Source organism: Staurois parvus, unplaced genomic scaffold, assembly GCF_062004578.1.
Source record: "Staurois parvus isolate SC_StPar_1 unplaced genomic scaffold, SC_StPar_1.0 ptg000018l, whole genome shotgun sequence".
Lineage (NCBI taxonomy): Eukaryota > Metazoa > Chordata > Amphibia > Anura > Ranidae > Staurois > Staurois parvus.
The window spans coordinates 22,056,663-22,200,841 of NW_028317814.1; the positions used below are offsets into that span (position 1 = coordinate 22,056,663).

At 42.9% G+C, this 144,179-nt stretch overlaps 1 protein-coding gene and 1 long non-coding RNA gene across 3 annotated transcripts; both read right to left on the bottom strand.

Annotated features, from left to right (window-relative positions):
• Positions 1-26,947: 26,947 nt before the first annotated feature.
• TBC1D24 (TBC1 domain family member 24) lies at positions 26,948-82,738 on the bottom strand. 2 transcript variants are annotated; one of them, XM_089682990.1, is made up of 8 exons: positions 82,607-82,738; positions 60,126-61,144; positions 56,998-57,015; positions 46,704-46,862; positions 44,284-44,347; positions 35,151-35,246; positions 32,434-32,656; positions 26,948-27,550 (listed from the first exon to the last, which is right to left on the bottom strand). In XM_089682990.1, exons 2-8 carry the CDS (start codon positions 61,088-61,090, stop codon positions 27,372-27,374), a joined length of 1,704 nt encoding a protein of 567 aa, XP_089539116.1. In that variant the 5' UTR covers positions 61,091-61,144; positions 82,607-82,738; the 3' UTR covers positions 26,948-27,371. The 2 variants fall into 2 exon arrangements, with proteins under 2 accessions (XP_089539116.1, XP_089539125.1); XM_089682999.1 differs by lacking the exon at positions 56,998-57,015.
• A 3,939-nt stretch (positions 82,739-86,677) lies between these two features.
• LOC149473185 (uncharacterized) lies at positions 86,678-105,998 on the bottom strand. The gene is made up of 3 exons (XR_016313786.1): positions 105,608-105,998; positions 95,724-95,900; positions 86,678-87,265 (listed from the first exon to the last, which is right to left on the bottom strand). It is a non-coding gene; the product is annotated as an uncharacterized LOC149473185 (long non-coding RNA).
• Between the last annotated feature and the right edge of the window lie 38,181 nt (positions 105,999-144,179).

Sequence of the window (144,179 nt, forward strand, 5' to 3'; positions counted from 1 at the left end):
TGTAAATGTTACAGTGGGATGTATTTGTATTGTATCTGCAGTTTAAAAGGGTTTTTTTTTGCATAGAACAGTTCATGTTTAGCAATCGTTCCAGCTGCTTGTGTAACATATTGCTCCCATGAAGGCCTAGCTCCTCTCCTCTCCGTCTCACTGATTACAACAGAATTTTGCCACTTCCTTTTTTTTTTTTTTTTTTTTTTACACTTCCACAGTCACATGCCCGATCCCAGCTCTTCTTCTTTTCTGAGCTATTTCAGAAAAATCAATGGCAGCCTATTCTTCTGTCTGGTCCTACGTGCCTCTGCGATACTCACAGTCCCCGCATCACCCTGCCTTATTCCCTCCCTTTTTTTTAACCGATTCTGAACTTTGGTCACGTTTTAGTGTGAAATGAGAACAGTCGTTTTATCTGCTGGACAATTTATGTATTGCTCTGTATATGACCTTGTCTATGTGTGCCTTTCTTTTTCTTAGCTTTAACCTCCCTAGCAATCTGATTATGTCAGTATTTCTGTGCTCAAAGCGGTACTCTTTTTGCATGGAAATATGTATTTTTTTTATTGTAGGCCTGTAATTTTTAGGAATAACTCACTGAAATCTGTCCGAACAAGAGTCTAGTAAACATCCCGGGTAGGATAAAACTTGAAACATGAAATCATAAATTATAATATAATAAATAATCATAAAAAATAATAATATAATAATAATAAATTTAATTCAATAATATAATCAAACCAAAAACACTGAAATTTGAAATAGAGTGCCAAGTGCGCTCACTGAGCAAAGTCGCAAAATCGTTTTCAGTGTCTGATGAGGAATTTCCCCCACGAATCATTATCACTCAATTCTGCAAGTGGTTCTGATTTACTATCGCTGTTCTCTAGCTGGATTAAAACCGATTTTGACCTAAAGGGACGCTTTTTGGACGCCATGGACGTTTCTCAGTTTCCAGGCAGAAAGAACAGTAAAAATGCAGGCAGGGCACAGGACAAAGCACTCGGGACAAAATGTATATGAAATGGTTTGATACAGTAATGTTTTACTATGTGATTTTAGTGTATTTAGTGAATGTCACTTTTTGTCATTTTCAAACTTCCCGCTGTTCCGTCCCCCTGTACGTCCCGATGCTCGCAGGGGACGGAACCCAGATGACAGATGCCGGCATCAGCCAGAGGACATTACAGGGGACAATGCAGGACGGACATCGCTGGAGCGCAGGACAAGGTAAGAGAAGAACAGATCCCGGAGCAATGCTGCAGGGTATTCCTGAGTGTAGCTCGGGGTTACCGCTTGTGGTGCTGAAACTTTACCCCGAGCTACACTCGGGAATACCGCCAGGGAGGTTAAATTGATGTGAGCAGTTGCCATATTTGCTTTGTTGTATAATATTTAATAAAATTCATAAAATAAAGGGCAGGTTGATAAAACTGGAGAGGTGTTGGCCCTGTCCCTAGCAACTCATCAGGAATTTTCTGTTATTTTAAAGTATTTTTAAGATTTAAAAAAAAAATGACAGTTGGAATCAGGTTGGTTGCTGCAGTCAAAACTGGCAACTGTCTTTGCTCCCATTTTATAGGTCCGTCCTGGTTTGTGTATATGATGGAATTATTAAAAGTAGTCTTAAAGCGGTTCTAGAAAAAAAAAAAAAAAGCAGCTACAAATACTGCACAACTTCCGGTGGAATCATCTAGGTGAAAAAACTAGGTACCCTCTTCCCCCAATAAAAAAAACTCCAATAATGTTAGAGCCTCATTATTATATATATTATTATAGGATGAAATTCCTTATGAGTGGAACTTCCTGGCGTTTAGGGTGGAGTTCCACTTTAATGCCTTACATGCTTTTTAACCACTTCAAGTCCGGACACTTTCACCCCCTTCCTGTCCAGGCCAATTTTCAGCTTTCAGCGCTGTCACACTTTGAATGACAATTGCGCTGTCATGCAACACTGTACCCATATGAATTTTTTAGCATTTTTTTGAGACAGATAAACTTTATTTTGGTGGTATTTATTCACCACTGGGATTTTTATTTTTTTGTTATATAAATGAAAAAGTCCAAAAATTTTGAAAAAAAAAGTGTTTTTTTTATAAAATTTTGCAAATAAATAATCTTTCTTCATAAATCTTGGCCAAAATTTATTCAGTTATCTTTTTACTAAAAACAGAAATAACCCAAATTAGTTTATAACCAAAAATTATAATTTTTCTAATTTTTTTTTACATTTTCATTTTTTTTTATATTATTATTTATGTTTTTTTTTTTTTTTAACATACTGTCACCCTAGCAGAAAAGTGTCACCATAGTGACACTGTACTACTTGTGGGGGGGTGATGAAGATTTTTTTTTTTTGTACACGGATTGCTTTTACACCCATAAAGGCTGTAAAAGCAATAAGGTCTCCTTCTCTCTGGCTGCATTCTTGCAGCCATTGAGAAATACTGTGAGAGCTGTGATTGGTCACAGCTTGTCACATGGTACAAGGCTGTTGTGAATAGCCTTGTACCATGTGACCTCTGTGATCATTCACAGATTTCACTAGTAGTAAGCAATGATGTCAGAAGTGACATCTTGTTTATTACTGCTCATGTGATCACTCATTGGCCAATCAGTGATCACATGATCAGGACCTCACACAGAGGTTCCATACAGCGATCAGTGTCCTCCAGACCCAGCGGGCACCGGATCGCGTGCCGCACGCTCCCAGGGAGCACACCCAGGCTGTAAATGTAGGCGCCGTTTATGAACAGCAACCCACTCCTGCACTGCTCCCATCCAGCCGTTTATGTACATGGGTCGGACGGGAAGTAGTTAAGGATCAGTTGCATGTTGAAGAAAAAAACAAAAACAAAGAATTACAATCTGATATACTTCTTAGTGCAGCCTCAGGCTTGCTTTTTGCCACTTCCTTGACCTTCAAATCAGGGAGTGCACTGTGTACTCCTGGGATGGGGGGGTTACTGGACTGGGCCCCACACTCAGATATAACCACTGCATCTGTTGCTCTACAACTGCAATTTTGGAAGTAATGTCCCAAAGTGCTAATGTACAACCACCCGAAGAATACTAGTTGCCTGGCACTGCCCTGTCACAAGCATAACAATAAAAGTATACTGAAGCCCAAACTTTTTTTTTAATTTTGGATAGAGTAGGGGAGAGTGAACCCACTTGTTTCCATCAGTGAATTGCTCTCAATGGAAGATTTCACTTCAGTTTCTATTCTGTGGCAACTTACATTTTCAATTTATCCCAGTGGCGTAACTAGAACCTTCAGGGCCCCTGTACAAGAAACCATGAAGGGTCCCCCTGACCCCTGGCGGAGGCCCTTCCCTCCAAGCCCTGTGGTGGAACACCAGGATCGGGCGCAAGTGCGACCTTTGTGACCCTTGTAATTCCACCACTGATGTAAGTAGTTTTACTTTTTTATTTTACTTTTTTTTTTAAATGTATATTATTTATAATTTTGTAAAATAATTTCTTACAATTTTTTCTGAAGCCCAGTTGGGGGGGGGGGCTTTGGTGAGATATCAGGGGTCTAAACAGACCTCTGATGTTTCACTTTGAGACCGAGAAAGGAAATTGAGGGCACAGCCCTCTGCAGCCTTAGCAGCACAGATTGGATGGACAGAAATACAGTGCCTTGAAATAATATTCATACCCCTTGAAATTTTCAGCGTTTTGTCATGTTGCAGCCAAAAATGTAAATGTATTCTATTGGGATTTTATGTGATAGAACAGTGGTGGGCAACCTTTTTTTTCAACTGAGCCAAATCTCGCCAAAACCATGATTGAAATTTATTTTGAGAGCCACATTTTTAAAACTGAAAATACATCTCCCATATAGTAATTCATCCCCCATAGTAATTCATCCCCCATATAGTAATTCATCCCCCATAGTGTAATTCATCCCCCATATAGTAATTCATCCCCCATAGTAATTCATCCCCCATATAGTAATTCATCCCCCATAGCAATTCATCCCCCGTATAGTATTTCATCCCTCGTATAGTATTTCATCCCCCGTATAGTATTTCATCCCCCGTATAGTATTTCATCCCCCATATAGTATTTCATCCCTCATATAGTATTTCATCCCTCATATAGTATTTCATCCCCCATATAGTAATTCATCCCTCATATAGTATTTCATCCCTCATATAGTATTTCATCCCCCCATATAGTATTTCATCCCTCATATAGTATTTCATCCCCCCATATAGTATTTCATCCCTCATATAGTATTTCATCCCCCCATATAGTATTTCATCCCTCATATAGTAATTCATCCCTCATATAGTATTTCATCCCCCCATATAGTATTTCATCCCTCATATAGTAATTCATCCCTCATATAGTATTTCATCCCCCCATATAGTATTTCATCCCTCATATAGTAATTCATCCCTCATATAGTATTTCATCCCCCCATATAGTATTTCATCCCCCCATATAGTATTTCATCCCCCCATATAGTATTTCATCCCTCATATAGTAATTCATCCCTCATATAGTATTTCATCCCTCATATAGTATTTCATCCCTCATATAGTATTTCATCCCCCCATATAGTATTTCATCCCCCCATATAGTATTTCATCCCCTCATATAGTATTTCATCCCTCATATAGTAATTCATCCCTCATATAGTATTTCATCCCTCATATAGTATTTCATCCCCCCATATAGTATTTCATCCCCCCATATAGTATTTCATCCCTCATATAGTAATTCATCCCCCATATAGTATTTCATCCCCCCATATAGTATTTCATCCCCCCATATAGTATTTCATCCCCCCATATAGTATTTCATCCCTCATATAGTAATTCATCCCTCATATAGTATTTCATCCCCCCATATAGTATTTCATCCCCCCATATAGTAATTCATCCCTCATATAGTAATTCATCCCTCATATAGTATTTCATCCCCCCATATAGTATTTCATCCCTCATAAAGTAATTCATCCCTCATATAGTATTTCATCCCCCACAGTACTATTCCCCCCCCCCCCTTCTAGTAAGCCAAGTCCCCCGTGTCAATTCACTTACCTTTTGCGTTCCTCTCGCTGTCTTCCCGCGCCGTTCGGGTCTTCAGGGCGGACTGTGAGAGGAGCCTAGCTCCCCTCCCCTCACGTTCGGCACGCTGCCCCGCCTACACACATCCTGACAGCCACATCCGCAGGCCGGATTAAAAGGTCCGCGCGGACTTTTGGGGCTGCCAACCGAGAGGAGGCAGGGGAGCGGCCGACCGAGAGGAGGGAGGGGAGCAGGCGCCCGGCACACAGAAGAGCCGCATTAGACTGGGTAAAGAGCCGCATGTGGCTCGCGAGCCGCGGCTTGCCGACCACTGTGATAGAACAACACAAAGTGGCTCATAATTGTGAAGTGGAAGGAAAATGAGAAATGGTTTTCAACATTTTTTTTTTTACAAATAAATATCTGAAAAGTGTGGCGTGCATTTGTATTCAGCCCCCCTTTACTCTGATATCCCCAAACGATTTATCATTTTCCTTCCACTTCACAATTATGAGCCACTTTGTGTTGGTCTATCACATAAAATCCCTATAAAATACATTTACGTTTTTGGTTGTAACATGACAAAATGTGGAAAATTTCAAGGGGTATGAATACTTTCTCAAGGCACTGTAGCTCTGGGCTGATAAATGACATAAAGAAGCTGGATAGGAGGAGTGGCAGGGGCTGCTGCATATAGAGGAATTGATCTCTCCATGTTCCTCTTGCAGCAGCTGAATGCCGCTTCTCCTTTCCCTCCCGCAGGCATTCAGCAGCTGCAGGAGGAACATGGAGAGATCCTCTATATGCAGCAGCCCCCGCCACTCCTCCTATCAGGCGTACGGTGTGTGCACAGGCCCTGCAGGATGGAGCCAGGTTGCAATCGCAGCCCCTGCAGGTATGCCCCTGATTTACCCTGGCGTTCCCAGGAACATTGGGGATCAGGACAAATAGAAAAGGTGAATCTCCCTAGCAGTGACACAGACAGCCATAATAGCCTGATAATGGTTCTAACTCCTCACCACTCTCAAAAAAAAAAAAATTGCTTTTGTTATACTTGGTGTCAGAACTTCCCGTTTGCGTACTTGTTCCAGATTAGTAAATAGGAAAATACCAAAGGCAATGGATCAGCATGAAAGGCACTACTGCAGTTGACCAATCCCCTCCCCCACCATTGTGACAGCAGATTTTCTCCCCACACCCACTGTCACAATTTGAAAAGAGCGCAGCTGTGCAGGGCTCCACCAACATGTCGGTGTCCTTCATTCATAGAGTTATTATTATACAGGATTTATATATTATTATTATTATACAGGATTTATATATTATTATTATACAGGATTTATATAGCGTCAACAGTTTGCTCAGCGCTTTACAATATAACGGGAGACAATACAGCAACAATACAGATCAATACAAGAGGGATAGGAGGGCCCTGATCCTGGGAGCTTACAATCTAAGCGTTCTGTGAATGAATGCCTACACCAGTGTTTCTCAACTCCAGTCCTCATGGACCCCCAACAGGTCATGTTTTCAGGATTTCCCTCAGATGAAACAGCTGTGGTAATTACTAAGGCAGTGAAACTGATCAAATCACCTGTGCAAAATAATGGAAATCCTGAAAACATGACCTGTTGGGGGTCCATGAGGACTGGAGTTGAGAAACACTGGCCTACACGTACCGCTAGCCTTTGCAGCTGACAGCTTGTACTTCTCAATGAATTACCAGGGCGCTGGTGAGCAGTGTAGTAGTCCATCAATTCTTCAAGCGGGCAGATAACTACCTGCCTATGCGAGGTAAGAGCAGAGAGATTACACAGATAGGGTGCAGGTGCCTGAGATTGCACCTGCAGGTGCAATACTTTAAAAAAAGGAAAAAAAAAAAGAAAAAAACAAAACAAAAATTGTTTTTTAAAGCGCACTATTTATTTATTTTTTAAATTTATTTTATAAAGGTGAACTTAGCCTTCAACCTCTCAGTACAGATTTTTCTTTAAGATACATGCAATGCAAGCAATACCGACTTGGAAGCACATTTGATAAATAGAGCGCAGTCCCGGGGAACGGGTTAAGCTTGCCCAGTGTGAGGAGCAGAGTAGAGGTGACGTGGTTAAATGTTTCCAGGAAGGAGGAAGGATGATGATGGCTCTGTGTGGTTTCCAGTCATCTGATCTTTCAGTGTCTTGGTGTGACTGTCCAGCATACAGCTTGAGGCTTACCTGACCGAGAAAACGAAAGAATTACTTCTGACAACTTCTGAACTACTTGTGACAACACAGGATATTCCCAAAGACAGCAATGCTTGATGGAGTTTTTAAAATGTATTATTGCTTAAAAAGTATAAGTTCAGAAAAAACAAACAAACAAAAAAAAATGTCCCCATGTTTTACCCCTTTAACCACTTGCCTACCTCCTTTTACCCACCTCCTGCCCAGGCCACTTTTCAGCTTTCAGCGCTGTTGCATTTTGAATGACAATTACACGGTCATGCAACATTGAACCCACATGAAATTTTTAGCATTTGCTTCCACACAAATCGAGTTCTCTTTTGGTGGTATTTAATTACCACTGGGCTTTTTTATTTTTTTGCGCTATAAATGAAAAAAGAGAAAAAAATTTGAAAAAAAAAAGTTATTATTTGTTTCTATTATAAAATTTTGCAAACAGGTGCATTTTCTCCTTTACTGATGTGCGCTGATGAGGCTGCACTGGTGGGAATTGATGAGGAGGCACTGATGGGCACTAACTGACAGCACTGACTGGCAGCACTGATGGGAATTGATTAGGAAGCACTAATGGGCACTGACAGCACTGACTGGCAGCACTGATGGGAATTGATGAGGAGGCACTGATGATGCTGCACTGATAATCAGTGCCCTGACCATCAGTGCAGATGTCCTTTGTGACACTTGCCGGTTATCGGCACTATGTTTCTCACGCCGTGACAGTGCGAGGAAAGTATTACTGATAACCGGCAACTGTATTTACTTTGTGATCAGCTGTGTCATTGGATACAGCTGATCACGTGGTAAAAGGCTGCTGTGATTGGCCTTTTAACTTGTCATGTGATCAGCTGTGTCTGTAGGACACAGCAATCTCATACAGCGCAGGGTGTGCGCAGCTGGGGGCAAGTTATAAGAGGACATCATATGACACCCTCCCAGAACTGGACAAGCGTGCTGTAGCTGTCTTTCGGCTTTAGCCCGGTTGTCAAGTGGTTAAAAACCCTGCAGGTAAAGAAAAATACCAGTTAATGCACTTTTTTTGGACGGAATGGTGTCAGCCCTGCCCAGTTTCCTTTGCTAAATGATTCTGCTACTCCCACTTGCAGATCTTTCTACATAAATGCCAATCATTCTGTAGTCCATGATAAACTAAGAGGGCTCTTTAGAACAACACAAGAAGAGTGCAGAGGTCACAGGACAGTTCTGAATTTCTGACAGGATCAAAAGGTTATTGTGAGCTAATAAAAACGGATATAACAAAATGCCTTCACCCAGAATTCCACTTACTACAGAAACACTGGGTTATATTGACATTTCACCTATTATTGGCTACCTATGCTGGCCGTACAGTACATATAGATTTCTTTTGTTCAGCCTATTGGCCGAAAGAAAGAAATCAACTGATTCCTCCAGCCATGCTAACTGTGCAAATGAATGAATCCCTCCCAGGCTACTGTATACCACCAGCTCAGGGGCGGACTGACCATTTGGAAACTCGGGCACTGCCCGAGGGCCCGGGGTCAGTAGGGGGCCCCATGAGATGCCCCTGGTACCTTTTTCATAGGCTTTTTTGAGTTTGGGCAAGGACACAGGGGCCCCATGATCCCCTATTGCCCGGGGGCCCCATGAGTTGTCAGTCTGCCCCTGCACCAGCTTGTGCTCTTCAGCCCACAATCTTCCAACAGGCTTCCTTGACAAAAGTCGATTAAACAATTGAACTTTGTGGATCAGAGTGGGCTGGCGGGGCTATACGCTGCTTGAATTGTGCTGAATCAGCAGGAATCGGATGACATCAGAGCAGTTTATGACCAGCTGTAGACTACTTTTTGTCAATTAAGTGACTGAAGGCAGATTTATAGTGGGGAGAATAATTATTTGATCCCCTGCAGATTTTGTAAGTTTGCCCACTTACAAAGAAATGACGGGTCTATACTTTTTTTTATCATAGGTGTAGTTTAAATGATAGAGACAGAATATCAACCAAAAATCCAGACAAAAAAACAAAACAAAAAAAACCCAAAAAAATAAAAAAAAGCTGAAAACATTAGAGATGAGCGAATTTCTCAAAAATTCGATTCGGCGAATTCCAGTATGAAATTCGATTCGATGCGAATTAATTCGCTACGAATTTAACTTATTAAAAGGGTTTCTAGGCTTCAGAGAGCCTTTAAATTAGTGCAGAACACTGTACCTTTAATTTAAATGCCCTTGGAGATGAAAACAAATGGAAACAAATAGATACAATGTTTCAACCGCTGTATGGAGTGAGTGTCCCAGAACTGTCATAAATAGTCTATTTCTGACAGTTCTATGACATTCCCTCCATACAGCGGTTTCAACCGCTGTATGGAGTGAATGTCCCAGAACTGTCATAAATAGTCTATTTCTGACAGTTCTGGGACATTCACTCCATACAGCGGTTTCAACTGCTGTATGGAGGGAATGTCATAGAACTGTCAGAAATAGACTATTTCTAACAGTTCTGGGACATTCCTTCCATACAGCGGTTGAAACATTGTATCTATTTGTTTCCATAAATGGATCCATTTATGGAAACAAATAGATACAATGTTTCAACCGCTGTATGGAAGGAATGTCCCAGAACTGTCAGAAATAGTCTATTTCTGACAGTTCTGGGACATTCCCTCCATACAGCGGTTTCCGGCAAAAAGTGTATGGGCAGAGTTCCTCTATTCTGCAGATACACTTAGAGGAGCTCTGCAGATACACTTAGAGGAGCTCTGCACATACACTTTTTGCCGGCTTGGAATTATTCTTATTTTCATCCTACTTCTTCTTCTTCTTCATCCTCTTCTTCTGAGGATGAGGATGAAGAAGAAGAAGAAGAAGTAGGATGAAAATAAGATTAATTCCAAGCCGGCAAAAAGTGTATGTGCAGAGCTCCTCTAAGTGTATCTGCAGAGCTCCTCTAAGTGTATCTGCAGAATAGAGGAGCTCTGCACATACACTTTTTGCCGGCTTGGAATTATTCTTATTTTCATCCTACTTCTTCTTCTTCTTCTTCATCCTCATCCTCTTCTTCTTCTTCTGAGGATGAGGATGAGGATGAAGAAGAAGAAGAAGTAGGATGAAAATAAGATTAATTCCAAGCCGGCAAAAAGTGTATGTGCAGAGCTCCTCTAAGTGTATCTGCAGAATAGAGGAGCTCTGCACATACACTTTTTGCCGGCTTGGAATTATTCTTATTTTCATCCTACTTCTTCTTCTTCTTCTTCATCCTCATCCTCTTCTTCTTCTTCTGAGGATGAGGATGAAGAAGAAGAAGAAGAAATAGGATGAAAATAAGATTAATTCCAAGCCGGCAAAAAGTGTATGTGCAGAGCTCCTCTAAGTGTATGTGCAGAGCTCCTCTAAGTGTATCTGCAGAATAGAGGAACTCTGCACATACACTTTTTGCCGGCTTGGAATTATTCTTATTTTCATCCTACTTCTTCTTCATCCTCTTCTTCTGAGGATGAGGATGAAGAAGAAGAAGAAGAAGAAGTAGGATGAAAATAAGAATAATTCCAAGCCGGCAAAAAGTGTATGTGCAGAGTTCCTCTATTTCTGACAGTTCTCTGACAGCTTCTTCACATGAACAGTGGTTGAAACATCTGTATCCTAAATGGAAACTAATAGATACAATGTTTCAACCGCTAAACATGTGTTCCTTCTGTCAGAGAACTGTCAGAAATAGCGGAGCTCACTGCAGGGACACTTTTGCCGGCTGATCGGGAAATATTCGATTCGCGCACCCGAAGTAGGCAAAATTTCGGATTCGACGCGAATCGAATATTTCCTGAAATTCGACTCGAATTCCGGTTCGCCTGGTTCGATTCGCTCATCTCTAGAAAACATTTTACTCACTGAACTGCAGCTCAATTTATAACATTTGTATCATAAGTGTTTGATCCCCAAGCAAAACATGACTTTGTGCTTGCCAACAGGGGTTTCTCCACCAAGTACCAAGAGGTAAGATGTTTCTTGTACTTGGTTACTAGTTTTGCCTACAGCTCAGGAGAAATTTTGGTCCAGTCTTCTTTACAGATCTTCTCTAAACTGTAAAAGGATTTTATTCTGAATGGCATTCCCACGCATTCCAGCCCACAGCACAGTTGTAGGTGAAGAAACCGCATGGTCAAAAAAGACCATGTGGTTTCCTTGTGGCTGAGCTTTCAAAAAGGTGTGAACTGAGCCTAGGTCTGACAGATGCGATAGCCACCAAGAAGGCCACTTTGCAGGAAAGATCATCTAGAGAGATTTCCATGATGGCTTCAAAGGGTGGTTTGTGCAGGGCAGAGAGAACCAAACTGAGGTTCCAAAGAAGCACAGTATGTTGTTAGGGGGGTGACCTGATCTGAGACACAACTGGGAGAGAGAGGGCAGAGGCTTTTGAAAATGCATGGACAAGTTCTGGTCATGTCCTGATTGTATTGTTGCCAGAATGTGAGGCATAGAACAGCCTCTGCTCACACCAGGAAAAGGATTTCCAGGTGGATCTTTCTGGAAGTAGATCTTTCTGAATGTAGCTTGCTTTTAGCAAGTTATAAAATGATAGACCCAGAAACTCCCCTGTCCCTCAAGATGTGGGTTTGAACAGCGATGCCGTTAAAGCCAGTGATTGAGACAACAGATCTGACCTGCATGATTGTGTTCCAGATTCTTCTCGGCCTGTTTGGTGCAATGAGAATCACCATTTTTTGTCTTGTTGCATTAGTGGAGCAGGTAGGGTAGAATTCACACTAGAGAAACCACTTTTCAGTGAAATCTTGTTCCACTGGATAGAACTCACCAACGATTTTCAGAGGGATGAAAATCTTTTCTGGATTGACCCAATCATAAAATTGTGCATTCTATCTGTTCATGAGCAAGAAATGTCTTTTTAGATTTAGCAGGTCTCTTTCTACCCAAAGGGAAATGAAGATTCAAATGTATCCACACAGCAAGCACATTGCAAGAATTTGTAACATCATGTGAATAGAAGCCTGGAGGAAAAAAAATCATCAGCATGCTACTCTAACACCACCTCCTGGTCCTCCTTATTCCCTTCTATGTCAACCTCTTCTAGGCTGGGCATTTTGGGATCCAACTCAGACAGCAGAGCTGGAGAGGGAACCTGGCATTTCTGAGCCTTGGACAGGGATGGCTGTATTAAAGCCGTTGTTGTCAAAGGAATTGTGATATATTTGCAGAAAAGACTTCATTAGTCAGGTAGGCAACTTGTTGTGTCCCCGAACTAGAGCTAGAAGTGGATCCTGTTCTGGTGTAGGGGAAGCGTTGACACTCTGAGTGTGTGTTCTGTAGGCCCTTGGCCTGTTTTTTTTTTTTTCTTAAATCATGGCTCCAATAGGCCTGGTTTCTACCACTGCTACAGTTGAGGGTATTCCCCTGTGGCATGCTCACAGAGTAGAATGCAGAACATAGGGTAAATGTGTGTGAGAAGAAATATGTATCAACCCAGGTGAAGACTGTCATGTAGCAGATTCCTGATGGCAAACGGGTGGGAGGAAGCACCTGAGTACCTTATAAGGGTTCGTGGTGGAAGCGTCTGTAAAGTGTTTGACCTGGATTGTGATGTAAGACCTGGTCATGCACCTGAGACTAACCTCTGAGCGATTGAATTTTAACACCTTAACCAAATCAAATGCCCATGGGACTTCAAGGCTACATTCACACTAGCATTGTGTGCAGGCGGCAGAGGGGTGTTTGGGAAGCGTTTTTACCGCTTCCCAAACGCCTCGGACAATTCTGCACATTGCAGCACATAGTGCTGTTCTAACGGGAGCGCTAGTGTCGCGTTGCATCAAAACAGATGGCTCTGGTTGAGTCAGGAGGCGTTGAAGCCTCCTATTCTAGTCTATGGTGCTGCTCCGCAAACGCCCGGCGTTTGCGACGCAGTTGCAGGGCGTTTGCAGAGTGGTAACACCATTTAAACTTCATTATAGGCATTTGTGGGGTGTTTTTAACGCTCGGCAAACGCCTAGCAACCGCCGCTAAACCTCGCATGCGGCGTTTGCCGAGCGTTAAAAAAACGCTCCTCAAATGCCGGACCAACGCTTGCCAAACGCTATAGGGGCGTTTGGCAAGCGTTGGTAAAACAGTCAAGTGTGAACGAGCCCTAAATGAGGCAGAACATTGAGTAGATTATATATCTTACAGATTTAAACAAGCTGGTTAGTTATAGGAAAAAAAAAAACTTGGTACATCAGCTCTCAAAAATGGTTGAGGCCCTCATCCTATGCTGCAGCCTTATGCCAAAGTAAAGAAACTCAAACTGGAAGGGTACACGGTGCAGCCCTCCTCAAATCAGGGAAACAATACTTAAAAAAACAAAAACAGAAGCAAAGAGTGCACAAATGCCTGAGCTATGGGTCTGAGGAAGGGGGTCAGTCCCCCGAAACGCACCAGCTGGCTTAGTCATCCATTTGCCAGTTAGAGTTGATAGTAGACATCTATATTGCATCCCTTGTGTGTATATATGCTTTCAGCCTATCATCAAAGATTAAGTGAGCAGTGTCACTGGTAAATTTTAACACCAAGTTTGAGAAGTTTACACTGTAAATTGTATATTCTCCAAACATGGTAATGGTCAGAGATAAATATTGACCCTATCTTACCTGTTTCAACTCCTGGTCCCTATATAGGATTCAGGCTCCACCCTTCACAGTCGGCATACCTCCATATGGCTCTTCAGAGTCTGGGTTCCATAGAGATGGACCACAGCCCTAGACTTGTATAGCACTCTGTGGCTAACTACATCCATTCCACAAATTGCTGAGGTGACCACCCAAGTAGGATCCAGTTTTCGATGTTAACATTACATGCTATCCCCATAGCATGGGACACAAGTATGTATCTCAGAAGGTTTTACCAAGGTTGCAACAATCCAGATGCATGGCTTTTATTGTTGTATTAGAAAACAGTGAAGTTGATTGAAAACTCTGAAGATAAAATAATAGTAAATAAGAGTGACTTTTCTGTAGTAAAAAGAAGTGGTCCTTTACCTTAGGATACTAGCAAAAAACCAGAAGACTCACAGAGTGGAGTAAAGTTATTGGGGAGGTTGGGCATGTCCTCAGTGTCCAATTGCCTGAAGATACGAGCCTATAACCCAGGGTCTATGAATACTCAAAGAACCAGCAAACACAAATGCTCCTGCGCTTGGGGATGGACTCGATGCAGGCTACAACCACATTGAGAATGTCCTGGAACATGCACACCTTGCTGCCCTCAAATGGACCGGGGAAATCCAAATATACTGAATGAGGAGAGACAAAACAAAGGGCGCACAGGCCTAGTGCATTACCATAAAAAATGTTTAATAAGAAATAAAGTAGGTGTTGTACTCACAAACGACAATATAGTCAAGGCACATCATAAAGAACAGCTGGGTCAACACCGCGCTGAGTAACAGTCCGTAATAGGGAGTGTAGACATCCAAAAGGCTGACGCGTTTCGAGGACTTGCCTCTTCCTCAGAGGCTCTTTTGGATGTCTATACTCCCTATTACGGACTGTTACTCAGCGCGGTGTTGACCCAGCTGTTCTTTATGATGTGCCTTGACTATATTGTCGTTTGTGAGTACAACACCTACTTTATTTATTATTAAACATTTTTTATGGTATTGCACTAGGCCTGTGCGCCCTCTGTTTTGTCTCTCCTCATTCTATGAATACTCAGCCTGCATCCTGCACTGTATGATTAAAAAGGGCAGTTTGGCAGGATGTCATGCTGGCCGTCTATTTTTCATACTTTTATCCACTGACCCAGAGCAAGTATTCATATAAAAAGGTCTTCTCACACCTTCAATCTGTCTGTGTTTTGGGTCAGCATGCTGATAAAGCCATCACTCTGTTACCACTGTGACAAGCGAAACAAAAAGAAGCGCACCAACGTTGCTCATTACCGCAGTAGAATATGATTTTATTGAATTTGAAAATATACTCACAAAACAGAGAAGTAAAACAAGCGTGTGAAGTCCTTTGCGAGACTCAAAGGGGTTTATTTACTAAAGCTGGAGAGTCCAAAATCAGACTCCCTTCTGCATAGAAACCAATCAGCTTCCAGGTTTCATTGCCAAAGCTTCATTGAACAAGCTGAGGTTAGAAGCTGATTGGTTTCTATGCAGAAGGGAGTCAGATTTTGGACTCTCCAGCTTTAGTAAATAAACCCCAAAGAGTCTAATGAAGAAGGGACTCCCTTCGAAACGCGTCAGCCTGCCTGTGAATCTTCCCTCGTGATAAGACTCACACTGGTCTCACACTCTGAGTCTCGCTAAGGACTTTACACGCTTGTTTTCTTCTCTGCTTGCGAGTATATTTTCAAATTCAATAAAATCATATTTTACTGAGGCAATGCGGAAGGTAGGTGCATTTTTTGCTTCGCTTTACAGTATTGGTCAGGCTTCTCCAGCCTTGTTTAGAGCCACACAACCTTTGATGCTCTATTTGGTTGTGAATTTCTTCAAGCTCCATGTCCATCTATCCACCCTTGTTCTGGGTCATAGAGCGCAGGATGTGTTTTTTGTTACCACTGTGACAAGTACAGTGGAAAAATTTATATCTTTAAAACACTAAAATTACATTTTCTCATCAAGAGAGTCTATTATTTGTGTTAAGATATACAGAGGGCACCTTTATAGCTATTATTACAATCTTTCCCTATCCGACTAATGTTGATTGGCTACTCAGACTCCATTATACAGTGTACAATGCCATCATCTACTATCCCATAGTCACCCCTACAATATAACCAAGATACAGCAGGTCTTGTTAAATCAGGGTAGGGTGAACTGGTATTTCCCACTCCGACCAGATCCTTCTTGGCGAACCAAATGGTAAAAGCCACAGAGCCCTCACATTATTCTTATAACAACCCTAAATAGTCCCATACAGCCTATGGGATACCACTTTAATAAACTTAAAGTATATACTTGCTACTGTACAGAGCTGAGCATACCCTTTGGCACTATATAAATACTGTATAATAATATTACTATAGGTAAAGCTCAACTCCAGACAGATATAAAAAGGCATAAAAATGAATGCAGGTCTGTAATCATGAATACATCATTAAATGTTTTTTTTTATATATATATATATATATATATATATATATATATATATATATAAGCAGTGAGGGTACTTGAATTTGGCCTCGTATCAGCCTGCTGCTTCTACCTTTCCTAGTCCAAGCTCTGCTGTGCAGAGACTGCAATATAGGAAGCCTCCAGTTCATGTTGACAAATGGCATACTGATGAGAAAAATTAGACTGAAAGGCACCAACACCCCTGTCAACAGAGGTGCATTGTAGCACAGTGCAAGGGAACATACTATTTGTTTCAATGTGCAACTAAAAACAGTGGTGTTACCTTACCAGAATGAATGGCACTGCAAAACATGGTGTGAACGAGCCTTCACTTCCTAGTTACAGGTTCATAACAGCCTGGACTCAGAGGAAGTAGGCTAAAGATCTATTAAACTCTGCCCTACAGGTAAACTTATAACAACTCTTACCTGTAGGTACCTTGGAAACGGCTTAAACCTGCGCAAATTAGTAGATAATAAATCCTGTATAATAATATAATAATTACATTGGCTTCCGCCAATGACGTCACTGGCATATGCACAGTATGCTATGCATTCAGGACACTCTTTGACTGTGCTGCATTAACGACTCCTGTGTGCATGCACGAGAGTGACACCACACTCAGAACGGCCGGCGAAAACAAACCCAGAAGGAAGTTCCAGGAGCAGCGAAAGCTTAGCAATGGAGGGCTCTGTTTGAAATGCAAGTCTGCCATAATGTGCTAGTATGTAGTGCATGCTAGCTCATTACGGCACAAACCTGCACGATGCCCATTTCCCAAAAAACAAAAAAAAAGACTTTTTGTAATGAAGTTCTGCTTTGAGATCAAAACACCAGACACCAAAACAGGCAACATAACAAGGAAAGATAATGATTCATTTATTCCATTAGGAGTGTAATGTGAGCACACAGCTTGTAAAGGAGCAGTCCTGACCCCACAGTTAGAAGCAGAGGTGATTGGTTAGCATGCCTTCTTTGGTCTGCCTTTGATTTAAAAAAAAAAAAAAAAGGAAGCCAAACATGCCCTGGTGTGATTGGAATACAGTAACCAGAAGGCTGTAAGGCTTTGGCAAGGAGGTGGCTGAAAGGTTAGCAGTGTGCACTTAAAACAGAGGGTTCCGGCCTTAAAATTTCAGTGACCAAATCAATCAGTATTTATACATTTGAACGTTTATTGTTACAATGGTTAGCTTCCCCTAAACTGGCCTGAGTGTATTTATGCCTGTGTGCCAGCAGCATTGCACACCACTTTGGGGAAGTCACCTAAAAATGGTTTTCTATGTATTATGTCAAGCCCCTCAACATGCTACCTGTCATCGTACACTCTGCATCCCTCTCCTCAACATGCTACCCGTCATCGTACACTCTGCATCCCTCTCCTCAACATGCTACCCGTCATCGTACACTCTGCATCCCTCTCCTCAACATGCTACCCGTCATCGTACACTCTGCATCCCTCTCCTCAACATGCTACCCGTCATCGTACACTCTGCATCCCTCTCCTCAACATGCTACCCGTCATCGTACACTCTGCATCCCTCTCCTCAACATGCTACCCGTCATCGTACACTCTGCATCCCTCTCCTCAACATGCTACCCGTCATCGTACACTCTGCATCCCTCTCCTTAACATGCTACCTTTCGTCATACAGTCCGCACATCCCTACTGAACATACTGCCTGTCATTGCAAAGGTCAGCATTAGCACTAAAAACATGAGACTAGTGCTGTGATGGTCAGATGGGAAAACAAATATATAGTTAAACACCTTAGATTGTACACCCCTTGAGGGTTATGAATTGATGTGAATGTACTATACATATATATATATATATATATATATATACTGTATATATACACACACACACACACACACATATATACACACACACACATATGTAAAGTGCTGCATAAATTGACGGCGCTATACAAGTACCTGAAATAAATAATAAAATACGAATGAAGACAGCCACATGAACATCTGTCCATGGTGCCCCAAACATAAAGTGCACCTAAAAAGGTAAAATTTTTTCCCATGTGGATAGTTTTTTTTTCCCCTCCAAATCGGATTCTCATTAGGGGAGATTTCCCTTCACTTCCTGTCTTGTTATTCAATGGGAAGTGAGAGGACAGCTTTTCTAATGGGAGAAAAACCACCCTTTAGGACCCTTTCAGGTGGATTGTGTTCCGATCAGCAGGGAATCCGCTCACAGATCCCCTGCTGATCGAAGCAGATGACAGGTCCATGTCTACTCTGTTTATGCACAGTGGACACGGACAGACCCTGCTCTGCTTTATGGGTGGTTGAGTATACAGTTGTGGCCAAAATTATTCAACCCCCACTGAAATTGAGTGTTTTGGCCAGTTTGACATTGCTTTTGATCATTCAGTCATCTTGCTTACATTTACATTAAAGAGGCACTTGTAGGTCAGACAAATATAACATAACAGTTATAATGAAATAACCACAAATGTCTTTTCTGTGCTCACAGCATTATCAGTTTTATTCAACCCCCAAGTGACATTCAATCTTAGTACTTAGTACAGCATCCTTTTACAGTTATAACAGCTTTTAAACGTGAAGCATAGCTTGACACAAGTGTCTTGCAGCGATCTACGGGTATCTTCGCCCATTCTTCATGGGCAAAGGCCTCCAGTTCAGTCACATTCTTAGGCTTGCGCACTGCAACTGCTTTCTTTAAGTCCCACCAGAGGTTCTCAATCGGATTTAAGTCTGGTGACTGCGATGGCCACTCCAAAATGTTCCAGCCTTTCCTCTGCAACCATGCTCTAGTGGACTTGGAGGTATGCTTGGGATCATTGTCCTGTTGAAAGGTCCAACGTCTCCCAAGCCTCAGGTGTGTGACGGACTGCATCACGTTTCCATCCAATATCTCCTGGTACTGAAGAGAATTCATGGTACCTTGCACACGCTGAAGCTTCCCTGTACCTGCAGAAGCAAAACAGCCCCAAAGCATGATTGACCCTCCACCATGCTTCACAGTAGGCAAGGTGTTCTTTTCATCATAGGCCTTGTTCTTCCTCCTCCAAACATAGCGTTGATCCATGGGCCCAAACAGTTCTAATTTTGTTTCATCAGTCCACAGAACACTATCCCACAACTTTTGTGGTTTGTCCACATGGCTTTTGGCATACTGCAGTCGACTCTTCTTATTCTTTGGAGACAGCAAGGGGGTACGCCTGGGAGTTCTGGCACGGAGGCCTTCATTACGCAGTGTGCGTCTTATTGTCTGGGCTGAAACTTCTGTACCCACATCTGACAAATCTTTTCTCAGTTCCTCAGCAGTCACACGGGGACTTCTCTCCACTCTACGCTTCAGGTAGCGCACAGCAGTCGAAGTCAGCATCTTCTTTCTGCCACGACCAGGTAGCGTTTCAACAGTGCCCTTTGCCTTGAATTTGCGAATGATGCTTCCTAAGGTGTCTCTTGGTATGTTTAACATCTTTGCAATCTTCTTATAGCCATTGCCCTTCCTGTGAAGAGAAATCACCTCTTCTCTTGTCTTCCTGGACCATTCTCTTGCCTTCACCATGTTTGTAACCACACCAGTAAATGTCTAGAAGGAGCTGAGTATCACAGTCATTTTAAAGCTGCCTAATTGGTGCTTATTATGCTTGATTGCTGCTCGGTGACATCCACAGGTGTTTTCAATACCTGATGGAAAGCACCTGTATGAACCTCTGTTCTTCAGAGTGGTAGTCTTTAAGGGGTTGAATAATTGTGGCAATGAAGAAACCACATAAGAACCATTTACTACTGTATTACATAAACAATTGATGTCATTTTAGTTGCATTTGGGTAGTTACAACGTCCTTGTAGGATTTGATTCTGAATACAATTCCAAATGTACACTATAGTCCCTAAACCCCTTTACAGCATTGGGGGTTGAATAATTTTGGCCACAACTGTACATATATGGACTCCACTGTTTGTTACATTCAGCTACCTCCAATCCAGTCTGCTTAGACATAAGAGAATTCTATCCTCCTATTTTTTTTTTTTTTGTGGGCCTGATCGGACCCAGAGGTAGGCAGGTGTAAACAGACAAGTCCGTTTACACCAGCCGGTCCATAGGGCTACATGGACCATCCGATCAGGTCTGCCAGAAAAACTGACATATGCAGCATCCGTGTGATAGGACCCTTAAAGAGCTGTCACTTGGATAAGTGTCCCCGATGGAAGATTTCCCCCCTCTATTCCTGTTCTGGTGGCAGCACTAAACTTTGGATTTACCCTTCACATTCATTCCATGTGGTATTTTTGGATGAGGAAATTTAGAGAGTGACACTCCTTCACGAGGAAAAAAACAAACAAGAACACAACACTTTAAATCAGACTGTGCACCTTTGCTGATAAGAATCAGCAAACATTAATTTGCTGCATGAGGTTTGCATGTTTTCCCTGTTATTGCGTGGCCTCCTTCTAAACACCAAAGACATGCTAGTAGGTTATTGGCTCCTGTCTAAATTGGCCCTGGTACAGTGGAGAAAATAATTATTTGATCCTCTGCAGATTTTGTAAGTTTGCCCACTTAGAAGGGTCTATAATTTTTAGCATAGTTGTATTTTAAAATATAGAGACAGAATATCAACCAAAAATCCAGAAAAAACACAATACAAACGTTATAAATTAAGTTGCAGTTCAGTGAGTAAAATAAGGATTTGATCTACCAACCAACAATTCTGGCTCCCACAGACTGGCTATGTGCTCATGTGGTACACAGATTAGTCCTGTCAATTTAGGAAGGTGCTCCTAATGACAACTCGTTATGTGTATAAAAGACACCTGTCCACAGAATCTCTTTCTTGGGTACCATCATGCAAGACCAAAGAGCTGTCAAAGGATATCAAGGACAAGACTGTAGACCTACAAAAGGCTAGAATGGGCTACAAGACCATCAGCAAGAACGTTGGTGAGAAGGATACAACTGTTGGATTATTCACAAATGGAAGAAATACAAAAGAACCATCAATTGCCCTCGGTCTGGAGCTCCATGCAAGATTGCGCCTCATGGGCTAAGGATGATCATGAGAAAATTGAGGGGACAGCCTAGAACTACACATGAGGAGCTTGTGAATAATCTCAAGGCAGTTGGGACCACAGCCACCAACCAAACCATTGGTAAAACAATACGCCAACATGGATTGAAATCCTGCAGCTCCAGCAAGGTCTCCCCTCCTCAAGAAGGCACATATACAGGTCCGTCTGAAGTTTGCCATTGAAGATCTAAATGATTGAGAGAAAGTGCTGTGGTCAGATGAGACCAAAATTAAGTGCTTTGGCATTAACTCGACTCTCTGTGTTTGGAGGAAGTAACATGCCAACTAACCCTAAGAACACCATCCCTACAGTCAAGCACAGAGGTGGAAACATTATGCTTTGGGGCGGTTTTTCTGCTAAAGGTACAGGCAGAATTTGCTGCATTGAGGGGCCATGAATTGTAAAATCTTGGATGAGAACCTTCTTCCTTCAGCCAGAACACTGAAGATGGGTCATGGATGGGTCTTGGAGCATGACAATGACCCAAAACATGCCGCCAAGGAAACAAAGGCTCAAAAAGAAGCACATTAAGGTCATGGAGCAGCCTAGCCAGTCTCCAGACCTTAATCATATAGAAAATTTATGGAGGGAGCTGAAACGTCGAGTTGCCAAGCAACAGCCAAGAAACCTTAAGGATTTAGAGAAGATCTGTAAAGAACATTGGACCAAAATCCCTCCTGAGATGTGTGCAAACCTGGTAACCACCTGCAAGAAACATCTTAACTCTGTGCTTGCCAACAAGGGTTTTTGTACCAAGTAATGTTTTGCTCAGGGATCAAATACTTATTTTACTGAACTGCAACTTCATTTATACCATTTGTATCGTGTTTTTTTTCTGTATTTTTGGTTGATATTCTGTCTCTATCATTTAAACTACACCTATGATAAAAAATTATAGACCCGTCATTTCTTTGTAAGTGGGAAAACTTACAAAATCATACATACAGTGGGGAAAATAACGATTTGATCCCCTGTGGTGTGTGCTTGTAAGTGTATGCACGTGAAATAAGGACCTTAGACTATAAGCTCATAAAGCACGGTTTACATTTTTTTGGTGGTATATAAATACCTGTAATAAATAAATAATATATTTGAGCATATGGTCAGCCCTCTATCAATGCTGCCATCTAGTGGACACTTGTGGATTGACAGTGCATGTGGCCAGAATTGTGCTTAGTAACAAGCTTTAGGATGGGGAATAGTGGTGTATTATTCTTTAGATAAAAGGGAAATAAAAACCCCAAACCAAACCAAAAAAAAAAAAATACTTGGGTCAGAAAAAAAAAAAAAAAAAAAAAAAAAAAAAAAGGTATCTAAAAAGTAAACCAACAATAGAAGAGAGATGGCTTACCTAGAGAATCTGAAGACCATTTTTTCTAACTTCCATGATAAAACAGAAAGCAAACTAGACTATAGGAAAAAAGTTTATTCTGGTAAACAGAAAAGTTGTAACTGAGTTGCCTGTATTGCTACAGCTTAAGTACACTGACTTGGAAACGTGTGCAGCCAATTAACTTGCAAGACTTAAAGCACTGAAGACAGAGCATCAGCATTACAGCAAGAAAAATAGCAAATCCAAAAATTCTCTCAGTGCAGATTAGATAGCCACACATGAGTAGTGGGATCTCCTAATAGATTAGGAAAGGGAATGATCTTGGAACTCTGGTGCAAAAATATAGAGAAGCTAGAGGAGGATTCAAATCCAACATCTATTCCAAACAAAAATATCAGTTTTGAGTTGAAAATCCTTTAAAATGGGCCTATACTCAAAAGCCTGCATAAAGTTCTTTAAAACAATTTTGCTGAAATGGATAAACACATACATTGAAGGGGGCAAATGCTGCCCCAAGCTCCCTCCAGTGACAGCTACAGGTCCATTTGGTCATGTAACTTAGATTGGCTGATCCTCTCCTTTGGCAAAGCTTGTAAAACCAGACTTTGACTTTTGGCCATTTACGTTTACGTTTATCGTTTATCCATCCATCCATCCATCCATCCCAGAAAGACTTAAAAGTACATCCTAGGTAAAGGCTGCCCTCTACATTAAGCTTCAACCAGTGTTTTTTTTTTTGTTTTTGTTTTTTTTATTGGTGTCCCCTAATCCTTACATATTGATGTCTTTTTCCCCACCTTGTGCACAGGGCATGCTTTCAACAGTATGGCTACTGGTGCTATACCCAGCTGGTACATGCACAGCACGGCCCACTGGTGTAGTCTGGGCAGCACATGCACAGCAGGGCCCACTGGTGTAGTCTGGGCAGCACATGCACAGCAGGGCCCACTGGTGTAGTCTGGGCAGCACATGCACAGCAGGGCCCACTGGTGTAGTCTGGGCAGCACATGCACAGCAGGGCCCACTGGTGTAGTCTGGGCAGCACATGCACAGCAGGGCCCACTGGTGTAGTCTGGGCAGCACATGCACTGCAGGGCCCACTGGTGTAGTCTGGGCAGCACATGCACTGCAGGGCCCACTGGTGTAGTCTAGGCAGCACATGCACTGCAGGGCCCACTGGTGTAGTCTAGGCAGCACATGCACTGCAGGGCCCACTGGTGTAGTCTAGGCAGCACATGCACTGCAGGGCCCACTGGTGTAGTCTAGGCAGCACATGCACTGCAGGGCCCACTGGTGTAGTCTAGGCAGCACATGCACTGCAGGGCCCACTGGTGTAGTCTAGGCAGCACATGCACAGTAGGGGCTGCTATCTTGAGATGTGGTGCTGTGAGAAGTAGAGGAGCACTGGCTCTGTGGCCGGTCAGCCAGCGCATACACAGTATCATGCTTGGAAAACCAAGCACAGTACCGAGCATATACCGTTTGGGCACAGCACCTGATCTCAGAAACAACAGTGGCCTCTACTAAACATGTGCTGACTGGACAACACCAGCAGCCCCTACTCTGCACACTCCAGCCAGACATAGCACCAAAGCGCTAAAATGTAGCGGCCCATACTAGGCAAGCACCCCGCATACAAGGCACCAGGTGGCAGGAATGCATACGATGGAGTGGTACCAGAGATGCCCTATATGCAGAAACTCCTATAGGATAGGAAAAGATTCATAGGCTGGTAAAGTAAAAAGACTGCACCAAACTGGCTAGGAGGGTTTAATATCACTTGAACACAAGCCAAGCACAGGCAGCCATGGTTGCAGGAGATGTACCCATCAGTATCCTAGAGAACCCATTGGAGGACAACTCCAGGAAAAAAAAAACCCATAAAATTCAGTAATAATGTGAACTACAAAATTACCCCAATGTCTATTTCTTGTTTTAAACATTTTATTTGGGAAAAACACAACACAATTGCTCTGGTTTATGGGGCCTCTAGCAGGAAATTGGTGTCCTTTGATCTACACTCTGGTAGGATTGCAGTACATGTTTCGAGTTTCCAGAAGCAAACACTCACCTTCAATCTACAAAATGCCCTGTTTAGAGCTTCCACTTACCTGCTGGTAGCTGATCTGTAATCTTCAGTGCAAAGTAGATTTTTGCAGATCACAATAAAAACTAGGCAGACATAATAATTGTACATATTTTTGGAAAAGGAAAAAAAAAAAAAAATTGCATTTATTATTTTTTTTACTTGGAGCCTGTAAAGCATTGCACCCATGATCAGCAGATCGTGGGTGCCATGCAGGACTCCTGCAGACTGTCAGTGTAATCCGTTTGCTTGTACCTCGTATGGGCAAGCAGATACACACTGACAGGAAAGGACAATGAAATAGGAGCGCTTAACAGCGCCATGGTAATTCATTGAAAACTACAAGCAGACAGCCGCAAGGATTGTCGGCATTTGTTTCCCATTCACATAACTCTGTGAATGAATGACGCAGCTGGGCAGGCGAAGCCACAAAAAAAAAAAAAAAAAAAAAAAAAAAAAAAAAAAAAAAGTGTCAGCTAATGGGAGGAGAAGATTGTCAGAGGCAGCGGAGCGGGAAGGGGCTGCAGTAGTAGGAACAGGTTACATGTCCCACTCTAAAAACAGTGGAAAGGTGAACTTATCCCATTCTCCAAAGCTAAATACTGGAACTGGGGTTCTGCCCGCCCCTACTACCATGACTTACATTTTATGTGGTTCCAATGTCTTAAATGCATAGCCACTCAATGGAGGATTACCAGGCTCTGTCATAAAAGGTTGCAGTTGAAATTTTTAGACATAATTTAGACAACAGACAACCTACCAGCTGGAGTGTGGGAGGAAACGGGGAATTCCAGGCAGAATATGCAAACTCCATACAGAAAGGGGGAGATTTACTAAAACTGGAGAGTGCAAAATCTGGTGCAGCTCTGCATAGAAATTAATCTGCTTCTAGGTTTTATTGTGAAAGCTTAATTAACCACGTCCAGCCCATGTATATAAAAACGGCCAGACGGGAGCAGCGCAGGGGCGGGTGGCAGTTTATAAATGGCCTCTCTGCTTGTGCGTGCTCACTGAAAGCATGCAGCACCTTGATCCGGTGCCTGCTGTGTCCTCTGGATACAGTGGAACACCGATCGTTGTACAGGACCTCTATGTGAGGTCCTGATCATGTGATCACTGATTGGCCAATAAGTGATCACACGAAGAGTCGTAAGCAAGATGTCACTTCTGACATCATTGCTTACTACGTGTGAAATCTGTGAATGATCACAGAAGTGACATGAAACAAGGCTATTCACAACAGCCTTGTACCATGTGACAAGCTGTGACCAATCACAGCTCACACAGTATCTCTCAATGGCTGCAAGAATACAGCCAGAGAGAAGAAGAAAATGATTGCTTTTACACCCATAAAGGCTGTAAAAGCAAACAGTGTAAAAAAAAAAAAAAATCTTCATCAGCCCCCACAAGTAGTACAGTGTCACTATGGTGACACTGTACTGTTAGGATAACAGTATGTAAAAAAAAAAAACTCCACATAAAAATAAAATAAAAATGTAAAAAAAAAAAAAATTATTGAAAAATAATAATTTTTGGTTATAAACTAATAATTTGGGTTATTTTTTTTACTAAAAAGATAACTGAATACATTTTGGACAAGATTTATGAAAAAAAAGATTATTTTTTATTTGCAAAATTTTATAAGAAAAACTTTTTTTCAAAAATTTTAGACTTTTTTTATATAGCAAAAAAAAAAAAAAAAATCCCAGTAGTGAATAAATACCACCAAAGTAAGAGTTTTATCTGTCTCAAAAAATGCTAAAAAATTCATATGGGTACAGTGTTGCATGACTGCGCAATTGTCAAAGTGTGATAGCGCTGAAAGCTGAAAATTGGCCTGGACAGGAAGGGGGTAAAAGTGTCCGGACTTGGTTGGAAGTGGTTGAACAAACTGAAGTTAGAAGCTGATTGGCTACCATGATGGACAGCCACACTTCTGAGTGCTCCAGTTTTAGTCCTGACTGAGAATCAAACCAAAGACCGCAGTATTGCAAGGATTAAGTGGTAACCGCTAAGCCACTGTGTTGCCCCTGAAGTTCTCATTTAATATGCCATGTATATAGAAAGGGGGGACAAAAAAAAAAAAAAAGAAGAATACACAGACTCAGGACACGTGAAATAATCTCCTATCCAGACTCGTTGTTTTTAAATGTTTCCAGTTTAATGTTACAAATGATAGCTGTTCTCTGTGGGAGGCGAAGGGAAAACTGAATACACAAATACATGAAGACACATACAAACAGCTGCATGTGACAAGCACACAGGGCAGAAATATCACAGCAAACACACTTTGGAATGGGCGGAAGTCACACAACCCTAGTGCAAAGTCTATGGGATAAGAACTCCTGATATGCTATGGAATGAAGCGGTTACATCAACAGACTTCGCTCTTTAATCTCAGAAATCGGAGATCATAGTATGGTCATGTACAACACAACAACAGATACACGTTTCAGTCCTTCAGACATGAACCAGTGATGAACAGCAACTCCAGCAGACCTCCTTTGTACCTGTTCAGCTGTCCCAGAATTCTGTGCTGGTGACTCGGTAACTGAGAAATGGCTCAAGGTAATGTTGAGGGACGTTCCTCATTGTGGAGATTGTCCTTAAAACCCCACACCTCTATCACTGCCACCTGGAAGGTTTCGGAGCACAGAGGCTGGTTGTTGAAAGTGTTGCAATGGCTGGTTCTTCCATAATTCAGATCAGAGTCCAAATATAAAGCTTGTCCATCTCCGCCACCTAGTGGATGGAAAAATTCAGGCACGACCCATCCGTTAATAGGACAGAATAATAAACGGGAAGCAATGCAGCAGACCTAAAAAGGTTTCATTTGACAACATAAAAAGATGAAATGTTTTCCAAGAGAAGCAAAAAAAAAAACCAAAAACAAAAAAACCACGAAATGATTTGCAGGTGTGAAAGCGATGACATGTTTCGCGTTGAAAGGGGAGGTGATGTAACATTCTTTTACTTCCGCTGTGTGATGAGACACTTAACTTTCGTCATTCACTGTGTGCACTACTAGCGATGGGGGTATTGGTTCCTGTTTTTTTTATACCAGGTGTGATCACTTTTTCACTTGAGATCCCAGAGAGGATCAATCCACTGATTTATTGGCACGTATATATATATATATTTTATGTCACTTTATATTGAGATCCCCAGAGAGGATCAATCCACTGATATATATATATATATATATAAAAATCAGTCACTTTGTTTTTGCCATATTGTATTATTTTATTAGGGTGGCGCTGCATCATTTTGGTTTCGTTAGTTTTTATTTCCACTGCTAGATACAGAGTCATATCAGAGCTTACAGAGCTTCAACGAGGGCAAATTGTTGGTGCCGCTTAGCTGGTGCCTCTGTGACTAAATGTATTTACAGTGTTGTGAGGTACAGTATCAAAAAGGTTATGACGGCATATACAGTTTCTGGAAAAACGTCGTCTGAGGAGTATAAGTGCTGGCGACTTGGTCGACTGACTGAAAGACAAAGGACATTGCGCAGGATTGTGACCTGGAATAAGAAAACTGCTGCAAAAGTAACTGCAGAGCTCAATCTCAGTCTCAGCTAAGCAGGGACCAATAATTTGCCCTCTTTGAAGCTCCGTAAGCTCTGACATGACTCCATATTACTCGCAGCGCACACAGTGAGTGACAAAAGCGAGGCTTCCCACCTTTTAGCTAGGTGTCTCATCACACAGCGGAAGCAAAAGAATGTTACATCACTTCTGTTTTCAAACGCAAACCATGCCACCACTTTCCCACCTGCAAATCACATAATGTCTTTTTTTTTTGTCTAACCCCTGTACATTACTGACCTTCTGAAAAGGCTGCTTTTCTGGTTAATATACAGACATACTGGCTTCAGTACAGTCTAAAGGTCAAGCAGGTGGATCAAGTCAGAAATTTTACCTACACAAGCACTAAAGCTGCAAAATACTTACCTCTGATCCGTGGTCCACGAGGTCCCTAACTAGTGCTAAAAATCTTCATCAGCTTATTTCTGGTGCCAGGTCTTTGGCCAACTTGACTGGCCGGCGCAGTATGATGCAACTCCTACGCACATGAAGGAGTCCAGCACCAAGCTGAGAATGTACCCTTCTCTGCGAAAGTAGTCTATTTTCCCCATTAGTTCAAACTTTACATTATTAGTGAGAATGTACAGAAACAAAAAAGATCAGCATGACAGCCAGACAAATTTTGCAGATTAGAAGTCAGCAATGGTGGCCTCCTTGTTTGTCCCAGGAAAGGTTTCTGTTAACCCTTTGAGGACCGTAAGGTTTTGGAACGGCAAAAGAATCAATTTTTTTTTTTTTTAAAGTTCGTACACTTCAGTTGCTGTAACTAAGCCATTTCATGAAATAATTGGCAAAAAGCTAGATCCATTTGTTGTTTGTTGATAAGAACTAATATTTTGACTCAAACAAAAAAAAAAAAAAAGAAAAAAAAAAAAGTTTTAAGTTCTTAAATCAGATGATACACGCAATTACAAACATGGGACAAATACGTCCCTTGGTCCTCAAAGGGTTAACTGGACAGCAACAAAAAGTACTTAAAAGCAACTCTGTTAATGAAATACGTAAAATAAAGTAATTCCCACAACGACAGACAACTTTTCTTCTGAGCTGTCGGCACAACTGATCACTGCTGTGTTAAAGAGGAACCACCACCCACAGAACACAGTGCAGACACAGGAGTCAGCAGGTTGAGCCACAGCATACAGCAGTGGGACTAGGAATCCCACACTCCTTAATGTCAGATTTTGAAGATTCTTCGGGTATTGGTTCCTTTCTATTACAGCAGAGATTGGCTGCACAAGGCAAGCATGAACTTGCTTGCAGAGAGGACCTTATTTTACATATCGAAATTACAAACAGAGCTACTTTAAAAAAAAAAAAAAAAAAAAAAAAAAAAAGGAGTTCCACATTTCTATAGAACCAATAGTTACTATGCGCCACATTATACTGCAGGCCAACTTAGGACCTGTAATAATGGACTTTTTGTCAACATCAGACAAATTTTGCATTTCCATAGAAGTCTACAAGAAGGCAAAACCCACTTGAAACTTTTTTGGAATGAGGATATGTATGACCAATGTTGATCTCTCATCAGACAGGTCTACGTTTTTTAATTGTGTCCTAGGCTGTAACAATTATTTACATTCTTTGTCTAAATGATGGACATCGTTTCCATGCATTTGTCTGTTACGTTTGGATTCATAATAAAATTTTATTGCGAAAAAAAAGAAAAAAAAAAAGAAAAAAAAGACACTTGAACCAGTTCAGAAGGCGGTCAACTGCAGGTCATATGCACCTGTCAAGGAATTTTGAATGAGCCCAGGAATGTCTCAAATGGATGTCGATATCATTGACAAGACCAAAACTCATTGGCATAGGCACTCAGAGTAATAGAGGTACTAGATGTCTGAACATTTTAGTTGTAACAGGAGGATCTCTTGACCCGTTCCTTATGGAGGAAGACATCGCTGGCCTCCTGGATATGCTAGTTGCATGACTGTTATGTTGATTACTGGCTTTAACAATGTCAGAGTAAAGTCAGATCTCCATGCTTGTTTCAAGTCCAATTTAAAATTAAAGTGATTCTAAAGGTTATAATTAACAAAAAACAACAAACGTTATACCTACCTGCTCTATGCAATGGTTTTGCACAGAGCAGACTTGACTCTTCTTTTTGGGTTCCACGCTGGCAGTCCTGGCTCCTCACGGCAGCCAAGTGCCCAAAATAGCAAGCACTCAAATACACTTGCTCCTGAGCCACGACACACACACAAAGCTTGGCCCCCACCCTCCCCTTTCTCTCTCCTCTTTGGCTATGATCGACAGCCATGGCTCCAGCTGCTGTGTGAGCCAATGAGGAGAGAGAGAGAGCCCAAAAAGTTGCTGCTCTCATGCTGGATTGAGATTGGTCTCAAGTATGTATAAGGGGGTGCTGTGGAAGGGGGGGGAAATGGGGGGAGCTGCACCCGGAAGGTGTTTTACCTTTACGCATGCAATGCAAAAGTAACTTGTCATTTTTAGAAGGACAGCTCAGTTAACCTACAGATTTCTCCCTGTACGGATGTCCTATAAGAGCCTGTGCAGTTTTTAGTTATGAATGGCAGTAACCAAAAACAGGAGATCAATAATAAAATCGGGTTTCATTATTTAAAAACTTCCAAGTTACCTTTCTGATGAACCACCGTAACAGTTAATTTCCTTTTTTGTATAGTGTTAGAATTGGGCTTACACTTTTGGCTTCTACAGAAACAAACAATTCGTACTTTAAATTGTATTATAAACATGCATTGGAAATAGCTTTGCACTGGAACACATTGGGGGAGATTTACTAAAACTGGTGCGCTCAAAATCTGGTGCAGCTGTACATAGTAACCAATCAGTTTCTAACTTCAGCTTGTTCAATTAAGCTTTGATTAAAAAAAAAACAAAAAAAAAAAAACAAACAAACACAAAACCTGGAAACTGTCTGGTTTCTATGCAGAGCTGCACCAGATTTTGCACTCTTTAGTTTTAGCAAACCAACCCCGGTAAGATCTGATGGCTACAAGAACTCATCAGTGACCCATCAGTTACTTTACAAGCCCACGTGAATATATTGTGGTCATGTCATAATATAATTTTAAATAAATTTACTTTTTAGCATTAAAAAGCCAGCCATCACAGAGTTCAGTCAAATAGTTTTGCCTAGACAGTCTATAAAAGGTCTGCCGGAAAAAGCATCAAAAGGAGGATTAACAAATCTGCTAGATGTAAGAGATGGGACTTACAAAATCTCCTGTCCCCCCAGTGATAACTCATTAAGACCAGACCTTTTAATTTCATGGCAACCCACAACAGAGGCAGCAGCATGGCAGATCTGTGTAACACAATGTGTATACAGAGCCAAAAACATAAGGACTGCTGCACAAATCCTGCCCCACTTTTCCACCTCTTCCAATTAGAGAACGCTATGCATTTGAGAATTCAGATTCCCTGAATGCCGCCCATGCAGAGCAGCCAACCATCAGTATTGACAATGTATCAGGCTGACCACTCAGCATGGGATCCAGAAGCAAGTAGAGATCACTGGAGTATCAGTATCTACTTCAGTGATTTCCAGCTTCCAGGGGGATCAGCCAGGTATGGTATATGCATAGTACACCATACCTGGAATTCTTTAGAAAAAACAAAAAAATGGCAAAAAGGCTTTTTTTGCAGGAGACACATACCATGTCTGCAATTACAGCTTCTTATCTGCCTGTTAGCAAAATGTATTTTTATTATGTAAAGTTTCAGCATTGATGTCAGTATGGATGAAATCCTGTGCACATGCACAGGAGTTATGTCAATTTGGGCTGGCCTAACAAGATGGCCGATAACCTAAATGCCTAGTCTTGTGAATTTGGTGTCAATTGGCTACTTTTCATAATTACCAGCCTATGGCTAAGCATTAGAATGATCCCAATGCACATTAAATAATAGTAGATGGGTAACTTACCCGGAGCCACCCTTTAAAAATACAAGGAGGCAAGGAAGGGGTTAGATATGAAATGCAGCAAAATGGTCTAATTTAAAGCAATAACATAGGCCAGTATAAAACGTTCTGTTCCATCTACTCACCTATGATAATGCATTCTGTGCTCCCAGCCATGAACATGGAGGCTGTTTTAGATGGAAGGTTGAAGTGGCGAGTGGCCAGGAATGGAGACAAGCGATCAGAAGGGTCTGTGCCATCAGCAGTGTCTTGGGAAGAGTTTGATTCTTTGTCAGCTGATGCACTTACTCTGCCGAGCTCAGGGTGTTTTATGATCACCCACTCGTAGCGCTCCACCTCTGGCTGTAGCTAAACAAACAGAATCGGTTAGGACACTGAAAAAAAAAAATACTAGGCAGGCCTTCCATGTACACAATGCCCACACCGTCCAGTACTGAAATATACAGCTGTGCCCCCTGAGAAGTCAGAACATGCAGATTCAATGCAAATGAGGCTCTTATTCTAGTTTTTGCTTCCATCCACTTAATCATCTTCAACGCCGAAAGAGGTTTTGTTTCTTACCTATACACGTGAATGTGTTCATCTTCAAACAAACCTGTGGAGTTGCTCATGCAACATTAAAGTGGTCTTGTTGCTTTTCCCTGCATGAACGCAGTACAAATTTACTTCAAGAACTAGCATGTAAAGGCTTTTGTGATTTCCTTCCAACCTCTGTTTGTAAAGCGATTTGGAAGGCTCTGGAATGCAGTGTTCGAATTATGAAATTAATCTTACAATGCTGTGTACACCTTTACTGGAATCCATGCATTTGCTTTATTTGTGTAAATGGGACGTGTCATATTCAGCTACATAGAACACTTTCCCCCGCCTGCCAGGCTTACAAGTCAGTGTAAAAGCAAACAAAACATCCTAAAGAAAGTCAAAAAGTAACACAGAAGGAAGATTGCTTTCTCCCAAAACATGATGCATCTGGCCTACTTGCCGCCATTTCCAACTTCCTGCCAAAAAACTGTTTGCCCGACTTTGACCACAGTGCTATTTGGGTAAGCCAAGTCACTTTAAATACAGGCTGGTAGGTTAATGTAAAATGATGTAAAATATACAATATGTAAAGTGCTGCCTAAAATTGTTGGCGCTATTAAAAACACAAAAACAAAAAAACTCCAGTACAACCAACACCAAAACACCCACAACAATAAAACTTGACTAGAAAACTTGTTCCAATTGAATTATTTAAAAGATAAGTACAGCCAAAGCTCTTTTGGCTGCACTTCTGTGGATCACAGGAGTGCAGTTTGTTTTGCACTCCTGTGAGCCATTTTTCAGCCGACAGTGGGCTGATATCACTCAGTCGGTCCAGGCTGGGGAAAGATCCTGACTTTAAAAGTTGGGACTCACCCCAAAGTCTGGAGGGGCACCTAGCCACTGAGAGCCTGAGCCAGCTGCATGACAGTCCCGTTCTCTGCTCAAAGCGACTGTGATCGCCGAGTTGTCACCCTTAGATCCGACGGGTGACAGATGCAACAATCGGACCAATGCTGCATCCACCTAGGCAAGTATGATTTGGGGGAAAAAAAAAAACAAAAAAACAAACAAACAAAAAAAACACACAGACCTCTACTTCTCTTTTAAAGCAATGATACCTTTGCATCAATAGCCAGGCAACTAGCATTTCAAAAAGGAGAATTTAGTAATGGCACCTGATCAGTGAAGGCTTGCCTACATTTTTTTTTTTATACAAGCAGATTTTGTTTGCATTTTAAAAGCTATAAACACCTTGAAGCTATAAAACACTTTGTTTCCTTGCCTTTCCTTTCGATATGAATACATGTGTAGGAGGACAACCAGATTTGTTCATCACATAGGCAGGTTCTGCTTCCTGCAATGACTATGCTTAACTGCTCATTTCTCTTTGTACAAAATCAAGGGTGGCCACAGATGGCAGATATTTCTGCAAGAATGGTGGGCAGGGAGATATCAGTCTTCCCTTCCAAAAAGCTGCATAAGCACTCAGCATGACCCTGCCCAACTTTTAGAATGGTGTGTGCAGGTTAATTCTATATTTTGTTCTGCTCCATGCAACATTAAAGTGATCTTGTTGCTCTGCCCTACATGAACATAGTACAGATTTACTTTAAAAAGGACTAGCATATAAAGGCTTTTATTTTTTTTTAATTTCCTTCCAACGTCTGTTTATGAAGCAGTTTGGAAGGATCTGGAATGCTGTGTCAGCATTATGAAATGAAACTTACAAAGCCATGTACACCTTCATTATAATCTCTGCATTTGCTTTGTTTGCATAAATGTACCGTGCTCTATTCAGCTGCATCTAAACCACTATACCCCCACTTACAAGTCAGTGTGAATGCAAACATAAACCTTGTTTCAGTGTTTAGTTTATGAATACACATGTGTAGGAGGACAGCCATACATTTGTTCATTACATAGGCAGGTTCTGCTTCCTGCAATGACTGTGCTCATTTCTCTTTGTACAAGACCAAGGGTGGCCACAGGTGGCAGATAGTTCTCAAAGAACAATGGGCAGGGAGATATTGGTCTTCCCTTCCAAAAAGTTGCACAAGCACCATGACTCAATATGACCCTTCCCAACTTTTATAGTGGTGTATGCAGGTTACTTTTATGCTTTAATCTGCTCCATATCAGATAATCTTTGGGCCTATATACTGGGAGATGATCCAACAAGTTGAAGGTGCTCATAATGCCCTAGGAGTTCAGAAACCACATTAGAAGCAGTGTAACTACTGGGCTGCTTATGGCAACCCTATGGATTAGGTATGGCCTTACTAACTGTATGAAGAGGACTGTAGGAAGAGCTTCTTACCCGAAAAACAAAACACTCTCCAGTTCCAAAGAAGCTCAGCTTGTTTCCGCTTTTCTTGCGTGAATTCCAGTCAGTAGATAGGTATGCACCACACACCTAGAAAACAGACAGAACCACAGAAAAAGGGAGAGAGACTGAAAATGATCAAATCAACATAAGTAGAGGTTTTTTTCACGGTCAGCAATTACACACCTATCACGTATGGTCACAAATATAAATATTATTTAGTATTTTTAATAGAAAATATGATATTCTTTCCTGATGTACCTGGACAGGTACATGGTAAAGCCTTTTTCCTCAACTACCGATGCGCTGTAAATTTCAACTGATATGCATCAGGTTAGCTGTAAACAAACTAATCAGTCAGAGTTCCATGTTCCTTTCACTTGTCACAAAGGATATAAGCTGGCAAGGTAATATATAACATCCACTTCCTACTGGGACTAGCAATACTTTCTCCAAGAAGGAAGGTATTTCTTCTTGCCCAGAAATATAACTGCCCATAACTGCTCCGAAATAAATAAAATAGCAAGGATAGGAAGTAAAGAGCAGACAGACCAGAGACATTAAGCCAACAGGACCAAAGAGCTCTAGGCACAGTTTTAGAAGAGTTGTAGATTGATAAGGAAAGCATGAAGGCAAGTGTATTTATTTAAAGTAGAACTATGGGCCGGGCCGCCCCCCCCCCCCCCATTTTTGGATAGAGCAAGGGAGGGTTATAACCCCCGTCAGTTTTTTTTCCCAATCTGTGTCCCATTGGGGAGATTTACTCTCATTCCCTGTCCCATAAGGGAAACAGGCAGTGTAAATGAAGGGAATCTCTAGGGACCGCCAGGTCATCAGAACTAGTGTCCCCATTAGAAGATTTCCCCTCTATTGCTTTTCTGGGGACAATCCAAAAATTTGGGTTTTTTCCTTTTACTTTCAATGTTATCAGTAAACAAGAGAAATAGAAACTGCATATATCTCTGTAATGGGGACACAGTAATAAAAACTGACAAGTGTTCTAATCCCTCTCCACGTACAGAAAAAAAAAAAAAAAAAAAAAAAAAAAAAGAAGTAGTTTTGCCGTTAGCTATACTTTAAGAAATAAAAATTGAAGGAGGCTGAGGGTTTAACGCTCCATGGTGTTTCTCCTATTCATTATTAAAGCCAGATACGGATATTGGATTGATGGCTGAATAAGTATCCCGATACTATTCTCAATCCTTTGCTGTTAGACTTTTCTGCTTAGCGCCTTTGATTTTTGGAAGATGCCAAAAGTGCCAACAAGGGCTCAAAAATTTACTCTGTATGGTCAGCTTAAAACAATATATTAGATGCATTGGTTATGTGACCAGCCTAAAACAGAACTGCACTTACACAAAACATACATCAGTACTAGTCCCTGCAACCTTTAGAGAAATAATTTTTTGACTTCCATTTCCAGCAGCATGGCCTAGCCTTCTTCTTGTATCTGTCTAGTGGTAGTAAGGAACGGCTTCACAGCACACAGTTGTGCTGCTTAGAGACAGGAGACCCGCTCTGCATTTTGTTGAACAGTCAACCTGTTTTCCCAGACTAGATTCATTACAGCACAGCAGAAGATCTCAGGAGGCAATGCTGCTGAAAACAGGCCAACTGCGACCTATGACACTTGGCACTCAGCCTTGCAGACTATGATATACATGTGGTTTCCATATGCAGATCCTTTTCCTGCTTTTAAGAAATTTCTTTTGTTTTTTATGCTTTTCCTTTTCATGGATCTGTAGGTGTCCTTAATCCACTTTTTTTTTTGTTGGCAAGTTTGACCTTCAGTGTTTGGATCTTAATAGAAGGTCAGTGGCTGCTTATCATCTACAGTCAGGTCCATAAATATTGGGACATCGACACAATTCTAACATTTTTGGCTCTATACACCACCACAATGGATTTGAAATGAAACGAACAAGATGTGCTTTAACTGCAGACTGTCAGCTTTAATTTGAGGGTATTTACATCCGATCAGGTGAACGGTGTAGGAATTACAACAGTTTGCATATGTGCCTCCCACTTGTTAAGGGTCCAAAAGTAATGGGACAATTGGCTTCTCAGCTGTTCCATGGCCAGGTGTGTGTTATTCCCTCATTATCCCAATTACAATGAGCAGATAAAAGGTCCAGAGTTCATTTCAAGTGTGCTATTTGCATTTGGAATCTGTTGCTGTCAACTCTCCAGATGAGATCCAAAGAGCTGTCACTATCAGTGATGCAAGCCATCATTAGGCTGAAAAAACAAAACAAACCCATCAGAGAGATAGCAAAAACATTAGGCGTGGCCAAAACAACTGTTTGGAACATTCTTAAAAAGAAGGAACGCATCGGCGAGCTCAGCAACACCAAAAGACCCGGAAGACCACGGAAAACAAGTGTGGTGGATGACCGAAGAATTCTTTCCCTGGTGAAGAAAACACCCTTCACAACAGTTGGCCAGATCAAGAACACTCTCCAGGAGGTAGGTGTATGTGTGTCAAAGTCAACAATCAAGAGAAGACTTCACCAGAGTGAATACAGAGGGTTCACCACAAGATGGAAACCATTGGTGAGCCTCAAAAACAGGAAGGCCAGATTAGAGTTTGCCAAACGACATCTAAAAAAGCCTTCACAGTTCTGGAACAACATCCTATGGACAGATGAGACCAAGATCAACTTGTACCAGAGTGATGGGAAGAGAAGAGTATGGAGAAGGAAAGGAACTGCTCATGATCCTAAGCATACCACCTCATCAGTGAAGCATGGTGGTGGTAGTGTCATGGCGTGGGCATGTATGGCTGCCAATGGAACTGGTTCTCTTGTGTTTATTGAGGATGTGACTGCTGACAAAAGTAGCAGGATGAATTCTGAAGTGTTTCGGGAATATTATCTGCTGATATTCGGCCAAATGCTTCAGAACTCATTGGACGCCGCTTCGCAGTGCAGATGGACAATGACCCAAAGCATACTGCAAAAGCAACCAAAGAGTTTAAGGGAAAGAAGTGGACTGTTATGCAATGGCCAAGTCAATCACCTGACCTGAATCTGATTGAGCATGCATTTCACTTGCTGAAGACAAAACTGAAGGGAAAATGCCCCAAGAACAAGCAGGAACTGAAGACAGTTGCAGTAGAGGCCTGGCAGAGCATCACCAGGGATGAAACCCAGCGTCTGGTGAGGTCTATGCGTTCCAGACTTCAGGCTGTAATTGACTGCAAAGGATTTGCAACCAAGTATTAAAAAGTGAAAGTTTGATTTATGATTATTCTGTCCCATTACTTTTGGTCCCTTAACAAGTGGGAGGCACATATGCAAACTGTTGTAATTCCTACACCGTTCACCTGATTTGGATGTAAATACCCTCAAATTAAAGCTGACAGTCTGCAGTTAAAGCACATCTTGTTCCTTTCATTTCAAATCCATTGTGGTGGTGTATAGAGCCAAAAATGTTAGAATTGTGTTGATGTCCCAATATTTATGGACCCGACTATGTATTTTTGGTGGCGCATGACCTTTCCTGAAATGTAATTTACACAATGTAATGTATCCAGGTACATCTGTTTAATTTATTCTCTCTTTATGCTTTGTTTTTTTTTGCAGATTACAATACAGATACAAACACAAAACAAAGAAAAAAAAAAACAGGCTAATTGTAAATGACTCATTAGAGAAGATGTAATAATACAAAGACATAATACATTACACCTCGATCTGCCAGGCTCCCTTCATCTGTGTGATGATGTCAGAGTGCGACAACCAGCAAGAGTCTTAGAGAAGAAGCTTTGGGGGACAGATTACACAGATGGAGGGGGCCTGACAGACCAGGGAAAAAAGGCAAATCGTACAACTTATTGCTCAACCCCTAGATTTTAGAAGCATTCAACCCCTGCAATGCAAGGGTAGTTTTGTTTAATTCCCCAAATTTAAAACAGAGCTCCACCCTATAGCAATCGTGCACACAGAGATGGACGCGGTCATCCATTTTGGTCCAAACCCCTCCATCTTGTATCTCTCTCTCCCAAATCAGATTCCTCTGATATCCCCCCTCCCTCTCTGTTGAGTGACATGTGGTCTGGATGATGACAGATCACAGGCAGCAAGCTCAGCGGGAGAGCTCCAGGGCTATAAATCCCAATTAGCCTGGCCCCCAGATGTCTGAGACTGCTTGGAAAAGGGATCCTAAAGCCATAAACCAAGCCCTCACTGAGTTTCAAAGACATTCCAGATAGTCGTAAACCAGACTTACATTTAAAAATCCACTTTTCCCCTAGGATTACATATCTTGGGCTATGAGAGACATACATAAAAACTGGGCATGTATTCAGATCGGTCTCGTTAATACAAGTCGTCTGATATATTACATCCCCTAGCTGGCATCAACAAGAGAGCAGAAAAAGATATCTCCTTAACCATCCCAGCAGGTGTATATTTCATACCTAGACGTTCAGCAAGTGATTCTGTGTATTAATCTAGTGGCAAGGCTGCTAAATGCACCGAGAATAAGTTATGAACCATGACATCAAATGTAAGGTTTTTTGGTCATAGCTTGGGTCTCCACCTACAACACCCGCCCAAATGAGGTGATTGGTTCTCTGTTTCAGGGAGACACCCTGCTGAGTTCCTAGAAAAAGCTAAGCTAAGTGTAGTTGAAGATTCTTCCTTTTAACATCGGAACTAACTTTGGGAGATAAGGCATCCTTTTGGCTCTGAAACCTGATCTGCTTAAACCAAGGCTGATGGCAAGTACTTTATCCCTCTAAAACTCCTGTTATCTCTTTGCTGTGCTATTGCTCTCTGTGTGTGTATAATATCTATCATTTTTTCTGTAAATCATTTTTATTGCACCCTTATGACCTTTAAGTAATAAATCTTACTTTCTGAAAGTGTTGAACTGTTTCTAAAGCTCTTTAATGCAAACTAATAACCCCTGCCTCTGAAGAGCGCTACTGTGTGTGTTTTAAACTTCAGTATATCTCTGCCTGCAGTGACAGCGGTATACCGATGCTTATGCAAACATCATAGTGTTATTGCTGATATTGCCGAGTTTCCTCTTACTTTGTACAAAAAGGAGGTGGTGGCAGTGTGAAGGGTTAACAGCATAATTAACCTGACCCAGTAACAATCGCTCCCAGGCTGCAGATACACAGATTGTGGTCCATTAGCTGGAAAATCTTTGTACAGGGTGCAGCTGGGCGTGGCATTGTTACGCACGTGACAGCGCGGTTTTAGATTGGCTAGTCCTTCGGTCACGAGTTTGGTGAGAAGGGCTGGAGTCTGAAGCCGCGATCCTCACACACCCAAAAGGGGAAGTTCTGCTTTAAAGACTGGTCCCCCACTCCTCATTAAGGATTGGCACCTTTGGGGGGGGTTTGTTGCGGGTACCCAAATTTGACAGGTACCCGCTCCCACTTCTGCTCCGATCGCCTAGGTCAGTGATGGTGAACCTTTTTGAGCCCGAGTGCCCAAACTGCAACCCAAAACCAACTTATTTCTTTCAAAGTGCCAACACTGCAATGAAACCTGAATATCGAGCTTTTGGTTTAGAAAAAACAACTCGTACAGTAGTGCAAACTAATTAACAGTACAGGAGATGACCAGAGACTGCGGACACAGTACAGGAGATGACCAGAGACTGCGGACACAGTACAGGAGATGACCAGAGACTGCGGACACAGTACAGGAGATGACCAGAGACTGCGGACACAGTACAGGAGATGACCAGAGACTGCGGACACAGTACAGGAGATGACCAGAGACTGCGGACACAGTACAGGAGATGACCAGAGACTGCGGACACAGTACAGGAGATGACCAGAGACTGCGGACACAGTACAGGAGATGACCAGAGACTGCGGACACAGTACAGGAGATGACCAGAGACTGCGGACACAGTACAGGAGATGACCAGAGACTGCGGACACAGTACAGGAGATGACCAGAGACTGCGGACACAGTACAGGAGATGACCAGAGACTGCGGACACAGTACAGGAGATGACCAGAGACTGCGGACACAGTACAGGAGATGACCAGAGACTGCGGACACAGTACAGGAGATGACCAGAGACTGCGGACACAGTACAGGAGATGACCAGAGACTGCGGACACAGTACAGGAGATGACCAGAGACTGCGGACACAGTACAGGAGATGACCAGAGACTGCGGACACAGTACAGGAGATGACCAGAGACTGCGGACACAGTACAGGAGATGACCAGAGACTGCGGACACAGTACAGGAGATGACCAGAGACTGCGGACACAGTACAGGAGATGACCAGAGACTGCGGACACAGTACAGGAGATGACCAGAGACTGCGGACACAGTACAGGAGATGACCAGAGACTGCGGACACAGTACAGGAGATGACCAGAGACTGCGGACACAGTACAGGAGATGACCAGAGACTGCGGACACAGTACAGGAGATGACCAGAGACTGCGGACACAGTACAGGAGATGACCAGAGACTGCGGACACAGTACAGGAGATGACCAGAGACTGCGGACACAGTACAGGAGATGACCAGAGACTGCGGACACAGCACAGGAGATGACCAGAGACTGCGGACACAGCACAGGGATGACCAGAGACTGCGGACAGCACAGGGATGACCAGAGACTGCGGACAGCACAGGGATGACCAGAGACTGCGGACAGCACAGGGATGACCAGAGACTGCGGACAGCACAGGGATGACCAGAGACTGCGGACAGCACAGGGATGACCAGAGACTGCGGACAGCACAGGGATGACCAGAGACTGCGGACAGTACAGAGATGACTGCTGACCTTTGGGGAGGGAGGGGGAGCGGGTACCTGAATTTGACAGGTACCCGCTCTTACTTCCGCAGAGTTTTTTTTTCATCTTACCTGTTCCTTTATCCAGCCGCGCGCTGTCTTCCCGGCTTCTGTAGTGTGGGCGCTCGTCGGACAGCCGGATGCCCAGTGCGCATGCGCGAGAAGCGCTGCGCTTTGTGATTGGTCCGGCGGCTTCTGGGATCTGTCATGTGTCCCAGGTACCGCCTTACCATTCACAAAGAGCACTGCTTCTTGTGCATGCGCACTTGGGACCCGGCTGTCACGCACACTACAGCCGGGAAGACAGTGCGCCGCTGGATTCTCCTGGCGTGCCCACAGATAAGGCTCGGCGTGCCGGCTGTGGCACGCGTGCCACGGGTTCGCCATCACTGGCCTAGGTGATCGGAAGCGGAAGGTGTCCTCCCTCCCTCCCTGTAGTCTTTTGGGACATGTGACAGGTTTCAGAAGACTACAGGAGCATTCAAGAAGCACAGCACTACTCACACATGCGCAGTTGGTGCCCGGCTGTGAAGCTGCAAGCTGTCACACTGAAGATGCTGGTGCCCAGGGAGCCAGGGAGAGAAGACGGCCATTAAAACGGGCTGCAGGGGACACACCGCGGGACTGAGGGAAAGGCGAGAGTGTTTTTTTTTTTTTTTTTGTAAAAGTCAGCAGCTACAGTTTTTTTAGCTGCCAACTTATTTTTTGACAGGGTGAGTGAAACTCCACTTAAGGCACAGACCCACAACAAGCATGATGCAAATACATGTTGGTTCCTTCTCCTTATACTCGTTCCGGGTCAGTGACTCTAACCTCACGGAAGGCAAAGCATCAGCATGACCGCCTGGGAACTAGCGTATTTACAAGAAGTCAGCATCTTTCATTCATTCATGATGGGATCACATTAAGTAGGAGTAGTCCATCAAACTGACTTTTTTTTTTTTTAACAGGTGATCAAACTGACATTTTTAAGGCTCCATGGACAAGTACAAATAGATCGTTTTTTGTGAAAATGAAAAAAATAGATAAAGCGCACCAACCTCCTGCAATACAATTAATCTATTGGGGAAAAATGTGAAGGATTAAATTTACAAATATAAGATAAAAACAGTGCTCATCTTTGTACCATGCTAGGAACAAATACTGGATGAGAAGCCCACTCAAGGTGGCCAATGGTGGATCTTTTCAGCTTGAGCGGCCAGAGATGACAGAATCAGCATAACGCAGAACTGGCTGAAAATAGCTGGAAATGTGGAGCATCTCACATCTGCTAGGATTAAAGGCGCCCCTGCCTCCCCCTCCACTTAACAAGAATCACCTGGGATCTTGTACAGTTCTATGTTTGTTTTTAGTGCTGGCATCACCACCATCCCTTTGGATGTGATGAAGCATTTTTGTAAGAGGAGCTATATATTTGTAGTAACTGCAGTACAAACAAGTGAAAAAACCCTTGCCTAAAATTGAAAAAAACTGCAGCTCTTGTAGTTTAAAAAAAGTAATGATAGGTACAAAAACTTACATCTAAATGGATAGAAGGGATACGGGGTTTCAAATGTTAAATCCGGCAGCAATTAAAATGTTTGCTTTATTAAATGAAAATGAAGAGGAATAGCGTTCCTCTCAGTGTTTAGTTTCCAGCTCCTGCTAATTAAAAGCAAGTTGTCTGGCTAAACATTACCACTTAAAAGCGGTTGTAAACAACATTTCCTTTTCCAACAAAATTTTTATATTTACCTGCTGTGTGCTATGGTAGTGCAAAGCAGCCCCAAACCTCCTCTTCTGAGGTTCCCCGCCAGCGCTCTCAACTCCTGCTCTTTTTGGTGCGCCTCCACAGGAAGCCACTTCCTATGGAGGCACCTGTCGGCTTGCTCCAGAGTTTGGCTTTGTGCCTTCAGACATACACAGTCTATACAGTTTATATAGTGATCCAAGCTGCTGCAACTGTTCGGTAAATATTTTGATTGGACCAGCTTGGCCCGAATTTGAAGTTAAATGAAACCTGGAGATCAGCTTTACCTTCTTTAAAGTTATAAAGCAAATTTTAGTGCACAAAGTACCAGTAACCTGCAAACATAACTACATTTCTGATGTCTTGCATTTCAGTGCTAGAAGTTCACAACAGAGAGAGGTGACTGATCGTCACCGCTCTCTGCTCATAGCAGACAGTGAACTGCGCAGTCATGCGATTGTTCAGTTCTCAAGCTTAGCTTTGGCCAGGACAGCTGCAGCATCACAGCGATGCTGCAGCATTGATGAGTATGTATGTTTGATTTTTAATAACCTCACATCTCTATTAAAAAGTATTAAAGATACTATTGTCAGCTTGTGTATGCCATAATACATACCTCTTGGCTGCTGGTTTTGATCAGTAGTAGGGTGGGCTCATGCCCTTCAGAATGCAAGTAAAACCTGGAAAAATACAGCAGAGGTGAGCCAGAATAAAGGCTAAATCAGTTTAAAAGCAGTACTAAATCCAAAAGAAAAACTTTTTTCTTTTACAGCTTACCAATTATTAGATTTCCTTTTTAAGCTTTCCTTCTTCTATTTTCATCTTACACCAAGGGGTTGATTTACTAAAAAACTGGAGAGTGCAAAATCTGGTACATCTCTGCATAGAAACCGATCTGCTTCCAGGATTTGTTTCTCCCAAAGCTTAATTGAACAAGCGGAAGTTAGAAGCCGATTGGGTACCATGCACAGAGTCACCAGATTTTACACTCTACAGTTTTAGTAAATCAACCCTTAAGTAAAAATAAAAAGGGGCCTAGCTCCATCCTGTGGTTTTACCCTTGCACCTACATACAAGTGCAATTGTGTCCTAGAGAAAAAGCCACTCTCCCAGTGTTCATAGCAGGACCTGCATATGGGATGTCCAAATGCTGCCCCCCCACCCCATAATAATAATAAATAATTATTTATATATACATATATAATCTATCATAAACACACACACAACCAACCATAATGCCTTTATTTACTCAACATTTCAGCTACACAGCAAAGCCCTAAAATTTCCATTACTGATCAGGTGTGGGAACTCTATTATTATGAATGTTAGTAGCTCTTGTAGATAAAGAATTAAAAAAAAAAAAAAAAAAAAGTATATTATATATATATATATATATATATTTATTTATTTAGAGCACAACGAAATTACATTTGGAACCAAATATTTTCAGGACAGGGATAAATGAGACAGCATGTGACATAGTACTGAAACGTTTAGCAACATTTTCCTAATTGTCTGGTAAGCATGTTAATGAAGGTCTGTTCAACAGTTCCATTTCTCTTTACCGCTTTTCCAGAAAAACATGGAGCTTTCATTTGTTTGCAATAAAAGAGAAAAGTAATTTGCAATTAAGTTCTCTAGGGTTTCCTTTATTTGAACTCATAACTAAAAGCGAGTAAAAGGGAAAAGCATTAAAAAAAAAAAAAAAAAAGGGAGGTTGTGGATACTGCGGACTGGGGGTTGTATTCAGGGCACTTAGACTGGAGAAGCCTAAGGTATTATCAGGCCCTATTAGGTCTGCATTCAATAACGAGGCCCGATTGTACATGACAAATTTACTTTAATGGAAAGCATATGGATGCAGGTTATTGAAACTTGAAGTATACAAACATGGCAGACTTTTAGGATTCAAATATTATACAATTATATTATTGCCAATCCAATCCTTTGACGAGAGAGTGAGGGGCAGGATGAGCCCTGCTGTGTCTATGGACACAGGCAGCGCACTGCAGGATCAAATCCACAGGTGTGCCACAAAAGGAAGTGGCTTTCTATGGGGGCACTTTCCAAAAAGAGGAGGAGCAAGAAGAGGCAGCGGGCGGACTCTAGAAGACGATCTGGGCTGCTCTGTGCAAAACCATTGCACAGAGAAGGGAAGTATAACAGCTTTATTATTAAAAGATTGTAAGCTCCCAGGATCAGGGCCCTCCTAACCCTCTTGTATTGAACTGTATTGTTGCTGTATTGTCTCCAGTTATATTGTAAAGCGCTGAGCAAACTGTTGGCGCTATATAAATCCTGTATAATAATAATATATAAATCCTGTATAATAATAATAATAATAATAATAATAATATATAAATCCTGTATAATAATAAATATATAAATCCTGTATAATAATATATAAATCCTGTATAATAATAATAATAATAATAATAATAAATAATATATAAATCCTGTATAATAATAATAAATATATAAATCCTGTATAATAATAAATAATAATATATAAATCCTGTATAATAATAATATATTGTAAAGTGCTGAGCAAACTGTTGGCGCTATATAAATCCGGTCAATAATAATAAATAATAATGTGTAATGAACACAGCAACCAATATCATATTCACTGCTCTGACCTCAGTCAATAAAGACTACTTACTAGGGCTTACTTCCTTTTATCATTACTGTTCTTTTGGATTGCTTTACTAAATAATCACAACAGTAGTAAAATTAGGAAAAAAAAGCAAGAAATTCACATCTTGTGCATCACAATCACAATTGATAGAACACCAGCCAAGCATGGGAAGAGATAAGAACCTCCATCAGGTTTCTATTGCTCTTTGTGTCTCCATTTTGGAGATTTACCCTTACATCCTGTCCCTGTGATAAGAGGTAAACTTGCCCAACAGCAATAAAAACCCACAGAGGTTCTAACCCTTAAGTTTTGGTTGAGGGGTTCAGCTGTTAACCGCATGCACGATCTAGCTGGAAGCGGAAATAGTAGCAGCACTGCAGAAAACTCAGGGCTCTCACCTGCTGAGGCTATTGCCATGCTCCCGGTTGGTGAAGAGCAGAAGCGGCTGGCAGAGGGCAAACCTTTCCGGAATCCAGGACCAGATGTCTCGCATCTCCTTCACACTCACAATGTCAGACTTGAAGTTTTCAGCATGTACAGCCAAGTGAACATTCTGTCTGTCAGACACAAAGTGTTACAGAAATCCATTAGACAGTATTATAGACTTTGGATATATATCCCTTTTGAAAGTCCTAATCAGGACCGGTCACTTTCATGGCAAGCTTAGGATCAGGATTTTTTTCTCCTACTAATGTTTTTTGGATTCTAGCTCAGAGGAGCTAGTCACCTACACAACTGGAACGGTGTGCAACCTAATCACTTCTTTTACGGCTCTTCAGTTTGGCTTAGCTTCAAGAGGAATCCCTGAATGATGGCCATGTATAGCACAGTAAGGGCCACATGCAGTCCAGTGTGTTTTTCCAGCATCAAAAACGCATGGAAAGTAGGTTATATGGTTTCCAGTGGCATAGTTCACACCAGGGGCGGACTGACAACTCATGGGGCCCCCAGGCAATAGGGGCTCATGGGGCCCCTGTGTCCTTGCCCAAACTCAAAAAAGCCTATGAAAAAAAGGTACCAGGGGCATCTCATGGGGCCCCCTACTGAACCCGGGCCCTCGAGCAGTGCCCAAGTTTCCAAATGGTCAGTCCGCCACTGGTTCACACAAGTGCCGTCAGATCCCGATGAACAAATAAATAAAGAGAAGGTGGAACATGCTGCATTTTTCCTGAACTGGAGCATGGGGTCCAGTACATTTTTTGATGCATTTTACCATGCTCCAGTTCAGGAAAAATGCAGCACGTTCCACCTTCTCTTTTGTTTTTTTTTTCTTCTCACTGTACTTGGGGTCCAGTGCATTTTTGATGCATTTTACCATGCTCCAGTGCAGGAAAAATGCAGCATGTTCCACCTTCTCTTTTTTTTTTTTTCTCACTGTACTTGGGGTCCAGTACATTTTTAATGCATTTTACCAAGTACAGTGAGAAAAAAATAAAAATAAAAAAATAAAAGAGAAGATGGAACATGCTGCATTTTTCCTGCACTGGAGCATGGTAAAATGCATCAGAAATGTACTGGACCCCAAGTACAGTGAGAAAAAAAAAAAAAAAAAAAAAAAAAAAAAAGAGAAAAGCATCTGGAAACGCATAAAAATGCATGCTGAAACACCTGGAATGGACCTGCAGTGCATTTTTGTGGTATGGGTATGAACAGGCCCTAACAAATGCTCCAGCTGTCAAGCATCAATTCTGAAAAGGGGGAGAAGGGAAAAAAAAATGCACCAGAACGCATCAGAGACACATTAAAAACACGCATGCAGAAATGCATCTGGACTGCGTTTTTATGGCGCGAACTGGCCCTTAGTATAGAAGAACAATCCCATAATTCTGATTAGACTAAAGGCAGATAATGAGCTTTAGAACTGCATCACTTATTAGCTCGTGAATTCCTAAAAGGCTGGTCAAAATCCACCCAATGATTGCAAGTAAATGCTCCAAGTGAGAGAATTGTTATAAGGCCATGTACAACCACTTGTAGATATACTGTTGATGCAAAGACAAACTGAATCACATGCGATGCTTAATGACCACAATTCACACAGGTTCTGTAAAAGGCAAACAAAAAAACAAACAAAAAACAACAAAACAAAACCACAAAAAAAACAAACAAAAAAAGCAAAATAAATAAAAAAAAAAACACCAAACAACAAAAAAAACACGACGCACACTTTTTTTGCAGCGACACTGTTGTACAAAATTACCTATAAAACGCCTAACCTTTCTATCACTTGAATGTTCTGGGCTTATCAGTTTCTTAGCAACAGAAGAAAAGCCTGAGAAGATTACGCTAATCATGGATCAAGTGCCAAGACGAAACAGCAAGAATTGGGCGTTTAACGGCTATATATACACAGCTGCAGTTTTGACATTTGCATTTCTCAAGGTGTTCAGGTCAGACGCAGCCCTAAAAACGAGCAAGCAATGCAACAGACTGGGCACTGGGTGAGAAGTTTGGGTCATGCACTTTGTTAACTAAAGAGCGACAACATGTAGTTCCAAGCTAGCTTGCATGTACAGCTACTGCACATTTCTATACAGCTCTACCCTTTTTCTATAGTTCTGATGCAGACTGCAGCAAGTCTTGACAATATGTGAAAGAAAGGACTATGCAGTTTCTACCAGACTTATCAGGATAGGAACGGAATCTGCATGTCTGCGGCAACCCATAGCCCATGCCTATAGGACTTAATTTTCACTAGCATTGCAACTGAAGGAAATGATGGGATTGACCAGCAAGAACTAGCAATGCATGGATGGGGTCTACTGTACAGGTCGTTTAGCCCATTCTAAAATTTTTGAAAAAAGTTAAAATGCATTTCTAGCCACGTTTTGGTTGGAACCCTTTAAAAGGTTCAGATTATCCAATGCCCCTTTGAATCCAGAGAAGGGCAACAAAACTAATAATGGGACTGGAGGACTTCAGTTATGAGGAACAATTACACTTAGTTTCCCTGGAGAAGAGACGTTTAAGAGCAGTAAGGATGTGGAACTTCCTTCCACAATTGGTGGTTTCAGTGGGAAATGTCACTAATAAAAGAAAAAAAAACCACAACTTTATTAGTGACATTTCCCACTGAAACCACCAATTGTGGAATGAAGTTCCACATCCTTACTGCTGACAGTAAAAAAAAAGAAAAAAAACTTTTAGATGAGCATCTTATCGAACACAATATACAGAAATATTGGAAGTGGTAGAGACATAAATATACTAACATAGGTAGAACTAGACAGACTAATGTCTTTATTCAACCTTACAAACCATGAATCCCTTACAAAAAGGTACAACAAAATAAATAATAATAAAAAAAAATTCCGACCCTGGACAGAGTCCTGGGAAGAGAGCCTTGAAGACAGTTCCAAGCTGGTTATCTCCTTGAGGGACAAATCAATTCATACCAAAATTTGTGGACAGGGTGCATTCACCTCAGGGGTTGCACAGAATCCATCCATAGAGATCCCGGGATTGTACCAGGTGTCGTACATCTGTAGGCACCTTCTTTCACATGTTTTGGTCCTGTCCTAGGGTGGCAGTTGTGGACGGAGGGGTTTGATCTAATCGCTCATTTACAGCTGTCCTTACCATGCTCACCTGAATTGGCTCTCTTGGGGGATACAGGATTATGAACAGTGGACTAGGTATCAGAAACTGCTAGTTTCCCCATCTAACGTACTATACTAACAAGGAAATCCTTTGTAGGTGGACCTCCCCCTCCTCTCCCACGCTAGTATCATGGGAGTCTGTGATTAATACTTTGCTACCCATGTATAAATTGAATAGGAATTGTCCTGGGAAATATGTTAAAGTCAATGAGTAGCACAATGAGTATTTTTGCATCCCTTCCTCATGATGCCTTTGTGTCAAGCTTTCGCTGCTCGTTTTGTCTGCTTACCCTAATACTAGGCTCTATGAACCACTTTGGAGGTTGTTGCCCTTTACCCATGCATGCTTGACACTTGTATTTTATTTTTTGACCCAGTATGCTCTGATATACTACAGCTTTGTTTTTTTTTTTGCTTGAATCTGCTGTGATTGTACCATCAATGTGATCAATAAAAGCAATTCTGGTTATTTCTTTTAAAGTCCTTAGCTTTCCTGGCTAGGACTTCCCTCCTATTTCCCTTTTCTGTTCTTCTGAGTAATAGTGGGTGGCCAATATGGCCCCAGCATTTCATACACAATGGCCACACTGCTTCTGTTAATTACCTTTTATAGACCTATCTGTTGGAGGGAGTTTTAGGACTTCCTCTATTGCTACTGTAGAGACAGGTCAGATTCAGAGACTGCTGATAATAAATGGATGAGAGTGTATAATGCATTTTTATATACTGTATACTTACAGGTTAAAGAAGTCAAACACTATATTATTATTATACAGTATTTATATAGCGCCAAAGGGTATGCTCAGCGCTGTACAGTAGCAGGGGGACAGAACATGAGACAAGACAGTAACAATACACTACACGAGGGGTTCGAGGTCCCTGCTCTTTCGAGCTTACAATCTATATATCACATAACTACCCAAGTATACACATTGGCACTTCTGCATTTGTAAATCTGCTCTAAGTTGGATCGTTCCCTCTTCTGGCAGAGTCAGTGAATTCCTGCTGGTCTTTATTACACCCCTTGTTTCATTACACATGCACCCCCCAGTTAGTATTTCCATGGATATGCTTGAGGGAAGCACATAGTTTGCCATGCGATGAGAGACAATAAGCTGGTATTGTATATCATGCAATCTGCTCTGCCCTTCTCTCCCAGCCTTCACTTGGTTGGCATTGGACAAAAGATTTGCCGTTAGTGAACAGAGAGCCTTATAAATAAAGCATTAAAAATTAATTCTTTCAGGTTGTCTGGGATACTTGACCATAAGACTGCCAACAAGCAGAAATCTAAGGACAGTCTGTAAAAGAACGCAGGTTAACTGAGGATCCCTTGAGTAAAAATCAGCGAGAAAGAAAAAAAATTTCCAAAATGTATTAATTTTTCTGACTTTTCTGTATTTGACAATCAGTGCTTTTATCATGTTAATCCAATGCTGAGCTGAAATTTTGTAGTTGTTTTAAGAACCCAATAGCAAGGAACTCTAAACTTTCAAGCACAGTTTCTATGAAGCATGCCATAGCTACTTGCTAACACATACCAATCCGAAATGTAAAAATGTAACGAATAAAAAGCACCACTGCCATCAAAAAGCAGACCATTGACCAGTTCAGGATTAGAAGGCCCCATTTACACACGTTCCGCCATTTGTAATTACATTTTGGGATAGGAATAGACACAAAAGCTATGGTTTTTGTTTCTATTCCTACCCCAAAATGTAATTACAAATGGCGGAACGTGTGTAAATGGGTCCTTCTAATCCTGAACTGGTCAATGCTCTGCTTCTGAATTCTGCCACCAACACCATAACAGCTATTGGGTGATGTATGCCACCAGACTACACTTATGTCCAAATATCACAGACCCACGAACTTTAGGTTTGTCATCTTGATAACCTACCTTTCATTTGTCCATCCCTACACTATAAGACATAAGAGGAATCCATTATTCTACTTGATAACCTACCGTTCATTTGTCCATTCCTACATTATAAGACAAAGAGTCCATTATTCTATAGAAGTCGTTAAAAGGGAATATAAAAAGCGATCTTTCCCAACTAGATTCGGACTATGCAAGCACACCATTCTATTTATGTGTTTTTTTATTGTACTTGTATAGCCAGGAGTCGATATATCGCCCACCTAAAATGATCGGCCGAAAAAATAGTGTTATCAGCGTTTTGCCAATAGAAAAAAAAAAAAAAAAAAGGTGCTGAAATGGTATGCCGTGTCCCCTAGACTTTAATGCAAATTCGCGTCCCATAGATTAATGCAAAAAACACCCCCTAGTGACTTCAATGCAAAAAACGACAGCCACATTACTTAAATGTGTAAAAAAAAAAAAAAAAAAATGAATGTCCATTTTGGTTTAGGTTTTTGGCCAAGTGCATCCTGAATTTCCAGTTTTAGTACCAGAGTTTTCATTTCGGTGCACCACTAGCAGGGGCCACAATTTTTTCATATTTGGAGGTTAAGCCCAATCCGTGCAAAGAGCTAAAAACTTTGCCCTACACTGCCCAACAGTCGAGTAATAAGGCCTCATTGGCCAATATAGAAGCTTACATTAGGACAGTTCAATGGGAGATATGAATATACTGTATACCTTCCGGTGTATGCCTTTACGGCACACAAATGTACTTGCATGCCCAGGATACACAATTGCCACATACAGTTGACCACAGTAATGAATGGCTGTATGTAGGTTCATGCTGCTACTTGCAAAAACCACACGCGTGTAAAACGGTTGACTCTTCCAAACATCAATACTTAAGTTCTCTTTAAAAAGCAACCTTAAAGTGGAACTTCCCTTAATCAATACTGACTATTTTTAATCCCTATACTGCTAGCATTAGTAAATAGCGTTTCTTTCGTTACTTCCTAGTTTCCAGGCCTAGGCAAATTATGTCATACATCCCAGGAGTCTTCAGGAGGGGCTTTTCCAGCTTAGAACACCCTCCTGCCAGCCTGGGCTAAGGGCAGACAAATTCCAGGAAGTAAATGCTCCATGAATCATATGCCCTTACCCAAGATGGTCATGGCCAAAAATGCTAGGGGGGTATTTTTCTAAGTGATTTCTTAAAAAAACAAAGCCTGGAGAAATGTATGGATAATGGAGTAGGCTTTAAATATTAAAAATGCATTGAATAGCGCATTTTGTTTGTGGCGTTCAGATACAGTGTAGTTCCGATTTAATATACCTCCAACATGCTATTTCCATTAATTCTTATGCAAAGGACCAGCTACCATTGGGGCAAATAACAGACCTTCCATAAGAAAGAATGGAGGTTGTGGTACAATTCTGCAAAAGAACCATCTGGGGGACTTTTGAAGATGAAGTTTCTCAGCTCCCAACAGCCACACAGCAAAAACCTCTGAAGTGTAGGGAAGGGGACTAAACTAAATGTATTTTTTTTGCCAGCATGACAGTTAAAAAAACTAGCATTTTCAGCAAAAACAGCCCCTGTGTCTCTCATCGTAAACATAAATAGGCCTCAGACTATAAAAAGGTGAAAGAGTCAAAAGAAGATTAACAGTTCACAATTCAACCAAAAAAAAAAAAAAATCCATCCATCGCATTTCAGGGGCTACAAAACTCACCCTTCATCAGTGTGAGGGACAGTTTAGCAGCCCCTGAAATGAGCTCAATGTATTCTTATGTACAGAGTGTGAGTCTTCTTGGACTCCTTCACCTTATGGTCTGAGGTCCATTTCAATAGGATTACATTTGGAGTCATTTTTTAGCACCAATTTAGGGAGCCCTGTCTGTTTAGAGAGATGCCCAACTACACCAGGGTGTTTTCTGAGAAGTTTCTACATTTGAATAAAGCATAGGAATCCCAGCAACTCTCTAACAATTCTAACTGGAATTCCAATTTCTCTTGAATGACACGTTTCCTGTAAATATGTGGTATGGAAGATAGTGAGCGCTCCTATAAAAACAGCTGCTAAAACACCAAAAAGGTACCAAGATAAAACCTTCAATAGGATCAATAAAATATGGGTGTAGCGCTGAAATAAATATATGATAAATGAATTACCAATAAAAGGATAACCTGTAAGAATGTATAAATAAGTCCGCTAATAAAGTTCAAATATATAAAATCCCAGGATGGTGAAGTCAACAGCAGATAGACTTGGGACACCAACCAATAGTTAAAGTGCGCACTCACCGGAAGCGCATGGGTAATGCGCATATAATATAATAACCAACAAGGTATCTGAAGATAGGCGGGATAATTAGGTGAACTTTCTTCTATGGTGTAGTCATCAAGCCGTGAGAAATGATAGAAATCTGCTGGATCCAGGAGGTCCCCTTAAGGATGGATTAGGTGCTCAGCCTGAGTACAGGGCTCCTTTTCCTCTGGTAGTGGTAAATCTCTGGGGATAACCTGCCGGACATCCGTCCTCCAACTCGGCCACCGGCCTCACGCCCCATGGTTGGTGGTTATTATATTATATGCGCATTACCCATGCGCTTCCAGTGAGTGCGCACTTTAACTATTGGTTGGTGTCACAAGTCTATCTGCTGCTGACTTCACCATCCTGGGATTTTATATAATTGAACTTTATTAGCGGACTTATTTATACATTCTTACAGGTTATCCTTTTAGTGGTAATTAGTTTGTCATATTTCAGCGCTACACCCATATGTTTCCTGTAAAGCCTAAGTGCAGTCAAAACCAAAAACAGAAAAATCAGAACAAGGGACATAACTTACAGTCAGTAGGATGCGTCCCTTGTGACAATTCCTTATTTGATAGAAGCAATCTTACGCCACCCTGCCCCTCAAGAATGCCTGACTATGCACCCCCTTTCCCCCCAGCTCCACCATTCACAGAAACCGTACTACAGCTTCTATGAATGAAACATGATCTATGAATGGACAGGCAGATGATTGATAGCTCCCAGCCCCATTTACAGTTGTGGCCAAAATTATTCAACCCCCAATGCTGTAAAGGGGTTTAGGGACTATAGTGTACATTTGGAATTGTATTCAGAATCAAATCCTACAAGGACGTTGTAACTACCCAAATGCAACTAAAATGACATCAATTGTTTATGTAATACAGTAGTAAATGGTTCTTATGTGGTTTCTTCATTGCCACAATTATTCAACCCCTTAAAGACTACCACTCTGAAGAACAGAGGTTCATACAGGTGCTTTCCATCAGGTATTGAAAACACCTGTGGATGTCACCGAGCAGCAATCAAGCATAATAAGCACCAATTAGGCAGCTTTAAAATGACTGTGATACTCAGCTCCTTCTAGACATTTACTGGTGTGGTTACAAACATGGTGAAGGCAAGAGAATGGTCCAGGAAGACAAGAGAAGAGGTGATTTCTCTTCACAGGAAGGGCAATGGCTATAAGAAGATTGCAAAGATGTTAAACATACCAAGAGACACCTTAGGAAGCATCATTCGCAAATTCAAGGCAAAGGGCACTGTTGAAACGCTACCTGGTCGTGGCAGAAAGAAGATGCTGACTTCGACTGCTGTGCGCTACCTGAAGCGTAGAGTGGAGAGAAGTCCCCGTGTGACTGCTGAGGAACTGAGAAAAGATTTGTCAGATGTGGGTACAGAAGTTTCAGCCCAGACAATAAGACGCACACTGCGTAATGAAGGCCTCCGTGCCAGAACTCCCAGGCGTACCCCCTTGCTGTCTCCAAAGAATAAGAAGAGTCGACTGCAGTATGCCAAAAGCCATGTGGACAAACCACAAAAGTTGTGGGATAGTGTTCTGTGGACTGATGAAACAAAATTAGAACTGTTTGGGCCCATGGATCAACGCTATGTTTGGAGGAGGAAGAACAAGGCCTATGATGAAAAGAACACCTTGCCTACTGTGAAGCATGGTGGAGGGTCAATCATGCTTTGGGGCTGTTTTGCTTCTGCAGGTACAGGGAAGCTTCAGCGTGTGCAAGGTACCATGAATTCTCTTCAGTACCAGGAGATATTGGATGGAAACGTGATGCAGTCCGTCACACACCTGAGGCTTGGGAGACGTTGGACCTTTCAACAGGACAATGATCCCAAGCATACCTCCAAGTCCACTAGAGCATGGTTGCAGAGGAAAGGCTGGAACATTTTGGAGTGGCCATCGCAGTCACCAGACTTAAATCCGATTGAGAACCTCTGGTGGGACTTAAAGAAAGCAGTTGCAGTGCGCAAGCCTAAGAATGTGACTGAACTGGAGGCCTTTGCCCATGAAGAATGGGCGAAGATACCCGTAGATCGCTGCAAGACACTTGTGTCAAGCTATGCTTCACGTTTAAAAGCTGTTATAACTGTAAAAGGATGCTGTACTAAGTACTAAGATTGAATGTCACTTGGGGGTTGAATAAAACTGATAATGCTGTGAGCACAGAAAAGACATTTGTGGTTATTTCATTATAACTGTTATGTTATATTTGTCTGACCTACAAGTGCCTCTTTAATGTAAATGTAAGCAAGATGACTGAATGATCAAAAGCAATGTCAAACTGGCCAAAACACTCAATTTCAGTGGGGGTTGAATAATTTTGGCCACAACTGTATAAAAACTGTAGTACCACTTCCATGAATGACAGAGCTGAGCAGGCATAGACAGGCTCTCTTGACAGGTGCTGTGACAACCCTTTAGTTGTATCAACTCCTGCCACATCGGAAGATTATGGCGGCAGGGAGGGGAGCAGGGTGGAGAAGAATTACCATTTACAGCAGAGCAATCAACACAAGGGACACAGTCTACTGTCTGCAACTTAGATCCTTATGCTGATTTTTCTGTGTTTTTTTTTTTTTTTTTTAAATTTTGCCAGCACTTAGACTTTAACTTTCACTGAGATGAGGCTATGAAGTATGCACAGTGGGGTTCTCGAACACCATATTATAAACACATTTTACAATCATTTTCCTCCAGTAAACCCAACATCCTCCCAAAAGAGCTTAAACAACTTGTGACCACAATGCATGCTGAAGCATTTAAAGCAGTCTTGGACTGCAGCGCAGGGTAGTTAGTCAGCCAGGCAGCATCCGCTACTATTAGAACAGAGGAAGCAGAAGACAGCGCTGCGGTTAAGTACAGGACAGAACAGGGTGCAGCGAGGTCACTTACCGGACAGGAGACTTTACTCTGGAAAAAGGACAGGAAGAGGAAGTGACAAAGACAGAGAGAAGAAGAGAGTAAGAAACAGGAGTTATTTTATTGGTGAAAAAGGGATAACAACATTTTAAATTCATTGAAATCCACCACTTGTTGGCAACAGTTAAGAATCTGAAACCCACATTTATAGGCAAAAATTACATCAAGGATAAAAAAAAAAAAAAAAAAAAAAAAAAAAAAAAAAGGCAGATTGCTATTGGCAATGGAATACACAGTTGTGCTCAAAAGTTTGCATACCCTGGCAGAAATCGTGAAATTTTGGCATTTATATTGAAAAATTACTGATTGTGCCAAAAAAACGGAGCTGTTCTGAAGAAAAATAAGTAGTTTTTTTTTTATGGTTTGTTTTAAAAAGGAGCACAATGTGATAATACTTGAACAAAAATGAGCTGCATGGTTGAGGTGCCAGAAAAAAGCCTTTACTACAACAATGCCACAAAACAAAAAAACAAAAAACAAAAAAAACACCCGGTGAGGCGTATCAAGGTGTTGTCGGGCATATTGGAACCAGGGTTTTCTTGTGGCATTGGCTTCTTTCTGGCAGCTTGACCATGCAGGTAATTTTTGTTCATGTATTATCACATTGTGCTCTATAAAAAACAAAAAAACAAAACAAAAAACACCCAGTCTTTTTTCATAGCAGACCTGTATTTCTCCTGAGGTTACCCTGTGTGTTTTTCTTTGTATTCCAACAACTCTTCGGGCAGTTGTGCCTGCACTCTTTTTCTTGGTCTTCATGACCTTGCCTTGGTATCAAAAGATCCCCAAACTTTCCACTTCTGAATACGTTATTGAACAGTACTGACTGGCATAGTCAAAGCTTTGAATCTTTTTATATCCTTTTCCTTCTTTATAAAAAGTTCCATTACCTTGTTATGCAGGTCTTTTGACAGTTCTTTCCTGCTCCCCTTGGCTCAATATCTAAAATTACTCAGTGCATCCACGTGAGAGCTAACAAACTCACTATTTATACACAGACACCAACTGCAATTTACAAAAGGCACAGATGTGGGAAATTAACCTTTAATTGCCATTTTAACCGGTTTGTGTACCAAGGCCAAACATTCCAGGTGATGTAAACTTTGATTAGAGCCATTTGGGTGATTTCTGTTATCATTAAGATTCAAAAAGGAGCCAACACAACTACGTGATAATAAATGGCTTCCGATGATCAGTATCCTTAAATAAAAGACAGCTTTTTTGGTATGCTCGGTCATATTTTCAATATGAATACCAAAATGTCACGATTTCTGCCAGGGTATGCAAACTTTTGAGCACAACTGTAAATAATTCCAGTTACTACATCAGAGCTAGAATTACCTTGGTCACCCAAGTCCATATGCATGTCGGAAATGAGACAGACCTTGAAACTGCATTACCAGAAAATGTTCAGACATCGGAGATCCTGGAGTAATCACGAGACAATGGCAATTACCTTATCCTAGAACTACTCAGCAAATTTCCATCTACAAGGTACAATCGTGTCTTCTCACTTCTGCAGTCACCCCACTATGGCTCTTCCTAAACTAAACTCATCGCAAAGACCTTGCACAGAGTTTGGCCATGGCACGCAAGAAAAAAACAAAAACAAAAAAAAAAAAACGAACGATGATTGCCTGCTAGAAAAGAAAGGAGTTTGGCTCTGACCACTGGAGAAACCACCCCCAAAAAACAAACCAAAAAAAAAAAGGAAGGGGGAGGAAAAGCATGGGTACCACAGAGAAGATTTACAGAACGGTTATGTAATTTATCCAGGTAAATACTTAGTAAAATTGTCCTTTAATGTATTCCCCCACCCCTTCAGTTAAGTCCAGGTAACAACATATTTCCCTTCATCCCTGTCCTCGGGATCTTTACTGTCCAGCCCTGAACGGCACCATGCAGCTCATCCTATTTCTATGGCTGGTCTGTTCTCATTGCAGTCCCCAGCCAACCACAGGAGTATGGAGCCGGTCAAAAAAAGAACGAGTGGGTCAAGTGGCACATGTGCTCAAGAGTATCTGAATGTGGCAGGACTGCACATTGAGGATCTCTAGAGTGGGGAGGAGGACAAGTATTTTACTACATAGACTAGGGAAAAACACTAAGGGACAACTAAACTGTTTACCAGGGCCGGACTGATCATTCGAGCACTGCCTGAGGGCCCGGGGTCAGTGAGGGGGCCCCATAAAATGCCCCTGGTACCTTTTTTAGGGCTCGTTCACACTTGGCTGTTTTACCAACGCTTGCCAAACGCCCCTATAGCGTTTGGCAAGCGTTGGTCCGGCGTTTGCGAAACGTTTTTTAACGCACCGCAAACGCTGTTTAGCGGCGGTTGCTAGGCAATTGCCAAGCGTTAAAAACGCCCCAAAAACGCCTATAATGCAGTTTGAATGGTGTTACCACTCCGCAAACGCGTCGTAACTGCACCGCAAACGCCGGCCGTTTGCGGAGTGGCACCATAGACTAGAATAGGAGGCTTCAATGCCTCCTGACCCGTTTTGGCGCGACGCAACGCAAATGCTCCCGTTAGAACAGCACCATGTGCTGTAATGTGCAGAATTGGCAGAGGCGTTTGGGAAGCGGTAAAAACGCTTCCCAAACGGCTCTCTGCCGCCTGCACACAACACTAGTGTGAATGTAGCCTAATAAGCTTTTTTGAGTGTGGGCAAAGACACAGGGGCCCCATGATCCCCTATTGCCCGGGGCCCCATGAGTTTTCAGTCCGCCCCTGCTGTTTACCTACCTGGAGAAGTCCCCATTTCTGCTCACACCCAAGCTTCCATTTCCCCTCCCAGAGGTGGTTTTCTATATATGATGAAGCAGAATCACTTAGAGAGCAAAATAACTAGTAGGTTCTTCACAGGAATAGATGTTGCACATACTAATAAGAGGAGATATTGGGTTCTGCTTACAATGTCCTGTGTGTTACCAGGAGAACGAGAGAGAGGGGGCATTGAGAGGGTAACTAAATTTGCAAAAATCTATTACCTAGTGTATCCGAAATATAAAAAACTAAAATGACATATCTTTTAAAAAAAAAAAAAAAAAAAAAGGAAGGGTAGGATGTAAAATAATTTTACCTGCTCTAGAGTGCTTACCTTTTCTGCTTCACCGTGATGCCTTTCTGCTGCAGAGCTTTCTCATTGGCAATCTGAAGTAAGTGTATCTCTTTACGGGAGAAGAGCCGGATAGCAAAGGCTTTCTCTAAAAGTTTTTCTGGAGACACGGATTTGCTGATGTCCCTCACAAACTCCTGGAGGTCTCTTTTCACATTATTCGACTCCATAGGCTGTCCACCTCTTACTTTTTGAAAAAATTTCAGAAGAGCCAGCGCTATCCTGAAGAGAACTTTGTAACCTTCTACCAAAAACACATCAAACACCCTTGTGACATAGTTAAAGGGCAAGTCTCCAAAAAGCCACCTTTGCCAGTCTGAGTATACCTCCATGACATCTTCAGATACTGCTACCATGAGCTTGTGAGGTCCTTGGCAATATTTGCCTGCTAGATCCCCAAAAGTCATGCAAGACGACTCAAATGCTAAAAAGGTTTGGTCAACAAGCCGCCTATTAGGGTCATTGCAGGCTAATATTCGAGAGACGCTTTCAAAGCATTCTGCTTCGTCCTGGCTGTAGTGAAGAAGAAGAGCCACAATGGAAGGGAGAGCAGGACAAAAGGAGATATCTGGAAATTGGTTTGAGATACACATTATGACTTTCCGGACTGATCCAATCCCTTCGGAGTTCAGGCAGTAGGTGGGAACCTGGCGATCGTCAACAAATTCAGGTAGTGGTAACGTACTGGCACTTCTCTTGCCCACTATTTTTCCCACAATGTCTCGGTACACGCTGGCGTCTGGTGTCACGGTGCGGCAAGGGATGTCTTTGATAAGTTTTTTATATACCTTTGCCCGTAACGAATGGTTCTTGGCCCAATACCCCTGACGAGACAGCTGTTTCAGTTCCTGTAAATCGTTACAGTTAAGAACTTTGGGGCTCTGTTCCTGGCCCCCACTCTCCATCTTATCCCAATCCACAAAACGGCCATATTCGGTGTCATCCATAGTTGATCTTTCCCAGGAAATGGTCTTTCCACACAGCTCTCAGTTCATAGCTCCCTGAAAACAGAGAACACATTAAGTAGCAAACCTCTACTATGCCAAATTTCAATGCATTGCCCAGTTTTGCTAAAGCCTCCCCCAAAACCCACCAACTAATGGACAAAAAAAAAAAATTTGACAATCCTAGGAGAAACTGAAACAAGGGGTGGCTGCAAGACAACCTCACCAGCCACAAAGATCAATCTTTAGCTGTGAAACAGGGTTGTCATCAAGAAAGGACAAAGTACCCCCAAAAGTAGCTGGGGTAGTTACCAAGTTATCAAAAAAAGAAGATGTAGAAGAACAGACATTACAGAACAATATTCGGAGGTCTATCTGGATAAACAATTACTGTAAAAGTTGGTCTTGACAGGAAAGTCATTTTGCATTAGTCTGTAATACAAGAGGCCTGTTCTGTGGAGTCCACTGAATGTTTGTACAAACCCACTCTCCTGTTTACAGGGCTTTACACAGGCAGCATCCCATAAAGTCAGCAGCAGTCGTGATAACATCGGCTGTGACCCAGATAACTTGAAACCCAAGTTAAAACATTAAACAGGCATGTTCAAACTGTACGGCGTGCCAGAGGAAAGATGGTCCAGCCAAAACACCCTATTCCTAACATTCGGAGGCCTGTTAATAATATTAAGCAAAAGGCTAGCCAGGCCACCAGCATGTGCAAATAAAGCAGATATTATGACTCCAGCAGGTCCCAAATATTGCTGATGTTGAAGAAAGAAGCTTCACTCTGCATCCACAATCCAGAGATCACTCTACACCAGATGACCCAGACACAAAGTACGGCATTATGGCTTCACATACGCTCACACCTACAAGTTCTAGAATACTAACAAAAACCACAAAGGTCACATAAAAGTAGAATGAGAAATGCAAAAATATTTCAGTGTCTGCATTTAAATAACTTGTAAGATGAAGCAGTTGGAAATAAATAGTAGTGGTGTGGACTGCAGAATCCGGTTTGTACCGTCGGGCCTTTACGGGGTCAGGCTCCGTTCACACCCATGGAGGTGGCTGGGAGTGCATGCAAAGCAGTTTCCAGTGTATGTTAGTAAGATGCATGGGGGTGCCATGAAGAAATGATGGCACTGCTGCACATCTGCAAAAAGGTTGCACATTCCCGCAACTGTGAACTCCGCATCAGTGCAGTGCTTCCAGTGCTCTGTATTCGCACATTATTGGTAGGTGCCTACTGCATGAAGGATTGGGAGGCAGGGTTTAATGCTTTCAATTCACTGCAAGCCAGTCTTGAATATTAACTGCCGGTTCACACTGATGTGGTGTGGGATTCTCTGATTCCTGTACGTTTCCCGCAGCACATCCAGGGGCGTATTTACCACAAAGGCAAACAAGGCATTTGCCTAGGGCGGCATTTTTCGGGGGGCAGCACCACTCCTCTGGAAGGGACACATGCGGTTTGGGGACTAGGTGGGATCTGAGAGAGGCTGTGGGCTGCTTGACTCTCGTTCCCGGGGATGTCCACAGCTATGAAGGTGAGTGTCTTCCTCTTTCGCTGGTGTATGGGGGCAATGGTAGTGGAAGGCACTCTCGGGTGGGGGGGGGGGGGGGGGGGTGGTCAGAGGTGTTGTTGGTCAATGTCAGGCTCTCTCCGGGGGGGGGCAATTATGTGTTACCTAGGGCAGCACAAAACCTTACTACACCACTGAGCATATCACAATTGCACTACACTCATGTGAACCGCTGTGGGGTCTCTAGATTATGTTAACACCACCCCGAAACACAGTATAACTCGCTGAACTGAATCGCATGGGTGTGGGGGGGGGGGTAAACAAAAAGGCACCTTTTGTACTGGTGTGTTGCGATTTGAGCCATACAAAATGAATGGCTCAAATTGCACTGCAAATAATAGCATGTGATTTGAATAGGAATGCAGTGTGATTCCTGTCTGAATCACATGCGGTTCCCACACCACAACAGTGTAAATGGGGTCTAACGCTTTTTCTTTTATATAGATTTCAATATTTTTATTGAAAATCTATAAAAACAGTATACAGAAATATAGAAAACATAACCCACCCACATGATGAGTTGTAGCAAAACAATCAAAGTCATGCAATATATAGTCACATAATAATACATTGACCAATAATGTAGTAGTTTTTTTTTTTGAACAAACATACTTGCCTGCTCAGTGCAAAGGTTTTGAATAGAACAGAACAGCCCTGATCCTCTTCTCGGGTCACCAACAGCACCCCTGGCTCCTCCCCCTTGACCAGTGCCCCCAATAGCAAGCTGCTTGCTATGGGGGCATTGGTGGATGTTCACACCCGAGCCCCGCTCTATGCATCCATAAAAACACAGAGCCATGACTTGGCCCTGCCCCCCGCTCTCTCCTCATTGGCTCACTAGTTTTGATTAACAGCAGTGGGAGCCAATGGCCGAGGCTCCCGTACACATCACTGCATCGACATGGGGCTCAAGTGAGTATTAGGGGGGCTGGAGCAGCACACAGATTTTTTTTTTTACCTTCAAGGTAAAAAAAAAAAACTTCAGTCTCTGAAACCACTTTAAGCTGACCATGCACATTTCAAATTTTGGCTGGTTCCTGATGAACTTAGTGGGTGGCCTGGTTGGCCCCCTCCCACCTAACATGCTTTGATTACAGAGCCTGGCCAAACAATGGCCCACAAAACAGCGGCTACATCTGACTGGATGCCAACGTCAGCTGTCAGAATACAATGGCCCATCAAGGGGAATCGCCCATCCACAATACAGTGTGGATGGAGGAATAAAAGCCAACAGGCCAAATAAAAGATATCGAATAGTATGGCAAATGTTACACAAACCCTGCTTCTCTATACTTTGTTAGCATGGGAGCCCAGCCCAATACAGGTTAGGCAAGTCTGCCAGCATTTTCACATACTAGTTTCTCCATATTGTAACTGTATTAAATATAGGCATTTGGAAATCCGCCAAATATTAACAAAAAGACGAGATACGATATTATGCACATAGGAAGTACATTGTTTTTAGTGGGTCAGATGTATAGAAATTGCAAGGAAGAGCAGTATAGTACAATCACTACTGAAAAACGGGAAGAACAGTGCAGGCTCCATGCACACTGGCATGAAAAAAAAGAAGAAAAAAAAAGGAAAAAAAAAAAAAAAAAAAAAAGAAGGGGGAGAAGAAAAAAAAAAAAAAAAAAAAAAAAAAGGAACACACCACACACACAAAAAAGAAAAAAGAAACATGACAAAAACTCTGCTCCTAGAGGAGTTTAGCATTTTGCCTGCAGAAGCAATCAATGTTATTCTATGTGTCCATGCACACAAGGTAGTCTAGAGGTGTTAAAACATATGCATTTAGGAGGCAGGAAAAAAAAAAAAACCCACACCCTCTGTTTAGCATTTTTTTGTTCTGCCAGACAAACTCAAAAACGCAAAATGCTCCAAAAGGCTCAACATTTTTGTTTTTTTCTGCTAAGAGCACTGCCTTTTTTTTTTTTTTTAAGCAAGTGTGCAGAGATTAGAGATTATAGATCATATACAGACACACAGGTTTTTAAATTAGGTTAATGTAAAACATTTTTAAAAAATTGGTGCTAATGTTTTTACATGTATTAAAAAAAGATAAAACAAAAAAAAAAAAAAAAAACCACCATGTGCACAAGTCTCACTTTAACACCATTGTCCTATCCATATTTTGTACTGAGGCACTAAGCATTTCCTAGATATAAATGAACTGGCTCCTCCCTGCTCGGCGGTCACAGGAGGCAGAGGGAGGGGGTGACCAGGCATGATCCAGATCCATTACAGAATCATTGCACCGTTCGATGAAACCCTGTAATGTGATTAAACAGTTCGATCATCCCAGGATAGCTGCTGGCTGCAGAACTCACTATACATTGCTGCAGCCTCCACCGAGGACACTGTGCTGAGCACTAACAGACTATTCCATCCTTGTCATACAAAAATAATTATACTAAAAATATTGCTATAATGGTTGTCAGGGGAAAATAAAAGGTGGCTGAGCTCAGAATTTATGGCCAAGTCTATATCCAGGGAAAAATGTCTTCCCAAAAGCCAAAGTATGGCTGGAATATACCCATGTTCATAATATGAAAAACAGAATATATATTATGTGACCACTAAATAAAACTTTGGACCCTTTTGAGGATTCCATGGTGTGCTGGTGACATTCTTCCTCTTGGAGATTGTCTCAGTTTATGGAATAAATTTCACAAGATCTACAAGGTGTCCTCTAGTCCAAGTCACTCCTTGTGTTATTCAACCAAGATTGGAGTTATCGCTATCTCATCACAACTGTAAATTACAGAGATCACACTTTCAATGCTTAGATTGGAGAGACAGAACACTGGAGGACCCAGCCAAATTTCACTGCATCTATGGCCAGCTTAGGGACATCATTTAAGGTCACAGTTCTAGGGGTTTCTTAAAACACAGAAAAGCATCAAGGTAGTGTCCTTCCTTCCTTGGGATAGAACGCTTATAGACGTGAATTTGAAGAACTGATTTGACTCGCAGATATGACACATCAAATAAATAAACCAATCAATGAAGTGCCCCCTTTGCTAAAGTATTCATTTATACAGATTTAATTCACTTTGCCCTTGATTCCCATAGGGTGGTGGCACTGGTTATGTCTGGTGTCTAATGGCTTCTATCACACCTATTCACTGATGAGAATCATCCAAAAACAGAGATGAGGTTAATGTCTCAGGAAGGAGCCTTCAGTCAGTAGGGCAGACATGCAAAGAAAACGGTTGAGCTTTTTAAAGGACGGAGCCAGCAGACCGATGTTATCAGTTCAAAGCAGACAGCGCCGCAGGATGCAACTGTTAAGGAACAGCCTTATCGGGTGTCAGAGTAGCCCAGTGTTTCAATCTTTTTGCAGTCAAGGCACCCTTTAAAAATTCTGCACAATCTCAGGGCACCCCATTCTAAAATGTAAAAAACAAAGCTAATAGTTTTACATAACGCAGCAACATCCACACCCAGGACACCCAACATTAGAGTCGATTTATTCTCCCAAAGCAAATACACCTTGGCACACTGGTACCGACTAGTATTCCAGCATTTGTCTTCCCCCCTCAGTTTCCCTCCCTCACCCAGCTAATGTCACTACATTGCTGATGGAGAGGGGCGAACAAGGGCAGGGGTGTGGAAACTTTTGAAAAAAAAACTACTTGTCAAGGGACTAAATCAGGGGCCCCAATCTATTTGTCCCTCATGACAATCTACATGTCTCCCCTCTGCTCCACTGAATGTAATGTGGTGCACATCGCACCAGATTACATTTTTCCTGGGGATTGCATTACAATCTCTTAATGGGGACCCGGAAGTGACATCGTAATGTCACTTCTGGGTCAGCACAAGGGGAGGGGAGCAGACTTGTCCGCTCTTCTCCCTCCCCTCTTGTCGACGGTGAGCTGGGCCCACAGATGGGCAAGCTGAGCCTGTGAAACCTCACGCTGGGGGTGCAGAGGGGCTCGCACTGTGTGAAGCAATCACCGGCAGCGCTGCCGCCAATTGCTTCACCTGACAAGTAAGCCCTGCTGCTTGCCTGCAGCAGGGCTAAAAAGTAGAATAAAAACTACCTGCCCGACGCCCGGAACTATATGTCCCGGGCGTCAGGCAATAGAAATTTAACGTCCCTGAAGGGGCAACCGATTGTTGGGACACCGGCAGCTGGTCGCAGTGTTGCACAATGAAAACCTAAGGCTTTTTGTAACAAAAAGGCAGGCTTGATCTACTTGCTATTTTGTGGACAATTTTTGGGCCTTTTACAATGGCACCTCTGAAGAACCTAGAAGGCACCCAGGTTGAAGAAAAAAAAAAAAAAAAAAAAAAAAAAAAATGTGGTGTAGGCAATACAAATAAAAATTCAATAATTCCTCTACCCATCTACATTAGCTGTGTAGAGATAAATCCCTAGTTCCTAACGTTTGTTTGATGGATGACAGAGTAGGGAAAGGTTACACATCCATTTTTTTCTGTCCAAGCCCTGTTAGGGATATTTCCTTTTACTTCCTGTCCCAGGGACAACAGGAAGTGATGCAGAATGCAGCAGGGCAACTGTCACTCAGCCCAGGACCCAGAAGCAAGCAGGGATCACCATGTAACAGGGTCTGCTACAGAAATTTCCATCTACCAGGGGGTTCCCACATGTATGGTATATACAGAATTGCATGCAACTATGTGAAAAACGCCTTACCTGGAATGTTTCTTTACAAACATCTCAGAACAATCGTACCCCCTGCTGGCTGTTTTACTACTACAAATTTTAAATCTAAAAAAATTGCAGCCAATAGTAATGCTCGGAGTGCAGGATGTCTTGGAGAAAACAAAAAAAGGATGGACTTGTACATCACAGCTATATCTGGATGAAAAACTGAAGCTCTAGGCAGAGTTTCCAATATGCATTTTAAGGTTTTAGTTTCCATTTTTACTGCAGTGGACTTGTTAAAAGGGATATTAAAAGGCCATTTTTTTTTTTCATAAAATGATTAGGTTATACTTACCTGCTATGTGCAAGGATATTGCACCGAGCGGCCCTGATCCTTCTTTCGGGGTACCCTGCAGGCATTCTCCACTCCTCCTCTTCTGGAGTGTGCCCCCATAAGCCATGTAGGGTACACTTGCTCCTGGGCCAGGCTGTGTGCATCCATAGATGCAGAGAGAGGCTCAGCCCTGCCCCCCTCTTTCCACTCACTGGATTGGACTGCCATCAGAGCCTTCAGTGAATGCAGGAAAAGGGAAGAACTGCAACACATGGGCACAATGCTGGATGCAGAATGGACTCAGGGAAATGTTTGGGGAGCTACTATTGAAAGTTTTTTTTACCTTAATACAGAGAATGCATTAAAGTAATATTAACGGTTCAACACACACACACACACACTTGTGCCGTTTTGCACAGAGCAGCCCCGATCCTCCTCCTCCCGGGTCCCCAGCTGGCGCTCCTGGCTCCTCCTCCCTAACCAGTGATCCCTATAGCAAGCCACTCACTATAGGGGCACTGGTGAGTGCTTGCTCCTGAGCCTGGCTCTATGCGTCCATAAGACACAGAGCCACAGCTCAGCCCACTCTCTGCTCATTGGCTTATTTACTGGCTCCCACTGCTGTCTCAGCTGAGGAGAGGGAGACCCTGGACAGCTGAGGTGCTAGTGCACATCACTATTGGAGAGGGGGCTCAGGTGAGTATTGGGGGGTATTTTTTATCTAAAAAACCTTCAGCCTTTACAACCACTTTAGGGCAGACTTTTTCAACCAGGGTTCCGTGGATTCCTATGGCTCCTCCAGAGGTTGCTAGCGGTTCCTTGAGCAATTTCTGCCTCTCAGACAAGTTCTCACTGACATCAATCGATCTTTGTAGTCATCTGTAGGGGGGTAATTCTTCCCATCGACCACAAGTGTAAGGAGCATTCTTCCCACTGACCATCACACTATCAGGAGTTGTAGATCAAGTCTTTTTAGGAGGGGTTCCCCGAGACCAGAAAGTTATTTCAAGAGTTCCTTTGTGTTGAATAGGTTGAAAAAGGCTGCATTAAGGTAAACAAACCTTTGGACTTTAGAACCAGTTTAAGAATAGTACAAATAGTTATGTCAGAAACGCTGATAAATGAGCCAGAGTATATTTAAAAATTCCATGACTCCTATCTAACAATGTGAGATGTTAGGACCCTTTATCAATATAGTGCATAATGTGAGAGATCCCCATCGATTCAGTGTATCATGGCCACCAGCCAATGCCTGACCTCAGCCCAAAGGATGATCTCACAAGAGATGAGCTGAAATGACATCACTGAAAGCACGGTTACCTATGCTGCCATGAATGATGCCATTGTTCATAAAACAGCCGATATGGGCCGCTAACTGCCGGCACACTCCAACATTCCCTGGAATATTCAATCTGAAGGGAGGAAGGAGACGCTGCAGAGCATGCAGTGTAATTATTCACAATGACAACCCACCAACCACCGGGGGAGAAAAACGAGGCATAAAAAGGAGCAATCAGGGGACAAATGGGAATGATATTTCACTAAGATCTGCCAACAGTAAACGTAGAAAAAAAAAAAAATAATAAAAAAAAAAAAATTTTTTTGAAATCAGATTCATCAAGGTGAACATAAGAGAAGGGAGACCATGCAGACACAAGTCATGGAAGGAAGGACAATGAGTGAACAGGGGGACAAATGGCCGAATGAGCACAAAATGAGGCCTCATGCACGCTTTAGCTCAACAACACCTATTTTACAGGCGTTTGACATTTTTTTTTGCCTCTAAACACCTCTCAATGTTAGGCATTTACGGGCAGGGGTGTTTAACCACTTCCCGTCTGGCCCACGTACATAAACGTCCTCCCGCATTTCCTGCCAGTGCACGCTCCCTGGGAGCGTGCGGCACCACAATCCGGTGACCACTTGACATAGTGGAACACCGATTGCTGTACGGGACCTCTGTGTGAGGTCCTGGTTCATGTGATCACTGATTGGCCAATCAGTGATCACATGAATAGTAGTAAGCAAGATGTCACTTGCTGACGACATTGCTTACTACTAGTGAAATCTGTGAATGATAACAGAGGTCACATGGTACAAGGCTATTCACAACAGCTTTGTACCATGTGACAAGCTAGGACCAATCACAGCTCGCACAGTATTTCTCAATGACTGCAAGAATGCAGCCAGAGAGGAGAAATTATTGCTTTTACAGCCTTTATCGGTGTAAAATCAGTGTAAAAAGAAAAAGAAATTCATCACCCCCCACTAGTAGTACAGTATCACTATGGTGACACTGTACTGCTAGGGCAGTGGTGGGCAACCTTTTTTTTCAACTGAGCCAAATCTCGCCAAAACCATGATTGAAATTTATTTTGAGAGCCACATTTTTAAAACTGAAAATACATCTCCCATATAGTAATTCATCCCCCATAGTAATTCATCCCCCATATAGTAATTCACCCCCCATAGTGTAATTCATCCCCCATATAGTAATTCATCCCCCATCGTAATTCATCCCCCATAGTAATTCATCCCCCATATAGTAATTCATCCTCCATATAGTAATTCATCCCCCATATAGTAATTCATCCCCCATAGTAATTCATCCCCCATATAGTAATTCATCCCCCATAGCAATTCATCCCCCATAGCAATTCATCCCCCGTATAGTATTTCATCCCCCGTATAGTATTTCATCCCTCATATAGTATTTCATCCCTCATATAGTATTTCATCCCCCATATAGTAATTCATCCCCCATATAGTATTTCATCCCTCATATAGTATTTCATCCCCCATATAGTATTTCATCCCCCCATATAGTATTTCATCCCCCATATAGTATTTCATCCCCCCATATAGTATTTCATCCCTCATATAGTATTTCATCCCCCCATATAGTATTTCATCCCCCCATATAGTATTTCATCCCCCCATATAGTATTTCATCCCCCATATAGTATTTCATCCCCCCATATAGTATTTCATCCCCCCATATAGTATTTCATCCCTCATATAGTAATTCATCCCTCATATAGTATTTCATCCCTCATATAGTATTTCATCCCTCATATAGTATTTCATCCCCCCATATAGTATTTCATCCCTCATATAGTATTTCATCCCTCATATAGTAATTCATCCCTCATATAGTATTTCATCCCCCCATATAGTATTTCATCCCCCCATATAGTATTTCATCCCCCCATATAGTATTTCATCCCCCATATAGTAATTCATCCCTCATATAGTATTTCATCCCCCCATATAGTATTTCATCCCTCATATAGTAATTCATCCCTCATATAGTATTTCATCCCTCATATAGTATTTCATCCCCCCATATAGTAATTCATCCCTCATAAAGTAATTCATCCCTCATATAGTATTTCATCCCCCACAGTACTATCCCCCCCCCCTTCTAGTAAGCCAAGTCCCCCGTGTCAATTCACTTACCTTTTGCGTTCCTCTCGCTGTCTTCCCGCGCCGTTCGGGTCTTCAGGGCGGACTGTGAGAGGAGCCTAGCTCCCCTCCCCTCACGTTCGGCACGCTGCCCCGCCTACACACATCCTGACAGCCACATCCGCGGGCCGGATTAAAAGGTCCTCGCGGACTTTTGGGGCTGCCAACCGAGAGGAGGCAGGGGAGCGGCCGACCGAGAGGAGGGAGGGGAGCAGGCGCCCGGCACACAGAAGAGCCGCATTAGAGTGGGTAAAGAGCCGCATGTGGCTCGCGAGCCGCGGCTTGCCGACCACTGTGCTAGGGTGACAGTATGTTAAAAAAAAAATAAATAAATAAAAAGTAAAAACATTTGCAAAAATTATAATTTGGTTATAAACAAGTTTTTTTTGTTTTACTAAAAAGATAGCTGAAAAAATTTTGGCCAAGATTTATGAAGAAAGATTTGCTACATTTTATAACAAACTTTTTTTTCAAAATCTTTAACTTTTTCATTTATATAGCAAAAAAATAAAAATTCCAGCGGTGAATAAATACCACCAAAATAAAGCTTAATCGGTCTAAAAAAAAAAAAAAAAAAAAAAAAAATGCTCAAAAATTCATATGGGTACAGTGTTGCATGACCGTGCAATTGTCATTCAAAGTGTGATAGCACTGAAAGCTGAAAATTGGCCTGAAAACTCTTGCGCATTCTGAAGAGCATTTAGGCTGAAAAATGAGTATGAATGCATGCTAGGCCTGTTCACCATTCTATTATGATTCGTGCTGATAGAATGCATTAATGCCAAACACGTGAACGAGTGCACAAAACATGGCTTTTACTGCGTTTTTCTTCGGATTTTCTCCTGCAGGAGAAAAAAAAAAAAAAAAAAAAAAAAAAAAAAGGGAGTCTAGTGAGCATGTGGCCTAAAAGTGCAAACGAGACATCTGCCTCCTCCAGCCTGCGCACAAGCTTAAAGTGGTTCTAAAGCCTTACGGTTTTTTTACCTTAAAAGCAGAGCTTAAAAGCGGAGTTCTGTTTTAAGGACTGCTCCCCATTAAGGATTGGCACCTTTGGGGGGCGGATACCCGAATTTGACAGGTACCCGCTCCCACTTCTGGTTCAATCGCCTAGGCAATTGGAAGCGAAAGTTGTCCTCCCTCCCTGTAGTCTTTTGGGACACGTGACAGGTCCCAGAAGACTACAGGACCATTCATGAAGCGCAGCACTACTCGCGCATGCGCAGTGGGTACCCGGCTGTGAAGCCGCAAGCGGTCACAGCTGGGTGCCCACACTGAAGATGTCGGCCTCCTGGAATACAGGACGGCTGCTGAAATGGACTGCGGGGGACACACCCCGCAAACGAGGGACAGGTAAGTGGCTGTTTTTTTTTGTTTTTTTTTAAAGTCAGCAGCTACAGTTTTTGTAGCTGCTGACTTATTTTTTGACAGGGTGAGTGGAACTCCACTTTAATGCATTAAAGTAAAAAATTCCCTTCTGTTGAAGAGGATCTCCCCTCCCCAGCGCCCCCTATACTTACCTGAGCCTAATCTCAACCCAGTGATGTGCATGAGAGTAGCAGCTCTCAATTTCTCCTCACTGGGCAGATTGATAGCAGCTGGAGCCATTGGCTCCTGCAAATGTCAATCAAACCCTATGACGAGGGAGCGGGGCTTGGGAGCAAGTCCGCATGCATGCCACCATAAGAAGCAGCTTCCTATGGTGGCACAAAGAAGGAGGAGACGACAGCACAGACAGGGGACCCCAGAAGAGAAAGATCAGGGCTGCTCTGTGCCAAACCATTGCAAAGAGCAGGTCAGTATAACATGTCTCTGCATGAAGGTAAACAACCTTATGTGTCCAGGATCCCCTCCCAGCCCCCCCCCCCCCCTTATACTAACCCTAGTCTGATCTTCATCCAGCATGGTGCCGAAAGCAGAGGCTCTCTTCCTCCTCAAAAGGCAGCTTGATAGCAGCAGGAGCCATTGGTTCCTGCTGCTGCCAATCCAATCCTCTGACAAGAGAGTGAGGGGCAGGATGAGCCCTGCTGTGTCTATGGACACAGGCAGCGCACTGCAGGATCAGATCTGCAGGTGTGCCACAAAAGGAAGTGGCTTTCTATGGGGGCACTTTCCAAAAAGAGGAGGAGCAAGAAGAGGCAGCGGGCGGACTCTAGAAGAGGATCTGGGTTGCTCTGTGCAAAACTATTGCACAGAGCAGGGAAGTATAACAGGTTTATTATTAAAAGATTGTAAGCTCCCAGGAACAGGGCCCTCCTAACCCTCTTGTATTGAACTATATTGTTGCTGTATTGTCTCCCGTTATATTGTAAAGCGCTGAGTAAACTGTCGGTGCTATATAAATCCTGTATAATAATAATATATAAATCCTGTATAATAATAATAATAATAATAATAATAATAATAATAATAAAAAAAAATAAATCCTGTATAATAATAATATATAAATCCTGTATAATATATAAATCCTGTATTATTATTATTATTATACAGGATTTATCTATTATTATTATACAGGATTTATCTATTATTATTATTATACAGGATTATTATTATTCAGGATTTATTATTATTATTCAGGATTTATCTATTATTATTATTATACAGGATTTATCTATTATTATTATTATACAGGATCTATTATTATTATTATAATAGATAAATCCTGTATAATAATAATAATAATAATAATAATAATAATAGATAAATCCTGTATAATAATAATAATAATAATAATAATAATAATAAATAATAATATATAAATCCTGTATAATAATAATAATAATAATAATAATAATATATAAATCCTGTATAATAATAATATATAAATCCTGTATAATAATAATATATAAATCCTGTATCATTAATAAAGAAATGAAGGTTTAGAAATCACTTTAACTGCTATTATGTCAGGCAGTGGGGGAGGGGGGTCATCCTTTATCCATTCACATGACTTGAATAAACTTGCGATTGCACAAACAAGAGAAAAAAAAAAAAAAATCACATCATATCTGTTTGTCTGCTTTGGAAAAAGGGCTTTCCAAGCATAATTGTTCTATGGTTAACCTTTGACCTACAGACAAGGCCTTCTACCAGACAGAGCATACACAACCAAGGTCTGAGGTCTGATAGCGGAGTATTTGTTTGGGGATTCAATACAAGTTCTTGTCAGCTTGTTTACTTCTCTATGTCTAAATAGGTCATTACACAGAATATGCTCCAAAAGTTCCGATGCTGTAAAATTTAATTTGACTTTTGTGAGTCACTAGTTAACAGAAGGCATGTGAACTTCATTATAAGAAAGCCAAATCAGGACAGCAAACGCTCCAAAACATCAGAAGCAACATGCAGTGCCAGCTGTTAGTAAATGCCATTTCCAACCACAACATACACTGATTTCCGAATAGGTACCAGGCCCGTTGAATCTCCTGCCTCCTTCTTACACCTCTGAAACAACGATGGCACAATTTACTGCAGTGCTTTGTGTTGCTGCCCCCCCCCCCCACCTTTACAAGGTCATACGGTTTCTACAGCCGATTATAGCCAATCCAATGGCAGAACTGAACATTTAAAGTGGAACTAAAGTGGCAGATTTAAAGACAGTCAACAGACCGGCTCCAGATGGGCTCCATGCACACGGGGCGTTTTTGATAACGCTGGTAATGTTATTTGTGTAAAGTCATGTTAAAAATCGGAGTTTTTCAGCATTTTTGCATTAGTGTTTAGTGGCGTCCCCCCCCCCCCCCAAAAAAAAAACACATTTTTTTGGTAAAAAAAAAAAACCTTCCAAAAATGCTGGTTTGTGGCGTTCAAGCATTTTCACAGCTAAAAAACTCCTCTAAAAAACCCACAAGTTCTGTTTTTTTTCCAGCCAAAAAACGTTAACGCTCCATGTACACTGCAGCTGATAAATTCATGTTCAGGAGCTTTTCTGCGTTTTTTTCAGCAGCCCCTGAACTCTCCTTAATGTTTTCCCATGTATCCATGTACACATCGTCATTTACAGGCAGTTGAGTTTATAGTCGTTTTTTTGAACGCAGAAAACTTGCATTCAGCAGTAGATTGTATCAGAATTTCAAATGCAAACCGCTTGTAAATGCAGCTAAACGCGTTTATAGGAGCCTGCATTATAAAATTTTTCTTCAACTCTTCCATTTCCAGATGCTGTCCAGAGCCTTTTTTCATCGTGAAAAATGCATGCAAAGCCGTTTCCCAGTACTCAAATGGACCCGGCACACCATACTTTGAGGTTTCGCATAAAAAAAAAAAAAATATTTATAATATATATATATATATATATATATATATATATATATATATATATATATATATATATATATATATATATATATATATATATACATATATACACATATACACACACACACACATATATATACATATATATACACATATACACACACATATACACACACACACACACACACACACACACACACACACACACACACACACACACACACACACACACATATATACATATACACACACACATATATACATATACACACACACACACACACACACATACATACATACACACACACACACACACACACACACACACACACACACACACACACACACGACACGACACTGCTGCAATAATCTCTGCACAGAAATTAACTGGAACACATCCAACCACCACAAAAAAAAAAAAAAAAAAAAAAGCTAATCTCAACACATACTGCTCTCTCTGCTTCTGCTCTCTGTATGTCTCTCAAAATGTCTGAAATAGTTAATTTACTGTTTTTCAGTGTATTCTGGGCACTTTGGAAGGTCTCTTGGGGTAATCTTAAAAAAACGCTTCTAAACACAAATGCTCATAAATGCGGTATGAAAACACAGCTAAACGGGCGTTTTTTTAATCTACGTTTTCCAGCAGTTTCCATCGTTCAGAAGTGTCCCGTGTACATGGGGCCTTACAGCCTATGTGTACATGAACACAGTGCAGAATGAAATGAAAACGAGAAGCGCACCAACCTTGCGCATTACCTCACTAACCAAAATGTATTAATTGTAAAAATATACTCACAAACAGCAAATGAAATCAGGCATGTATGTCCTCACAGGGAGTTGAAGATAGTGCGAATCCCATCAAGGGGATGGATATTCAGTACAGCTGACGCGTTTCGAAGGGTGTCCCTTCTTCATCACAGCTAACTGAACTGGGAGTGCTCTCTCCTATATGTACCCCAGGACTGAAATTAGGCCCTCCCCTCTGGGTTGGGCAGTCTCAGGTTTGTAGGAGGGGCCAAGGTGTCATCAACAGACAATAGCTATTTGTAATGCCATCAGAGAGAAATAATATATAAAAACATAAAACCGCATGCTGCATAAACCACTTAATATGCATGCAATATATCAACTGGGGGATAACAGCAATGGAAATGATGAGAATATAATAAGGTTGGTGCGCTTCTCGTTTTCATTTCATTCTGCAGTATTGGTCGGGCTTCCCCAGCCTTGTTTGGAGCCGCACAACCCCTTATGCATTGGTGGACGATTTTTCCAGGTCTGGTTCCATCCATTCGCCACCTGTCTGGGTCCTAGAGCGCAGGAGAATTCGTCTTTGAATTACATGAACACATAGGATAACATGCTGGGGGGGTTTACTAGCTGTAGAAATAAAAAATAAAAAGCCAAAAACAGCTGCTGTAAAAACATCCAGTGTGCATGAGGACTAAGTGCTGAAGGGACATGCAATAAAATAAACCTTCCTTCCTGCAGTCTTCTTTGGGATGCATACAGAGCTGTGCATGCGCAGTTCATTTACATTGTGGTAAAGCGACTGTGTGCCGAGAGGACTACACTCCTGCGTATGCACAGAATGACACAATCCCGCGGCAGCCAATGAAGATGGCCTCAGTCCGGCACCTGGAAGTAGCCAGGCAGAAAATTCTGACCACCGGTAAGGAACGTGGGACAGTTAAAGAAAAGGCAAGTATCAGAAGTTCCGCTTTATCTCTGTAATGGGCAGGAAACTCAGCTGAGGATATATCAAACTTGAAGTCCCAGAGATACAGGATGACAGAATGTCAACTGAAAAACGGAAATGTCAGTTGGGGCCGGAAGCAGCCAGAACTGCATTTCAAAGTAGGAATTCTACTGTTCCGTTTGAAGTGATTGAATTGCATTCTTTGCGATATCAGCCTATCCTACAGAATGGTGTAGGGATCTAGGTGAATGGTGTAGGGATCTAGGTGAATGGTGTAGGGATCTAGGTGAATGGTGTAGGGATCTAGGTACAGGTAAAGCAAAAAACCCATCGATTTAACCATTTCCTAAATCAGTTACATTCAAGGCATGCCATAAATAATAACAGTTAGGCAGCATTTACACTTGCTTTGCTCTCTGAAGAACGATCTGCGTTTGGATTGCTCTTCAGAGCATTTGACAGGCACTAGGGAGGTATAGTATCGCCTTTTCTCTGACTGTTTTAACCCCCTAAATGTCGGACTACCACAACCTCGTGCTGTATGTGCAGTTGCAGCCTGGCTCTATTCACTTGAATGGATGGCGTTCGGCAGGCAGTAGTGCTTTTTCAATTAAAAGGGGGAGAGGTTGAGGGGCAGTAAAAATGCAGATCAACCGTGGTGCTTTAACACCCCCTCCCTCCAACCGCAACTGTAAACCAGCCCTTACAGTTACTAGTGTGCTTATGTTAGCTCCCAACCAAACTGAACCAATCAAACCATCAAATGGCTGGTGTTATAGCTGATCACATGTTCAACTCCAGATCAAACAGGCCTTAAACCAGACCTCCCCCCCCCCCCCCCCCCCATGCAGTGGGGCTGTGCCCTCATTGCATGGATCAGCTGCATGTTTTTTCTAGGGGTGAGAACAAAGCTTACACTTACCTGATCTGCCGATCGTCTAGAAAAACCGCGCTACCCCATGGTCCAGCGGTGGACTGCTCACGCACGTAGTTTTGGGCGCCAGGCAGGTGGATTTTTTTTTTTTTTTTTTTTTTTTTTTTTTAGACCTGCAGCAGGTAAGCAGGTTTATTTTATTTTCTTTTTTCTTTCCAAATCAGCCAATGTGATTGTCTGGATTTTTTTTCTCATTTTGTCTCTCATAGTTGAGGTCTACCTATGATGCCAATTACAGGCCTCTCTCATCTTTTTAAGTGGGAGAACTTGCACAATTGGTGGCTGACTAAATACTTTTTTGCCCCACTGTATATACATACACATACACTATATTTATTACAGGTACTTATATAGCGTTGTCAATTTATACAGTATATATATATATATATATATATATATATATATATATATATATATATATATATATATATATATATAGACAACGCTATATAAGTACCTGTAATAAATATAGTAAAGGGATGTACTTAACTTTGGGCAAAGCTGAATAGTTTGTTTTCATCTACAGATTCCCCTCATCTGTAAAGGCAACTTTTCAGCAATAACCTTTTTGAGAAAGGAAAAGAAAAAAAACAAAAAACAAAAAAACGAAAGTGGTCAGCAAAATGAATTATTTTGCTGACATTTGATTATAGTAAATTTCCCAGTTAGACGGGTGCAACAGCCTATGAAACCAAAAGCGGATTTGAGATACACACAGGTACCAGAGGCTACAATTTTCATACTCACTTTTAATTTTTAAATGAGCATGGTGTCACACATCACTGTACAAAGGCCGGGGTATAGGGGACTCACTAGAGTAATAATTAAATCAGCACATGATCACAGGACACTCTGGATCACACAGGTTAGCTGCGATCTACACCGATGCGTGCCGGTGTATAGAAGGCAAAATATTTGTTACAGTATTATAATAATAGTTATTATTGTAACTACCAATATAGTTACTGTGCTGTTTACGATAACCATTCACTTGGTATTGACGGCAAGGTGTTTTTTTTTTTGTTTTTGTTTTTTTATTTGTTTCCCCCAGCATACGTGCCCCTTTTTTCAACAATTCTCCAATCCTTCAAACGTCACAGGTCCTCTTCTTCCTCAAGCACTAGGTAGATTTTAAACGCTACAGAAAATGAAGTCACACAAAAACATGGTGCCACTCTCCATAGCATTCTCATGCGAGTACAGAGCAGGGGTGGAGCCATGACAATCTGGGTGCACAGGAAGTGGGAGGAGTGACACTGGGAGTCATTCAACCTAGAGGAGCAGCAGTGGATTGGAGAGTCTGTGTGGGCAGCCCAGAAGATCAAGTGAATACAGAAGCCATAGCTACTTCCCCCCCCCCCCCCCCCCCATTGAGACAGGAAAGTTTGTTTTTTTTTCTTAAACTAAAGTCATGAGAGAACTAGTAGCTGCTTTTGCCGAGTTCTTTCAAAATGCGTTACATAGCTTTAAAGTGTAATTCACGGTACATTTTTTTTAACCACTTCAAGTCCGGACACTTTTATCCCCTTCCTGTCCAGGCCAATTTTCAGCTTTGAGCGCTGTCACACTTTGAATGACATTTGCGCGGTCATGCAACACTGTACCCATATGAATTTTTTTAGCATTTTTTTGAGACAGATAAAGCTTTATTTTGGTGGTATTTATTCACCACTGGGATTTTTATTTTTTTTGCTATATAAATGAAAAAGTCCAAAATTTTGGGGGAAAAAAAAAAAAAAGTGTTTTTTGCAAATAAATAACCTTTATTCATACAGTAAATCTTGTCCAAAATGTATTCAGCTATCTTTTTTGTAAAAAAAAAAACAAAAACAAAAAAAACCCAAATTAGTTTATAACTAAAAATTAAAATATTTCAAAAAGGTTTTTTTTTTTTTTTTACCAAGTCGTGGGGTGTTTGATACTTTAATGCAGAGAATGCTGCATTAACCACTTGACCGCTGAAAGGTATATCCCCCCCCCCCCTCATGACCAGGCCATTTTTTGCTATTCAGCTCTGCACTATTTTAACTGGCCATTGCACGGTCATGCAACACTATACCCAAATGAAATTTCTATTATTTTTTGTTTTTCACACAATCGGAGCTATCTTTTGGTGGCATTTGATCATCACTGGATTTTTTATTATATGAACAAAAAAAATACAGAAGATTTGGAAAAAAAAAAAAAAACACAAACAAACCCCAAAAAGCAAACATGTTTCTTTTATAAAGTTTTGCAAATAAATAATCTTTCTTCATGAATTTAGGCCAACATGTATTCTGCTACATTTCTTTGGTAAAAATGACCCAAATCAGTGTATATTATTTGGTCTGTAGGAAAGTTACAGAGTCTACAACTAGGGGATATAGATTTGAAAATTGATCAATCCTGATGTACTTGAGGCTCTAAAATGCCAGGACAGGACAAATACCCCCCAAATGACCCATTTTTGAAAAGAAGACAGTCCAAGATATTTGGAGGAATGGCGAGTTTTTTTTGAAGTTGTAATTTTTTTTGTAACAATTTTTTGTAAAATGAAAATTGAGTACTGACAAGATACTTTTTTTTATTTGCACTAACATACAATTTTGAGGACAAGCTTTCAGGGTATGTCCCCTTCTTCAGGTCCAGGCAGTACTACTTCACAAAGTTTTAGCAGAATGTTAAAAGATGTTGAAAGGGGGAGAAAAGAAAAACCCCCCAGAAAGAAGCACACACAAACAAATGTACACAGCAATGGTTATAAACCTAGGATTAGACTAGAGATAAGATACAGCAAAAGCAAAGACTGGAGGGGGGGGGGGACAAAAACCCTCACAGAGTGGGTCAATCACCTCTTGTAAAATGAATAAACTTAATTACAACTTTACACAATGTTAAGTTACATACAAATAATAATAATTATTTTTTATAAAATTTACTTTTTTTTTTACATGAAATACAAAATTGTGTAAAAAAAAAAAAAGTAAAAAAACTGGATAAAAAAAATAATTATATTTTACATAATGTCAGAGTAGTTCAGTGACAATGGACTTTCACTACTCATCACTACTGATCAGGGTTATAACAAATCGTTTTAACTGTCATGAATGGCTGTGATTGGCTACAGCTAATCACATGGTACAGGGTGCTGTGAATGGCACAATAGTTCGCAAGGTGTCATAAATAGAGGCCATTCATGACAGTTTTGCTTACATGTTATCAAGTGACCTTTATGATTGGTCACAGCAATCACAGGATACACTGGCTGCTCACATCAGCCAGGTACCGAGCACTGTGATCTGGTCACAGGATTGTGCCGTTGAGGCATGTCAGTGTGCCGGTGCACCGTGATGTACAAGAACATCGTGGTACCCGGGGAAGTCACCCGGCAGCAGGAAAAGTGTAATGTTGGCGGACGGCAAGTGGTTAAGATAAAAAACATTTAGGGATACAAAAACAATGAACCTAAAATCCCATAGGATGCCACACGTTCATGTCATTGCAAAACGGATATTGAATCTTTTTAAGCGGATACTTATATGAATAATACCCAGTGATCCTCCTATGAAGGTCCACATTCAGGCACTTCCTGGTGTAGGGTGACAACGCTCTGTCCCCATCCCCCAATTCTGCTCCTGTGCTCTCAATCAGGCCACTAGTGGAGGCTAAAAATGGTTGTTTGTACACACGACACAGGCAGTCCACTGTTGTCACCCATCAGGAAACCGGCCCTGAGGGATGTCATGTATCCAACACTGGAGTGTCTGTAGGTAGGAAGAGGCTGCTGGAGATCAGAAGAGTCAACAAATGATGGACCCCGTATACAACCCAGGGGCAGCGTACACCCTGTACACAGTATACACCTTCGGGACTGTATACACCTCATATACAACCCAGGCGCACTATACATCCCATATACAGTATACATGCCACACACAGTGTACACCCCAGAGACAGTATACACCCTGTATACAGTATACATCCCAGGGACAGTATACACCCTATATACAGTATACATCCCAGGGACAGTATACACCCTATATACAGTATACATCCCAGGGACAGTATACACCCTGTATACAGTATACATCCCAGGGACAGTATACACCCTATATACAGTATACATCCCAGGGACAGTATACACCCTATATACAGTATACATCCCAGGGACAGTATACACCCTGTATACAGTATACATCCCAGGGACAGTATACACCCTATATACAGTATACATCCCAGGGACAGTATACACCCTATATACAGTCACAGACAGTGTACACCCCAGGGATAGTATACACCCTATATACAGTATACAGGCACAGACAGTGTACACCCCATGGGCAGCATTCACAGTATACACATTCGGGACGGTATAAACCCTATAGATAACACCCCATATTTACAGTATATATCCCAGAGATAGTATATACCCCATAGACACCCCAGGGATAGTATACACCCCAGAGATAGTATACACCCCGTAGACACCCCATATACAATATAACACCCCCCATACATAAACAGTACACATCCCATGAATAGAATACACCCAATATACACCCCAGGGATGGGATATACATACACGGACAGTATACACCCCATGCCCCCCTGTCCCGGGTACACAGCCCTCCCCGTCCCCCGTACCTGCTGTCCCGGTATGTCCCCCCTCAGTGGGCTGTACAGCGGCCTCCCCTCTATAGGCTGATCACCGCTCTGCCATTCTGTCTCCACTTATACCGCCCCCTCCTCTCTCTTGCTCCTCACAGACAGCTACAGGCCACACCCCTCACGTAACTCCGCTACTGCCATTCATTCAGGAAAGCCCCTCCCCTCACCTACCCACACTATATGGAGTGCATACTTCTGGGCTGTCAATCAAACGTGTGACCACGCCTACATATGGCTCAATACTTCCCTTCTACTTCATGCAGTCCACAAAGCGGATCGTCCCGCCCCCCCCAGCGCCTTAAGACCAAGTCCGCTAGTTGGCGCATGCGTGCAGTCCGTTCTGTGTACAGAGTGTAAGACGTCGGCGCGGTGTATGGGGGAGAACGGAGGACACAACTTTACTAAACATCTTGGATGGAGTGGGGAGGGATTGGAGCCCCTGATGGGTTTGTATTGCTGTCTGTGCCCCCAGGGAGGTCCATCCTCTCTGTTTCTCCTGATGACCACTATTACCGAGACTGAAAGAAAGTCCCACATTGTGGGTTGTCACCATAGCAATCATAGAGGGGAAATCTTCCAAGGGGGACACTAGATCTGGGATTCCTGCTCTTCAGAGGGATTTCTTCTCACTTCCTGTGGCTATGTTACAGGAAGTGACGGGAAATCTCCCCAATGGGACATAGATGGGTAAAATAAAAACTGATGGGTTATGACTTGACCTCCAGAAGGTTCCCCCCCCCCCTCATGACTAGGACATTTTATACGCTACGGCGATGCGTTACTTTATAGCCGAATGGCAGGTACAGCTCAGTTGTCCAGTTCTGGGAGGGTGTCATATGACGTCCTCGGAGAACTAAGCCCCCCCTCCACGCTCCCACTTTGGCTCGCACTCGATATTCTCTGTGATTGCTGTGTCCTTCGGACACACCTGATCACATGTCACAGTAAAGGGCCAATCACAGTGGCCCTTTGCCATGTGATCAGCTGTGTCCAGTGCCCTGATTATCAGTGCAGCCCAACAGTGCCCATCAGTGCTGCTTATCTTTGCCAATCAGTGCCGCCTATCAGTGCCCATCATTGCCGCATGTCAGTGCAGCCTCATCAGTGCTGCTTATCTTTGCCTATCAGTGCCCATCATTGCCGCCCATCACTGCCGCATGTCAGTGCAGCTTCATCAGTGCCGCCTCATCAGTGCTGCTTATCTTTGCCTATCAGTGCCCATCATTGCCGCCCATCACTGCCGCATGTCAGTGCAACCTCATCAGTGCCTCTTTATCAATGCCCACCAGTGCCGCCTCATCAGTGCAGCTTATCAGTGCCCATCATTGCCGTATGTCAGTGCAGCCTCATCAGTGCCTCTTTATCAATGCCCACCAGTGCCGCCTTATCAGTGCAGCTTATCAGTGGCCATCATTACTGCCCATCATTGCCGCATGTCAGTGCAGCCTCATCAGTTCCTCCTTATCAATGCCCACCAGTGCCACCTCATCAGTGCCCATCATTGCTGCCCATCACTGCTGCATGTCAGTGCAGCCTCATCAGTGCCTCCTTATCAATGCCCACCAGTCCCGCCTCATCAGTGCAGCTTATCAGTGCCCATCATTGCCGCATATCAGTGCAGCCAGTGGTGCATTTAAGTTTTGTGCTGCCCTAGGCAACACAAAAATTGGTGCTGCCCCCCGCAGAAAAAGCCTGAGATTGACCAAGAGCACCCCTGCCCTCCACCCCAGCCTTCCACTACCACTGCCCCCCACACCATCCCCCATGGCGAGACAGAGAAAGACACTCGCCTTCACAGCTCCGGACATCCATAGGAACAAGAGTCGGGCTGTACATACACCGACGTGAAACCCACAGCATCTCTCAGAACCCACCAGGTCCCCATGCCGCGTGTGTCCCTTCTTCCATCCTTTCTTCCAAGAGACAGTGCTGCCCCCTTGAAAAATGCCGCCCTAGGCAAATGCCTTGTGGAAAATACACCACTGAGTGCAGCCTCATCAGTACCTTCTTATCAATGCCCACCAGTGCCACCTCATCAGTGCACCTCATCAGCGCTGCAAGTTGAAAATTGGCCTGGGCAGGAATGGGGTAAAAGTGCCTGGTAGGCAAATGGTTAACTGACAATTGCGCAGTCATGCAACACTGTACATAAATGTATGTAATTTATTTCCCCACAAAAAGAGCTTTCTTTTGGTGGTATTTGATCACCTCTGGGTTTTTTACTTTTTGCACTATAAATGAAAAAAGACTGACAATTTTGAAAAAAAAAACATATCCAATACAAAAAATAAAAAAAATCTAATTTCTTCATAAATTAACCCAAAATGTATCCTGCTGCATATTTTTGGTAAAAAATCCCAATCAGCATATATTGATTAGTTTGAGCAAAGGTTATAGCGTCTGCAAACTATGGGACCTATACTGGAAATTTTTTTTATACATTTTTGTTAATACTCCTCCACCTGTCAGAACATTGCTCTGCCTTGTTTACATAGGCCTAGCTCTGTTCTGTGTCCTGCCCGACGATCAACAGGTGCCGGCGGACATCTGTTCACCGGCACTCGCAGATCGGCTTCTGCTGTAAGTGTTCACAGCAGAAGCAATCTGCTTGTGGCACACGCCTTTGGCGGAAGGCACATTTAGAGCTACCAAACATCTGTTTTATTTGGCCCATAAAATCCTGCTTGACTGCAGTAAAATTGTCCTTTTAATGGAGCAGAGGAGGCAGCCAGATGGAGCTGGGGAAGCAAAGGTATAAAATTCCAGGCTGCAAACGTCCACATCAGTATACATGCAAGCACCACCAGGGCTATGAATGAAATGTGGGCTGGAGGCACCTGGCAAAGCGTCTATTATCAGATATGTTGCACCTGCAAAGTGGAAAGACGTCAGGTATACACAAACCCAACTGTTGGAGTAATGTGTCAGCTCTGGAAAGTGCTTCCATGGCTATGTAATGTGGATAGGAAGATAAAAACTAGAAAATGTGGTTAGACTTTTCCCAACAGAGTTGATGAGAAGACATCCATCTTTCTAGGACACTAGCATAAAACGGAAGCATGCTGGGAATAGGATGGGTTATCCTGCTGGCCTACATTTTTTTGTTTGACAATGTCCAATTGTCCGGTAGGCGGCAGTATAACCTGACAGTATTTGACTTCCTGTGTCTCTCAATGGACAAAAATCGAAAACAGCAAATGTCACTTTAACCAGTTGTGGACTGCAAAAGAGTAGACCCTCTGCGCTGCATCATGTTTATGTGATCCAGCATTTCCGGGTAGGGGGCACGTGCCTGATGCCTGATCTGTGCTGTCATTCGCTACAGCACAAGTTGGTCAACAGGTCCCGGCTAACGATTTCTGGCTGGGACCTGCTGATCAGTTTAACAAATTACAGCACAGAGCCCTGTGTTTACTAAGAAACTGGGCTCTGTACTTGGGAGCATCGATGTGTCTATTTGTAGGAGAAAAAAAATGGGTAAGGGGAGGGTGGGAGGTTGTGAGAAAATAACTCTCCCTATCCTTGTATAATGGTTTTATTGGTACCACACCCCTAATGAAATAATTGAAAAGAGAACCCTAACCACAAAAGCTAATGGGGCTTTGAAAGTACCACACCGTACCAATAAATGTAAAGTGAAAACGTGAAAACAGTGGATAAAATTGAACACCTTTTATTAGGTTAAAAAAACCACCATCGGTGGAAAAAGTTAGACATAGACACAAAAAGGCTTATAATTAAAATCAACACAGGGAGGCTACAGTAGGCAGCGGCCGACGTCTTAGACATAATAGACGTCACGGACATCAGCCATAGCGAACCGCAGACACTGTCTTGGAGCAAAGTAGGCTCAACTGTACAGATAGTATATGAAATGGTTATCAGTGGAAATATATACATATATATACAAAGAACACCCAACCATATGACATAATAGGTGTTAATGAACAACTGGTGATACAGTATCCACTTGAAACCATGAAAAATGCTTTGCGTTATAGATTCCAAATGCGTTTCTGTCAGGGAGCGAGGAGCCAGACACACAAGGAGGTGCAATTAAAGGTAGGTTTAATAATATAAAATGAAGACAGTCTATGCAAGTCCAACAGCGGAAATCGTAGCCAAAGCCGGGGTCAAGAGCCAGGAAGAATCGTCGCCAGAGCCGGGATCAGGAGCCAGGAAGAATCGTCGCCAGAGCCGGGATCAGGAGCCAGGAAGAATCGTCGCCAGAGCCGGGATCAGGAGCCAGGAAGAATCGTCACCAGAGCCGGGATCAGGAGCCAGAAAGAATGGTCTCCAGAGTCGGGGTCAGAAGCCAGGAGGAGTCTTTAGCCAAAGCCGAGTCGGTATCCAGGAAAGCAATGAGTAGCTAAACAGGAGCTTGCTGTTGTGCAACAGACAAGACACGAATGCAATGGACAGCCACAAACAGCAGACTTATATGTGATAAGCCGCCACCTCCTGGGGGAGGAGCCGCAGAGGGCTGAAAGCATAAAGGATGTCACAATGCTTTGCAGACACCTAAGATGGATGCCAGCACATGGAGCAGCACAAGGTCTGAGGAAAGGTAGGACCTTGACAGTTTCGTGGGACGCAAGCCACTTCTTCAGGGGAAAAAGGGCAAAACATACGTGCCTACAATAAGTTAAAAAAAAAACAAAACAAGGACATATAATCAATAAATGATATAAAACAAATACATATGTACACAACAGAACAAAGTATAATAAACAGAACAACAGCAATTACCAGTCGATGATATCAGCACATTCTGAGATAGCTCCTGCTAGGTATAGGTCAATGGTATCTGGGTGAACAGGGAGAAGCCTCCAACGACCATAAACTCAATGTAATGTAATAAGAATAAGTCATCGATCAAGAAAGGGTTCAAATGTATTTGAAGACTTGTGGAGACCAAGTCATCATTCTAGGGGATCACATAATATAATTAATCAAAAAAAGAAAAAAATGAAAATAAAAAGGTGATAACAATCACCCCCCCCCCCCCATTCCCAGTACCAACTACACTCCTACTCCCTCAGGAGAAAAAAACCCCACAAACACATCTAGTAGTAAAAAGGAGCATGCAATACACATTGTTAGGCACACAGGTAACCCTTTGATTGCTCCTAGATGTTAACCCCTTCCCAGCCAGTGTCATTAGTACACAGAATATAACTGGATACTATCATTTATAGGTAAAGTTGATCCAGGGAATATCCAATTGCCTCTCGGGGGATCAGGAAGGAATTTTTTTCCCAGCAGGAGCAAATTGGATCGTGCATTGCTGGTTTTTTTTGCCTTCCTCTTGATCAACTGTGGGTATAGGATTATAACTTTTTTTTTTTTCTATGGATGAACTGGATGGACTTTTGTCTTTTTTTAGCCAGACTAACTATGTAACTATGTAGTAAAGTGACAGTGTATAGCATTATCACTGTATTAGTGTTTCTGGAGATGTCAATGTCAGTAATGCCGGCCATAGACTGTTCGAAGATCGGGTTCATTGATCGGCCGGTTTTCGGATTTTTTGCACTTTTAGATTATCGGTCATGTTGGAAAATTTGCGGAAAACTGATGAATTTTGCGGCAATGATGGCCAAATCGGATGATCGTTTTAACAAAAAAAAATTTGCGCATGTGCCGTGACCTGCACGGAACAGAAGTTTGGCTGTTATATGGGGTGAACTTTATGATTTAGTCAGCCGATTTTTGTAATCGTTGGTGGTAACGTCGGCTTAACAAACGACTGATTTTGCGTTTATTGTCCAAAAATTGGCCGATGTTCAACCTCTCTGTGACCTGCATTAGTCCATTCCCAACCAGCGTAAGATTGCCCACTGCACTGTCACAGTCCTACTATAAGTCATTGGTCACCGCCATTATTAATATTAAAAAAAAAATTTCCAGTATACTGTATATACCATAGTTTTTTTTTTTAAATGTGTGGTCTTTATATATTTATATCATAACAACTAAAAAAACCCAGTGGTGATCAAATGCCATCAAAAGAAAACTTTATTTGTGCAAAAAAAAAAAAGAAATAAATTTGCTTACACAGTTGCATGACCGTGCAATTGCTCATTAAAGTAGAGCAGTGCTGAATAGCAAAAAACTGCCTTGGTCATGAAGGGGGTAAAATTCCAGAGCTTAAGTGGTTAAACAAAGGGCCGGCTCACTATCCGTCAGACTGATTGGGGTGTTCTGTAGGAGTAAAAAAATGCCATGGTTTCAGAGTTCTGTAGGAATGAAAAATTCCCCCATGTAGATGGTTAGTGCGAGTAAAAAATACCTGTATGTTGGTGGTAAGGGATTTCCAGCTTCAACAGGAATCCCACAAGTATGGCATATACAAACTTACTTTAGTCAAGGCTGGACCAATGTAACAATGTAAACTTGCACACTGTAATTTAAATAAAACCGGATATTGGCTCACATTTCTTTTTTTCTCTCAGTGCATATACTGTATAATAAACATCACAAAAGAATAGTGCAGTGCTAGGATAAATTAAAACGTATATATGCAATACAATAGTGCAGTGCAAATATATCAAACACTTATGTGTAACCACAAATTGAAAAAAAAAACAAAGGAATTCAAATGTGAAGCCAAAAACTGTGAATTCAGTGGTTCTTCGATTATGAGAGAGAAATTACAGATGTGGATACCAAACGCCACCAAACTTCTTAACCACTTCAATTCTGGGCACTTTTACCCCTTTCCTGCCCAGGCCAATTTTCAGCTTTCAGTGTGGTCGCACCTTGAATGACAATTGTGCAGTCATGCAACAATGTACCCATAAATAATTTTTTATCATTTTTTTTTCACGCAAATAAGAGTTTTCTTTTGGTGGTATTTAATCAGCAGTGAGTTTTTATATTTCTTGCTAAATAAACCTGAAACGTTTTAAAAACCCCCACATTTTTCTGATATAAACGTTTGCAAATAAATAACATTTCATAAATTTAGGTGAAAATGTATTCTGCTACATTTCCTTGGTGAAAATACCCCAAATTAGTGTATATTATTTAGTCTGAAGGAAAGTTATAGAGTCCACAAACCATGGTATATATATATCTGACAATCGATCAGTTCTGATGTACTGACGGCCTATTTCATTTCTTGAGGCCCGAAAATGCCAGGATAGTACAAATGCTCCCCAAATTACCCATTTTTGGAAAATAGTCCAAATTATTTAGTAAGAGGCATGGTGAGTTTTTTGGAGGTTGTAATTTTTTGTTACAATTCTTTGGAAAAAGTAGAAATATAAAAAAAATCACAATTTTGTTTTTTTTCGTTTTTTTTCTTTACACATTGTCACCAGTCCAGTACAGCGTTATTATATAAATGGTGTGGTGGTGATCAGGGACACTGACTGGTGACAGTATGTAAAAATAATAATAATTTAAATTTTTTTTTAATTTTTCTATTTATTTTACTTTTTATTACATTATTTTCCTTTTTTTTTTCCTATTTTTTTTTAACACACTGTTTCCAAAGCAAAACAATGTTACCATAGTAACATTGAACTACTCTGGGCAAGAGATCAGGATTTTCTTTTTTTTTTACATATTATGATTGCTAATACCAATGTATTTCATTGATATTTGCAATCATTTTTACTAAATGAAACTGATAAATTTTTTTGTTGTGCTTAGCTGTGATTGGGCAAAGCTCACATGATACAGATGGGCTGTGATTGGTACCTGTCTGTACCATGTGACTGCTTTGACCATTCACAGCTAACAACATACCGTATTTTTCGCTCCATAAGATGCACTTTTTCCCCCCAAAAAAGGGGGGAAAATGTCAGTGCGTCTTATGGAGCGAATATGGAGCGGCCGGTCCGGTATTTCCACCACTGCCGTGTCAGAATACCGGGCCGGCCGCTCAGCTCTACAGCGGGACCTTATGGAGATGACTGCTGACCTTTGGGGAGGTGGGGAGCGGGTACCTGAATTTGACAGGTACCCGCTCTTACTTCCGCGGAGTTGTTCATTGACCTTACCTGTTCCTCTGTCCAGCGGCGCGCTGTCTTCCCGGCTTCTGTAGTGTGGGCGCTGGGCTTGACAGCCGGGTGCCAAGTGCGCATGCGCAAGAAGCGGTGCTTTTTGTGAATGGTAAGGCGGTACATAGGACACATGACAGATCCCAGAAGCCACCGGACCAATCACAAAGCGCAAGTGCTTCTCGCTCATGCGCACTGGGCACCCGGCTGTCATGCCGAGCGCCGACACTACAGAAGCCGGGAAGACAGCGCGCGACTGGATAGAGGAACAGGTGAGATCAAAGAACAACTCCGCGGAAGTAAGAGCGGGTACCCTGCTCCCCCCCCTCCCCAAAGGTCAGCAGTCATCTCCTGTGCTGTCCGCAGTCTCTGGTCATCCCTGTGCTGTCCACAGTCTCTGGTCATCTCCTGTACTATGTCTGCAGTCCATTAGTTCAGAATTTTTTTTTCCTGTTTTCTGCCTCTAAAACCTAGGTGCGTCTTATGGTCAGGTGCGTCTTATGGAGCAAAAAATACAGTAATTGTATACAATGGATGGCGTGACAGGAAGCCATCCTTTGTATACAATTGGCATGTGATCTGCTGTGATTGGTCACAGTGGTCACATGACATTGGCAAAGGGCCGGTGTAGTGTTATGTCATCGGCTGTGTCCCCTGGGCCGGTGTAGTGTTATGTCATCGGCTGTGTCCCCTGGACACAGCCGGTGACAGATCGCACCGCTGAGCGGCCCCACGGCTGAGTGAGTGGCTCCTTTTGACAGGACGTCATATGACGCCCGGTCACAACGAGGAGTGTCCCGCCCGGCCGTCAATCTGCTATAGGCCAGGCCAGGGGTGGACTGACAACTCATGGGGCCCCCGGGCAATAGGGGATCATGGGGCTCCTGTGTCCATGCCCAAACTCAAAAAAGTCTATGAAAAAGGTACCAGGGGCATCTCATGTGGCCCCCTACTGACCCTGGGCAGTGCCCGAGTTTCCAATTGGGCAGTCCGCCCCTGGGCCAGGCGGAAAGGTGTTAATGATAAACCACACAGCACCTCGGTGTACAACAGAGGCAGGCTTACCAGAATCATATGACCCCCCAATTAAAAGTGGTCAACCAGCACTTGTTTATCAATCCAAGATATCCAGCTTTCCTCAAAACCATATGTCAAATGATGGTACTGTTGCGTTATATCAGATCACTGTGCATATATACTCAGTTGGACATAGTATCAGGAAAAAGAAAAAGACACACTCTCCATAGTGTAATCCTGATTAAAATACCAATGTAATGTGGTAAATGCACTTACAATGAAAAGATGACAACCAGGCACTTCATATCATATAAACAACTATTGTTCCAGAAACCAAGATGGCCACGCCAGGATCACGTCTGCGTAGTGGAGTGTGTTCCGTCTCTGCCCTACTAGTTTCCTCAAAGATGACATCGTCAGGAGCACTTGATGGGACCTGATGGATGTTTTTTTTAACATCCAACAGAGCCCTAGCCTGTTTTGTTTTGTTCCCATATATTGTATAAATGATACAAATACCAGGATTAAACCATAAAGTAAAGTGGATGATTCCCAACAAGTACTGTTACAAATAAAGTTATTAGTTCTTCCCATAAAGGAAAAAGAAGAAAAAGACATAACATACACAAAATATACACATAGTTAAAAACTCTATCCATCACGTCCCCAGGCTAGCATATATACACATGTACTACATTGACAAAAGTATTGGGATGCCAGGCTTTACACTCACATGAACATTAATGGCATCCTAATCTTAGTCCGTAGGGTTCAATATTGAGTTGGCCCCACCCTTTGCAGCTATAACAGCTTCAACTCTTCTGGAAAGGCCGTCCACAAGGTTTAGGAGGGTGTCTATGGGAAGGTTGGAACATTCTTCCAGAAGCGCATTTGTGAGGTCACGCACTGATGTCGGAGGAGAAGGCCTGGTTCACAGTCTCCACTTACCAATTTATCCCAAAGGTGTTCTGTTGGGTTGAGGTCAGGATTCTGTTTAGGCCAGTCAAGATCCTCCACCCCAAACTCGCTCATCCATGTCTTTATGGACCTTGCTTTGTGCACTGGTGAGCAGTCATGTTGGAAAAGTAAGGGGCCATCCCCAAACTGTTCCCACAAAATTGGAAGCATGAAATTGTCCAAAATGTCTTGGTATGCTGATACCTTAGGAATTCCCTTCACTATTACTAAGGGGCCAAGCCCAACCCCTGAAAAACAACCCCACGCCATAATCCCCCCTCCACCAAACTTTACACTTGGCACAACGCAGTCAGGCAAGTACTGTTCTGCCAACCACCAAACCCAGACATGTCCATTGGATTGCCAAACAGAGAAGAGTGATTCATCACTCCAGAGAACACGTCTCCACTGCTCTAGAGTCCAGTGGCGGCGTGCTTTACACCATGGCATCCGCCGCTTTGCATTGCACTTGTTGATGTAAGGCTTGGATTCAGCTGCTTGGCCATGAAAACCCATTCCTTGATGCTCTCTACACACTGTTGTTGTGCTAATCTGAAGGACACACCAAGTTTGTAGGTCTTTAGCTATTGACTCTGCAGACAGTTGGCGACTTCTGCGCACTGTGTGCTTCAGAATGTGCTGACCCCGGCCTGTCATTTTACGTGGCCTACCACTTTGTGGCTGAGTTGCTGTTGTTCCCAGTTGCTTCCATTTTGTTATAATACCACTAACAGTTGACCGTGGAATATTTAGTAACAAGGAAATGTCACAGATGGACTTATTGCACAGGTGGCAACCTATCACGGGACCACGTTTGGAGTCACTGAGCTCCTGAGAGTGACCCATTCTTTCACAAATGTTTGTAGAAGCAGTCTGCATGCCTAGGTGCTTGATTTTATACACCTGTGGCCATGGAGGTGATTGGAACCCCTGAATCCAATGCTTTGGAGGGCTGGCCCAATACGTTTGGCAATATAGTGTATGTATAGGCTGTATACTCACATCACTGCATATACAGTATAATTAAACACCCAGAGTTCCAGCTTTGTAACTTTCAGTCCTGTTTAAACAACGGGACATCAAGAAAGACTGCCAACCAAAAGAGACAATAGAACAGACTCATCTCTCCCCATACATGGGATGGATGGCATATAGACTCAGTGTCCCAATGTGGCTAAGTATGGATGTGTCCAGGAAGGGCGTATGGACCAAAAGTTAACACAAACTGGCTGTCCATAACATAATTGATGATCATTTATAGGACAATCCAACTTGGAAGATGGATATATGGACCAAAGCAGAGGTGTTGGCCAACAGGCATAAATGTAGGTATTTTACGGTTGTAAGAAGCAACTTCTTCTTCCACTCACACTGATTAACTCCATCGGTAGATTGAAATGGCAACAAAAAGAACATTCAGCACTGAAGTATGAATATGAGCAGGGGCGGACTGACAACTCATGGGGCCCCCGGGCAATAGGGGATCATGGGGCCCCTGTGTCCTCGCCCAAACTCAAAAAAGACTATGAGAAAGGTATCAGAGGCATCTCATGGGGCCCCCTACTGACCCCTCGGGCAATAGGGGATCATGGGGCCCCTGTGTCCTTGCCCAAACTCAAAAAAGCCTATGAAAAAGTTACCAGGGGCATCTCATGGGGCCCCCTACTGACCTCGGGCAGTGCCCGGGTTTCCAAATGGTCAGTCCGCCCCTGAATATGAGTGTTATATCCTGTGGTCCAGAGGAGGAAATGAGACTCAAATCATCACCAGTGTAAACTAGTGTAAGACCGTTCCAAACAGTTCCTTCTGTGCCTCAATTCACCTCCCTCACACAGTTGGCCATCAATAGACAAAGACATCCCTGTAGATCATATCATTAGACATTGTCTGCTCACTCCTAAGAGACAAAAAGCGCAGCCATCCAAGTGTGGGGATTTGGTCATTTTGGGATTTGATGCAGATCTGGCAAAACCAGCCTAGCCCTTTATCTTCCATCATGCCCTCATTTCCAAAACATGGCTAAGGATTGGAAAGTACATCTGAAATATACATAGATGGAATGGGCATTTTCACTTTTGGATTGGCTGCTTTATGTGATACTGGGGGCCAAATCCCCACACTTGGATGGCTGTATCAGGCAGCACCATAAAACGAGAGAGTAGTGTTTTTGTTTTCAGACACCTTTGGAGGATCCACTTTTTTTATTAAATGCCCAAACTGGAATTGAACTTTTTATACTCACAGGCTCGTCAATGGTAGCGGGAACCACAGAGCAGAGGACAGAAGCAAGGAAGAAAAGTTCTAGGCAGAGAACAGCTTGTTTTCAGATTTAGAATAGCTTGCTTGAAGCCCAACTTCATGTTGACAGCATCCCTTTATTTAAAACCCACCCCATACAGTTTGGGCACATTTTTAGCATACTTACCTAATTTCCAGGTGTCCTCTATCACGTGATAGGGTCCATTTCCTCTTCTCCGGCAGTGGGATGTCTTCATTACTGCAGTAGTACTGCAACATGGTCATGTGATAAGCAAGGATCTGCGTCAGGAGTGAGCTGCCTTCAGTACTTTATAGTCAATGATATGACATGAGTACCGTTACTTAGAGCATTCTTCTGAAAGCTAATGCTTCCAAAGGGGTGTGTCCATGACAGCCCAGGCTCACAGGAAGTTGGTCTGTGAAAGTTGGAAATTGCACAGAATTTTTTCAGGGGCTACAGCAGTGCAATGGGTCAGTTAGGGCAGTGTAGGAAGTATAGTCTACTATCAGGAAAGCCTGTTATTTTGTCTAGACCAGGGGTCTCCAAACTATGGCCCTCCAGGTGTTGAGGAACTGAAAGTCCCATGAGGCCTTACACAACTTTGACAGCCACAGGCAAGACTCCCAGAGGCAGAGGCATGATGGAACTTGAAGTACTTCAACAGCTGGAGGGCCATAGTTTGGAGACCCCTGGTTTAATGCTTGGTACCAAAACATGAACACCCAGATTTTCCACAGTAGTCCGATCTCAGGGTTGGTTGCACAGGTGTTTGAACTCTCTGATTTCTTTCTTGACCTCTGTGTACGTAACCTAGCTACATTGTTTGGAAACACAACATTTGCTAACATACCATTAATAAATGGCTTCATTTCAGATGCCCACACAGTCCCAGATGTCTTCTGCATCCACACATCTGGTGTTGACTGGAAACCATCAACTCCTGGACCATAGCCTGCCCACGTTCCTGGAAGGCCAAGTGCGTCCGGGCCAAAGATAATGTTTTTAATCCCACGTCTGGATGATGTAGCTAGACAGATACAGAAGGTAGTGGGTACGTGTTAACTTAAAGGACATTTCTAGGCAAACCCAGTTGAAACACATATACAGCAACTGTTTTACCCTAAATGATTTGTCAAGTTGTCCTGAGAAAGTAGACCTGTACCCAAGTGTTAACATAAATTTATATTAACCACTTCAAGCCCGAACACTTTCACCCCCTTCCAGTCCAGGCCAATTTTCAGCTTTCAGTGTTATCACACTTTGAATGACAATTGCGTGGTCATGCAACACTGTACCCATATGAATTTTTTAGCATTTTGTTTGAGACAGATAAAATTTTCTTTTGTTGGTATTTATTCACCACTGGGATGTTTGTTATTTTTGCTATATAAATGAAAAAGTCCAAAAATTTTGAAAAAAAAAACTTTTCTTATAAAATTTCTTATAAAATAATCTTTTGTCATAAATCTTGGCCAAAATGCATTCATCTATATTTTTAGTAACAAAAAAAAAATGGCCAAATTAGTTTATTACCAAAAAGTACATTTTTTACATACTGTCATCCTAACAGTACAATGTCACCATAGTGACAGTGTACTACTTGTACGGGGTGAGGAAGATCTTTTTTTTTTTTAACACTGATTGCTTTTACACCCATAAAGGCTGTAAAAGCAATCATTTCTCCTTCTCTCTGGCTGCATTCCTGCAGCCATTGGGAAATACAGTGAGAGCTGTGATTGGTCACAGCTTGTCACATGGTACAAGGCTGTTGTGAATAACCTTGTACCATGTGACCTCTGTGATCATTCACAGATTTTACAAGTAGTAAGCAATGATGTCAGGAAGTGACATCTTGTTTACTGCTATTCATGTGATCACTGATTGGCCAATTAGTGATCACATGACCGGGACCTCACACAGAGGTCCCATACAGCGGTGCCACACGCTCCCAGGAAGCGCGCACAGGCAATGGATGCGTGGGAACGTTTAGAAACGTCCACCCGCATTGGCAGCGCTCCCATCTGGCCGTTTATCTACATGGGCCGGATGGGAAGAGGTTAATGATCATGATGGGATGGATAAATATAAACTAACAGAAGGGCTGAAATTTTTCCTGTAGAAAATGCTACTTCCAGTGTTTTCCACATTATCCAAAGGCTAGGCATTTAATCATGTGACATTTGATGAAGATGTGTATCCAGGGGCGGACTGACAATTTGGAGCTCGAAATCTTGGACCTGATAGCTAGTTTTGGCAATATGTGAATGATTTTTCTAACTATATGCATGAATGGACACCAACTATCTTAGGTGTATGTTCCTCCTGTCAGTTTGTATCACTGGGACTGGATGACTCAAGCACACATGTAGGCAGGTGTAGTTTATCCTCCCCTCTGTAGGTGGTGCTGTTTACCTGGAATGGGAATGAAGGTTGTGATGAGCTTTGTTCATCTGAAGCCTCCATAAGTGGAGTAGGTGCAGGTGTTCAATTGGACACTCCCAGGGGCGGACCGACAACTCATGGGGCCCCCGGGCAATAGGGGATCATGGGGCCCCTGTGTCCTTGCCCAAACTCAAAAAAGCCTATGAAAAAGGTACCAGGGGCATCTCATGGGGCCCCCTACTGACCCCGGGCCCTCGGGCAGTGCCCGAGTTTCCAAATGATTAGTCCGCCCCTGTGTGTATCAGTGTTCAGGCTAGTCTTCTCCTTCAACAGACACCACAGGGAAAAATAACTAGGCTTTTGGTCACATGATCAACACAGAACAGAATTAAAGTGACACAAAATTCAGATTTTCAAACTAAATATTTATTCCTAATGTTAACTTTTTCCCTGCTGTGATCTAACTTCCTGTTAGAGGGTGCCAACTTTGTTCTCCATGGTCCCACTGTGTGAAGGAATATAGCAACCCTCCCTTGCTCGATCCTGGGTGGACTAGGAAAAATGGACTATGGGATATGTACTGTGAATAGAGGAGAATACATGATTGTAACTAACGTTCACCTCTTATTCCAAACAAAGGAAATGAGAGGGAAAAGGAGAGGTCCGGGAGCTCTTGGAGGATATTACAATGAGTCAAGAAAACAGTAAGAAACAATTTATTGAAAAATAGATTACAGGGCAATTAAGTGGTAGATGTGTACAGATTATTTATGGTGAATAAGAATATCATTTGGTGTTACGGGAAGAGCAGCATTTTTAAAGCTAAGGTGTTCAACTGTTTTGTTTTTCCTTATGTATCCCAACAAATCTATTAAAATAGTCTTTGGCTAGGTTAGCACCTATGCAGTTTGCGTTTGATCTGTTTCTGCATTGCTTTTGGTCTTGCGTTTTTGCACATGCATTTTTGATGCGTTTTTTTATTTTATTTATTTTTTCTTGTTGTCATCCTAGGCAGATTTAAAATGCAAAATGCATCAGAAATGCATCAAAATGCACTACATGCTTTTCTGCAGTGTTTCCATTGAAGAACCAAATATGCAATTTTTTGCATTCAAAAAAGTCCCTGACCCTTTCCGAAAGACGCACCGGGTGAAAATGCAGAGCTGTTTACATGTCCCATAGGAAATCATGTTAAATGGACTGCTGTGCGTTTCTGCAAAACACTGCGGAAAACGCTTAGATGTGAACCTAGAGTTACAGTGGTTGTAAACCCTTACATAAACACATACAGGCGGCACAGTGGCTTAGTGGTTAGCATGTCTGCCTTGCAGTAAATGGGTTGTGGGTTCGATTCCTGACCATGGCGCCTCCTGCATGGAGTTTGCATGTTCTCCCTGTGCTTGTGTGGGTTTCCTCTGGGTGCTCTGGTTTCCTCCCACAATCCAAAGACATGCTGGTAGGTTAATTGGCTCCTGTCTAAATTGGCCCTAATATGTGTATGTATGAATGTGAGTTAGGGACCTTAGATTGTACGCCCCTTGAGGGTTAGGGACTGATGTGAATGTACAATATATATATGTAAAGCTCTGCATAAATTGACAGCACTATATAAGTACCTGAAATAAATAAATATACCCAGTGAAGTGACTGGCCTCAGATGATACACAGAGATTAATTAAATCCTCCTACGTACATTAAACTTCTCTATCTACAGTCTTCTCTTCTCTACAGCCATTCAAAGTGCTGAATTTACAAAGCTTGTTTAAGAGTTCAGAAAAAAGGAGTCAGAGAGTTGAAATTACACTCTGCAGAGCTCAGTGAGGAGATCTCTGAGAGCTGATTGGAGGGATGGAACACAGCACACAAGAAAAAAGCTGAGGCTGTCAATCTGCTGAAGCTCCCTCCCCTGTCACCTTTTTTCTCTTGGTGTCAAGACAACTTGTCTGAAGTGATTCATGCTGATAGCAGAGGAACAAAACAGCAGACATAAATGGTACGTAGTGCTCTCAATTGAGACAAGTACACACTATAGAGGGATATGCTTTGTTCATATTTCATGTCTGAGGCTTACAACCACTTTAAGGTAGAAACAAAATGTAAGTACTAAAATGCCATATAAGCTTCAACATGGCCATGTAATTTCAAAACTACTTTTGAACCCATTTAAAGCCCTTTCCCACGGTATTAAAACAATAAGTAAATCAGTGGTCCACTTGGTTTAAAAATTAAACAGCAGCTCTGGCTACAATACTTATCTCTTTAGCTCTGTCACCCGCAAAACTCACTGCCCCCCCAATCCAGACACAGGCTACTTCTGGACTGAATGACGCCCAGCATCATCCAGCACACCACCTGTGGACTCAGGCCGTCATGAACACACCCTTGGGGGGGGGCGTGCATTACTCCCTGCACTGCCTCTTTCTGTCTCAGGAATACATCAAGAAGTGAGAGGAAATGTCTCCAAAGGGAAGAAAAATCCTCTCTTAGTTGTCCCTGAGACAGGTGTTCCCATTCAAAAATGTCCTGTTTTGATGACAACCTTAAACTTTTTGGCTTTTCTGTTGTCTTCTGTTCCTATTAAAATAGTCCACAGGGCAAATAGAGAGGTTGAATCTTCTTTGTGGGTTCACAGAGGGCAGTGAAACCTTCAAGGGTTCCAATCATTCCCTATCCACTAGAGACAGACTTTAAAGTGATTATAAAGAGTTAGGGTTTTTTACCTTCATGCATTCTATTCTGTGCAGCTCCCCCCTCAGCCTACCCATTATGCTCACCTGAGCATGATACAGTAATGTGTATGAGAGCAGAAGCTCTTCCGAGTCCCTGTCTTCTCGTTGGCTGAAAGCCATTGGCTCCTGCTGCTGTTAATCACAGCCAGTGAGGAGTGAGCTGGTGGTGGGGCCAAGCCACACTCTGTGTCTCATAGATGCACAGAGATAGCTCCAGAGCGAGCCTGCACGAGTGCCCCCAAAACAAGCAACTTGCTCTTAAGGCTTTTGACAGGGGGAAGGGGCCTGGAGCACCACTGGGGGACCCAAGAATAGGAAGATTGAGGCTGCTCTATGCAAGACCGTTGCACAGAACAGGTAACTATGACATATTTGTTGTTTAAACAAATGAATGCAAAGCGATAGAGAGATGAGCTCATCACTCTACTGCTTCTGCTTTTACTGGCCTGTCACAGGGTGGGGAGAGTTCAGGGGCAGACTGACCATTCGAGCACTCGGGCACTGCCCGGGGGCCCCATGAAATGCCCCTGGTATCTTTTTTATAGGATTTTTGAGTTTGGGCAAGGACACGGACCCCATGATCCCCTATTGCCCGGGGGCCACATGAGTTGTCCCAGGCTCAGGGTAAGTGGGTTGAACGATGTTGGCCATCCAATGAGGACATCTAGTGGCAGAAAAAATACTAAGGGGGAATCTCTGGTCCGGGGTCAATAGGGGGCCCCATGAAATGCCCCTGGTACCTTTTTTATAGGCTTTTTTGAGTTTGGGCAAGTACACAGGGGCCCCATGATCCCCTATTGCGCAGGGGCCCCATGAGTTGTCCCAGGCTCAGGGTAAGTGGGTTGAACGATGTTGGCCATCCAATGAGGACATCTAGTGGCAGAAAAAAATAGTAAGGGGGAATCTCTGGTCCGGGGTCAATAGGGGGCCCCATGAAATGCCCCTGGTACCTTTTTTATAGGCTTTTTTGAGTTTGGGCAAGTACACAGGGGCCCCATGATCCCCTATTGCCCAGGGGCCCCATGAGTTGTCCCAGGCTCAGGGTAAGTGGGTTGAACGATGTTGGCCATCCAATGAGGACATCTAGTGGCAGAAAAAATACTAAGGGGGAATCTCTGGACAAAATGTGAATATTGCAGCAAAAGTTATTTTTATTTTATCTTTTTAGTGAGTTGTATATTTTTGTCTTGTTATTTTTGCCTGGATATCTGCTTCAAAGCCAGTAGTGGCAAATTGCATTGGTTATCATGTCTAAGAAATACATGTTTGCGGATGAGCCGCTAGCAATTTTCAAACCTATGCTAAGTCCTATTACTACAGCTGTCTTTTCATTTTTTTCATGTTTTTTCCTTTATATTGGTTTTTTTTTTGTTTCCACGGGACAGGAAAAAGTCTTTTGTTATTTCTGTACTCACAGAATTATATGCATGAACCAGATCTGTTCTGTTTTTGAGAACAATTACAATATGATTCAGAAAATGGCTTCATATGTTAACACATGGCAGCTATTCAACTGTCTGCTCAAAAATCTCCAACAAATGTCATCTCTAATAACATTTTTAGTCTGTTTATTTTATTTTGATTGCCCAATAAAAGAAAATTGTTCTTTACATTTCCAGAACATTTGCAAATGTTATGTCTTTGCTATGATGAGATGATTGAGGGGATTGTAGTCCCCACATCAGTCAGTAGAGGGCAGTGTTGATCTTTAAGTAAAATTTTCCTACTAGGGATAGATGACAGATTCTTGTACTCACAAAAGATGCTGCTAGCCATATGCAGTAAGTTTTGCAAAATTTCAGTCATAACTGAAACACTGAACAATTAGAAAAGCCACCTGCTATTTAAAGTGGTGGCAGAGCGGTTTGCAGGCGAGGACTGTGAACATTTGGCCCTGAAGGCAAATACAACCAAATGGACCTTTTGTGGCAAGGACAGGTTTTTTTGTGGGCTATAGAAAGTGTACTATGCAAGGTATGCAATGGTACAGCAGTTATTAGTGGTCATGATAAAAGGGGGTGCTCTTAATGGACGTGGTTTATTGTGATATGCCATTTCAAAGCATTAAGCAGAAGGTCTTATTCAGATAGGTGTCCTCCAGTCGGTAGAGAAACTAGCCATGCGTTGTGTATGAACAGCCGCAACCAGCTGTACCCGGTACAGATGATTAACCAGAGCTATCACTATTCCCATTTAGCACTTTACATCCATAGATAACATTTTGGCCGCACATAAACTGGAGGCTGCTTTGTATGCAGCCATAGCACAGAGTTTGGCATTTGAACGCTGCAGTCTAGCCTCCTGTCTGAAGGAGACCTGATAGCTCTTGGCATTCAGACATCTCAGAGCTGCAAAGAAAATTGGCGAGAAAGACTTACCTCCACTATATGCTATTGTAGCGCTACCCCCTCAGGAGCCGCTGATATATTTGGGTCCTCTGTTCATCACTAGGCCCAAGACAGAAGCATACTTCTGCTGGCACCACCAAAATACCTTGGCCAGGGATTTTCCCAGTTGCCACACAAGGAATATACTCACACATTATTGTAAAATAAATGAATAAGTTGTATTAGATCAATAAAAGGGAAGGTAGACACTTCTGCTGGCACCACCAAAATACCTTGGCCAGTTGTGTTAGATCAATAAAAAGGAAGGTAGGCAATTAAATGGTTAACAAAGGTTCACAATTAAACAAGGGGATTTAGCACAGAAACCCAATACAGTACAAATATACTTACTAGTGTGGCCAATTGTCCTGCAGGACTAAGAAGATAAACCTTAACCCTCCAGCTGAGATATTGCTCCTCAAGTGAGATAAGTAGGAGTAGCAAGAGGTTCGGGCTAGCTGATTTAGGAGAGTCCAGGCTTAAAGCGGAGTTCCACTCACCCTGTCAAAAAATAAAACTTTTAAAAAACAGCTACTTACCTGTCCCTCGGTGTGTCCCCCGCAGCCCGTTTCACCGGCCGTCCTGTATTCCAGGAGGCCGGCATCTTCAGTGTGGGCACCCGGCTGTGCAGCTTGCTTCATGAATGGTCCTGTAGTCTTCTGGTACCTGTCACGTGTCCCAAAAGATTACAGGGAGGGAGGGAGGACACCTTCCGCTTCCGATTGCCTAGGTCAGTGGTGGGCAACCTTTTTTTTCAACTGAGCCAAATCTCGCCAAAACCACGATTGAAATTTATTTTGAGAGCCACATTTTTAAAACTGAAAATACATCCCCCATATAGTAATTCATCCCCCATAGTAATTCATCCCCCATATAGTAATTCATCCCCCATAGTAATTAATCCCCCATATAGTAATTCATCCCCCATATAGTAATTCATCCCCCATATAGTAATTCATCCCCCATAGTAATTCATCCCCCATATAGTAATTCATCCCCCATATAGTAATTCATCCCCCATAGTAATTCATCCCCCATAGTAATTCATTCCCCATAGTAATTCATCCCCCATAGTAATTCATCCCCCATATAGTAATTCATCCCCCATATAGTAATTCATCCCCCATATAGTAATTCATCCCCCATAGTAATTCATCCCCCATAGTAATTCATCCCCCCTATAGTAATTCATCCCCCATATAGTAATTCATCCCCCATATAGTAATTCATCCCCCATAGTAATTCATCCCCCATAGTAATTTATCCCCCATATAGTAATTCATTCTCCATAGTAATTCATCCCCCATATAGTAATTCATCCCCCCTATAGTAATTCATTCCCCATATTAATTCATCCCCCATATTAATTCATCCCCCATATTAAGTCCCCAAGTCCCCCCTGTGTCAATTCACTTACCTTTGCTCCGCGCGTTCTTCTCACTGTGTTCCCGCGCCGTTCTGGTCTTCAGGGCGGACTGTGAGAGGAGAGGAGTTCGTCACGCTGCCCCGCCTACATCCTGATAGCTGCAGAGTCCTGACTTTTGGGGCGGCCGCCCGAGAGGAGGGAGGGGAGCGGGCGCCCGAGAGGAGGGAGGGGGGGCGGCCGCCCGAGAGGAGGGAGGGGGCCGGCCGCCCGGCACACAGAAGAGCCGCATTTAAGTTTGTAAAGAGCCGCATGTGGCTCACGAGCCGCGGCTTGCCGACCACTGGCCTAGGTGATCGGACCGGAAGTGGGAGTGGGTACCTGTCAAATTCAGGTACCCGCTCCCCCCCTGCCTCCCAAAGGTGCCAATCCTTAATGGGGAGCGGGGGAGCTGTCCTTAAAGAGGAACTTGCCCTTTTGGGTGGAGTTCTTTAAGATCTAGGAGATGTGTCACATCTCCTGCACACCAGTACTTTTAAAAAAGATTATATGATTGGTGTGCTGGTGATCAGGGACACTGACTGGTGACAACATGCTTTTTTTACGATTGTTGGTACGATGAAGATCATTGTACCAGCAATGCTTTGACCTGTCATTAATGGGTTACGACAGCTGTGAATACTAGTAATCTGTGATTGGCTACAGCCAATCACATGGTACAGGGTGCTGTGATTGGCCCAGGTACCATGTGATAGATGTGGGCCAATCACAGCTCACTAGTAAAGGAAGCAAAGCCGTTATGAATCATATTGATTCATAACAGCTTTGTCCCTGAGCACAAACAATCTGGAAGGTTGATTCTTCTGCGGATTAGTTGGGGCCTTTACATGTGGCGCTCAGCAAAAGGTGCAATCCTCTTAAGATGTGGAGAAACAGGGTAGTTCCCTTTAAGAGGCAAAGTGGTTATGGAGTTCTCCCTAATAGGGGAAGTTGGTGGGAAAGGTCACTTTAAGATTCTGAATTGTAAGCAAGAGTTACTTTGCTGATAATGGTCACTTTAAAAGAAGAAGGGGGGATTGACAGACAAATGTCCCTTTAAAGAGTGAAGTTGAATTTAAGTAGCAAGAGCCTTTCCTTTGATAGATTGCTTAACCCCTAGACACCGAGCACACGCAAATATGCGGCCTCTCTGCGTCTGGGCCTTGATGTCGAGCAGCCACATATTTGCATGCCATTAGAAAATACATATGTGCTGAGAGTGCGCTCCCTGTACACTCCCAGCGCTTATGTTCGTGACTCATGGAAAGGTCCCAATCTTCCCTGCGATTGGGACCTTTTCCGATCATGTGACAGCAAATCACGGTGGTCACATGATCCTAAAACCTCGCCAGCCTCCTGGCTTCTGAAACTCTTAAAAGGCTGGGAGGCGCCGGCGCAAAGGGGTTAAGCATAGATGGATGCAGTTATCGGGTTCTGCTTTGCAGGGGGCCAAGGGGTTATCTCAGTTCAGTATCCTGCAGGCAATGACCGTCATAACAGTATAAGGATGACAGTCTGCAGCAGGGGCGGACTGACAACTCATGGGGCCCCCGGGCAATTGGGGATCATGGGGCCCCTGTGTCCTTGCCCAAACTCAAAAAAGCCTATGAAAAAGGTACCAGAGGCATCTCATGGGGCCCCCTACTGACCCCGGGCCCTCGGGCAGTGCCCGAGTTTCCAAATGGTCAGTCCGCCCCTGGTCTGCAGTCAGGGGCACTGGCGCATGTATCACTAGTAGTGGCCTATGCTGGAATGTGTCTGAAACTTGAAGAACCTAAATGGCAGCAACTATTTGTAAATGCAAATGTCAATAAATGGGTTAGAACCCTCTCACCAAGCCTGTAAACGACAGGTGTAGCTGTCTGATGGTGAGGAGCCCCTCATTTCTCTTGAGGATGCGGTTGTGTTGGTGGTGGCTCTCACTCTTTTGCAGCAAACAGGTCTCCACAAGTCTGCTTCTTCCCCTTGGATGCTTGGCTAAATGGTGTTCTCCATGGTTTCTTGGCCTAACCCGGACCGTTCCAGGCCCACGTGGCTTGACACAGCTCTCAACAAATATGCTTCTTGCACATCAAAGTCTCTCTCCAACTCCCCATTGTCTTCCTGGACGTTTACTTTTGTATTTTCCCGTCCCCCTGATACATGTTCATAGACTGTGTAATTCAGTCCCAGATTCGCCGTGAAGAAAATTCAATACAAGTCCTGGCAGTCTCTGCTCACCTGTATTGGGACTATGAAGAGAAAAAAAATGCTACACATTGCCATTTTGTGGCCAAATATAAATCTGCATTACAGTAACAAAGCACAGTGTTATACTATAATTGCCATTCTGACCAGGGAGCTGGTAGCTGTATGATGCCCACCATGTGCCATTAGCTGCAGGTCCTTCTCTGAATGATGTGTGAATGGTGAGATATCTCTCCTTAGGGGCATTGGCTCAACATGTCTTCTTTTTGCTGGCCATGGGGTGGCCTGCAAAATAAAGATGGGAGTTGCGTTTCCGTTGGCTGTCATTATGATTTAGTATTTTCAATAACGTAAAGTGGTTGTAAACCTTTACATATAGCCAGTGAAGTGACTGGCCTCAGCTTATGCACAGAGATGAATCAAATCCTCCTGTATACATTGTACCTGTTTATCTGACGTCTTCGCCTTTCTACCACTGTTCCAAGGCCAGATTTTATAAAGCTTGTCTGAGCTTTCAGAAACCAATGGCTGGGGAGCTGAAGTTAAAGCTCAGTGAGGAGAGCTCTGAAAGCTGATTGGAGAGAAGGGACACACCCCCTTCACACAGCACACAGGAACAGAGATGCCTGTCAATCACAGGCTGTACGCTGGAGGTCCCTCCCCTGTCACCTTTTTTCTCATAGTGTCAGGAAAACTTGTCAGAAGTGACTCATGCTGATAGCAGAGGAGTAAAGCAGCAGACAGAAATGAAAGTTAGTACTCTTAGTTGAGACATGTACACACTGTAGAGGAGGGGGAAACCTACTGCATAAACCACTGGGCTGAAGGAAAGAAAATTGCTTAGGCAAGCCACAGATTATTTAATTTTCTTTCCTTTCACCATGGGTTGCATTAAAGAAAATTGTTTGATTCCCCCATCAACAAAGTCAGTGTTGATGGTGGAAACCCTCCCGCAGCTCTGCTGTGTTCTCCCAGAGGGGAGCCTTCTCTGGCAGAAGAACACAATGAACATTGCCACTGACAGTAATTGCATGTAAATAATCTGACAGGCTGGTTGTACCAAAACCGATCAATGAATCGCATCTCTGCCGGTCCCTGCTGAACCAGCAGAGATTCGATCCATCTATGGCTGGCTTTAATGTGTGGCTAGGCTATGAGTAGCCAAGCAAATTAATGCACAGAAATAAAGGGTTAAACAAAAGTAAACCAACTCACCTGATAATAGAACTTTCATCACACACAGTTTATTTAGTGCTGGGCTGACTATCTATGCCAGTGTTTCTCAGCCTTTTTTCAGTCAAGGCACCCTTTAAAATTACAAACAGTCCTGAGGCACCCTTTAAATTATGGACAGTCTTGAGGCACCCCATTCTAAAATGTGAAAAACTATTCTAATAATTTTAGATAACACAGCAACATCCACACATGTAGGACCCCCAACATTAGAGGGGATTTATTCTTCCAAAGCATATACAATTTTGCACACTGGTACTGACTAGTATTCCTATGTTTCTCTTCTCCCTCAGTTTTTATCCACCACTGAGCTAATGTGACCCCAGCACTGATGGAGAGGGGCAGGGGAGGGGCAAACTAGGATGCTGTGCAGGCAGCTGACATCCTCCTTATCAACTGATGATGTCATTGGTTGTCAGGATGCTGGCAGCTAGAAGGTTGTAATGGTGCACAATGAAAACCTGTGGCTTTGTGTAACTAAAAGGCAGGCTTGTTCCACCCGCTGGTTTGTATACAAGTTTTGGGCAGTTTTTAGACATTTAGTAGACTGTCTTCAATAGAAATAAATGTCAAGTATACTGGACATTGCCTCCTTACTGAAAATTAGTTTCTGCTGAGGACAGCCTATAAAGTTGCCCTTTGCCTATATTTGACTTATGGACCTTTATATAGTACATCTTAAGATACTTTTGACCAAGGCAACAGAAATGTTTCTTAACTACACTCATTTTTTGGTCAAGGGTTGAGCAAGACGATCAGATAAAACCCATTCAGATATGGGATATAAATTTTGTTCACTTTTAATGGGTTGGGGGACAGGTGTGCTTCTGTATATTTTTGGATTAAATTGTTTGGATTTTTTAAATTTAAAGCCTAAGTGTAGCTAAAATATATAACTGAAAAATCAGCACCAGGGTCAAAATGTCAGTAGAATGTGTCCCTTGTGCTGATTCCTCTATTAGTAGAAATCCTCTTCCAATATGCAGTAGGGGTCAAACCTGCCACATTTGCCTGATTTGGAACATTATGGTGTAATACCTCATGTTACATCTATTGGTTGGGATTGGTGACATGTAATCCACTTATAGCTACGTAATTGAATCAACGCTGATACAGCTGTATTGATTGACTCTATTACCTGACATATAATTGAGATGCAGCATAGTCAGCAATGGCAGATGCTGACTATGCTTAAGACACAGGGGCGGACTGGCCATTGGAGAACTCGGGCACTGCTCGAGGGCCCTGGGTCAGTAGGGGGCCCCATGCGATGCCCCTGGTACCTTTCATAGGCTTTTTTGGGTGTGATTTGAGTGTGGGCGAAGACACGGGCCCCATGATCCCCTATTGCCCGGGGGCCCCATGAGTTGTCAGTCCGCCTCTGTTAAGACATGCCCTGCATACCTGCTGTATCTCTTGTTGAGTTTGGAGATTTTCTATACAGAGGCTGATGAATATTGTATTTGATCTATTGATTGAATGTGGCTTTAACTTCTTCCCTTCTGGCCCATGTCGATAAACGGCCAGACAGGAGCTCTGCCGATGCGGGGGGATGTTTCTAAACGTCCCCCTGCATCCATTGCGTGTGCATGCTCCCTGGGAGCGAGTGGGACCGCGATCAGTGCCAACGGAACACAGATCGCTGTACGGGACCTCTGTGTGAAGTCCTGATTCATGTGGTCACTGATTGGCCAATCAGTGATCACATGAATAGTAGTAAACAAGATGTCACTTCCTGACATCAATGTATACTACATGTGAAATCCGTGAATGATCAAAGAGGTCACATGGTACAAGGCTATTCACAACAGCCTTGTTCCATGTGACAAGCTGTGACCAATCACAGCTCACACAGTATTTCTCAATGGCTGCTGGAATGCAGCCAGGGAGGAGAAATGATTGCTGTTACAGCCTTTATGGGTGTAAAAGCAATCAGTGTAAAAAAAAGAAAAAAAATCTTCGTCACCCCCACAAGCAGTACAGTGTCACTATGTTGACACTGTACTGCTACGGTGACAGTATGTTAAAAAAAACATAAATAATAATATAAAAAAATAAAATACAAATGTAGAATTTTTTTTTTTTAATTATAATTTTTTTACTAAAAAGATAGATGAATACATTTTGGCCAAAATGTATGAAGAAAGATTATTTATTTGCAAATTTGTATAAGAAAAACACTTTTTTCATTTATATAGCAAAACAAATAAAAATCCCAGTGGTGAATAAATACCACCAAAATAAAGTTTTATCTGTCTAAAAAAAGGCCAAAAAATTCATATGGGTACAGTGTTGCATGACCGTGCAATTGTCATTCAAAGTGTGACAGCGCTGAAGGCTGAAAATTGGCCTGGACTGAAAGGGGGTTTAAGTGTTTGGACTTGAAGTGGTTAAGTACAATTTGGAGTTCACTCTCTGCAGGGGATAGTGGGAAGGCACTGCTATTATTCATCCACTATAAAGCCCTGCAAGCTGTATTTTCAACTTACAACTTTTTAAAAGTTGCATAGTTTTCTTTGTAACAAGCCTATTCTTCTCTACTTATAGCACACATTGGCATGCCATGATATCAAAGCTCCTGAACCTGTATGGTGGGTTTAATGTTTAAATGGGTACAAAACCCATGACCCTGCATTTACTATATCTAATCTTCCATAGTACACAGAACATGGAAATGCAATTATTTTAGTAAATATAAAATGCTAAATACCTTTTCTCATCAGCAGTGTATAGTCTTGTGACTTCTATCAGTGTCCAGCTGAGCACTGGTTAATCTTGTAGGAGGATTTATCATTTTCCTCTGAGTGTCCTTTGAGGTTGCATGATGCCTGACCCTCGGTCTGGACAGTGCTGATTGGCCATGTGCTGATCACATGCACCTTCCCAAAGAAAAAAAAACTTTCTAGCTGTGCACACTAAACTGAGCATGCGCAGAGTGTCCTTTAGCGCTCTGTTCTATTAGAAGATGGATTGGGGACAGTAGAAGAAGGGGAGGATCGGAGAAGACAGGATCAAACTGTCTTTTACAAATGTGGATGATTAACCCCTTAGCTTTCACATTGAATAGAACAAGCATGCTTTGCTGTATATACAGACTGATTTTACTGATGTGGGTTTAGTAAAACTTTAAGGTGGATTGAACATACTGTATATAGTGGATGCAACTGCACAGTGGAATATAGGAAGGAGAAAACCACTATGACCCCCCCATGTAGGTTCTCCATTACTAAACCCCGCGGGTGGGGCGGAACACATCATGCGGAGAGACATGGATGGAACTGGGCTGAGGCTGCTTTTCACTTTAGTGATTGTTGGCTTTTGCTGGTGTGCAGCGTTTGGGGGTTTTCTCCTTCCTATATTGCATGCATCAAGCCAGGACAGGCACTTCCCAAGCCAGGACAGGCACTTCCCAAGCCAGAACACTCAGTGTGAGTTACCTGATCTGGACACAGGAACCTTTAGTTCTTTTGTTACATAGTGGAATACTGACCCACACCATCCAGAGAAAACGACATTGGGATGTTTGCTGTGAAATTCTATGGAAGTTTATCCTTAATTTGGTGCTTTGAATAGCCCTTCCTCTAGATCAGTGGTTCTCAACCTTCCTAATGCCGTGACCCTTTAATACAGTTCCTCATGTTGTGGTGACCCCCAACCATAAAATTATTTATCCAGTAATTATAATTCATGAGTGTCGTTTTACCTCCAATACTGCTGCTTTCAACACAGTAGCTGCTTTTAACAGAGTAGCTGCTTTCAACACAGCAGCTGCTTTCTACACAGTAGCTGCTTTCAACACAGCAGCTGCTTTCTACACAGTAGCTGCTCTTTGCACATCGGAAATATGTGTTTTCTGATGGTCTTAGGGGACCCCTGTGAAAGGGTCGTTCGGCCCCCAAAGGGGTCGCGACCCACAGGTTGAGAACCACTGCTCTAGATCCATTCAAAAATAATACATTATCTTGAATGTTTTTGCTTGATCCCAGTATGATATACTGTATAGAAATATGGGAACTTGGAACCTATGCCTTGGCCAGGTTTTAATTTTAACATATAGCATTATTGCTGTAATAAATTTGTCCAACTTGGTGTTATAAGCAGTTGTTTTTTCAGTTTTGGTTACCTTTTTCTTAATTGTTTTAGGCATTGATTTATTTCATATACTATACTGGTTGATTGAGTCTCAGTCATGTTTTTATTTTTTGTTGGTTTCACATTTTGGACATACCTCAATGGACAATGAAGCAGCGGCCACACAGTGGTACAAAGGTTAACTCTATGCCTTCCTCTTCCATGGCTATGGTTACAATTTTAGATTGACAGCACTGCGCAAACCAGTATTGCTAGTTTTTCCTCCCACAGTCCTGTTGAGCAGGAGGAGCTAATATAAGGAAAAATGTGGGCACTTAATTAATTAACTAATTGCATTTAAAATTAAATACAATTTTATTTTAATGGGCAGCACAGTGACTAAGTGGTTAGCACTTCCACCTAGCAGTACTAGCGTTGTTGGTTCGAATCCCAACCACAATACTATCTGCCTAGAGTCTGCATGTTCTCCCTGTGCCCGCATGGGTTTCCTCTGGGTACTCCAGTTTCCTCCTACACTCCAAAGACATGCTGGTAGGTTGATTGTCTCCTGTCTAAATTGACCCACTATATTGCTACACTATACAATATACACTATATTCCCAAAAGTATTGGGACGCCTGCCTTTACCCGCATATGAACATTAATGGCATCCCAGTCTAGTCCGTAGGTTTCAGTATTGAGTTGGCCCACCCTTTGCAGCTATAACAGCTTCAACTCTTCTGGGAAGGCTGTCCACAAGGTTTAGAAGTGTGTTTATGAGAATGTTTGACCATTCTTCCGGAAGCACATTTGTAAGGTCAGACACTGATGTCGGAAGAGAAGGCCTGGCTCTCAGTCGCCACTCTAATTCATCACAAAGGTGTTCTATTGGGTTGAGGTCAGGACTCTGTGCAGGTCAGTCAAGTTCCTCTACACCAAACTCGTTCATCCATGTCTTTATGGACCTTGCTTTGTGCACTGGTGTGCAGTCATGTTGGAAAAGGAAGGGGTCATCTCAAAATTGTTCCAACAAAGTTGGGAGCATGAAATTGTCCAAAATGTCTTGGTATGCTGACATCTTAAGAGTTCCCTTCACTGAAACTAAGGGGCCAAGCCCAACCCCTGAAAAACAACCCCACACCATAATAACCCCCTCCACCAAACTTTACACTTGGCACAATGCAGTCAGGCAAGTACTGTTCTCCTGGCAACCACCAAACCCAGACACATCCATCGGATTGCCAGACAGGGAAGCATGATTTTTCACTCCAGAGGACATGCCTCCACTACTCTAGAGTCCAGTGGCAGCGTGCTTTACACCACTGCACCCAAGGCTTTGCATTGTGCTTGATGTAAGGCTTGGATGCAGGTGCTCGGCCATGGAAAGTTGCTGTTGTTCCCAGTTGCTTCCACTTTGTTATAATATTTAGTAGCAAGAAAATTTCACAGATGAACTTATTGCACAGGTGGCAACCTATCACGGTACCACCCATGAATTCACTGAACTCCTGAGAGCGACCCATTCTTTCGCAATGTTTGTAGAAGCAGTCTGCATGCCTAATTGCTTGATTTTATACAGCTGTGGCCATGGAGGTGATTGGAACATCTGAATCCAATGATTTGGAGGGGTGTCCCAATACTTTTGGCAATACAGTGAATGTACAGTTGGGAAAATAATTATTTGATCCCCTGCAGATTTTGTAAGTTTTCTCACTTACAAAGAAATGAAAAGTCTATAATTTTTATCATAGGTGTATTTTAAATGATAGAGACAGAATATCAACCAAAAATCCAGAAAAAAACTCATGATACAAATGTTATAAATTGAGTTGTAGACCAGTGAGTAAAATATGTATTTGATCCCCTACCAACCAACAGTAATTCTAGCTCCCACAGACTGGCTATGTGTTCATGTGGTACACAGATTAGTTCTGTCAATTTAAGAAGGTGCTCCTAATGAAAACTCATTATATGAATAAAAGACACCTGCCCACAGAATCTTTTTCTTGGGCACCATCATGCAAAACCAAAGAGCTGTCAAAGAACATCAGAGACAAGATTGTAGACCTACACAAGCCTGGAATGGGCTACAAGACCATCAGCAAGAAGCTTGGTGGGAAGGAGACAACTGTTGAAGCAATTATTCACAAATGGAAGAAATACACAAAATAAAAAATCGCTCTCGGTCTGGAGCTCTGTGCAAGATTTCACCTCATGGGGTAAGGATGATCATGAGAAAAGTGAGGGATCAGCTCAGAACTGCACGGGAGGCATTTGTGAATGATCTCTAGGCAGTTGGGACCACAGTCACCAAACAAACCATTGGCAACAAAATATGCTGCCATGGATTGAAATCCTGCAGTGCCTGCAAGGTCCCCCTCCTCAAGAAGACATATGCACAGGCCTGTCTGAAGTTTGCCAATGAAAATCTAAATTCTTCAGAGAAGGATTGGGAAAATGTGCTGTGGTCAGATGAGACCAGCATTGAGCTCTTTGGCATTAACTAGACTTGCTGTGTTTGGAGGAAGAAAAATGCTGAGTATGACCCTAAGAACACCATCCCTACAGTCAAGCACGAAGCTTTGGGACTGTTTCTCTGCTAAATGTACAGGTTGACTTTGCCGCATTGAGGGGCCAATGGACGAGGCCATGTATTGTAAAATCTTGGATGAGAACCTTCTTCCCTCAGCCTGAACACTGAGTATGGGTTTTTCAGTAAGACAATGACCCAAAACATAACGTCACGATAACAAAGGAGTGGCTCAAGAAGAAGCACATTAAGGTCATGGAGTGTCCTAGTAAGTCTCCAGACCTTAATCCTATAGAAAATTTATGGAGGGAGCTGAAACTTCGAGTTGCCAAGTGACAGCCAAGAAACCTTAAGAATTTAGAGAAGATCTGTAAAGAAGAGTGGACCAAAATCCCTCCTGAGATTTCTGCAAACCTGGTAACCAACTATAAGAAACGTCTTACCTCTGTGCTTTCTAACAAGGGTTTCTCCAGCAAGTACTAAGTCATGTTTTGCTTGGGGATCAAATACTTATTTTACTCATTAAATTGCAACTCAATTTATAACATTTGTATTGTGTTTTTTTCTGTTTTTTTTGGTTGATGTTCTGTCTCTATCCTTTAAAATACACCTAAGATAAAAGTTATAGGCCCTTAATTTCTTTTTAAGTGGGAAAACTTACAAAATCTGAATTGGAGCACATAATTATTTATCTCACTGTATGAATGTAAGTTTGGGACCTTAGATTGTAAGCTCCTTGAGGGGAAGGAACTGATGTGAATGTATAATATATATATGTAAAGCTCTGTGTAAATTGATAGCGCTATAAAAGAACCTATGTAGCACCCTCCTAGTTAGCTAGGGGGAGATAGAATCCTGATTGTTAGAGAACAGGGCTGAGTAGCAGCCTGGGTTCAATAGTCAGTAAGTCAAATTTGAGTCAGGAGCTGAGAAGCTCTGCAGATCAGACCTATAGAATTGAAGGATCCTAGCCAATCCCCAACAGGAGGCTTGGAAAGGGGCTGGAACAACCTTTAAGAGTTTCTGAACCTGCTTAGCTGCAGGAGAGTTCAAGTGGAAGACAGAGAGGAACATGTGAGGCTGAAGGCAGAAGCCTAGATGGAGAGAGAGGCCCACCTACAGGCAGCCAAGCTGGAAAGGAAGAAAGCTAAGAGCTTCACTGGCCCCCAGAGGGAGGACCACCTGTACAGCAGGGAAGGAGTGGCCCAAAAAGAAGGCCTGGTAGCAGCCACCAACCTATCAGCAGTACAGGAGAGGATCTGAGTGAGTACCCTGCACCCCTTTGGCGGATAGGGGAAGGAGCACTCTGGTGGGAAACCAGATTCGCCACCTACCTGGGACTGTTCATTTCCTAAAACAACAGGAACCGGGTCCCCTGTTCAGAGATACCTCCAGATTGCTGAATGAAGGAAAAGGAGTTCATCTAGGGTCTGGGGTGGTAGATGCTGGCTAGCTCTCCAACAGAGTGTTGCAGTGAAGGCTTGTAAATAGTTTCAAGAAGTTGTCCTCAGTTCATCAGTTCCCTTGGGTATCCTGTACACCCCTAACCCTATCCCAGTTCAAATCCCCTAAATAAAAATAACAAAACCAAAGCTCGAGGACCAGGGGCGGACTGACCATTTGGAAACTTGGGCACTGGCCGAGGGCCCGGGGTCAGTAGGGGGCACCATGAGATGCCCCTGTTACCTTTTTCATAGGCTTTTTTGAGTTTGGGCAAGGACACAGGGGCCCCATGATCCCCTATTGCCCGGGGGCCCCATGAATTATCAGTCCGCCCCTGTCGAGGACTGATCTATGACTCTGGATGCAAGCCTGTGTGATGATGCGTGTTGTCTGGCTGTGCAGGACTATAGGGGGGCCAAAATCTCTTTGCAACTCCAAAGGGGGTAGTGCTACACCTGTAATAAATGAGAATATATCTACATTATTTAGTATTTTAAATATATCTGTTCTAAGTTCAGTCTTAAAATTTCTGCTTACTTCTGGACTATTTCCTGCCTGAATTAAAAACAAAATCAAAAGATGGTAGCTGTTAGCATTGCAGAACTAGACTTACTTTCCACCAGGATGATCCTGCAGTGCCTTGGAAAAAGCGTGGGAGCATGTGAAAGGGCCATCAGGCCAGGAAACATTCTCACCTTGTGCTATGCATCGCAATGTAAGATGAGTTAAAGGTTATTAATCTGGCAGTCAGAGATCTGTTGCCTGCTTGAAAAAACACTGCTGTGACAACTAACAGCGGGTTTATGCTTAGTAATTTCTTCACTGCTCATAGCAGGCTTGCAAAGAACACCCAGTACAAAAAAACCGACCAATAAGATAACAGATTAACCAAAGATACCCAGGCCATAGCAGGCTTATTAGATTGTGGGACATGATGTGAATGATTCAATATTCTTTATTTTACATTCTCCCCTTTTCTTACCTCCCCCCCCACCTTGGCGCATTCCCTCTAACCAAAAAATTTAAGTTGATCCCCATCCTACACTTTTTAGGCAGCTGCAGTGTTGGAATACAGTGTTCATGTATTTTCTGCAACAACTACATCAGTATTTGGTAGAGATACTGTATATTCTTCAGCCTAATAGATGGCAGTGTTTATGAGTTTGTGGCTGCATCTATGGTACACTCTATGTCTTTTCTCTGAGTAAAGTTTCCTATTTCCTTGCTGCAGAGAAGCACATATGGACTGTGCACTGTTGTTCTGTAGGGCTCAGGGGCGGACTGACCATTTGGAAACTCGGGCACCGCCCGAGGGCTCGGGGTCAGTAGGGGGCCCCATGAGATGCCCCTGGTACCTCTTTCATAGGCTTTTTTGAGTTTGGGCAAGAACGCAGGGGCCCCATGATCCCCTATTGCCCGGGGGCCCCATGAGTTGTCAGTCCGCCCCTGGTAGGGCTATATATAATTTCTAAGATACAGCAACAGTTTTTTACTTTTGGAATAAAGGTTTTACGTAACTGAATTAAAGCTGACCATTGTAAGCATCCCTTTCAGTGTTAAATTATTAACCTTTAAATTACTGTTCAATCATGCATCTATAGGCAGGTGCAGTCCACTGTCTCCACTATACGTGGTGCTAGTCCCAAGCAGTCCCACAGCCTGGAGAGGAAGTCAAGAGAAACCTAGTTTCTCTATGGTTTCCTGGCCCCTGGAGGTAGCATTCTGGTTGGCCAAGCTGCATCCTGGTGACCCTTGGTAGCCATCTTGGCTTGGCAGAGGCTTTCTAAGTCACTACCCCTCAGGTTTTGGTGTGCACTTGCAAATGGGTAGAGTAGAGTCAGATACCACTATTAGGGACAGAACTAGCGGCAAGAAGAGGTTCCTGACGAAGAGGCAAGGCATAGGGCTCGCAACTTCTATGAACATCTTCCCACTTGGGTAGAAGTCGGCCAGGCCACACTCTGCCCCTCATCACATGCGCTGTCAGTTTGGCTGAAATCTGTTCTTTACTCGCTGTTGGGATCCATGAGTGTTCTTGGTTGGGGTATCTTCCTACCTGGTTTGCTGTGAGTGTTTGCAATGCTCCAATAGAAGCTGTTATATCGCACCTGGACTGTGTGTGTGTGTTATTGCCACCACCCCATGCTGTACCCTACACGCCTGTCCTCCATTCATAGATACTATTTCAGTCATAGAAACTGCAAATGGAGGAATTGGGCGGAAAAGGCATAGTTGGGCACTCTTGATGAATGCCTGTTACAGCTCTGTCAGTTCTATTTACCAATGCCACACCACTTTTATTAATCTCTTATGCTTCATGTACATGAGCAGCTCCTAAACTCGAGTTTAGGAGCTTTTGGCATTTTTTTGCCAAAGCTCCTAAATTCAACTCCATAAAAGCCTGTCCATGTACACATAGGCTTTTAGCAGAGTTTAGGTGCTGCCGTGTTTAGGTGAGGTTAAACCTCCTGTGACGATCGCGGCGTCAGACCCCTGCCCTTTTCACCAAACTCGTGACCAAAGGACTGGCCAATCTAAAACCGTGATGTCACGTGCGTAACAATGCCACGCCCAGCTGCCTCCTGTACAACGATTTTACAGCTAAGTGGACCACAGTCTATGTACTGGCAGACTGGGAGAGATTGTTACTAGGTCAGGTTAATTGAGGATTGATTAGATATGAAATATGAAATTATACACTGAATGGTTCACAAGATCTACTTTTCTGCTTTCCTATGTATCCCTGCCAAGGAGAGTGACCTATCAAATTGTCCGTCTCCTCTTGGCCAATCTGGCGATATGTCTGGTTTTTATCTAAGTCCCTCATATTCCAAGATAGGAAACATAGAGGAAAAATGGATTTTTAAAAGTGTTATCTGGTCGTGCTTCTCTGGAATTCCTTTGAGCTCCTGGGAAGGCTTGCATTATCTTTTTACAAGGTGCTAGGTTGCACAGGTTCTTTGGACAGCGAGACCCCAACTCCCTTGGGGGTTTTATAGCTCGTAGCTCCTTGCTGGGCTCTGGCCTCCTGTGACACTCCTAACCCAGGGGCCATATGTCAATGTGTATGAACAGAGAGGAAAGGGGGAGAATGAGGGGCTAGTATGTTTGCACAAGATGGAGGATCCTTTGCCAAGATGAAGGTTGAAGCCAAAATGGTTGAACCGCGTCCATCTCTGGGTGTACGCTTGTGACACCTCCCTCTCCTGAACGCAGAAGAATTGTGTTCAGGATTGGAACATTTTGACCGCCGACTGTGGGAAACCACAAAATGCGGCAAAAGTGCGGCAAAATCATGGTACAGCGGTTGCTGTATTTTGCCGTGATTTGCATTTTCCCGTGGCCAGCGGTCAGGGTAGGCTCGTGTACATGGAGCCTTACACAGACCTGCATTTCTGGTATCTATAGGTGCACTTGCTACAATCTATGGATAGATTGAGGGCAGGTTTGCCTGGAAGGAGCCCACTCCTCCGTAAAGGCACAGGGACGCACTGGACTCCCAGCAAGAACACAATAGCATCTGAAGGCATTCAGAGTGTCCCTGCACCCAATTCAGCCAAAAAGCTGTGCAGATAAGTGGCAATCACCCCAATCTATAACTAGCCTTTGCAGTAAGGTGCTCATGGAAGAGCAACACACATCAGAAGCAAACAAAATTTTCACAGCACACTTACCAGCTATCCTGCAAAAAAAAAACAACAAATTGTCCCTGTCTAACAATTCACATCAAAGACAGGGGGTTTAGTTGGACACATTTTCAAACATATGTGTAAGCCGCAGTGCCTACGCCAAGGCTTCTCCCTAACTTTTCTTTGTTGTAGTTGCACAATACAGTTAGGTTGCCCTTGCCATCGCCAAGTCAAATTGTAGTATTTACACGATAGACAGCTTACTAAATGGGTGTTTGTTTTTTTACCTGTCTAGAGTTCAGTTTTAATTAAAGGAGAAGTACAGTCTTTTGGCTGTACTTCTGTGGATCACAGGAGTGCAGGTCGTTCTGCACTCCTGTGACCCGTTTTCAGCTGAAGCCTGCTGTCAGCTGACGTCACTCAGCCGGTCCAGGCTGGGGAAAGATCCCCACCCCAGAGTCTGGAGCAGCACCTGGCTCGGCCAATCAGCGATCTGCTGAAAACCTGATCCAGCCATTCCGTCCCCCTCCACTGCTCAGCGCTGATAGCCATCACTTTCTGCTCACAGTGGCTGTGAGAATTGTGATCACCGATCACGTGATCGTTAAATTCTCACATATAGAGTCGGTGGGGGACAGATCCAGCATCAGACTGATGCTGCAGCCACCTAGGAAAGTATAACTGGGCAAAAAAAAAACCCTACTTCACTTTTAATTTTAAAGGCGGTCTCCTTGTTACTGTATAAGCCTATATTTATGACTCTGACTCTGCCTCCACCTGGACTACCTGATCTAGCTTCTGACATGCTTTAGTCTGCCTCTACCAATGTACCCTTATCTAGTCCTGTCTCCATCTCTGTCAGCTGGCCCAGACCCAGTCATTCCTCCACTTGGACCATCTCATCTTGTATCAGACCCAGCTCCATAAATTCCACCACATCCAGACACCTTCTACCTGTACCATGTGTCCTAGCTTAGGACCCGCCTTTGTCAACTGGGCAGTGCAAGGGCCATCTTCTTTCTACATCCTGTAATTTAGCTACTCTCAAGCACCTGCCAGTACTGCCTGATCTGGCTGCTAATAGATAGAAATATCATGTTGGCAAAAGATAAAAGTTCTGGAAGCTTCTAAAATGGCTAGATACTGATGATCCTACCAGGGGCGGACTGACAACTCATGGGGCCCCCGGGCAATAGGGGATCATCGGGCCCCTCTGTCCTTGCCCAAACTCAAAAAAGCCTATGAAAAAGGTACCAGGGGCATCTCATGGGGCCCCCTACTGACCCCAAGCCCTCGGGCAGTGCCCGGGTTTCCAAATGGTCAGTCCGCCCCTGGATCCTACTTATGTTCCTACTGCAGTTCACCTTGTTAGGATAGAAATATGTAACCTGCTATTGCTAAAGCAACCAGAGGGTAAGGTCACTTTAGGTCTGAGAGTTGCTGGTCTTTGAACAACCTGACCTCCCTCACTGTCTGAGAACTTAGGATCAGACAATTAGAAAGTAGCAGCTGTGAACCTTTGATGCTCCGGCTCTCCAGCCAAAGTGAAAATATCAATGTTTCAAAAGTAAAATTGCACATTAAATGAACAACTGAATATTCAGAATAGGTCCAATGAGAAGGAATTGCTGCTTTCTGGGAAGTCAAATTTCAAATTAAAAGCCAACTTTACTAATTACCGCTATTTCAGTTTTTGGTTGGCACTGGTGGGCTGAATCCCCCACTGACTAATTAAATCTTATGGCAATTTCATTGGGAGTTTCCCTTTAGTACTTTGTGTCTCTGCCTCCAAGGCCATAATGGCTTTGTAATGTGGTGACAGTAGGGTGGAGCTATGTATTCTGATGATTATATATTACCACTGGACCCCTCAAAAATAGCAGGTTAGCATATGATAAAGCTTGCCAGAAAATTTAGCTTTGTGTGGAGGTGTCTTTTAATTTATTGTGGAAAACCCCCAATATATAATACCATGCATGTTGTGATTTATTGGTGTGTGTTTTAATGTGTGGACCTGTTAAGACTTTGCATTATTGTATCATTCTTTGTTATTTTAACTAACTTGTATTATTATTAGGAACCACATGCTGATGCCATATTCATCCCAAGTGTCCCTCTGGGATCTCTGTGTGATTGCAGGTGTGGTCCGGCGGTTGTTCAATTGGTGTTAACCACACAAGCATGTGGGTTTGGTTTTAGCCACAGCTACTTGTACTCTCTGTGTGTTCCTGAAGGCAATCACGTAATCCCACATCTCTGTTGAAACAACCATATTTGCTATAATCATTGGAAACAGTGTTAACCAAGACTCTTCTTTCCACTGGAGCCTAGACAGTGCTAAGTGTAACACGAATTTGCATTGAGCTGATGTAGCACATAGTTCGTTAATGTATCTTTGTCCCAAAATCTGTTTTAAAGTATATCCATGGGAACCACTGGAAAGCTTACTTTATGGCTAGGTCAAGGGGACACTGCATGTCTCTGTTAGGACTGCCACCTGGCTGATATTTTATCACCTGGGTGAGTTAAATCGCTATTGTTGCCAGCTTAAATATTAGATAGAAGCCTTCAAGTGATGGAAAGGCAACAATGGTGCAATGTCACAGCCACAACTGGCCTGTAAAGCTGTATTTGGATTTGGCTTTTGTAGCCATGTCTCCCCTAGGTCGATGCAACTTATTCCTGCATAATGAGGTTTCTAACAACCAGCACCATTGGAGGCTTCATCAGAAGCCTTTCCAAATTTTCACAATGAAACATGCAATAAGGATGCCAATCACAGGGCCCAAAGGATAATGCCATCCACCTATGGCCTATGTGATGTTAGTTGTCCTGTGAGCCCATTTTGCTAAATTCACCATCTTGTATTTATTTCTAGAAAATTGATAACCAAGTGGTGACTTATCCAGCTGTTATGGGTGTTTGGGCATGAGCTGATTTTTTTCAAGGTTATGTAGACCATAATTGGGAAACTAGGTTTATCTCTAGATTACCACTGTGAAGGTATTTGAAGGGGTTCAAATAAAATTACACCAATTAACCATACCTCTTCCGATGGACATTCATATTTAGAATGGGTTTTGCTGAATGAGGGTCAAGATTTTTTGCTGCATTTGCTCAACGGCTGTGATAGAAAAAAACTGCTTTAATTTGCAGTTTTTAAATGTTAAAGTGGACCTTGCGCTAAAAAGGTCAACTTACAGTTGTGGTCAAAAGTTTGCACACCTTTGGAGAATCGATAATAGTATGTACCATTTTTAAAGAAAACATGAGTGAGCAGGCAAAACACATTTCTTTTATTTATTATGGGAATAATATTCAACTGTAGGTCATAACAAGGCACAATCATAAAACAAAACATGGCAACAAGTAAACAAATTAAATGACCCCTGTGCAAAAGTCTGCGTACCCTTAGTTCTTAATACTGCGTATTGCCCCCATTAACATCAGTGACAGCGTGCAATCTTTTATAATAGTTGTCTATGAGGCACCAAATTCTTGCAGGTGCTATAGCTGCCCATTCATCTTGGCAAACGGCCTCCAGGTCATGCAAAGTCTTTGATCATCTTGCATGAATAGTACCTTTGAGATCTCCCTGGAGTGGCTCAATGATATTAAGGTCATGAAACTGTGAACCCCAGAACCTTCACCTTTTTCTGCTTTAATCATTGGAGGGTCAACTTGGCCTTGTGCTTGGGGTCATTGCCATGCTGGAATGTCCGAGTGTGTTCCTCTTTCGTGCAGAAGAATGCAAATTGCCTGCCATTATTTTCTGATAACATGCTGCACTCATCTTGCCATCAATTTTCACAAGATCTCCCGTGCCTTTAGAGCTCACACTCCTCCAAAACATCAGTGAGCCATCACCATGCTTCACAGTGGGGATGGTATTCTTTTTGCTGTTGCCCCCTCTCCAAACATAGTGCTTATGGTTGTGATGATAAAGCTCTATTTTGGTCTAGTCACTCCAGATTTCAGTGTGCCAGAAGCTGTGGGGCATGTCAAGGTGTTGTCGGGCATATTGTAACCTGGCTTTTTTGTGGGATCGCCACAGTAAAGGCTTCTTTCTGGCAACTCAATCATGCAGCTCATTTTTGTTTAAAGCAGAGTTCCACTCACTCTGTAAAAAAATAAAAGTCAGCAGCTACAAAAACTGTAGCTGCTGACTTTTAAAAAACAGCCACTTACCTGTCCCACAATCCTGCGATGCCCCCGCTGTAGCCTGTTTCACCAGCCATCCTGTATTCCAGGCGCCGGCATCTTCAGTGTGGGCAACCGGCTGTGACAGCTTGCTGCTCCACAGCGAGGTGCCTACTGTGCATGCGCAAGTAGAGCTGCGCTTCCTGAATGGTGCCAATCCTTAATGGGGAGCGGGGGGCCAATCTTCAAAGCGGAACTTCCCCTTTCTGGTGGAGCTTCACTTTAAATTTCATCGTATTGTGCTCCTGGAAACAACCACTCCTGAGGTTGCCTGTGGGTTTTTCTGTACATCCCAAACAATTCTTCTGGCAGTTGTGGCTGCAATCTTTCTTTCCCTACCTGACCTTGGCTTGGTATCAAGAGATCCCTGAATTTTTCACTTGATTGAACAGTACTGACTGGTATTTTCAAGCCTTTGGATATCTTTTTATATCCTTTTCCTTCTTTATAAGGTTCCATTACCTTGTAACGCAGGTCTTTTACAGTTCTTTTCTGGTCCCCATAGCTCAGTATCTAGCCTGCTCAGTGCATCCAAGTGAGAGCTAACAAACTCATTGACTGTTGATACACAGGCACTTACTGCAATTTACAAATCCATAGATGTCAGAAATTAATTTTGTAGCCATTTTAACCTGTGTGTGTCACCTTGTGTGTCTGTACCAAGGCCAAACATTCCAGCGTATGTAAACTTTGCAGAGAAAATGAAACAAGAGCGCATATGGCCTAGTGCATTATCCCAGATAGCTTTGTATTAACGTAAAAGAAGTTATACTCACAAACAAATTATGACAAATCGCATGAAAAGTGACAGTAGCTTGATTTTTTTGTCCACAAAGAGCCAATAAGCACTAACACCAAAGAATTGCCATCCAAGGTCCAAGAGACACATTGGATTAATAGTAAGTCATATCACTTGTGCTGATTTTTTTTTTTATGTTACTAAACTTAGGCTTTAAGTTAGAAAGAAAATCAATCTTGTATTAACTGTGAATATTTTTAATTTTCACAATGCACTTTTCAACTTTAGAACAAGTCAACAATGGATGCTCACATTTGAATGGAGTAATATCTTTGAAAGCATTGCTTTAGGTTACAGTCTTTTGGCATTTTTCCATTAACTTCTCTAATCATTACATCATCTCACATTTTCTACAGCACCTCTGGTTATCCTTTTGATTCATATGTTGTAACCTGGCCTCAATGACAATTAAGACACGTAGCCAAAAAAAAATACTGCCAAAATATTGTTGGTACATTGCAAAAAAGGGAAGGGCTAGGGTGGGAATATTAAAAGAAGATATTATTTATTGTGTAACACTTATTTTGTGGTCCCCTTAGCCTCCCATTCCAGGCTTATATTCACCTGTCTGTCCCTAATCCAGCAAGGAATTGGCTTTATGGCTTCACTGCACAGCTGTTTGTCAAAATATCCCTGGCCAGGCCCACCCATACACTCTGCTCTCCCATTCAATCCTAGGGAGAGTTCTGGATCATGGGTTTGTACTCTAGACTAACTCTCCATTGAATCGAATGAGTGTGCAGAACAAATGTATGGTCAAGGCTGGGAAGAAGATAGGAAGTCGGTGCGTGGCACCAATGAGGTTGCATGGCTGATATCTGCCTAGATAAGGGACAGATATTTATATGACCAGGGGAAAGGGAGGTGACTACAAAATAAGTAAAAAAGCTAAAGTCCAGGCAGATATAAAAGACACATATAACTGCAGTTCTGTATTCATTAATATTTAACAAAACATATATGTAGCCACTGGTGAGGATGGGCCCTCTCTTCTATGCCTCATCCCCTTTAAGAACTTCAGCATCCTGGCATACAAGGTTGAGTGTATAAAGCATACAATAACACAGAAAATCACTTAAACTAATACTTAGTACCGCGTAGTAGTACTATATAAAAGAAAACAGGCACCGAACCAGTTAGTAAAGGCAAACTTAGTTTTTCAGCATAACAGCAGAAAAATGAAAGTAAATTGATTGTAAAGAGGGAATTGTCTCCTTCTCCATGCTTCTGTAGTCCAGCACCTGACTACACACTGTATATATATATATATATATATATATATATATATATATATATATGTATAGTAACACACAGCATTATTACTGATTGCAGGTTGTTAAATGGCCACAAGATGACAGTGCTCTGCAGCTTAGTTGGCAACGGAAACCAGTATAGCAATGCTAAGATTTTTTAGGCTGCAAGCAGGACTCCTTTATTTAGTGTAACGGAACCAGACCCTGACCACACTTGGGTATTTCCGTCATACTCCAGCTTCCCTGTCCGAACACAAAATCCCCAGACACCACCGCTGATCATGCAGGAAATAGACAGTACTAGACTCTTATTAAGACAGGAAGTCAACTGCTTTATTTTAACACAAACACAAGATATATACACAGGGCGGGGAAATACAATCAGGAAGAGGAAACACATCATCAGGCCCTCCCAGCAGGGGGAATGGCTGCAGGAAACACCCCCCACCAAACCAAGACACAGAACAATGGGATGCAGCACATGGCAGTGAACAATGAACAATGGAACAACCACATGGCAGTGAACAATGGACCAAACACATGGCAGTGAACAATGGACAACCCGCACACCCATATTAGAACATTTCACCCTGTACCCCCTAACAGGCACAGGGTGCCTTAGACATAAGAGATATTTGGGAAGATGATACAGGGGTCCCCCCACCCCCAAAAGTCACTCGCGTCACATTTAGTTTAGCTGAAATAGAACTGCAGATCCCAAGTGAGTGAGCAAAGAGGTGGGAGCTTATAACAAGAAAAGCCCAGTGTACTTCGAGGAGAGAAAAAAGAAGACCAAGAGAGAGGCAGGACATCATTGGCACCACTACATTCAGGAAAGACAGCAAGAAAGGGCCCCCCCAGTTGTAAGGCAATCGCTTCTCATTGTTACTGGGTGAGAGGGCTTTTAACAAATACCACACCACCACATGCCACAAGTTCACTTGTTGTTGTTACCAGTTACTTAAGTTCAGGATTCTTATCACACGGACTGCCACATAGAGTCACAGACTTTGTAGCCCAATCAGTGCTGCGGCCTATCCACACTAGAAGCCCTTTGAAGTACTGCACACACTAGATCAACCTTAATACTTGCCTGATAGACAGGAACTGTAAAAGTATATTATGTCAGGCCTATTGTATCCAAAGAAGCAACACGTATCCACAAGCAAATTTTTGCGCTTAAAGGGACATACTTCTGCAAAATTCTGCTTCCACCCTTCCTTAGCTTGGATAACTTTTATAATCTTCAAACGTCTTTAAAAAAATTCCCTTTTACAAGAGACCCATTTAGAGGGCAATACGATACTGGCCCTTCACAGAGCCTCGGTTAAACAGGCTTTTCACGCTACATATTCATGCTATGCTAGAGGGGTCACTGTCTGGTTAAATAAGTCTCTACACTGTACAGTGGAGCAGGTTATGACGGATCCCGGTGGAAGATATGTTATCTTAATATTAAACATACAGTTGAAATTGTGGGCTTTTATAAATGTATATCTCCCCCCCACCTGTTGACATCAAACTCCTGTATACCATATTTGAGAAACAGTCACCCTTTGGCACTGTCTGCTGCCTACAGGTCTGAATTTAGAATTGACTATACATTTGGTACCACTCCTGTTTTAGCCCACTTCCCCTTAGCAGGGCGGAGAGACCATGGTTGCTGGAGGCTGGCCCCGCACTGGATACAGGACCCCAAAATACAGGAAGTTGTGTCTTCAAATCTTTCTAGTTACTGGGATGATAATGAGTCTTCTGCTTCATTTGCCATGGTGTGGGAGGCGAATATATTTCTGCCATAAAAGCATCATGTAGAGATCACTTTTCTCTCTTCGGCCAGCTGGAGGGGGCAGAAGCAGAGGCTGCCTATGTGGCGGCTCCCTCTGCCGACACCTACTCTTGCTGGGAACAGGCTAGAGGGGAAATTTTACTTCTTTGACTCATTTTGACCTTAAAAATTTTGCTGGCAATCTATTTGAGTTGGGTGATAAAAATGGAAAACTTCTGGCAAATCTAGTGGCAGACCCATGTTGCTAAACAGTCTTTCCAGAACTCATTATGTCAACAGGCTTTAGTACCATGGTTCCCTCAGAGATCCTATTGGAATGTACCAACTATTTTAGTTCCCTGTATACTGACTCAGGGGTAGCCCTAGATGATGCCTTCCATAAGCTGTTGATGTCACTTTCTTTACCTAAACTTTTGCAGGAAGAGGTGGAGTGTTTGGAGGCTCCAATCTCTCCCCTGGAAAAAGAAACTGCCATCTTTTCCCTTCCTAACAATAAATCCCCAGGCCCGGATGGTTTGCCTGGGGGGTGGTACAAGGAGCACGCCTCCCTTATAGCACCTAAACTGCAACAGGTATTCCTGGTCTATCTGGAATCAGAGGACCTGACGCCATCCAGGTATCAAGCCCACATTGTCCTGATTCCCAAGCCAGACAAAGATCCACGTCATTGTGCCTCCTCCAGGCCTATATCCCTATTAAATTATGACCTAAAAATATTAAAGAAGGTGTTGGTAGTCAGGCGTATGAAGGTTATTACCTCTTTAATTAATATTGGCCAAACCGGGTTTATGCTGAGTAAATCAAACAACATCAACCTGAGAAGGGTACTTACCCACCTGCAGCTCCCTTCTGAGCATTGTACCACCAGGATATTGGTAGCCTGGGATATTGAGAAAGCCTTTGAGTCAGTCTCCTGGAGGTACATGGGTGAGGCACTGAATTACTTTGGCTTTGGTCTAGTATTCCAGAAATGGATTGGGCTGCTTTATATGTTCCCTGTTGCGAGGGTTAGACTGACAGGGGAGCTTTCCCCTCCCTTTCAGATCCAATGCGTGGCACGGCAGGGGTCCTCCTTTCCCCTGTGCTGTTCACGCTTGCCATGAAACCACTTGCTGAGGCACTCCACCAGTTTGAAAAAGTCTTGGGTATACGTGTAGGTAATATCACTGAAAAAATTGCATTTCATGCGGATGACCTAGTACTATGTTTACAAGATACAGACCCATCATTGCAGGAGGCTTTAGCTATACTCCCCACCTTTGCCATTTATTCTGGGCTCCACACCAACTGGGAAAAATCGCTCATTTTGCCTATAGACTCAGGCGCCCGAGCTGCAACTGACCCAGACCTCCCCCTACAGTGGACTACCTCCATGAAGTATTTGGGCATTATTATTTCCCCTGACGTGCAAGACTTTTACCGATTAAATTTAGAACCAGTAGTACAGACCATAAAGTGGAGGCTAGGGGCCTTGGATAATCTCCCCTTGACCATAATTGGGAGTATAAATCTATTCAAAATGAAAATATTGCCTGTGTTACTATATGCTTTGCGGCATTTTCTGATCTGGATCCCAAAAAAATGTTTTTGTTATCTCCACTCTCTAATAAGTTAATTTATTTGGAGAGCTCACCCCTCCCCGAGATTTAGTAAATAATATTTTGCCGGCCATGGACACATGGAGGCCTGGTGTGTCCAGATCTGTACAAAGACTTCTTGGCAGCCTTACTCACCAATGCACACAATTGGGTCAGCACTAATGACACTAATGTATCAGTGGTTCTCGAAGCTACTTAGTTTGGCTAATACGAAACCCTTAGGATTCTACCGTATCATGGTCTTAGACTCCCATTTCATAGCCTCACGTTCTCCATGACGGCTGTAATCCGGGCCTGGAGACTTGTTGTCCCTACGGCTCCTACGGCCTCTGCCTCCTGGTCGCCATATAATACCCTATGGTTCAATCCGCAGCTCTCTGAATTCTTAACCATCCCTGACCCATCTCTTTGGGCCTCTAGGGGGAGTAAATATTTGAAAGATATCTGTGACAGAGGTAATATTATCACCTTTGATAAATTGAAACAGCTCCATGACCTCCCAAATTCTTTCTTTTTCAGATTCCTGCAACTCTGCCATGCCTACTCTTCGCAATTTGGGGCTGACCCACTCCATTTACTTCCTGATGATTTGCAGACCCTACTACGGGCTAATGACCTAACTAAACCCATATCCACAGTCCATACTGGGCTTGAGTCCCTTCAACAGAGGTGGCAGGCGGAGGTGCCAGAGCTGGATGGGGAAGATTGGGAAGACATTTGGGAATACCCCTTTCCCCACCTGGTAGCTACGAGAGATAGGCTAATTCAGTTAAAAATACTTCATATGGCATACTTCACCCTGCATTGCCTCCATAGAATTTACCCCACCGTAGAGCCAAACTATTGGAGGTGTGGAGATGCCCCTGTAGACCTTTTCCACATTTTTTGGTCTTGCCCCAAACATTTTGGACGGAAGTCCTCCGCTTCATTTGCTCAGTCACCACAATTTCTGTCCCCTCAATAGTGTCAGCTTGCCTACTGGGTCTGCTTGACCAGCTGGCTTTCTTTAGGGCTTCCAGAATATTACTAAGTCTACTCCTTTTTTATGCTAGGAAGGCCATTGTGTTAACCTGGAAATCTGATAGCCCCCCTACCTTATGCCATTGGACATAGCTGGTGAACGCAGTGATTCCCCTTTCTAAAATGACATGCCTCTCCCAAAGTTGCCCAAATAAATTTCATAAAGTTTGGGATATCTGGTTGGAATCCTCCTCTACTGCCAATGCTGAAAAGTGTATCGTTTCTGCTTAATCTCATGCTCAACCCTCCATAAATATCCCTACATGGTGGGAGAATGCTAAAGGGTTGTTGTGTGGGGTCTCCATTATATGTCCCCCTCCTGCCTTACCCAACCCCCTTGGTGGGGGGAGTAGTGGGGAACATTTCTCAGTACTCTTTGTGATATAGTCCAATATACTCATTAGGTACCTGATCTCTCTAATGTTATTTCTTGAATGTTTCCAAATTTCTGTTTCTGATTGTTTCCAATCCCACTGAGTATACTCCTGCCCTGAACACTGAAGATTGTTCACGTTGAGCTGGACTATGGCTGTTAATGTAGTTGTCTGTTTTTTGTTTTTTTTTTGAGCTGGGGAATGCCCCAAGGCTATGCTTGTAACTTTTATTTAATAAAACAATGGAAAAAAAAATTCCCAGCTTGTCGCCTTTATTAAAGGGGAACTCTGCATGCTGTGTATCCATCTCCGAGTCCATTGTGTACCAACATAAAGAGCTCCATCAAGCTGTGAGAAGACTTTGTGATACTTCTACAGTATATGGGACATTTTGCCTACCTAAAACTTCAGAGTTATACCCTAGTTCTGGTTACTGGGAGCCCACAAGCGAGCTAGCTTAACATCCCTTGTTCTCTCTTTCTTCTGCTTGTTTGGGGCACATTCTCTCAGTAGGAGATCTATGTTTAAACTCTTCTGTCCTGCAGGACAATTGGGTCTATTTAAAGTGGCATTGTTCTGTATTTTATCGCTTGTTTTGTTATATGTGATTCTCTTTTGTGAGTATCAGACGTTGGTTTTGTGCCTATACTACTGCCTATCTGATTCTCATATAAACTAAATATTTTCTTCTTCCAAAGTTTTGTACTTATCCTCTTTATGATAACCAAAGTGACATCTGGTTGCAAGTTTACAGTGGCCTTAGCAGGGGCTGTGCCTCACTCATGGCTCAGAAGTGAACATTGGTCCTATTATATCCAACAGCTCCTGAAGGGGTAGTGCTGCATGTGTAATTTCCTGAATTCATCTTGGTATTAGCTTCTTGAAATCACTGTACAGCAGAACTTAGATTGAAAAGGGTAAAGCAGAACAAGGAGCAGGTCAGTTGGGCTGCAGTGCTTATGTACTAACATGTTGATAGAAGCAGAGAGCAGAGTAATCTGCTGCTTCTCCTTTCACTGTCCAGTTACAGGACAGTGAGCTGTTCCACAGCCTAACCAAAACCAGGCAGAGTGTGAGGTAGGACTTGTTTGTGAGGTTGGACATCACTGTTACAGGAGATGGAAATTACTTGGCAAAGGTTTAGATGTAAATATCAACTATGGGCTCACCCCTGGCCCCCTAGTGCTCTTCTTCCCCATCTGCTGTATTTTTGCTATGTTTTCAGGTAGGTAATGTAACCTACAGGGTCATATTCTTCTTCCAAACTTCTTACGATGGTGGGCTGTCTTGGAAGATGTGAAGAGTATCAGAATTACCCTTTGCTTCATTATATGGTCAGTGAAGGACCCCTGGACTCACAGTATCTCCTCAGTCTTCCAAGTTGAGTGATGTACTAATTTAAATAGGAAAACTGAGGTCATCTTGTGGTAGAAGAACTGTAGAGGACAGCTCTGGACTGGTGCGGAAATACTCACCATGAGGTGAGTATTGTAGCCCGAGTTGTTTTTATTTTTAACACCTGTTGGAGGTTTATTCTAATTAAAAAAAACACCCATGGTTGGGCTTTAATATCACCCTTCCGAACTCCATAACACCTTCATAGTAAACTGGTTGTACCCACCTTCCCTACCTGTCTCCTTTACTGCACAATGGATTGTTGAAAGCTACAGGTGGTCCTTTAAATGACAGCATTTGAATTGATTGCCCTGCACCCAGGTGATATTTGTTCAGCACTTCCAGTTTTAGATGGCTACTCTAGAATTCCTTCACTTCTACACAAAATATACTCCCGGTCAGGTTGATCAATATTTTCATTGTTTCACCTGTGTCTCTAGTGGAAAATCCAGGCGTTCTGACCTTTTAAGAGATCCCATGGGACGTTTGTGAGAGCCCCTTTTGTAAATGAAAGGTGATATGCCGAGGGAAGGGCAGCAAGCAGCAACTGGCATATTGTAACAGGATTAGTGAAGGGCAGATTAGGGCAGAGATGGGCAGAGGTGGGAGGGAATCCTGAGAAAGCAACATTTCGCTGGGTCTGTGGGAATGACTGATGCTGAGAGGGTGAATGAGCCTTTGATGAGAGGTACGAGTTTGGGAGGCTGAAAGAAAGTCATGAAGATCAGAAAGAAGGAAGGGGTGAGGCTGCCTGCGTGTGCCAGGAATGTGGCTGCATATAATGTTTAATACTATATAAGGAGACAACGAGTAGGACCAGAGATGGGACGAGCATTGGCATTTTGTGCAGGGGGGGAACACCCATACTAAAGGCCTGGATCCAGAAATGTGACATGTTGTTTATACTTAACCTTTATGGTGCTGGAACCTCATTTGGAAATCTGTATTGAAGAGACATTTGAAAAATACAGCAGAGCCTGTAGCGGAGGGGGAACTGGAATGATGCTATGTCATGGCAACTGAGAAGCCATACTGGTGATGAGGTTTAAAGAAGAACTCTTAATTTGTTCTCCCCCACAGCTGATGAATAATTTCCTGTTGATTTTTAAGGACAATGGGTTCACTTTTGCTGAATTTATTTTGAGTACTTTATGTTTTCTCGGAGGGCAAATGGTACAATTTTTCAGGTACTGGCTATGGTTGGGAGAGTTCTGTGTAGACTAGGTTGAGAGGCAGTGTTATCAAGTGGTGAGGCAGACCAGACTAAAAATCTGGTCTTTATAGGAATAGATAAGACTGAGCTCAGATTAAGGGTTTATAGACTCTGAGCAGTTACTTATGTAGTGGTACCCCCGGAGGAGCCAGCAGTATTAAAGGCCCCTTTGGTGTTTTCTCTGAATTGCCCCACGGCCAGGCACACAATCACAGTCAGTCCTTTGGTTCAATGAGCAGTCTAGGGGTATGCTTTTCTGATCTTTTATTGTAGAACCTGAACTTGGATATGAGTAGGGGTACTCCAATGTGGGATACTGTGGGATACTCCAATAACTCTTAGTAGCGCTTTTGAGGACACTGAACTTCCCTCTTTTAAATTTTGAGCCAAATCCTTGTACAAGTAGATGATGGACTGAGCTTTGCAGTAGCAATTTGAGGATATAAATCTTCCTCTTTGGATAATCTGAGCAGAGTCCTTTTGCTAAGAATTAAATAGACTGAGCTCTTGAGGACGTCAGACACAATGTACCCTTTACATACAGCTGACTCTATAGCAACAGTGGGGGGCAACAGCACACACTCTCTAGGATCTTTCACATAAGTCTGTACTCACTAATGTCTTCAGATAGTTGGCTTCCTCCTTCCAATATCTTCCACACTTTCTCCCAGCGATACCAAACTACAGTTGTGACCAAAATTATTCAACCCCCACTGAAATTGAGTGTTTTGGCCAGTTTGACATTGCTTTTGATCATTCAGTCATCTTGCTTACATTTACATTAAAGAGGCACTTGTAGGTCAGACAAATATAACATAACAGTTATAATGAAATAACCACAAATGTCTTTTCTGTGCTCACAGCATTATCAGTTTTATTCAACCCCCAAGTGACATTCAATCTTAGTACTTAGTACAGCATCCTTTTACAGTTATAACAGCTTTTAAACGTGAAGCATAGCTTGACACAAGTGTCTTGCAGCGATCTACGGGTATCTTCGCCCATTCTTCATGGGCAAAGGCCTCCAGTTCAGTCACATTCTTAGGCTTGCGCACTGCAACTGCTTTCTTTAAGTCCCACCAGAGGTTCTCAATCGGATTTAAGTCTGGTGACTGCGATGGCCACTCCAAAATGTTCCAGCCTTTCCTCTGCAACCATGCTCTAGTGGACTTGGAGGTATGCTTGGGATCATTGTCCTGTTGAAAGGTCCAACGTCTCCCAAGCCTCAGGTGTGTGACGGACTGCATCACGTTTCCATCCAATATCTCCTGGTACTGAAGAGAATTCATGGTACCTTGCACACGCTGAAGCTTCCCTGTACCTGCAGAAGCAAAACAGCCCCAAAGCATGATTGACCCTCCACCATGCTTCACAGTAGGCAAGGTGTTCTTTTCATCATAGGCCTTGTTCTTCCTCCTCCAAACATAGCGTTGATCCATGGGCCCAAACAGTTCTAATTTTGTTTCATCAGTCCACAGAACACTATCCCACAACTTTTGTGGTTTGTCCACATGGCTTTTGGCATACTGCAGTCGACTCTTCTTATTCTTTGGAGACAGCAAGGGGGTACGCCTGGGAGTTCTGGCACGGAGGCCTTCATTACGCAGTGTGCGTCTTATTGTCTGGGCTGAAACTTCTGTACCCACATCTGACAAATCTTTTCTCAGTTCCTCAGCAGTCACACGGGGACTTCTCTCCACTCTACGCTTCAGGTAGCGCACAGCAGTCGAAGTCAGCATCTTCTTTCTGCCACGACCAGGTAGCGTTTCAACAGTGCCCTTTGCCTTGAATTTGCGAATGATGCTTCCTAAGGTGTCTCTTGGTATGTTTAACATCTTTGCAATCTTCTTATAGCCATTGCCCTTCCTGTGAAGAGAAATCACCTCTTCTCTTGTCTTCCTGGACCATTCTCTTGCCTTCACCATGTTTGTAACCACACCAGTAAATGTCTAGAAGGAGCTGAGTATCACAGTCATTTTAAAGCTGCCTAATTGGTGCTTATTATGCTTGATTGCTGCTCGGTGACATCCACAGGTGTTTTCAATACCTGATGGAAAGCACCTGTATGAACCTCTGTTCTTCAGAGTGGTAGTCTTTAAGGGGTTGAATAATTGTGGCAATGAAGAAACCACATAAGAACCATTTACTACTGTATTACATAAACAATTGATGTCATTTTAGTTGCATTTGGGTAGTTACAACGTCCTTGTAGGATTTGATTCTGAATACAATTCCAAATGTACACTATAGTCCCTAAACCCCTTTACAGCATTGGGGGTTGAATAATTTTGGTCACAACTGTAGATCCACAGATGAAGAGCCCCTCAGTCAGCTCCAGCAACTTTCAGCAACTAGACCCTCCAGCTAGCCCAGCTGGCCTTGATGAACTCCAAACACATGGCAAAATTGCTTAGGGGGCAAGTAGCCCCCCTAGGCTGTGATCTCAGCCCCCTAGGCTGCGATCTCAGGGAAAAGACACCTTTGTTTTTGGTCTCAGAGTATCTGTACACTCCAAGGGCGGACTGACAACTCATGGGGCCCCCGGGCAATAGGGGATTATGGGGCCCCTGTGTCCTTGCCCAAACTCAAAAAAGCTTATGAAAAAGGTACCAGGGGCATCTCATGGGGCCCCCTACTGACCCCGGGCCCTCGGGCAGTGCCCGAATTTCCAAATAGTCAGTCTGCCCCTGGTACACACTCCCAGCCACCATCTGGGCAACTCTCCCCAAGGATTGGCCAGGGTTGCATAAATATCCAGCTGCCAATTAGAAAAAGTTAGGCAGAAACACCGATGGAACTACCACCATAGCAGTTCTCAGGGCTGCTATAAGATCCTAAGAAAAGATGGGCTGGAACTTTGTCCTTCTGCCTTCCCTTTATTGCACAACGTTGCCAATGTTGTACTGAGTGTACTTAAAACAGCGAGTACCATTAATTTGTAATTATTACTCTTGATCTGCTGCCAGATTAATTCTGGGCACAGTTTTGCTCTGTCTGATCTGCACTAGGCTTGGTCACACCATAGTCTTATACAGGGGCGGACTGACCATTTGGAAACTCTGGGACTGCCCGAGGGCCCGGGGCCCCATGAGATGCCCCTGGTACCTTTTTCATAGGCCTTTTTGAGTTTGGGCAAGGACACAGGGGCCCCATGATCCCCTATTGCCCGGGGGCCCCATGAGTTGTCAGTCCGCCCCTGGTCTTATGCTTTCTGGGTGACATCTCTTTTATTTAGGTTACAGATTTTGCAGGGAAGTTGGCTGTTTATCTGGTTCATTCCTTAGGCCTCATGCACATTATTATTATTATAATACAGGATACAGCAACGATACAGTTCAATACAAGAGGGTTAGGAGGGCCCAGGGGTGGACTGACAACTCATGGGGCCCCCGGGCAATAGAGGATCATGGGGCCCCTGTGTCCTCACCCACACTCAAACCACACCAAAAAAAGCCTATGAAAGGTACCAGGGACATCTCATGGGGCCCCCTACTGACCCCGGGCCTTCAGGCAGTGCCTGAGTTCCTTAATAGTCAGTCCGCCCCTGGGAGGGCCCTGCTCCTTGGAGTTTACGATCTAAGTTGCATTTGTTCAGCTGCTCCTAGGGGTGCCTGGAGGTTTTTTTTCCCTCCCTCTAAACTCCCCTGGATGCTAGCTTATGTGTCCATGCACACATAGGCTTTTAGCGTTTAGAGGCAGAAAAAAACCCACTGCCAGTGCATCCAGGAGCAGCAGTTGTACACCCTTACATATACCCAATGAAGTGAGCAGCCACAGGTGATACACAGACATGAAACAAATCCTCCGACATAAGTTGTACCTGTTTATCTGCAGTCTTCTCCTCTCTACATCCATTTAAAGTGTAGAATTTGGACAGCCTTTCTGAGCTTTAAATTACACCTCACATGCTGCACAGCATAGAGCTGAGAGCTGAGTGTAATCTGAGACCTGAGTACCCCCCTGGCCCGCCCCCCCTACACAGTCTCATTGGGAAACATGCACAGTTGCGGCTGTAAATTACCTTCTGTGTGCTGGAGGGGGTGCAGGGCCCGCTCCTGGGATTCTGTGTTGTGGACATAGACTGATAGAAGTGACTCCTACAGATAGCATAGAAATGGGAGATTAGACAGAAATCATGCTCAGTGCTTTGGATTGAGGCAAGTGCACACTATAGAGGGATATGCTTTGTTCATTTTTCATACCAGAGGTTTACAACCACTTTTAACAGAAGTGATACCTATAGCAACAGTGCAGTTTCCACCTATGATTTTTCTAATGGTTGTTTTAAAGCAGACTTACACTCACCGGCCACTTAATTTGTTACACCTTGCTAGAGCCAAGAAAATATCCCCTACATCATTACACCACCACCACCAGCCTGATCCGTTAATACAAGGCAGGATGGATTCATGCTTTCATGTTGTTTACACCAAATTCTGACCCTACCATCTGAATGTTGCAGCAACCAGCCTGCCCATTCTCCTCTGACATCAACAAGGCATTTTCATCCACACAACTGCCCTCACTAGATATTTTCTCTTTTTCAGACCATTCTCTGTAAACCCTAGAGATGGTTGTGCATGAAAATCCCAGTAGATCAGCAGTTTTTGAAATGCTCAAACCAGCCCGTCTGGCACCAATAACCATGCCACATTCAAAGTCACTTATATTCCCTTTCTTCCCTATTCTGATGCTCGGTTTGAACTTCAGCAAGTTGCCTTCACCAAGTCTGCATGCCTAAATGCATTGAGTTGCTGCCATGTGATTGGCTGATCAGCAATTTGTGTTACCAAGCAATTGAACAGGTGTACCTAATAAAGTGGCCGGTGGGTGTACTGAATACTCTAATGTTAACGTTCGATAATGCTAGGCAACTTGGGCTGGATAAAGGGTGAAAGAGGAGTTGAAATACTTGAAGCTCAGCTCCAAACTAGGACCCCTTCCCCCCCACTTTCTCTTCCCATGAAGGTCCTCCAAGCAAGAAATCTATTTTTAATGCTAACTTTTCCTAAAGTCTTTATGCTGTTCCCAGGATCCCCCAGATTCCTTTTTCTCTTCTCAGCTTCTCTGTGTTGGGTAGTCCTGAATGATGCACAAAGCAGTGCTAATATCACCATTCCATAGTGAATACAGAGCATTGTCATTATACCCCTCAGGGGAGGGCTCATGATGCCCTGCACTCAGAGTATGTCTTCAGTCTACTGAGGACATCTTGTGGCGAAAAGAGAGTACATCAAGGGACAGCTCTGGATTACGGATGAGTATTGCAGCCAGAGCTGCTATTTTTTTTAACATAGGCTGGGGGCCCTTAATTGGGCTTTATTTGTGCCTGTGGGAAATTTCTATCCAGACTTCCTTCAGTGCAAATTGCATGACCAAAAGTTGAAGCAATTAAACTGGGCTTTAACTTAAAAAGTTACTAAACCCCCAACAGTAAAATCAGTCTGTATATGCAGTAAAGCATGCTTGTTATACTCACTGTGGAACCTAAGGGGTTAATCCTCTGCATTTTGTAAAAAAGCTGTTTGATCCTGTCTTCACTGGTCCTCCCCTTCTACTGTCCCCAATACATCTGCTGATAGTACAGAGCTCCAGGAGTCACTCTGCACATACTCAATTTAGTGTGTATTGTTAGGTTTTTTTTTTCCTCTGGGAGGGTGCATGTGATCATCACAGGGCCAATCAGCACTGTCCAGACAGAGGGACAGGGGTTATGCAGCCTCAAAGGACAGTCAGAGGAGAATGAAAACTCCTCCTACAAGCTTTAACCAATGCTCTGCTGGACACTGATAGAAGTCACAAGACTGCTCTAACTGCTGATGAGAAAAGGTATTTAACAGTTTATATTTACTAAAATAATTACATTTCTATGTTGTATGTACTGTGGGGGACCAGATATAGTGAATGCAGGGTCCTGGGAGACCAGATATAGTGAATGCAGGGTCCTGGGAGACCAGATATAGTGAATTCAGGGTACGGGGAGATCAGATATAGTGAATGCAGGGTCCGGGGAGACCAGATATCGTGAATGTAGGGTCCGGGGAGACCAGATATAGTGAATTCAGGGTACGGGGAGATCAGATATAGTGAATGCAGGGTCCAGGGAGACCGGATATAGTGAATGCAGGGTCCGGGGAGACCGGATATAGTGAATGCAGGGTCCAGGGAGACCGGATATAGTGAATGCAGGGTCCGTGGAGAGCGGATATAGTGAATGCAGGGTCCTGGGAGACCAGATATAGTGAATGCAGGGTCTGGGGAGATCAGATATTGTGAATGCAGGGTCCTGGGAGACCAGATATAGTGAATGCAGGGTCCGGGGAGTGCGGATATAGTGAATGCAGGGTCCTGGGAGACCAGATATAGTGAAAGCAGGGTCCTGGGAGACCAGATATAGTGAACGCAGGGTCCGGGGAGACCAGATATAGTGAATGCAGGGTCCAGGGAGAGCAGATATAGTGAATGCAGGGTCCTGGGAGACCAGATATAGTGAATGCAGGGTCCGGGGAGACCAGATATAGTGAATGCAGGGTCCTGGGAGACCAGATATAGTGAATGCAGGGTCCGGGGAGACCAGATATAGTGAATGCAGGGTCCTGGGAGACCAGATATAGTGAATGCAGGGTCCTGGGTTTAGTAACACTTTACAATTTTAGTGTGAGTCTGTTCTAAAACCTAAAACCAAACATCTAATTGATGGCTGTAATCAACATCTCTTTTCTTCCGCTAGGCCTCATTTAGACTAGCGGAGGAGGACCATTAAAAATGTGTGGTTGAACTATCTTTTTAGCACAACCCCCAGCCATTCCCCCCTTAAGTTGCAATGGCAGTGGATGGGAGTGCTCACATGTTGCAGCCATGATGCTTTCAATCTGTGGGAAAAACTTTCAAACATGTTAAGATTGGTGGGCAGCAAGTCTGCTGGATGAGACTCATGTAAGTGAATGGGGAAGTGCCGCAAATGCCCCACAGCTGTATGCAGTATGTGCAGCTGTAACACATTTGTTAGCAAAAATGGGGTTAAAAAGTGCTGAGGAGGCACCATGAGAAAAGTAACCCAACTTTTCTCATGGTGCCTCCTCAGCACTTTTTAACCCCATTTTTGCTAACAAATGTGTTGCAACTGCAGCCTTAGGGCCAGTTCACACCACAAAAATGCACTCCGGATGCATTCTGGATACAATTTTGCTTACAGTTAACACCACACGCAGTTCCGGTGCAGTTTTGATGCAGTTTGCTATGTTCCCGTTCAGTTCTGTGCAGAAAAAATGCAGCATGCTCTACTTTTTTTTCCGCATCGGAAACTGACTGTAACTGACTGCACTGGTGTGAACTAGGGCCATTGGAATACATGGAAAACACCGTGCATGCATTTTTGATGCAGAAAAAAGCGCACTGAAGTGCATCTAGTGTGAACTAGCCCTCAGGGCCAGTTCACACTACAAAAATGCATTCCGGATACGTTTTTACTTACAGTTCACACCACACGTAGTTCCGGTGCAGTTTTGATGCAGTTTGCTATGTTCCAGTTCAGTTCTGTGCAGAAAAAATGCAGCATGCTCTACTTTATTTTCCGCATCGGAAACTGACTGTAACTGACTGCACTGGTGTGAACTAGGGCCATTGGAATACATGGAAAACACTGTGCATGCCTTTTTGATGCAGAAAAAAAGCGCACTGAACAGCATCTAGTGTGAACTAGTCTTAAGGGCCGGTTCACACTATACAAACGCAGTCCAGATGCATTTCCGCATGCACATTTTTGCCGTGTTTTTGCTGTGCATTTTTGATGCGTTCCAATTAATTATTTCCCCTCTCTTTTTCTTTAATTTAAATAGGGACATGTGCATTCCAGTGCATTTTTGATACATTTTGGCACATTCCAGTGCATTCTGGTGCATTTTTTATGCATTTTACTGCGTTCCAGTACAGTTCTGTGCAGAACAAAATGCAGCCTGTTCTACTTTTTTTTCTGCAACTGGAACTGCAAGCACAGACGTGATTTATGTCATTGACAACCATATCACCTACTTTCTGTGTGTTTTGGATGCAGAAAAAAAAGCAACTGAAAAGATAGATGAATACACTTTGGCCAAGATTTATGAAGAAAGATTATTTATTTGCAATATTTTATAAGAAAAACACTTATTTTTCAAAATTTTGGGACTTTTTCATTTATATAGCAACAAAATAAAAATCCCAGTGGTGAATAAATACCACCAAAATAAAGTTTTATCTGTCTCAAAAATATGCTAAAAAATTCATATGGGTACAGTGTTGCATGACCGCGCAATTGTCATTCACCTCTGGTTCACATATATGCGGCCATGCGGGCTGCGTTTTGCACAGGCACGAGAGCCCATTCATTTGAATAGACTCCTGTGCCCTGTGACATGCAGGGAAGAAGTCCCTGCACTTCTTTGGAAAATGCAGCCCGCACAGGTACCTCGGTTCCCAGTGCGGTTGCGTTTCCCAATGCGGGTGGCGTGCCATTAGAACTGATGGTATCCGCCCGCGGGTCCGCATTTCTCTGTGCGGCTGCATGGATTTTCGTGCGGATCCGCAGCGGCACCACCCGCACAGATGTGAACCTAGGGTCAAAGTGTGATAGCACTGACAATTGGCCTGCACTGGAAGGGGGTGAAAGTGTCTGGACTTGAAGTGGTTAAAGAGAAACTGTTACAAAACCATTTAATTTAACAAAATGGTCCAATAGGATTATATGTGAATTTATCTTATTTTAAGTATGTTATTTACCTGTAAAAGCTTCCCTTGTATAGACATCCAAAAGCCCTTACACATTCATATGGGTACAGTGTTGCATGACCGTGCAATTGTCATTCACCCCTGGTTCACATATATGCGGCTGTGCAGGCCGTGTTTTGCACGGGCATGAAAGCCCATTCATTTGAATGGACTCCTGTGCCTGTGACACGCAGGGAAGATAGGGTCTCTTCTGTCAGTGGTTTTTAAATTTTTTTCTGTTTAATATCGCTTTAAGCATCACCGTTTAATCTAGCGAAGCATTTTGTATAATCTGTGGCCAGTGCATTCCTCCCACCTGGTAATAATTTGGAGCTCGAAATCTTGGACCAGATAGCTAGTTTTGGCAATATGTGAATGATTTTTCTAACTATATGCATGAATGGACATCAACTACTATCTTAGGTGTATGTTCCTCCTGTCAGTTTGTATCACTGGGACTGGATGACTCAAGCACACATGTAGGCAGGTGTAGTTTATCCTCCCCTCTGTAGGTGGTGCTGTTTACCTGGAATGGGAATGAAGGTTGTGATGAGCTTTGTTCAGCTGAAGCCTCCATAGCTGGAGTAGGTGCAGGTGTTCAATTGGACACTACCAGGGGCGGACTGACAACTTATGGGGCCCCTGGGCAATAGGGGATCATGGGGCCCCTGTATCCTTGCCCAAACTCAAAAAAGCCTATGAAAAAGGTACCAGGGGCATCTTATGGGGCCCCCTACTGACCCCGGGCCCTCGGGCACTGCCCGAGTTTCCAAATGGTCAGTCCTCCCCTGGACACTACCACACTGGTTGACCTCTGTGGACATCTTTAGTGAGGGCAATGCTAATAAATATCACTACCCCACTGCAGTTGGAGTGTATTTTTGAAGCTGAGAGAGTAGGGATAGAATTCTTGCTGGCTGGGGCAGTGGATATAGTGCTAAGGAGAGGTTCCTGTTGAGGAGGGACAGAGCAAGGAACCTACATCTGGCTCTGCTCTCTGGGACTTTGTAGACAAGGAACTTCTTGCTGGTCTACTAAGTGTGCCTACACCACTGTTCTGCCAGTCAGCCACCCCTTCCCCCTTCACTAGATGCTGCTGTGGTAATGTAACAATATTAAAGTCTTCTCAAGTCCTGCAACTGTGTTAAGGTGCCACCAACTTTGCTGAGAATGGTTGGACCCAAGTTTCTTGCGATATTAAGGCTTTGTTGCTATATTGTTTGGAAATGTTGAGTAAGCACCTTGCCGCTGTCTTCCACATGTTATTACATAGTTACATAGTTGGTAAGGTTGAATAAGCACACCAGTCCATCCAGATCAACCTGTGTGGGTGTGTGTACTCATGTCAGAAACTCATATCCCATATCACTGTATATTGTGTTCACTAAGATACCGATTCCAAAAGTTTTTTGAAACTATCGATACTTCCTGCTCACACCACTGATTGTGGAAGGGAGTTCCACATCCTTAATGCCCTGACAGTGAAAGAGGGTGTGTAGCACACTCACTGTTGCTAGTGTAGGTACATTTATTTTGTCTCTCCTGTAGGCAGAGGAGCATATGTTAATTGCGTTTAGGAGACTGGGCAATACTTCACAGGATGTGGCTCTGTTACCTCCCCGTCTTCTGGAACTCATTGGAAGGTTCCAGAACATGTTAAGTTTACTTTGGTTCTCCTGTAGGCAGAGGAGCATGTGTTAATTTTGTTTAGGAGACTGGTCAATGCTTTGCAGGCTGTGGCTCTATTACCTCCCCCTGTCTTCTGGAACTCACTGGAAGGTTCCAGACCATCGTCAATTTATTTGGCTCCCCTGTAGGCAGGGGAGCATGTGTTACTTGTGTTTAGGAGACTGGGCAATGCTTCACAGGCTGTGGCACTGTTACCTCCCCATCTTCTGGAACTCACTGGAAGCTTCCAGACCATGGTACATCTATTTTGGCTCCCCTGTAGGCAGAGAAACATGTGTTAATTGCATTTAGGAGACTGGGCAATGCTTCACAGGCTGTGGCTCTATTACCTCCCCCTGTTTTCTGGAACTCACTGGAACAGGGGCAGACTGACAACTCATGGGGCCTCCGGGCAATAGGGGATCATGGGGCCCTGTGTCCTTGCCCACACTCAAACCACACCCAAAAAAGCCTATGAAAGGTACCAGGGACATCTCATGGGGCCCCCTACTGACCCCGGGCCCTCGGGCAGTGCCCGAGTTTCCCAATGGTCAGTCCGCCCCTGCACTGGAAGGTTGCAGACCATGGTAAATTTATTTTGACTCTCCTGTAGGTAAAGGAGTATGTGTTACTTGTGTTTTGGAGACTGGGTAATACTTCCCAAGCTGTTTCTCTATTGCCTCCCCTGTCTTCTGGAACTCACTAGAAGGTTCTAGAACATGCTGGACGGGGGGGATGCACAGAGACTGCAGCCTGAATATTTATGCAGTTTCCACCAATCCCTGGGGTGGCAGGACCCAGAAGGTGGGGAGACAACCCATAAATACTCAAAAGCCTGACAGTCTGGGAGCAGACTCCAGGGTCCAGTCATCTGGTGGGACCCCTGTCCTGGGGCAGAAGGAAGAGAGCAGGAGGAGAGAGACGGGAGGAAGGCTTCAGGACAGCCACAGTCTTGCTGATAACAGAAGGCTCCTGATGTCTACTTGCCATTGGGAACTTTCCGATCATGTGATCGTTGTAACAGCCAATAACGGCAGTCACATGATCAGAAAGCCTGCCTCTGCCACCCGGCGTCAAGAAGGTCTAAAAGGGCCAGGAGAAGAAGGCTGGAAGGGGATAATAATGTGTTAAGAACTTTGCATGGAAAAGGGAAAGTTTTTTTAGATACTGTACCATATAACTTGAATAAATATAAACTTGAAAAAAGAGTATCTTTTTTTTTTTTTCTTTTTTACTGGAGTTCTAAGTTTTACTGTAGC

What these genes read in the sequence shown, in the direction of transcription:
- TBC1D24 (XM_089682990.1), bottom strand. Translation starts at nt 61,090, where the DNA reads ATGGATGACACCGAATATGGCCGTTTTGTGGATTGGGATAAGATGGAG. An exon ending in CATGGCAATAGCCTCAGCAG is followed by an intron (nt 44,348 to 46,703) that starts GTGAGAGCCCTG and finishes GTATTTTTCCAG; the next exon opens with GTTTTACTTGCATTCTGAAG. An exon ending in TCAAAACCAGCAGCCAAGAG is followed by an intron (nt 35,247 to 44,283) that starts GTATGTATTATG and finishes TCTGTTTTCTAG; the next exon opens with GTGTGTGGTGCATACCTATC.